Here is a 129,317-nt window from a genome sequence, read left to right as displayed (position 1 = left end):
CTCTCATTTGGCAAATAAGAAAATCGAGACTGAGAGACATTAAGTGCCATACTCATGTTAAAATATCTATTTAGCAACAGGCCTGAAAGTACAATCTAGGAATTTTGACTTGCTGTCTTATGTTCTTTTCTACTGGTGCTTCCTATCTTAAGACTTTATATCCTTATGGAAGAGAAGTATTAATATCTAAAATTGATGGAGGGTTAACTTAATGTCTGTTAAGCAGGTTACTAAAATTGTAATTTCTCAATGAATCCTCACAATAACCGGAAGAGTGAGTATTGTTAGTACTTCTATTTATAAAGGAGGAGAGCTTAAGTTACTCCTAAATCCCAAGACTAACAATTTCAGAAGCAGGTTGTTATCTGGGCATTCTTACTCTAGAGACCATGCTCATAATCTTTGCACTAGTCCTACACTATGAATGAGGCTGACAATAATGAAAAGGCCTGAGGAGCCTGGGAGTCTGCTGAGATTACATGGAAGATCTTCAGGTCCTGAGTAAGGTACTCGGTTGGAGACAGAGGACATGCACATCTTGGGGGTAGAACACAGAGCCGGGCTCATGGTAGAGGCCTAGGCTGAGTTTGAATGAATGTTCAAACATCCCATTTCCTGGTGAACTGACGAGTCAGTAAGATACTGACTGGATATTACTGGAATTTTTCTTTTGCACTGAAGACATTGATGATGACAGTCTGGTCATGAATTAATTAAATCTAGCTATTCATTGGGATGGGCAGTGAATCCTTTTTTCCATATTCCAACTTAGAAATGATAATATTTGTGGTCCATTCATTTATTCACTCACTCATTGTTTTATTCAAGAAATTGAGCAAGAGTTTTTGTGCAAGAAGTCATTGTATTAGGCACTTCAGGGTTACCTTTGGAAGCTGGCTCTACCTTCCTGTTAGCTCTGATTATGAAATCCTATTTATCATGGCTCATGGCTTATGGTGGTCTCTTTTCTTTTTTCTTTTTTTTTTTCCTTGAGGCAACAACCAAAGTTTGACATTTTCCTTAAGTTCAAATCACAAACAAAATTAGAAAGTCATATATTGTGCACGAGTTTTGATTTGGTATTTTTTAAAAGGTCCAAGAAAGAAGGAACACATATCTGCCTTTGATCAATTTAAAAGAAAAGTTCTTGTACTATTTAGATATAACTCACTGAGGTAACAAGTCCAATGATAGATGATGGCTAAAACATGAAATGAGTTTGTTTCTTGCTCATATAAAATCCCAAATGGGTATTTATGGTAAATAAGGATATTTTCCAAGTAGTCATTCAGACATCTAGTTCCTCTCAAGGTGGTTGCACACATCCACATCCAGCTGGCAGCAGAGGGAAGAGTATGGAGCATGTCACACATGTGGGACTTTTATGGGTCAGATATGGAAGTGGCACCTATCTTTCAACTAACGTTCCTTTGACTACAACTCAGTTACCTGGTCAAGACCTAACTGTGAGGGAACCTGGAAAATGTACACCACTGTATGTCCAGAGAACAGAGGGAGTAGTGGAAAATGGGGAAAGGACTGTGAACTCTTCTGACTTACTCCACTTCTCTGTTAATTCATCAATCCTTCTTTAAACCTACCGATTTTTTTCAATTTCATGTAAATATTTATACATTTAAGTTTATCATTTTATAAAATTAAAAAATTACCTTGTCAAATTTCTTTTGAAATCACATTCAACCCTTTTATTTTATAAATTATTTTAATGTTTATTTGCTTTTGAGAGACAGAGGGGGAAAGACAGAGACAGAGGTGGGGGGAGGGGCAGAGACAGAGGGAGACACAGAATCTGAAGTAGCTTCCAGGCTCTGAGCTGTTAGCACAGAGCCTGATGTGGGGCTCAAATCCATGAACCATGAGATCATGACCTGAGCCAAAGTCAGACACTTAACTGACTGAGCCACCCAGGTGCCCCTAACCCCCATTTATTTTATAGATAAGATATATGAGGTCTAGAAAAGTTGAATAATTTGCCTACCATCTTGCAGCTTGTAGATGACAGAGCTAAGACTAAAGCTTGGAGATTTCTTGATTTTCTTTTTTATTTTAATTTGAAATAATATCGATATCTTCCCAAGTTCTTATTATCTGTTTTATATTTTAACATCACATAGAACAGTTTGTTGAATTCATTTTGAATGTTCTTTCTTTCTTTTTTTTTTTTTTTTTTTTTTTTTGCTTTTTCAAAAAGGTTCTCACTATAGCCTTTAGGTGGCACAAGTTAGCTAATCCAAGGTTATTTTGTAGCTACAATAATTATAGAAGGTTCAAGAAAAGTTTTTGGAAAAGAGAGTGTTGAATGATTTAAACCAAGTAGACATATTATCAGCAAAGTCTCCTTGCATTTAGAATCCGTCTTCTGAATAAGTCTTTATGTACAAGAGGCAAATGTTTGGAAGTTTCTCCACAAGTTCTCTAACTCTGCCAGTGTCAGGAATCCCTAGGAATAGATGACTCTTGGGATAGGTTTTGTGATAGGATTGGAATTGTAGAAGGTTCTCTGAAAAATATAGAATATGAATCTGGGAGGTAGGAGGCCTCAGTTTTCCATGAATTCCTACATATTCGGGATGAATTTTCTATGGCTTGGTTCACGCTACTAATTGTGGACCCACATAGCTGTTTGCTAATGCTGTTTGCCTCACCAGGGTGTTCTGAAGACGTATATGTTGATGTCTGGAAAGTATTTTATGTACTACTGTAAGATGGTGCTATAGTACAATGCTTTGCCTTTGTTAGGGCTCCAGCAATTATTTGTGGAATATAATTTTCCCACTTGATTTTCTTTCTCTCATTCTCATCCCTGGAGGGGTTATAAACTCCCCTCCTAAGGTGTCAAGGAGAAGTGGTATTTATTCAGTGCCTCTTATGTTGACCAGCACTCTGGTAGTCAGTGTGAGAAATCCTAGGAAAATCTACTTTTTCTTGAGATCTAATTCACTTCTGAAGACAATATTTAGCTAAGAAAAAAAATCACAGAAGAAGCACTATAAAATCAAAATACTGAGTGATTATGTGAATAATCAGTCCTTCTGCTGTGAGTGTGTGCAAGCAACCATCTTGTATGCCAAATAGGTGCAAATGTGTTGAATTGAGAGAGGAGATGATAAAATTTTCCTCTAGTATTCACCTAGAGTGTGCTCTTTGGCTTCACTGTCTCTAATTTTCTGAGTTATATGATTTTATAAAGAGTATTGGAATCTGAATTTCATTTTGAATATGCTAACTTCATTTTTTTCTGACAATATCAGTTTCCAGGTCTATGTAATATGAAGTAGGCAAATCTAACTGTTGGTGTTCTTGGATTCAGCATTGTGAGTTCTTTCTCATTTGTGGTAGTATTCCTACCCTCAGCTCATTCTCAGTACCTGAAGTCTTGTTGTCTTCCAACACTCCTCACAAAATCCATTCTCTCAACTTTCACAGTAAGGCATGTGTGACTGATGCTGGCCTCCATTGTTCCTGATACCACTGAGTTTTCAATTTTAATGAATCTCAACAATCTCCTAAGTCAAAAGTTAAACAGATGTGCTACTTTTGAAAAAATGTACACATGGTCTGGGGCGCCTTGGTGGCTCAGTCGTTAAGTTTCCAACTCTTAGTTTTGGCTCAGGTCATGATCTCACGGTTTGTGAGATCGAGCCCTGTGTGGGTCTCTGCACTGGCAGCACGGAGCCTGCTTAGAATTCTCTCTCTCCCTCTCTCTCTGACGCTCCCTGGCTCATGCTCTCTCTCTCTCTCTCAAAATCAATAAACTTAAAAATGTACACATGGTCATTATAAAAATTCAAATGATATAGGTAAGTACAGCCCAATTTCTATTTCCCAAGGTCTCCACTACAAACACTTTTGTGAAAATTCTTCTGTATACATTTATACACGGATACATATACACAAAAATGGGGTATGAGGTTTTGTGGTGAAATTGAAGTCCTCCAGAGGGTAGCCTATTCCAACAACTATGTAATTTGCTTTGCCTACTGATAAGACACCTTGCATAACAGGCTCAGGAACTTAAAATACTTTGTATCCAATTTTCCTCTGCGATTTGATGATGTATCTATCTTTTAAATATTTTGAAATACAAAATATTATTTCTGATGATTCTCATATTGGGAAATAACTTAAGGTCTGATTAGACAGTCCATTTCTATTTTGGTACCTCTTACTTTCACAGTTAAAAAAAATGGTTATTTATTTATTTTGAGAAAGAGGGTGAGTGTGAGTGGGGGAAGGGCAGAGAGAGAAGGAGAAAGAGAATCCCAAGCAAGCTCCATGCTCAGCATGAAGCCCGAGGTGGGGCTCTATCTCTCAACAATGGTATCATGACCAGAGCTGAAATCAAGAGTTGGATGCTTAACAGACTGAGCAACCCAGGCAGGCTCCTCACTGCACAGTTATTGGTAACAGAATGGACACCTGCATTTTGGCCTTCAGTTTTCCATTAGGAGAGATTGCAAGTATGGTTCCTATTGACTGTATGAGGGAAAAGGGTTAGAAAATGTTGGGTGTGAGTCAGCAAAAAAATGGCTAGAGACATCTTGATTCTAGTCTATCAGTCTAGTTACTATTATGTCTTCTAGAACAAAATTTGATATCATGAAACTACATTACAGCTTCACTATACATTAAATTTCAAAACTTTATTTACATTTTCTTTTTAATTTTTTTTTTTAACGTTTATTTATTTTTGAGACAGAGGGAGACAGAGCATGAATGGGGGAGGGTCAGAGAGAGGGAGAAACAGAATCTGAAACAGGCTCCAGGCTCTGAGCTGTCAGCACAGAGCCCGACACGGGGCTCGAACCCACGGACCGTAAGACCGTGACCTGAGCCGAAGTCGGCCGCTTAACCGATTGAGCCACCCAGGTGCCCCATTTACATTTTTATATGGAAATAGCTTCTGTAGAATGTAGAATTCTGTACACTCGATCTCTTGAGTACTTTTTTCCCACTCTGAATACCTACCAATCATTGTTTTATCTTTTAGGTTTAGATTTTTCCTTTCTCTTGTCCTTATTCTAATCTGGACCACCATTTTTTTCTCCTTGCTTCCATACTAAAGAATAGGGCTTTTTGTCCAAGCTAAACCATTAATTAGATGAACAGTTAAGCTATTTAATAGTGTGCCTGGTACTTTCAGGCACTGTAAAGGTTATGAGAGGAGACAGTGCTGCTTAGTGGTCTAGCACTTGCATTTTGGACTAGGGTTGCATGGGTTTGTACATATGTTTTACTAGCTGTGTGAACATGGGCACTTTCTCCTCTATGAAGATAACAGTAAGTACTTCCATTAAAGATTGTTGATATAATTAATAAAGATAATCTATGTAAACCATTGACCCCAGTACCTGGTACATAATGGTCAATAGATGTCATCAATTATAATTATAATTCTTCTTCTTCATTATTATTAAAGAATGTTAAACATGAAGCCTGTCCCAAGGAAATACACAGTTTAACTGAATTAATATTCATATGTACAACTACAAAGAACAAAATTGAGTGATGTAGATTGTGATATTGGCAATAATAACTATAACTAAGGAGGAATTAATGAAGGATGCAAGAATTTAACAGAGCCTTAAAACGTAGTCTTGGTCTGCAAAGAAGAGAGACAAAATTCCCTTGTGTAGACAATATGTGTTAAGGTTAGTTTTTCTTGAACATCAGGAGACTTGGGATCCTTCTATCTTTTATGGATAAGCTGCTTCTAGAGGTATATTCTGCCAAGACCAGGAACACCATTGCTTCAAGGCCCCAGGGTTTGATGAATATGTTCTGCGGGGATTAATAGAACAGATGAATGAGTAACAGAAATGGTAATTAAGCAATATGATAGGACAGACTGTGGCATAACGATGATTAATGGGATGCCTCAGGTGAGCAGTGAGGCACAAGGCAGAATGAGGGCTCTTGGTGTACCAGAGAAGTGTCATTAATCAGCATTACATCATGCTTGAGAGTAGTTTATTGAAATTTTAAAATAGGTACTTAAAATAACATTAAAAGCACAATTTTAAACATGCACAATTGATTCTAGTGAAATCCTATGCCAGAAATGAATTCCAACCTTTCAGAGGACTGTACCCCAAGAAAAAGAAAAAAAAAACTATGCTCCTCAAAGCTGAAAGTAGCCCATTGACATAGTGTGGCTCTGCCAACTTTACCTTCTTAAAAACTGTTCTTTTCATTGGAAACCACAGTAGAGACCAGCAAAAACAGAAATGAAATTTTGGCAGTGCTTCCTCCTGCCTCATGTGCCTTGTAATGTCTCCCAAGCTGTCAGCCAAGGCTGGCTGTTTCTTCCACACCAGATCGCCAGGGACTGTGTAAAGGAAGGGGTTCTGGACAATGCACAAGCATCTGTTGAATGTGGGATAAACTATTGCATCTATACATCAAAGAAAAAAGATGGAGTTTGCGGGTTGATGGTTTAGGAAAGACGTCAGGTCTTTCATCTTGAGCTGGTATCATGGGTTTATCCCAGTAGGAGTACAGTTCAGCATCTAGCATTGAAAATCAAGTGGCTAGATAAGAGGTCAACATCAAGAGTCAGATTTGGGTTGCTATTTGGGAACTCAGGATCTGGAGAAGAGCTACAAGTTTGGAGAAGTCTCTTCCAAGCTACTTTGGATAGAAGAAGAAAAGGGAAGCAATGTGATACAGAGTTGATGCACTTGGCAGGGCCCAAGAGGTGCCATCAGAAGGTAGGAGAGAGGCATGAATGTGTTCTCCCTCAAAACAATCAGAAGGAACCAAACCTTGCTGATGCCTTGATTTTGGACTTTTGGCTTCCAGAACTGAGAGAATAAATTTCTATTGTTTTAAGCCACCAAGTTTGTGGTAATTTGTTACAGCAGCAACATAAAACTAGTAACAGCCTCGTAGAGCTTGCCTCAAGAAGCAATTTTGAGTTAAGGAGTTCAGAACCTTGCTACCTTGCTGACCGTAGTATCCAGCAATAAGCTCTACACCTCACTCCTGAGGTCTGGGTTTCTGAGGCCAAAGCAGAGAGCTTTGATATGGAAGAATGGATGGATAATTCTGCCAGTTGATTGCAGATCATTTTTTTCTGAAAGGGGTGGAAGCCTTTTTTTTTTTTTTTTTTTTTTTTTTTTACAATTCATGGCTACCAGCTTGCTTTGATAGCTGTCAAGTTGGATGAGTTTAAATACTTTGATCAATTCCTAAAGCACCATCTTAAAATGCAAAATCTTTTTCATCTGTTGAAAGAGCACAAATCCACAGACCAGTGTTTTGAGCCCTGGTTTCATTAATTTATTCATTAAAATATATAATAAGCACATTCAAAGTCTCTGTCTTCTTGGGATTTGCATTTTATAAGATCCTTCACTTTAGTACAATAAACGTCGTTTGACTTAACTTACTCTTCCTTCAAGTTTCTCTCAGTTGATATACAAAGATCCATACTTGCAAAATGGATAAGAAAGAGGATGATGATTTTACAGAAGAATCCTGTGTTTCATAAGAGGATTAAATATGTGATTCATTCATTCATTTAGCGAATATTTATTGAGAACCTGTGTGGCAGACACCTTTCTATGCACTGGGGATACAAGAGTGAACAAGGCAAACTTCCCTTATCAAGCCTAATTTCTATTGGGAGAGACAGACACTGAACAGATAAGCCAATTATATAAGTTAATAAATATATAATGTCAAACAATAATAAGTATATGAAGAAGCCCCTTGTCCTTCAGTTCCAGGACATATTTTGACAGGATGTTTCTGTCATTTATGACTTTTTTCTCCCCCCCAAGGAAGGTTGGTTCCTTTAAAGGCAACAGCTTCCATTTTAACTTCTGGTTTCCACTCATGAATGCAAATCTATCCTTCATCTAGCAGCCAAAGTGATATTTCTAAAGCATAAACCAGGTTCTTTCCACCTTGGCTTTGGCCTTCAGTGACTTCCCTTGCAATTAGAATGGAATCCAGACTCTTGCAAAGTCTTGCAGTATCTGGCCCTGCCAACCTGTAACCTTGTTTCATGCCCGTTACCCATTTGCTCATTTGTTCAGTCACATTGCTTTTCTCTCAGTTCCTTGAGTATGCACACAGGTAACTTCCTCTGTCTGCAATGCTTTTCACTCCTTCCCCTTTCAATAGGTCCCTCCTGTTATTCCCTATCACAGCATCTATTACACACTGGAAATACATTTTTGTTTGTTTTGTACTTGCTCCCTGCCAGTCTTCCCCTGACTTTGCTAGTTTGAATCCCCATGAGGGGCTGGGATTACAGTTGTTTACCTAGAACTAGCCCAGCACTTGGCACATAGAAACTATAGGCAAGTATTTTTTGGACAAATTAAAAAAAAAGGGAAATGCAGTAGTTGGTAAGTTCTAAACTTTTAAGAAATCAACCCGATGCAAAGAGTTATTTAAATTATTCTTATATTAAATTGTATTATCCTCTGGTCCTTTTGTGCTTACTGTTGTAGGTCCAGAAAGGAGAAAGTTTACTGGGGTTAGGTGATTTGTTGCCTTCAGAAATACTTTTGTGTTCTTTCCCAGAAGCAATATATTTGTTAAGAAATAGAAGACAGCCACTTAATAAATATTACTGGCTGTGGGCTGTATGTATCACTAATAAAATAGGAGATCTGAGATCATTCTTTAACATATTCCAGCAATCAGTCCCCAGTTTGCGAGCATTCAATCTACCAGTGACCTTTATACACTAAAGATTACTGTCCCCTTTTTTGGATCAGATGGTTTCATCTTCCTTCCTGCTATGAAAACTTTAGATGCTCTTAGTGCTGCTTGAGGGAGGAGAAGCCCACAAGGCCAGACCCTCTCTCTTTGTAAAGTCAAAGTTAGAAATCACCATTGCTTCATGTCCAATATGCACCAGTGCTGATGGTTCAGAAATGGCCAGCAAAGTCTCTTCCTTCTAGAAAGAGACTAGAGTTTGGTGGCTTGGTGTCATAGCTTTACCCATCCTATAGTTCAGCTCCCTTATACATTAAGTAGGATTTTGTGGACTGATCTGGAAACCTAATAGCCCTTCATGACATTGTTCTAAAAGAGGAATGCAACCAGAGTGCCAGATAATAAATCTTCAAGGAAGAATTCAGAACTTAATTCACCCACAAAATAAGAGTGAGCTTCACTTTTTTTATTCTCTGGAGAGAATCTGAAACCAATTTTTTTGAAGTTACTGGGCCAATTTAGCTAGTTTGGTGTTACTTAGCCAAGAACACTTGATTTTATATTTTCTGAATTTTCTATAATGATATATTCTTTTTATTAATAAAATATTTTTAGAAGAAAGCAAAGACATACAGGGAATACAATGGCATAAATATCATAAATGACATAAGGACCTATCATAGTGGAGGCAAGAGTAAGAAATGTGTACACTGCTGGGAACCATCCACACATGATGCTGGCAATGTTTGATGGAGCTCTTAGCCTCAGCGTGGGGAGGGATGGACATGAATGAACAGATTCGAAACTAGGGTTTACACTGATGTGAACAGCTTCCACTTGAACTGCTGGTTTCCACTCTTGAACTGAAGTCTATCCTTCATCCAGCAGCCATAGTGATATTTCCAAAATATAAACCAGGTCATTTCCCCTTTGGCTTTGGCCTTAGCTTTGATCTTTCCCTTTAGAAGATGAGTCTAACTCTTGAAAGCATATTCTGTTCTCTGTTGGACAGTGTAGAAGGTGGCCAGAGAATGTATTTGCCATCAGGCTTGCAAATTGTCAGACTGTCATGTAAAAACCAACATGGACCCACTTTTTCCTACTCATTTCTGTTCTGCCATTGGGGCTGCTGAAATCCAGACACTGTCAGTTTACACTAGGCTTCTCCAATTTCCATAATTTATTCTAGATAGAGAAGGAATAAAAGTAAATCATGTAAAATCCTTTTCTGGGGAAACTGCTGATTTATAAATTATAAAGAATTAAGAACATTTTTAATAGTTTGCATATGTTTGGCACTTTATAATCTACCAAGTGTTTTCTTTTTAGAAATTAAAGAAAATTAAGTGTGGTAAATACACATAAAAAAATTTTCATCCTAATCATTTTTAGGTGTATAGTTCAGTAATGTTAAATATATTCAAATTGTTGTGCAGCTGTCACGGCCCTCGATCTCTACAACTTTTCTTGTCTTGCAAGACTGGAACTCTGCATCCATTAAACAATAGTTTACCAAGTGTTTTCTTCTACATTATTTCATATTTCATGCTCTTCTCTATAGCTCTGAAAGTGAGAGGGAAGATATTAATTCTTAAAGCATAGTTGTTAATGGGGAAGGCCCTGGAGTAAGGCTATCTGGCTTAAACTTAACTCGTCAAGTATTAATTGTTAATAATATAGAACCTGTGTTATGAGGTTGTTGTGAGGATGGCACGGGTTATTCATAAAGTGTTTACAACATTATAAACCACAGAAATGCTGGCTATAATCACCCCCATTTTGCAGATAAGAAAAGTAAGACTCAGAGAACCTGAGCAATTTACCAAAACCCACAAAATTAATAAATGGCCAGTGGAAACCTGAGCTGTGGTTGAGTTAGTGTTCTTTCCTTTCTATCAGTCAAGAACTAATCAAGTCTCAGCTCATAACCAACACAGACAGCATGCAATGATCAGATTTAAGGCTAGCAAAAGGAGGTGATTTCACTTGAGCCTTATTTTATGTTTTGACTTCAAACAAGACCATGCAAATTTCCTTATCAGCTCTAGAATCCACGAAGTACCTGGATTGGAAGTATTGGAAGTACCACGAAGCCCTGACTTAAGTCATGTTGGGAATCTATGAAGCAAAAGCTGAAGATAGGGAAGTTAGAAGAAAGGTGGATGAAGGTTAAATAGGAGTGAGGTAAATTTAGTCCAGTTCGAAGCTGGTACTAGAGGCCCAAAGGGAGCTTCTTTTGGGGGGACTGGTATAGAGAATGATTTTAAAGTGCAGAATAGCAATGGTGAAGGAACCAGGCAAAGCTATGTTAAGAAGACTTTCTCAAGATAAGGTGAGAAATAGGAGAGATTCCAGACCCAGGCATAGGTGTGTATGTGTGTAGTGGAATTTAAGCAGGATTCTCTCCTTAGCTGCTTGCCCCACTCTTTGTACTAGTGCCCTGGGAATGTGAGGAACCTTCTTGTCCCAAGGGAGGCTAGGCGGAAGGGGCAGAGAAGTGATCTGGTCATCTTATGGTTTAGGGGTTGGTAAGGGTGAGAAAGAAGGTCTGCAAGTTAATAACACTGTGAAAGTGCCTGAGTCTTGGCTCTGAGGCATGACAGGTCTACTAATTATTTCCAAATTCTACTGGCTTAGAGATTAAAGGTTCTTGGTTAGTGTTTCTAGTGGCAAGGTGGGGAAGTCTTTGTACAGCTGGTTGTATCCTTCAGAGATGGTATGAAGCTAGAACAGGATAGAAGATAATATGGGAAGACTTTCAAGATAAGCTGCATACTTCCTTACCCCATTTCCTGTTTTTCCCCCAGGGACTATCTTCATCAACACCAATCTCCTCCCCACCCCACCTTTTTTCTGTACTTTTAACCTTTTCTCCATGGCACATGCTTTTTTGTGTAGAAGCACATTCAAATCCCTCATTATAATTAAGAATCAAAGAAACAAAACCAACAGAATAACCCCTCATCCTCAGCTCCCTGTTTCCTCTGGTTACTGCTCTTTATTCTTGACTGTTTTCATGGTCATGTACACTTTTCACTTCCTCTCTCCACTGCAACTGCTGCTGCAGAAGCCACACAATTCTCTGCAATCCCAAATCTCATGGCCACTTTTTCTCTTTTTGATGATAATGACGAGGTCTATGTTTGTTTTTCCCTGCTCTATCCTCATTGCCTCACAGCTCATACTTGGCACATAGTAGGTGCTCAATAAATATTTGTTGAATTGAATTCACCTCTCTGTGGTATCTCATACTTTACTATTCTCTCCTTTCTGTTCTTCATCAGGCTTCTTTCTTGCTTTCCTTCCCACTAGTTCCCTAAGGGTCAGTAGGTCCCAAGGCCTGTCCTTTGGCCCCTACTGTTACCACTCTAGTCTTTCTCTGAATGATCTAATCTAAACTGTCTGCTCTGAGATAATGATTTCGAAATCTATGTCTGTTCCTCAGCCCCTGTACTCCTAACTGCCCACTAGAAATCTCTAAGTGAATGTCTGCCATGTACCTCAAAGTCAACATTTTCTGAGCTGAACTCATGATCTCCCTCCTCAACCTGCCTCTCCTGTGATCCCTTAGCTCTGTGAGTTACACTCACCAGACACCCAATTGTCCAAGAAAGAAACCTGGAGCTGGGTTCATTCCTCATTCTTCCTAATCTCTCACACCTAATAAGTCATGAAATCCTACCAGTTACAACTCCTTAATAACTCTCAGATCCATCTTTTTTTCTCTGACACCACTGCCATCAGCAAAGTCCAGGTCACTGTCATCTCCCTCTCCATTATTGCAGTGGCCTTCTCATTGCTCTCTTTGGCCTCTCGCCTTCCTCAGACTCTGTGTCTCCTCTCTATCCTGCTTGGATAACTTCCTGTCATCCTTCAATGTCACTTGCTTTAGGAAACTTCCCTAAGTCCTCCCTACTCCTGTGCTCTAGGATATGTTGAGTGTTTTTATTATGTATGTTCCAAGCACTTCAAGCATCCTATTATAATTTCCTATTTAATTGCTGAATTATCTAACCCACTAGATTGTAAATGCTGTGTTCTGCACTGTTATATTTTTAGCACCTAGCAAAGAGCCTAGGGTGCATAGTACATAGTAGCACATAGTACATAATAGATACTCAACAAATATTTATCAAATGAGTCAGTGAAGAGATCCTCTAGACTGAAGAAGCACCACTTTGTACTTCATCTAAAAGTAAACAAGATCAGTCGTTTGGCAAATAAATCTATGGTGTGTGTGCAAACCTCCCACTCTCAGTTCATGTGGTTGATGAACCTCAACCATGTAAGTAAAACCTTATTTTCCAAACAAACATATTCAGTGTGAATTGCAGTATCATAACTTTTGTTGCTCATGGCAACAAGCAGCTGCAACAAACAAAATTAGCAGAGAAACAAAGGTAACAAAATCTCATTTATTTACTTGAATCCTTTCTGTGTAACTCAGTAGTCTTAACAGTTCAATAATTCAACTGCAAATTTGTTAAGATTCATTGCTTTCCAAGTCCATCACATGCTTAGGCCTATTTGTCTGTGGAGTGGCCCAGAAAACAAATCTTTTCCACGTTAATTACTCAAAGATTACGAAAGGTAAAATAAGAGTTATGTAATAGAGGGTTTGTTTTCCTTGTGGATTACTTGGTAGCAAGCATGCATACTTTTCCTTGGGAATGCTTACAGTGATGTTATTTTATGAATGGTAGGTTTTCTTCTTGTGACTCTATGAATAATTTCCATCTTCCAATCTCCATCAATTAAGTAGATTTGTCCAAACCCTTCTGTAAATTAATTTTTGGACTATTTACTACGTACAGGAATGTGAGAATTGCCACAGCAGTAGGAAATGTATTTTAGGTCCTCAGTACCATTGGGAGCATGTGATTCAAACCCTTATGAAGCACATGGGATGGGGTGTGAGGAGGAATTGTAACCAAAACCTTATAGGCCGGGTGCTTTCCTATGAACCATCACTCAGTGAATATTGAATATTTCAATACTAAGCATGAGTTTTTTTACAAGCTGCAAAGTTGTTTTCTTCTGGAGTTGCAGTATCTAGAACTATGGTTGTGTTATTATAATGCTTTTATAAAATTTTTTAATACTATAGCATGTATAGAAATCAGTTTTAAGAAGAATTTTATTATTTTCTTTCTCCCTTCTTTCTTTTCATAAGAAATTAATACTTTCATGTTTTTCATCAAAATAATATGAGCACACAGTTTGAAAAGTCAAATAATACTAAAAGCTTTAGGAAAAATCCAATTTTCTCTTTTAAAAAATTTTTTTAAAATTTACATCCAAATTAGTTAGCATATAGTGCAACAATGATTTCAGGAGTAGATTCCTTAGTGCCCCTTACCCATTTAGCCCATCCCCCTTCCCACAACCCCTCCCATAACCCTCAGTTTGTTCTCCATATTTATGAGTCTCTTCTGTTTTGTCCCCCTCCCTGTTTTTATATTACTTTTGTTTCCCTTCCCTTATGTTCATCTGTTTTGTCTCTTAAATTCTTCATATCAGTGAAGTCATATGATATTCTTTCTCTGACCGACTAATTTTGCTTAGCATAATACCCTTCGGTTCTATCCACATACTTGCAAATGGCAAGATTTCATTCTTTTTGATTGCCGAGTAATACTTGCATGGTGTATATGTATGTATATATATGTGTGTATGTATATATATATATATATATATATATATATATATATATATATATACACACCACATCTTCTTTATCCACTCATCCATCGATGGACATTTGGGCTCTTTCCATACTTTGGCTATTGTTGATAGTGCTGCTATAAACATTGGGGTGCGTGTGTCCTTTTGAAACAGCACACCTGTATCCCTTGGATAAATGTCTAGTAGTGCAATTGCTGGGTTGTAGGGTCCAATATTCTCTTAATGTCTCCAGCCTTCATTGCTTCTTATCCATCTGTCTTCCCCTGCCTCCCTCCAATAACTATTTTCACACTCTTCAGCATTTTAATGCAGTATTTACTTCTAATATCAAAATACTATGCAAATACTGCTATTGTTTGATTAAACATTTTTTTAATGTTTGTTTATTTTTGAGAGAGAGAGAGAGACAGACAGAGTGCGAGTGGGGGAGGGGCAGAGAGAGAGACACACACAGAATCTGAAGCAGGCTCCAGGCTCTGAGCTGTCAGCACAGAGCCTGATGTGGGGCTCAAACCCACCAAACGTGAGATCATGACCTGAACTGAAGTCAGAAACAACTAACTGAACCACCCAGGTGCCCCTGCTATTGTTTGATTTAACATTATTTAGATATTATTTATTTTGGCTTTCTTACAGCTCCTATCTCCATCCCATTCCTTCCAAAGTAGTAGAATCACAATTTTTGGTTGAATCAATATTCAGGGATTTATTATAACTGTTATGTAGTTACACATGTATATAATTGGTATATATATCACACATAATTTATACTACATATATAATCACATAGTTATACTGTATATACTATATATATAGTTTATACTGTATATACTATATTATTTAGTCAAATACATGTATATATTTTATATTATATGTAGATTATACTATAAACTATATTACATATACTATATAGCATATACATGCTATATAAGTTTAAACATACTAAAACATAGTATATATGTATGTATATATAGTGTGTATATATGTAGTTTATACTATAATTGCATTTCTTATACAATTTCTAAGTTTTCTTGGAGTTAATTTTTGTTTTATATTTTCATTTGCTCAGTTTTTATATTTTTTGAATCCATGGTTGATTCTTGTGAAGTGGCTCTCAATACAGCGTTCCACATGATGAAATCTGTAATATAATCTGTAAGTTCCATTTTATTTGTTTCCTAGAGAAATCCATCCAACCATCTTTCATGTTCTTTTTTCAGCCAGGACTGGTTGCTTTTTAAGCCTGTTACACATCTGGTTACTAGGATTTGTTTTGATACCATCTTGTGAATTCCTTCTCAAGAAATTGTTTCTCTACTGTGTTGAATCTTCCTTTTTCTTGGTTTGTTGCATCATTTTAGTGGAGCACATTTCTCAGGAGCTTCCAGAGAAAGGGTGCTTAAGAGTTTGCATGAGACTTTGTCTGGAAATGGTTTTATTTTAACCTCATGTAGTTTGATGCTGAATTTTTTTTTTCCAGAATTTGTCTTTTTTTAAAGTTAGAACTTTTACTTTTCTTCAAATATCTGGTAATTCTTGGCTATTATTCTTCATTTTTATTTACATGGTTTCTGTGGACCAGCTTGCTCGTTCTTTCTTTCTTTCTTTCTTTCTTTCTTTCTTTCTTTCTTTCTTTCTTTCTCCTTTCCTTTCCCCTTTCCTTTTCCTTTCCCTTCCCTTCTTTTCCCTTTCCTCTCTCTCTTTCTCTCCTTCTTTCTTTCCAATGTATTCATTATTCCAGTGTATTAATTTATTGACAATTAAAATTTGTTTAAAAAAAAACAGACTTGGGGCGCCTGGGTGGCGCAGTCGGTTAAGCGTCCGACTTCAGCCAGGTCACGATCTCGCGGTCCGTGAGTTCGAGCCCCGCGTCGGGCTCTGGGCTGATGGCTCGGAGCCTGGAGCCTGTTTCCGACTCTGTGTCTCCCTCTCTCTCTGCCCCTCCCCCGTTCATGCTCTGTCTCTCTCTGTCCCAAAAATAAATAAAAAAAAAAAAAAAAAAACGTTAAAAAAAACAGACTTGTTTGAAGGAGAGGAAAAAGACCTGGATCACATAAATTTACAGCTATATTAAAATAAAAAAAAAACGTTTTATACACACATGCACAGTCACACAAATTCATACACAAATATATACAGAAACATTTATATACACTTGTAACTGTGTATAGGTGTATCTATATAATATTTTTCACATATAGTGAAATGCAAGATCTTAAATGAACAATTGATGAGTCATGACATATGTATGTGCCTGTATAACCAACCCCTTAAGAAATAGAATATACCTATGACCCCAGAAAGTAAGCTTCAGTTTGGAAGCTTTTGAAAACAAAGCTGGACGATAACTTTAACTAAATGTATTTAGATTAATCAATCTTCTTTTTATTTTTTTTTTATTTTTATTTTTTTTTTTAATTTTTTTTTTTCATCGTTTTTTATTTTTATTTTTGGGACAGAGAGAGACAGAGCATGAACGGGGGAGGGGCAGAGAGAGAGAGGGAGACACAGAATCGGAAACAGGCTCCAGGCTCCGAGCCATCAGCCCAGAGCCTGACGCGGGGCTCGAACTCGCGGACCGGACCGCGAGATCGTGACCTGGCTGAAGTCGGATGCTTAACCGACTGCGCCACCCAGGCGCCCCACCAATCTTCTTTTTAAAAAAATTTATTTTTAACGTTTATTTATTTTTGAGACAGAGAGAGACAGAGCATGAACGGGGGAGGGTCAGAGAGAGGGAGACACAGAATCTGAAACAGGCTCCAGGCTCTGAGCTGTCAGCACAGAGCCCGACATGGGGCTCGAACTCATGGACCGCGAGATCATGACCTGAGCTGAAGTAGGCCGCTTAACTGACTGAGCCACCCAGGTGCCCCTCAATCTTCTTTTTTAAAAAGCAGTATTAACACAGATATATAGAGCTGTTTTAAAAAACATTATTAACTAAAGAGGGCACTTGTGATGAGCACTGGGTCTTGTATGTAAGTGATAAATTCTACTCCTGCAACCAATATTGATTGCACTGTATGTTAACTAAAATTAAAAAAATTAATAAATTCTACAACTGAAGAAACTTTAAATACTGTATAGAAGAGATAAGACATTATGTTTTATTTAGATATTATTTTTTTTCCTACCTTAAAGTTTCCATGAAAGATTATCAAATTTACTAACTGATTTTGTATTGATTGTATTCTATTAATATTGTATCCACTTATTCTCAAATTTCTGTCTTTTTTGTATTCATTAATTTTGGGGGGAGGGGGTTGATCATTTTTAATATAGTGATTCAACAATTCTATACATTACTCAGTGCTCATCAAGAGAAGTGTACTTTTAATCCGTTCACCTATTTCACCCATCCCCCCCTCCACCTCCCCTCTGGACCATCTCTACAGTTCTCTATAGTTAAGAATCTGGGTTTTTTTTTGCCTTTGTTCATTTGTTTTGTTTCTTAAATATGGGCGAGATAATATTATATTTGTCTTTCTCTAGTTGACCTATTTCACTTAGCATTATACCCTCTAGACCCATCCATGTTGCAAATGGCAAGATTTTATTTTATTTTATTTTTATTTTATTTTTTTTTAATTTTGTTTTTCAACGTTTTTTATTTATTTTTGGGACAGAGAGAGACAGAGCATGAACGGGGGAGGGGCAGAGAGAGAGGGAGACACAGAATCGGGAACAGGCCCCAGGCTCCGAGCCATCAGCCCAGAGCCTGACGCGGGGCTCAAACTCACAGACCGCGAGATCGTGACCTGGCTGAAGTCGGACGCTTAACCGACTGCGCCACTCAGGCGCCCAAGATTTTATTTTTTTATGACTAATATCCCATTGTGTATATGTGTGTGTGTGTATATATAGATATAGATATATATATAATCTTTCTTTATCCATTCATCTATCAGTGGACACTTGAGTTGCTTCTGTATTTTGGCTATTGTAAATAATGTTGCAATAAACATGGGGGTGCATGTATTTTTTCAAATCATTTTTCTCCTATTCTTTGGGTGAATACTCAGTGGTGGGGTTACTGAATCATATGGTCATTCTATTTCTAATTTTTTGAGGAACTTCCATACTGTTTTCCATAATGGTTGCACCAGTTTTCATTCCCACCCAGAGTGCACGAATGTTCCTTTTCTTTTACTTCTTCGCCAACACTTATTGTTTCTGTGTTTTTGATTTTAGCCATTCTGACAGGTGTGAGGTGATATCTCATTGTGGTTTTGATTTGCATTTCCCTGATGATGAATGACGTTGAACATCTTTTCATGTGTCTGTTGACCATTTGTATGTCTTCTTTGGAGAAATGTCTGATCATGTCTTCTGCCCATTTTTAATGGGATTTTTTTTTTGAGTGTTGAGTTGTATAAGTTCTTTATATATTTTGGAATTTAACCCCTCCATTTTTTTTGCATAATTGTTGTTGGTGCAGGATGTTGTTGATGCTTTGTTTTAGGTCTGCACTAATTTGAGATATTTTTCTTTCCTATTTGAAAGAGAAAAGTTATTTTGGGTAGATACTGCACTTGTGGTTAGAATTTCATTTCTCTTGGAGAGGGAGTTCAAGAGATCTGATTTGTTTTTCTTACTATATACTTTATCTTACATAATTATGTTAATTGTCCTTTGAGGTAGAATTATTATACCCATTCTAAATGAGTACAACAGAGTAAATGAAACCAAAGTCATATATCTAAGACTAGTGCCACTTGGATTTAACTCAAGTCTTTTCAACTCTCTGACCTTTGCTTTTCCAATTGGAAAATTTGGAATTGTTGTCCAAAATGTCAATGGTGCTAAGATTGAGAAATCATGGCTTAGATGATTTAGGAAGTTTAGGGCAGTTACTTTCTTTAGGTGAATAATATTTCCAAAATTACGTATGTCATGCATATTCCTATTAGAGATTCATTTTGAAGTCTTCCTTTTTTATTTTCTCCATCAACTGTCCAAAATTACACCTGGCATTTTTTTTTTTGATAGAATACAAAATATGGTATTAGTTCTCTTTTACAGTTGCAGGTATTTACTCTGGCACTTAAAACAAGGCTTTCACTTGAGGCATTTCCATTAGTACATAATTTATAAATCTTAACTATCACTTCTTTTTTCTCTTTATTCAAGAGAGTTCATAAATTGGTGAATAAAGAAAGTGATTACATTTATAAAACTAACACAATAGACCTTTATCTTAACTTGGATCTTTTTTAGCTAAATGCTTTTGGATGAAAAATATATTCTCAGCAAAGTCTTAAAAAGACTTGACTATTTTAAAGGGATTCTCAGCATGAACACCACAACATTTGCTCAAGAAATGATTTAGCATGTATGCTGAAAACTTTCAAGTTGAGAAACTGAACTAGACCAACTTTTCATTCCCTCTGGTTGAATTGCAAGTACTAATAAACACTATAGTATGAAAAAATGAGGCTATTTTGGGTGAGGGTGTTGGTTTGTAGTCTTGGTGAAAGTTTTATTAATTATTATTAGTAGTAGTAGTACTTAGGGTTTAAACTAAGATAAAAAAGGAAGTAGGAGAGTTGATGCTTTGCTCTGAAGCTTTAAAAAGAGAAAAGGGAGGATTTGTGTCCAGTCTGTACTTGCTGATTAGTGCATCTTAAACTCCAACCAGGCAGATGACTTCCAGACTTCCTGAAAAGAAGTGGAGTCTCCATAACCTTCTCATGTTTCCTATGCACGTGGCCTTTAGAACATGGGGGTGCATTTTATTATTATTTAAATCAAGTGTTTACTGACTACATAGTGTGCTAGATGTGGGGAATGCAGAGAATTATAAGATGTAGTCTTTGCATTTAAAGAATGCATACATTAAAATATTAGCTGCTTTCCAAATTAGAACCCAATAACTGCAGAAAGGATGAGACAGGCAGCTCCTGGTACCAAAATTCCCTTTCATTTCTCATGTAACCTGTCCTGCCTTGAACTGACTGTGGGACAAAGTCTGTTCCAGGGATGTGCTGGGCATGACCCTCTTGCTTCTAGTGTGCTAGAAGCACACCCTGGCTCTTGGATATCCACATGGACCCTGGGGTTTTGTGTCTGTGGCTAAGTTTCCTTGGCTTGGTGAATGATGCAGACCACCTTTTCTGGATTACTGACCTCTTTGCTTTGCCTGTCTCTTCCCACGGCAGCCTGGCTTAATTATGTTCCTTAGCTGCTTCTGGGTGATGATAGCCTAAATTGGGCCCATAGCACCCCAACCAGTGCTGAGCAGCTGACACTTCTGATATTCCTTTCTCCCACCCTGGTCATGCTTATTGTCCTGCCAGGGAAGATATCAGACTTCATGGGGGAGGTTGAACTTCAAATGAACCTTGTGAAAAACAGAGCTTTGAAAAAAATCATCTGAGCAGGGCATGTACACTGGAGTAAAGATGGGGAGACTTCATGGAAGTTTTGCAATAGCCTGAGATCAGGGGATAATTTCCAAGTTGGCGGTGGTAAGAAAAGACATTGATGGTAAAGATGTTACTAAGAAAGAATTATCCTGACTAGGTGGAAGGAGAAAAGGAGAAGGAGTCTTTGAATTGTTGGAAATCCTAGATATAAAAATTAAAAATTTTGCTCTAAAGGTAAAACTGACCACCTGGGGGAAAACATGAGAGACTTTTAATGGATCATCCCTCACTAGGGTGACCAAATGTCCCAATTTGCCTACCACCGAGAAGATTCTCTAGGAATGGGAAATTGGATTTCAAAACTAGATTGGTCTTTGGCAAACCAGGATGAGTTGGTCACCCTATCCCCAACCAGTGCCAGCATCACAGTGTGTGGTGTTGAATAATAGCATTTACCTTTTTTTTTTTTTTTTTGATGTGGATGCTTTTTACATTCAAAGTCAACTTTGTGTAGGTCATCTTGGACAGGCATTTCAAACAGACATTGACAATTTAATCAAAAAGTTTGAGATTTTATAAATGGGGGAGATGGCCACATATGAGAGGCAGGTGCCTTTGTGAGTATGACCAACCTTCATGCTTCCATTTAGATGAGAGGCAAATTTAAAAAGTAAAATCTTTTCTTTCAATGTACTTTCATTTTTCTCCCACCAGCCCTTAACTCCTGCCCCTCTCCTCCGCCACCCCCTTGCCCAAATCAGAGTTCGATTTGTATGGTGTAAGATGTTTTGCTCTTTCCTTTATGATTTCTTTCCTTATGCTGGATAATTGAATACTTACTGAAATAGCTCAAAGCAGGAATCAGAGGGACAAAGGGAGGACAAAAATAGGAAGAAAAAAGAACTCTGAGAGTGAACAAATTGGTTGCTGACTGCTACACTAGCTTGACACTGCAATACCTGAGGGCAAGTAATCTCTCTGCTGTGAGATGCAAATGAAGAGCTGAGGAAGAGCTCAAAGGACTTTGAGCAACCATAATAGATGCTGCACATTCATATACTGATGCTTATGTATTTATGAGAGGGCCGTGGCTCAGAATACTATCCAGAACTAATTGACCTTTAACATAGATGTTGTTTCAACAAACTTGTTTGGCTTCCCAGTCATCTGCGTGCTGGAAGCAATAAACCCAAAGTTTGCTTCTTGGGGCTGACATGTGAACACCAGTGCAAAGTGAATCCTGAATTTTCATATATGGAAAGATGTAGAAATAAAAATAGAAACATTTGCGAAAGTAACCAAGAAAGTATAGTGGCCTGCTGAATGTAGGGGCAAATAATCCTATGCATCTGTCATTGTTTTATTACTGAGTTTAAAGATGACCCTAAATCATCAAGACAAAGTCCAATACATTTAGCATAACTTGTTTGAGACCCAAGAGAACTACTTAACATCTTAGAGTTTCTACCAAACTTTTACATTGGTAAGTCTTCAGTTATCTGAAAAATTGACTTCTGTGGAATACTTTATTACTCCAGGAACTAATAATAAAGGAAATGTTAGTGCATGTTTAAAACAAACAAAATGGAGGAACCTAAGCAAGATTTAGGACTCTATGCTAGAATACCAGGGACCCGGCATTTGTGAGGAAATTAACTTGCAATCTTCCTATTCAGCTGGGGCTGCACAATGGATGCCAACTGCTGGACAAAGCTGGATCTTGCAGACATTCTGTTGCCCCGACTGCCTGCCGGCAGAGAGCCATCACAAGCTTCAGTGCAGCCCCGAGGGGCGCATATATTAAAGAAAAAACAAGAGCCTTGCTCCAAAATGGCTTATTTAAAATGCAAAGGGTAACAAGAGAGTCACATTCGGGGAAAGCCCAGCTCTCAGAAACAGGAAAGTAATACCAAATCTTGGTTAAAGTTGCTTGCTCTTGAACTAATTAACTAGGGATTGAATTCAGCATGAGAAGTCAGAATGTGGGTTAAAAGTGAAGGAAAATGTTATTTTTCCTCTTAGGTACCAGCCTGGCATTTCAGAATGTAGTAGCAGGCAGCACATGACGAAATCCCAAAATTGTGAAAAACACCATGGCTAATTGAAAAGGGGTTCCAGAGATATAATTTGGTCCAGATGCATGATAAAAAGCATTTTTATCTTCTTTGGTGGTAACCTCTTTGTAATAAGATACGGGCACATTTGTCACTAAAGAAAAAAAGAGAGAAATGAATAATACAGGATCCAGTGGAACAACAAATATGTTCTCACCACTTATGAAATACTATTCCTACCTAGCATTGATCTGCTATTGTTTTCTTTCAAATTTATTTTCTTATTTTTCTAACATGGGAGATTTGTGAGAAAATCATACATAAAAGAAGGAAGCCAAGATCTTTTGCTTTTATTTTACTTGCAAACCTTTAAGGAAAGAGTAGAACCTTTTTATAAAGTCATACTACCCATTGATGGCATCCCTCACTGGATAGCACCTTTGACAGAACATGTCTGCATATAACAAGATCTTCTTAACAAGCCTGTTCTAGATTCAAAATTTTCATGCGTAATTAGCTGTGTAAACAAATTTGGAATTTAGGGAATTTTCTGTCACACAGGAGTGTGACATAGGAGTGAAGGTTTATTACTTATTTTGTAAGTGAGTCCTCCCCAAATTTGATAGTATAGACTCTCTGAAATCCATGCTATCCCCTATGGTATTCCCTTTGACTCTTAAATTGTGTATTCTGTGTTAATTTGGCTGCCGCTTCTGTATTCAGAAGTGCTCACAGTCAGAACCAACCAGCGGACTGTCTCAGGGGGAGAGTTATACTGCCCACAAAGTGCAGGGCACATTTCAGCAGAGGGCACTCAGCCCTTTGGGTCCTGCCCTGCCAAAGCCCAAGAGTTATGTAAGGTTCCCATGCCCAGATCTCTGCCAAATTCGGGAATTCTGTGAATTTCTCATTAGCTCATTGCAGAATGAAAGGAGAGGCAGGTAGAGACCATGCCAAATCAGGGGTCAGTAGAGAAATGCGATAATTGGATGTGGCCATCTATTGACAGACAGCACCCACCTCAGCATCAGCTGGTCAGGAATCCACAGAAAATCCAGGGGGCACATGGTACAGGTCACCCAGAGGTGGCTTTATCTTCTTTGACTGACACTTAAATGGCAAAGCTCATTTGATGCTGTTCCAGGCTCACTGCTGGGTATTTCTAACCATGTGTTTTAATTAATGTTTTTATTGTACTTGGGCCCAGAGGCTGTTTCAACAGACCAGCATATATTTAGAAGTCTCTGAATAAATAAATGTAAAGCAAGGAAAAACGGACTCTGCTGGAATGATGCAAGTGATTGTTTCTGAAAAGATAGACGAAAGTTTCAGACTCTACGGCTTGAAACGAACCCCTCTGCAGTATCATGGCATGTCACCTAAACACCCACTTTGCGTGTAACAGTATGAATTCAGGATCTTATCCAACGTCTGTCTTTAGAAGTCTGTCCTCTGGGTCTTGAGGCAATTGGGGAAACAGTAGAATTGATTGTGTCAGTTTTGACTTTAAAAAGTTAGCAAAGAAATAGTAGGGATGTTGGGCTGGCAGTGGCAGCAAATTTCTGAGGCAACATTTATTTGGACCAGTGTAGATTTCTTCCCACTGGTGGAGGAAGGAACTAGTTAAAACAGGCTAGTTCCTTTGTCTCCCCTTATTGTTTGCTCTTGAATTTTTGCTGTCCTTTAAAAAAAAATTTTTTTTTAACCTTTTTTTCACCCTCAAGAGACAGAGCATGAGCGGGGGAGGGGCAGAGAGAGAGGGAGACACAGAATCCAAAGCAGGCTCCAGGGTCTGAGCTGTCAGCACAGAGCCCAACGTGGGCCTCAAACTCACGGACAGTGAGATCATGACCTGAACTGAAGTCAGACGCTTAGCCAACTGAGCCACCCAGGTGCCCCTGTTCTTCTTTTTAAAAGGAGCTTTTATTTCTTTGCCATGCATTTTATGTCAGTAGCACTTTAATTCACTTTAGTCCATCTTTACTGGGAGAGGATTTAATTCACTTTAGCCCATCTTTACTGAGCACCTCTTCATTCAAGGCAGGAGCCAGACTTTGTAGGGGAGTGAAATGTTTACAAGGTAAAGAAAATGTATTTATAAGATACATCTTGCTTCTGAATATGTGCTAAATTTGGAGTAGATAAAAGCATCTTCCTTTTCTTGTCAGGATCCATTATAAGTTAAATTCTCCAGTTGTAGTATTTTGTGGGGGGGCCCAGAGAACTCATGAAAGTTACTCAAGAGCCAAAAGCCTGGAGTATTAGCAAATTGCCTGGTGATAGTAACCAGGTCTGCTCCTGGGCAGAAAGGTAAGGTTCTGTAGTCTGTCTGGTTATGTGCCATCATTTTTCGCTTTTCTCTTCCTACAGTGGCACCCACTTTCCTCCCTTTTGTCCATCTTGAGGGTTCCAAATTTTTCAAGATGCTCTCAATTAGTGGTTCTTGGCTCTGGTTGCAAACAGCATTGAAAAAATACTGATGGCTGGGCCTCACACCCAGAGCAATGAAAAACACTGCAGTGATTCTATTGTGCAGCCAGAGTTGAAAATAGTGCCCTTTGCCCACTGTCAGTGATTCTCCTCCATGTGCAATTTGGCAAACTTGCCCTCAAGAAAGTACTTGTTTAAATTACCCTAGTTCCTTGATTTCAGGACCTAGACAGACTCCCCTAGGCAGCCACCTATTCTAGGTAATTGCAGTCAACCTACATGTCCTCCTCACTCCCTGTTTACATTTTTTAGATGGAGTTAATTTTCTTCTTTCTCTTACTCCATTCTCTTCTTTATTTCCTCTTTGTTTACTATTCTTTTCACGTCCCTTTCCTTTCCCTGACCCTAACTATAGGTTTTCTGAGTACTTGAAGAGTATATGTTTCATACTTGGCTTTTTCAATAGACATGACATGTAAAGTTCTTAGAAAAGACAGCAAGAAAAAGTTTCACCACATTAAAAGCATACCTTAATTATAGGGGATAACATGCTTTCAGAAATATTAAACTGTGAAAATCATGTAAATCATAGAACAAAGAGAATATGGTTTTTAGTACTATATTGTGTGGGAGCAAAAATTTACCTGTAATTTTTTGAGGGCTATTTGCATTGTGAAAGAGGGACTTTTTAAATGAAAATATTGCAAATGTTGCCTTTTTTAATGATAAATTTTCAAATGGGACTGTGGGCTAGATAAGGGTTTCTCAATCTCAGTATTATTGACAATTTGGACTAGATAGTTCTTTGTTGTGTGTGTGTGTGGGGGGGGGCTGCGCTGTGGATTGCTAGACGTTTAGCAGCATCTCTCGCCTCTCCCCACTAGATGCCAATAGTATCCTCGCCTTTCAAAAGTTGTTATAACCAAAATGTCTCCAAACACTGCCAAGTATCCTCTAGGCAGGGGACACAATCATCCCCATTTAAGAACCATTCGGCTAGTGAAAAAGATACTCTGAGAGCGGCAGCTTGTATCAGTTAGTGTTCAGTTGCAGAGAACAGACCCCACTCTAGCTAGCTTAAACTGAAATGTATTAATGACAGGGTATTCAGTGTTCTACAGAACCGGTCTGCGGGCTGAAGAAACAGACTCTAGGCTGGTGAGCTTCCAGAAATGAATCCCAAAGCCACACCACAACTGAGCCATCAAAGGACTGCTGTGCTTGCCTTGATCTGGACGCTGCCTGTCAAATGGAGAAGTGGTGGTCAGGAAGCCACTTCTGCTAAACTAGGGAGTTAACACTCCATCTGCAGCAGCAGAATGATGCCTCATGTCCAGCCTCTCTCTTGTGTCACTCAGTCTTGATTTGCATTCTGAAAGGGAATCTGACGATGGAGCCTACATCGTACCCGGACCCTAGTTACAAGGAAGCATGGAAAAAAGCAGTTTTTTGTTCACCAGCCTCTGTAATACAAAGGAAGGTTTTCCAGAAGAAAGCTAGAGTAGATGCTGAAGGAGCTCATCTCTCAGGTTCTTCTTAGAGATCCTTAACTCCTACCACTAGGCAACCACCTATTCCAGATAATTAGGTTGGCCCCGGTGTCCTTTTCACTCCTTATTTACATTTTTAAATTTTATTTATTTATTTTTTTAAAGTTTTTAAAACATTTATTTATGTAATCTCTACACCCAACATGGGGATGAAACTCATGACCCCAAAATCAAGAGTCGCATACTTTCCAACTGAGCCAGCCAGGTGCCCCTTAATTTACATTTTTTAGATTGATTAAATTTTCTTTGTTTTACTCCATTATCCTCCCTATTTGCTCTTTGATTACCATTCTTTTCACAACTCTTCCCTTTCCCTTACCCTAACTATAGGCTTTCTGAGGACTTAAAGAGTACATATTTCATACTTGGCTTTGTCAATTGACTTGGCTTTGTACAAAATCTTTGCTGATGGAGTGTGAGCTGAAGCCTAGGATAGTCAACTAATATCACCACTCAAGATGCTATGAGAATAGATATTTTGGGGGCGAAGCTTGTATCTTTGAATCATAGAAGGATAGAGCACCAATGAACATAAGCAATCACATTGTCTGATTTGCATTAAATGTTGATCAGTAGCCTTAAGTCCAAGAGGGTAAGAATGAAGCTCTACTTTCTGTCTCTGGATTATAATCTTTTCCAATTTAGAAAAAGGTGACTCCTCATGGCTAGGCATAGTAAATGATTGCTTGCCAAATATCACATATTTTTCTTCTAGTTTGTTGCTAAAAATATCCTAATTATGAATTGGTTTAAGATATGGGACTTTGACCCAAAGGTAAAATGAAGTCGATATCCTTGGGAGAAGTAAAGACATGAGTCATTTACTCTTTAGCATAGGGTTGCTACATTAAATATAGGACAGCCAGTTAAATTTGAATTTCAAATAAACAATGGTTAATTTTAGTATAAGTATGATCCAAATGTTGCATAGGATATAATTATACTAAAAATTATTTGTTATTTATCTGAAATTAAAATTTAACTGGATGTCCTTTATTTTTATTTACTCAGTCTCATGTGAATGAGCTGTTCGAGTTATTTTTTGAGAGGTACAGGAGATGAAGAAAACATGAGGGTAATGGACTCCTGAGAGGAATAAAAATGGCCAAATTAGGCTATATACCAGAGGAAGAGGGGCAACTGAAAACAATCAGGCACTAACACTGGTCCTGGTTGTCACTGACCATTCCCTAGACATGCAAATGAAGCCCTTACATCAAGATAAAGCTTTACTTCTCTGCAAATGTAGTCTCTATCTTAAAGCATTTGGATCTGGTCCCAGTGCAGCATTCGTTGCCCCAGCCCAACAAGCCAAGCTTCGAGGTAAGTGGAAGAGATGAGCCGCACAGGCACTGGATACCTTGGAGCCTTGTAATCTTGCTTGCACAACCTCCAGATTGCATGGTCCTTGGCTTCAGTGCAGCTGGGCACAATTTCAATGCACATCTATGGAGACCATGTCACAACAACAAAACAAACCAACGTAGCTGCAAGTTACATTAACGGCTTGAAAAAACAAGTCAACAGACTTGAAGACTGCTCTGGGAGCCCCTCCCAGGGAGTTAGTCTTTGGCAGAAAGGGAGTTACTGTGTCTCCTTTTTGACATTTTTTCAGTAAGATGATTCTATATGATCTTCAGCTTGTCCCTTTCAAGGAGTTTTTGTTTGTTTTTCGGAGGTAGCCTTTATTTGCTTTATTGTTGATGAGCATTAGATCTTCCTGGGTGCAGAGTGTCCCGTACTGCATAGAAATTTCTTGTCCTAAGAGATGGTTTCCCTTCTACAGATGTCACACCCATGCAATGGTACATCCCTTCCTTACACTGCTATTGGTCATAAATACATTGAGCCAGATTTTCCAAATATTCTGATACTTCAGTCACTGCCTGGTTGCAAATTGGTGGACAGGGTTTATACACCTTGCAGCAGTATCTCGTATGACAATTCTGAAGTAATTTGTTGGATACAACTCGCTCCTTGCTCCTTACAGAAAGTACATGGGTATATGTAAAATAAGGCTGGTAGCACCTCCTCATTACTCAGCTAAGAACAAATTGGCTTCTTAATGTTAGTGGATCAGGCCCAGGACTATATGTGGATTGGAGTCTTGCCAAAATCAGGAACCTCCTGTGCTCATACAGTTATTATTTCTGATTTTTATGGAAGTTTTGATTTATGTGCCACTAACATCAGGGTGTGTGGGTGAATACACTGTGAGGAAGCTGGTGAAGAGAAGGAAAAATTAAGCATTTTTGAAGGAGTGTTCTTAGTTGTTCGATGTGAGTTCTTTAAAAACAAATGTAAGGTATGCTTTACTTTGCATCTTGAATTTTTTTAATCTGGTTTGCATATAACCTTGGACTATTGTATGTTACTTCAAAAAATTCAGCCTGAGACATACAGTGCATTATAACAACTCTAAGTTTTGCCTTGTATAGTAATTGTAAGCTTCTTTTTGTAAGAGAACAACAACAACAAAAACAGCAAAACCATTCTAATTTTCCTTATTTTTCTTTGGTTGTCTTTTTTTTTTTTTTTTTTTAACCAAGCCTCTTCTGACTCATTTCCTGGGCTATCCCAATTTGTGTATGTTTCCAGAATTTGGTTTTTATTTTTTTTTCATTTTCACTATTTTCTCCAGTTCTTCCGTTTCCTGTTATTTATTCCCCAAGTCCCATTCCCATATACCCTCCCTTTTCTGGATCACCCCTTCCTATTTATCTAGATCTTTGTGGAGAGATACAACTTTCTTTGCTCTTTCATCACAGAACTTACATAAAGTTCTGATCCACGTCCCCTGAAAGTGTGTGGAACAGTTTGCCCTTGCTTCAGGAACATGTCAGTGAGAGGCACAGAATGACTTGGAGTTGTGAACATGAACGGGAGTGGGATATGATTTCTCTTAGGTCCATTCCACTCTTAGGATGCCATGATTCCTGGAGAGATACTCCCCGGACTGGTGTTATCAGGTATACTCTTTTTGTGAATTTAGCTTCTTCAACTTAAATGTAGTTTGAAGTTAAGTTATGCTAAGCTGAAAAACAAACAAAAAGATTTTCAAGACATAAAAAATTTGGCTGTTTTCAGAGAGGCCAAAAAAAAATCAATATTGTCAGATAGTCCTCATATTATCTAAGAGGAGATTAATTCACAAAGCAGAGTAACTGTGGAAGGATGAGCTCCTAATGCAGTTAACAGGTCTTTCTCTGTCGTACCTTGGCTTTCCTAACTTTTGGTAATTTTAAAGTGCAGTTGGAAAAGCACCACTACTTTATTTTGTTAAAAAAAATTTTTTTAATGTTTATTTATTTTTGAGAGAGAGAGTACAAGCAGGGGAGGGGCAGAGAGAGAGAGGGAGATACAGAATCTGAAGCAGGCTCCAGGCTCTGAACTGTCAGCACAGAGCGGACATGGGGCTCGAACCCATGAACCGCGAGATCATAGACTTGAAAGGACGTCAGATGCTTAACCAACTGAACCACCCAGGCGCCCCTCATTTTGGTCTTTAATACTAAAAACAATGGGAAGCCATTGCTTTGGGGGGAGAATGATAGAGGTGGTCAGACTTACATGTCAAAAATATTTATTTAGATAGCATAATAAGCATCCTATGAATTACTAGAGGACCTCAAATATTTAAAACTGACACATATTTTCTTTTTTAAAAAATTAACTTTTGTCAGGACACTTAACATGAGATCTATATACTTAAAAAATTTTAAGTGTACCATACATTACTGTTGAATATGGACACAATCTTGTACAGCAGATATCTAGAGCTTATTCATCTTACCTAACTGAAGTTTTATGTTTGTTCATTAATAACTCCTCATATCTCCTTTTCCCTCCCCATGGTACCTACCATTCTAGTCTTTGATTTCATGAATTTGACTAATTTATATATCTAATATAAATAGAATCATGTAGTATTTATCTTTCTGTGTCTGGCTTATTTACTTAGCATCATGTCCTTAAGCTCTATCTATGTTGTCAAATACTGCAGAATTTCTTTTTTTTTCCCTTAAGACTGAAGAGTACTCTATTATATGTATATTCCACATTTTAAAATCCATTTATTGTCAATGGCCATTTAGATTGTTTCTATCTCTTAGCTATTGTGAATAGTGCTGCAATAAATATGGGAGTGATAATACCTCTTTGAGATTTTGATTTTAAGTTTTTGGATATAAATTTAGAAGTGGTATTATTGAATCATATGGTAGTTCTACTTTTAATTTTTTGAGGAACTTCCATTATATTTTCCATAGAAGCTACACCATTTTGCATTCCCACCAACAGTGTTAAAAGGTTCCAATTTCTATGCATCCTTTCCAACACTTGTTTCATTTGCTTGTTTATTTTTTCATAACAGTGATTCTAACAGTATCAGATGATATCTCATTATGGCTTTGATTTGCATTTCCCTGATGATTAATGATGATGAAAATTTTTTCCATATACCTGTTGGCTATTTGTATGTCTTCTTTGAAGACGTTTTTTAAAAAAAAATTTAATGTTTATTTATTTTTGAGAGAGAGAGATCAAACTGCGAGATCACGGCCCGAATCAAAGTTGGAAGCTTAACTGACTGAGCCACCAGGCGCTCCTGAAGAAGTTTCTATTCAAGTCTTTAGCCCATTTTTGAAATCAAATTATTAGTTTTTTTGTTAATGAATTGTAGGAGTTCTTTATATACTTTAGACATTAATTCCATATCAGATACATGATTTGTGAATATTTTCTCCCATTCTATAGGTTGCCTTTTCACTCTATTGATTATTTCCTTTGCTGTGTAGAAGGTTTTTAGTTTGATGGGATTAAGCCCACTTGTTTATTTTTGTTTTTGTTACCTGTTGCCTGAAATAATTGTCAATACCAATATCATGAAGGTTTTCTTCTTGGATTTTTACAATTAAAAAGTTTTTTAAAAAGTTAATTTATTGAGAGAGAGAGAGAGAGAGAGAGAGAGAGAATTATTGGGGGGAGGGGCAGAGAGAGAGAGGGAGAGAGAGAATCCCAGACAGGCTCCACACTGTCAGTGTAGAGCCCAACTCAGGGCTCAACCCCATTAACTGTGAGATCATGACCTAAGCAGAAATCAAGAGTCAGATGCTCAACTGAGCTACCCAGGTGCTCTGAGTTTTACAATTTTAAGTCTTATGTTTAAGTTGATTAAAAAAAAAACCAAAAAAATTTTTTTAAGTTTATTTATTTTGAGAGAGAAACAGAGCCCAAGAGTGGGGGATGGGCAGAGAGAGAGGGAGAGAGAGAGAATCCCAAGCAGGCTCTGCACTGTCAGTGCACACAGCCTGATGTGGGACTCAAACCCATGAACTGTGAGATCATGACCTAAGCTGAAGTAAAGAGCCAGACATCTAACTGACTGAGCCACCCTGGCGCCCCAAGTTGATTTTTAAAAAATGTTTATTTATTTTGGAGAGAGAGAGACAGCATGCAAGCAGGGGAGGGGCAGAGAGAAAGAAGGGGACAGAGGATCTGAAGTGGTCTCTTCACTGACAGCAGCTAGCCCACTGTGGGGCTCAAACTCATGACCCATGAGATCAAGTCTGACAAAGTTGGATGCTCAACTGACTGAGCCACTGGGTGCCTGAGTTGATTTTTGTTTATGGTATGAGTCCAATTTTATTATTTTTCGTTGGATATCCAGTTTTCTCAGCACCATTTGTTGAAGAGACTATCCTTTTCACATTGTGTATTCTTGGCACCCTTATCAAAGATTAACTGGCTGTATGTATGTGAATTTATGTCTGGGCTCTATTCTGTTTCATTGGTCTATATAGCTGTCTTTACTCTAGTACCATAGTGTTTTGATTACTGTAGCTTCATAATATATTTTGAAATCAGAAAATGTGATGCTTCAAGCTTTGTTCTTCTTTCTCAGGATTTATTTGGCTATTTGTGGTCTTGTGTGGTTCCATGTGAATTGTAGAATTGTTTTTTCTATTTCTATAAAAAATGTCTTATGGGTTTTGATAGGATTTGCACTGAATCTGTAGCTCACTTTGGGTGGTACAGACATTTTAACAATATTGAGTCTTCTAATCCATGAACACAGATGTCTTCCCATTTGTGTTGTTTGATTTCTTTCATTGATGTTTTGTAGTTTTCAGTATATAAATCTTTCACCTTGTTAGTTAAGTTACTTTGGTATCTTTATCCACAAAAATGTGGTCAAGACAGCCCAGAGTGAAAACTGTAAGACCAAAAAGTGGGACAAAATTATTTTGGACTTGTTTTTGTATTCTTAGATATATCTTATCAGCATTTAATATGAGGTTCTGTTCATCATAGGTGTGCTTCGTGTTCATTCTTTTCAAATGAAATTTTTACTTTACCTTATTTGAAAAGTGAGTGAAAAACTGACTGTTGGGGTCCATATACTACTTGGAAAGGAAGAGCTAACAAAAGGTTGATCTTTCACATTTAGGTCAGTAAATAACCCTTTTATTCATTTCTGCCTGCACATAATATGGATACTTGTTTGGGACTGCTATTACATATTGCAGTCACTTAATAAATTATATTGAACTAAATTACTTGACTAAATTATTTTGTGAGTTGGTAGTGAACTTAATTTACCCTTAAAGGAAAGTAATCCCATTTATAATCTGCATGGGTTGTTCCCAAAACCAAGCATAATTTCCACTGATATGTTATGAACACTAACAGGAAAAAATGATGAATGATGACCAAAAGATACAGATACTAAATGTTTCATTAAAAAAGCAGTCTTCTGGAGTAAAACTTAAAGTTCTTAAAAAATATTAAAATAAATGAATAACTATAGTTCTTAAACTGGATGAAATCTTACATTAATTTGTTATAAAAATTATCTAGTGAAATGAAGTATAGAAAGGGCATCTTGAGAATTGTGAAGATGTTGAATTATTCTGTTGTTTTAGATCAGCAGTTCCAAGACAAACTATAAAAAGAAGAAAAATCTAAAATTTTGTATGCAGAATGAAACTCATCTTTTTAAGCTCTAGGAACTCATTTGCAAATTAGTCTCATGCATGTTGTTTATGGTTGTGCATATTAAGCCTGGTCAATATGGCATAATAGTTAAGAGGTCCACCTCTGGAGCCTGACAGTTTAGTCTTAGAAATTCTTGCTTTCTCATTTATTAGCTATAGGACTTGTGAACAATTGGGAAAATTACTTAACCTCTTCCAGTCTTGGCTTTTTCACTTCTAAAATGGGGGTCATACAAAGAAAGACAGATACCATGTTTTCACTCTTATGTGGATCCTGAGAAACTTAACAGAAGACCATGGGGGAGGGGAAGGAAAAGAAAAGTTAGAGAGGGAGAGAGCCAAACCATAAGAGACTCTTAAAAACTGAGAATAAACTGAGGGTTGATGGAGGGTGGAAGGGAGGGGAGGATGGGTAATGGGCATTGAGGAGGGCACCTGTTGAGATGAGCACTGGGTGTTGTATGGAAACCAATTTGACAATAAATTTCATATAAAAAATAAATAAATTTTAAAAAATAGGGGTCATAATAGTCCTACCTCATAGGATTGTTGTCAGGATTAGATGTATTAGTGCATCTAAAAATTCTACCTATTATTATTGTTGTTGTTATTTCTGTTGTTATTGTTATTATTATCACTGCTACAGGAGAGAATTTTCTGACGTATTGCAAATAGCCTTCTTCTCAGTGTAATATATAGTGGGTGTTTGGAGAATGTTCTTTCCTACCTAGATCATTTCCTATGTGTTCTTCATGAAGGCATTCTAGACAGCGGTGGGCTGTGTGTGTGTGTGTGTGTGTGGTCAGTCCCTAAGATTATAAAATGCAGCAGACTATTATATTATGATAGGAATCTAATATTGCAGGTATTAAAACAGTAGGAACACACAGAGAATAAAACTATGAGAAGGTATTTATAACTATGTGATGTTGGTAAAACACTTTCTCTCATGTCTCGGCTTGTTCAAATTTTTTTCCATCATCTAAAACGCTGGTATTGGACTAACTTCCTAATTTCCTTCCTAAGCTTCACATCTGTAATACTCTTCCTCTTGTCTGAAGTGCTCTCCTTAAGCATCACTTGAATGATGCCGTGCATCCTTGGACACGTATAGGATGCACCGGTGTGGAGTGGATTGTCTGTTTTTAACCCACTCAGGGTTGTCAGTGGAAACCACAGTATAAGGGGTAAAAGCACCCAGAAGTTAAGTATGCAATATTGTAAGAACATTAATATGGAGGCAGTGCTGAGTGACAAAATGACAATGAAAACAGAGGTCACCCAGACTCCCTCAGTGCTTAATGTTAATAGGCATTTACTAGCCTCTTACTGAGCTGAAGTTTCTTTAGGTACTATATTCCAGATAGAAGCTGCTGGAAATTTTTACCTTTAACTTTCACCTTCACTACTCTGTCTTCTCTCCATTTATAAAAAACTACTGTTTTAAGGGCTATTTGTTACCATTGTTGAGTGTCACCACCATCAAGGACCCACCATTTTCAAGGTACTCTTCTGGGCATTGAGTCAATATTTGCTGATGATCTAAATGCCAGGGCCTCTTGAGAACTTAAGAAGAATGTTGCCTAGGCAGGGGGGGGGAAAGAGCAGATGGATTCCTGGCCATGTAGCTGTGCAGCGAATTTTGGAGGTCTGGGCTGAAGGTCTCCAAAAAATGTACCACTTACTACCGCTTTAGCTGTCACTGTGTTGGTAGCTGCATCTCCCTCAAGCAGCCTGGAAATACCCTTTCATGTTAACACTTTGGAGGAGAGCAATAATTCTTCTCTTCTCATTCCAAGAGAATTAAGGGAATCATGGAAATGTAGGTCTGTGAGGACGTGACAAGGCAAGCCATCAACCTCACAATGAGGGCTCAGCAAGTTGCTTCATGACTTCTATTCATAGATGCCTTTTCTCTGTCAGCAGTTTTGAAGCACCCATAAAACAAAATAGGCTCATTAAATATGAAGGGGTAAGTGAAGTTGGCAGTTGTACCTATTCAAATAGGCTTTCCTATTTAGATGTTTATACTCCAGAAGAAAGAACAGTCAGAAGATGAACGCCTGCTTATCAATGACTTCTCCTGGTGTTTCTTTGGGGTGGATGTTGCTCAGGGTCCAGTTATGGGTATTTTGCTCCAGATCTACCTCTAATCTGGTCTATGAAGTTAATGTCACAGTGAAAAGGCAGGATGATCTCATCACCATCATTTCATTCACTAAGTTTGAATAGAAGGGTGAAGACTGTCTCATGTTCCTTTCTAAACAATCAAGGGCATTTCTTCATGATCCTTCCCACATGGACATGGGCTTAGTTGTGCCATCTTGCTGACAGGGACAAGCAATAGTTTTGGCCTGTGGACCAGCTTTCTCATCCATAGATTCTCTTCTTTCACAACATTTTGGCAAATTTGGCTCCCTTTCTGAACCTACAGCATCCACATTTTAATGAGCTGAGGAGGATGCCAAGATACATAAGTGATAGTTTTAACTCTCAAAATCTTACAGTCTGTAAATGAGGTAATGTGTGATGATGTTGAGTAAATCACTATGCAAATGTGAGGCAATTTGAGCTGATCCTTAAAAGATGGAAAACATTTCTATGCTCTTCGGTTGCTGGAATAGTTAGAGCAAAGGCACAGAGATATTTCCAATCAGTAGACACTATTTTTGGTCTTTATTTTATTTGGTGTGGGCAATATTTGATGCCATAGACCACTTGATTCATCTTGAAGGGTTCTCTTGGCTTCTGTGACGTTACATTTTACTGGGTTTCCTCCTGCTTTTCTAATGGCTCTTTTCAATCTCCTCCCTAGTCTGTGCCTCTAGCCAGGCTGTTCTCTTAAAGGTCAGACCTGTTTATCTGCTGTTCACACCCATATCTCCAACTCTTACTTAAATACCTTATGTCCAGAATGGCCAAACCTGAACTCACCATCTTTCTCCCCAGTTCTGCATCCCTCAGTCTTTCTTATCTCAGGGAATAATGTACATTCAGTTATTCAAGTCAGAAACACGGTAGAATCTTTGATTCCTCCCTCCCTTTCACTCTCCATATGATCAGCCATCAAGTCCTTTATATTGTGGTTTACATTAATATTTCTCAAATATGTCCAGGGCTCTCCATATCCACTGCCACCTCCTTGGGTCAGCTCTCCATCATCTTTTGCTTGGATGACTGTAGTAGCATCTACCTTTGATCTTTCATCAGCTAATTCTTTCTTTACTGTGTTGCCAGATGAGCCTTTCTAAAACACAAATATGATCGTTGTGATTTTTTTTTCCTTAAATCCCTCTAATAGCTTCTATTTGCCAAAAGGATAGTGTCCAGGTTCCTAAATAAGGTTACTTGCCTTTTTTGTCTTGGTCTTGCTGATCTCTCTTGCCTCTTCTCTTGTCACCACCACTCAAGCTCCCTGAACTTCAGTCATTTTGAAGTGCACTTGCAGTTCACTCACTCACCAGGTGAATTTTCTTATCTCCAGGACCTTGTGCTTACTGTTTCCTACCTAGTACAGGTTTCTCCCTTGCTCTTTCTGTGGCTTCACCTGGGAAATCACTGTTCATACTGATTCTAATGGCCTGTTTACTTGCCTCTCTCTCTCTGTCTTTGAGACAGAAAGGGAGAGAGAAAGTGAGAGGGTGCAGATGAGTGAGGGGCAGAGAGAGAGAGAGAGGGAATCCCAGGAGGGGTAGAGGGAGGGAGAGAGACAGAGGAGAGAAAGAGAGAGAGTAGCAGGGCTCACCGAAGCAGGGCTCATGTTTTACCTGAAGCGGGGCTTGTGCTCACCTGAATTGGGACATGAGCTCACCCGAAGCCAGGCTCCAGCTCACCCATGAGATCGTGACCTGAGCCGAAGTCAGACGCTTAATGACTGAGCCACCCAGGAGCCCTTGCCTATATATAGGCTCTTAAGGTCAGTCAATACCTCTTATAGAGTCTGAAACACTTTAAATAGTCAGTAGACATTATTTTTTGGATGAATAAGTGGCAATATAGGAAGTATCTTTAAGGAGTGGCACATCACTCAGTTTGACTGGAATGTAGGATATACAAAGGACAGGAGTGAAAGATGTAAAAGAAAGATGGCTGGGTGTCTTAGGTTGGGTTCCTTGAACACAAAATCTGAAATAAAGATTCCAGTGCAGGAAGTTTATTGGGGAATGCTTGTAGGGTCAAACCTTGTGGGGGAGTTAGGAAACCAGGATAGGGCAGAGGGAGAAGTTGAAGTTAATGAAGTTGCAGCAGGGCCCTCAGCTATTCCCACGTGACACATAGAAGTTGGGATAACTGTACAAAGTTGTCTTGAATTGAGACAAGGGGGTTGGCCCTTTATATTCCCACAGTAATCTGTCATTAAATATGGTCTGCCTCTGGGGAGAAAGCAAACCTTGGGACAAACAGCTCCTTTTGGTCAATGGCAATTTCCAGGGAAGAATTCAACTATGACCTGTCAGAAGCCAACACTGCTGTGATACTGAAGGGGGATATAGGTGGCATGCCACATCATCTATGACACTATGCCTAGTTTATGCCAGACTGAGGAGTTTATACTTTATTTGGTAGGCCTGGAGATACCACTGAAAGTATTTACACAGAGTAGTAATGTGATTCAGAGCTGCACGTAGGAAGGTTAACCTGGCTAGGTATTTAGATTGGATTGGAGGTAGAGAAACTGGGACAGAGAAGACAGTGGGAACCTTTTGAAATAGTCCAGGTGAGGAAATAAAGGTCTGAGCAAGAGTGTTGGCACTGAAAATGGGAAAGGCAAGTGGTTTGTTATGAGAGATATGGCAATGCTAGAATTCACAGGCCCTAGTGACTGGATCGATGTTGGAAGTATGGAAGAAGGATACTCAAAGGTGATTCTGAAGTTTTGAGCTTGGCTGAAATGTAAGAGCAATGGTACTGGTAATATTACTTAAAATATAGGCTTGGCAGTAGATTTGTTGAATTTGCAGGATGGCAGCTACTCAAGTAGAAATGGCCTACAGGTGACTGGAAACTTTTTTCAGAAGGCAAAATACACATAAATGAAAAGTTATATAATGACAGGAGCGGTTATGAAGCAGCATAAGTATTAAATGCATTTATAAATAGTTAATGCTAAGGGAGGTCAGAAAAGAGAGAAATCACTGTGGCCAAGAAGTCATCATAGAGGAGGTGGCATTTGAGTAGGGTCTAGATGCAGATGTGGGACCTAAGAGAGAGGGAGGGAGGAATGATAGCATTCTAGGTGGTTTGAGCAGAGGCAGAGAGGTAGGAATATATACCACATGTTCAGGGTACATGAGAAGGTCACTTTGACTAGAAGAAAGGATTCATTGAAGGAAATACTGGTTTAAAAATTATACAATTGATTGTGGAGGGGCTTGAGTTACAGGCTGAATGACAGGGAGTTTAGAGGAATTCAGATTTCTTGTAAAACTTTGTTTCTGAAGTTTGGTACTATCTATTGCTGAATGTGGGTCTCCATAAACGACAGAACTCGAACTTTCCACTTGAGAGATACTTTGTGTTTTTTTTACACCTAAGTGGCTCTGATGTAGAAGACTACTGGTCATTGGCATTCTTTTTCAAAGAGACTATGTGAGGACACATTAAAGGCAAGTCCAGCCTGCATGTATTTCTGCGGCTTTTATATTCACAGTCTTTGCTTAGATTTAATGAAGTGCAAAGAATCTGCAGCCTAATTGGTCAGCTGGTGTACTGGCTCACCCTGAAAAGTAAATATTGTGTATCTGCAAGTGGAAAGTCAGTTTGTGTAATCTAGCTGCCTAGTCACGCCTGCCCCAAACGCTGTTGAAAACTTTGACCAAGGGCTATAAAACAATCTGTCAAGAGCAAAGAGCTGGGGCCCAAGTTTGCTTCCACACCAAATAGCTGGTTCCTGAAGCTATTGGGAAGACAATAGGGCATGCATTTGACTTGCTGGGATCCCATGTTTGTTACAGAAGCATCTGGCAGAGCTAAATAGCTTTGTTTTACATCATTTTTCATTTCTTGTTTTTTATTTATCCTCTACTTCGATTTATTTGACATTGCAACTTGCCCCACCCTCTTCTAAGTACACTCAGAATAAAAAGCGTATCTTGATATGAGTGCTGTAACTTCAAAATGGAATCTTCAGATTGACACTTGGACCATTAAAAAATAAAGCAAAACAGAAATTTCTTTGGTGTCTTTGAGCAAATGTTTAAAAATTTCACCCTCTTCGAAGGTGATCATGGACTGTTCTGAGACTTCCCCACTGCCATTTTGTGACATTCACAGAATCACTTATTTCCTATTTTCTTTGCATAATTTCATCACATAGTGTTTGAAATATCTCTTGGGAAAAGGATGAGAATTACTGTTGAAGGCACTAACTTTTTTTTTTTTTTTTGAATGATATTTGCTGAAGCCACATGGTTACTTTTAGAATGGCCTGCTAGATTTAGAACTGGTAATAGAGAGTATGCAACTGGTGTGTGAACAGTTACATGTTAAGGTAAAGTAGCCCAGACATGTCTGTAGCTTTTTGCTCTGCTAATTGTATGAATTTTCACTCAACAGAAGAAAGCATGTCAAATCTTGAGCAATTAAAAAAAAAAAGCACCTGAGCATGTTATTAGGTTGCAACTGATATTCGACAGGTCTACATTTATCTCTAAGAAGCAAAAAAGCAGTATTTACATTTTTAATCCATCGTTCAACTTTGCACAATTGATTTTATTCTTTAGTCCACAGAAATGTTTATTGCACTGTAAAGATTTTTATTTTTATACTTATATATTTAACAGTGTCCTTTAGACATTTGGTCTACAAGGGGTATAGTTCAGTGATCCAAGAAGAATCACATAAGAGTTGTGTGTCATGTTTTCAATTTTAACTAGAAAGCTTATTTGCTTAATGCCTTACTTATTCCATTTAGATCCTTACTGAATCCAGGCTAATTTTCATGGCTGCCTTAGACATCCCTAGTAGGAACTCTTCATTTATTTCCTATTTATTTTGGCTAGAGATGTAAAAGAGTCATCTTGAGACCCCATAGTGTGATCTTAAGGGTGCTGAACAGACTTCCTTATTTCCCAAATTAACACTCGTAAATAGTATTTTTTAAATTGAGGTATAGTTGACATATAGCATTATATTAGTTTCAGGTGTATAGCATAATGATTTGATGTTTGTATTTATTACAAAATGATCACAAGAAGTCTAGTTAACATCCATCACCATATGTAGTTACAATTTTTTTTCTTGTGGTGAGAACATTTAGAATCTATTCTCTTAGAAACTTTCAAATATGCAATAATTTTTTATTAGTAATACTCCTTTAACAGTCACCAAAGATCTTGATGCAATTTAATTATCTGTGGTATCTATTAGCCTCATCTCTAGTAGACAGGGTTTTTTTTGTTTGTTTACTGACAGTTTTTTTTTAAAGGAAGCACAGAAAATACCAATGGCTACACAGAATTAGCCACTGATCAATAATGAGGTGGTTAGGACTACAGGCTTTGGAGTCAAACTGACCTGGGTTATAGATCTTCCTTTACCACTTTCTTCTTGTGTGACCTCTATTTCTTATTTCTCTGAGGCTTAGTCTCTTCCTCTTTCAAATGAGATGGAAATGCCCATGTCATAAAATGAGGTAATATTTGTAAAGCATATCAAATGTCTAGCACAGCATGAAGCCACAGTGTATGACATGTAGTAGATACTTACTTAGTAAATGTTAGCTCTCATTACTATTCAAATAATCTAGGCATTAAAAAAATGCCTTCCTTGGAAAAGGCTAACACAGATTTGCTGACACTAAGCTATAACTTTAAGATTTAAAAAAAATTTTTTTTAAATGTTTATTTATTTTTGAGAGACAGAGAGAGACAGTATGAGTGGGGGAGGGGCAGAGAGAGAGGGAGACATAGAACATGAAGCAAGCTCCAGGGTCTGAACTGTCAGCACAGAGCCCGGTGCAGGGCTTGAACTCATGAGCTGTGAGATCATGAGCTGAGCTGAAGTCAGCCACTTAGCCAACTGAGCCACCCAGGCACCCCTATAACTTTAAGATTTTTAAAGGCATACTTAGATTTTCAACTAAGGTACTAGCCTACATCTCATTTTAAGAATTAATATGAACTGCCCAACACCTGAATCCTTGCTCCTGAACTTCACTTAAAATATTTGAATCCAAACTGTTCCTGCAGTTTTTGCCTCTTGCATCTACTTGATACCTGGCACCTGTAGCCTCTGCTGTTGTGATAGCCACAGTCTGGACTTTCCCCCTGGCTCTCCATTACCGCAAAGTTTGACTTTGTTATACCACCTCCTCTATCCAGGCCTGAATCTCTAGACTGGGTTCTGTTTTTTGGCTTTGCCCTACTAGGTCAACATTGATGGGCCCGTCCCCTGGGCTGCATATAGGACACTAATATGTTGAAGTCCTTAGTTAATGGGACTGGTGGACTCTATACCAAAACACTATTGAACAAGCACTCATATGGAAGATTCTGGTAACCCACTCCAGATTTTGTATTCAGCCTGTAGCTTTAGTTTAATGCCTGGCTGTGATTTTCTATCGTATTTCCAAGTCTCCTAGGGCTTCCTTGCGTTTGCTTTGAATTAAAAAACAACAAGTTCTTAACCTGACATGAAGCTCCTTGTAAAAAAGAGAATAAATTGCAGATATAGGAATGTATAGAGAGGAGAATACAGTGTTCTTTCAATCCTATCCCAGAAGTAACTGTAGTGAACATTTGATATACTTTTTTCTCCTTTATGGTATGTTTTTCGTAACTGAGACGGTACCTCTTGCATTTTTCACTTAACACTTATATCATAAACGCCCCCCATTCCATAAAAATCTTTTAAACATTTTAATCACTGAATAATATTCTACTATATAGATGTGCCATAGTTTTAACTTAGCCATTCCCCCATTATTATGTATTTAAACTCTTTGCATTTGTTTGGTTATTAGAAATAATACTAAACTAATCACATTTGCATAAGCATTTCCTTACCAATTTAAAACCCAGTTGTAATACCTTTTTCTTAAAGGGTAAAATAATAGCATTGTTTCTTTTTGCCATCTTTGGACAAAATGTAAATAACTAGGCTGAGACAATTATAGTCACTTAAATATCTATTGGATGAATAAATAAATAGGTATTGAAAAGGTGATTTGCCCTCATTAAAAATAAATACATGGAAGTGTGGAACTAAGGAAGAGTTCTACTTACCCTAGAACATAAGAAGTATGTTAAAGAAAAGAGATAGAGAATTTTGAGGGGAGAAAAGAGTGCGGGAAGTTAAGGGAGACATTCCTGCAGCAATGCCTACCAAGGACCTAAAGAGCAATGTGGAAGGAAAGCAAGAAGGAATGCTTCACTACATTAAGTGAAAAGCAAACAATATTCATATGAGCAACCTAAGATATACCACTCTGCTAGGAAAACCCAAGACAAAATAATTATTGGACACAACAGTTCAAAGCACATTGCACCTGTCAAAATGTCCATCTTGAATAGAAATGAACCATTCCAAGAGAGAAAAGGGAACTTTAGCAAAGTCATTCAGGAACAACAGCTGACTTTGTCTTGTTCCTTTGGCCAACTCCTCCATCTGAAAGCCATTTAGCTCCATGCTAAAAATTGCCTGCAAGGACAATAGTCAGGTCTCTTTCATTGTCAGGGACAGTTAACACTTTGAAGATGACACTCAAGGGGCACCTGGGTGGTTCAGTCGATTAAGCGTCCGACTTCATCTCAGGTCATGATCTCACGGTTTGTGAGTTTGAGCCCTGCGTTGGGCCCTGTGCTGACAGCTCAGAACCTGGAGCCTGCTTCAGATTCTGTGTCTCCTTCTCTCTCTGCCCTTCTCCTGCTCGCGCTCTGTCTCTTCCTCTCTCAAAAGTAAATAATAAGCGTTAATCAAAAATTTGAAGATGACACTCAAAAGAGGTTAAAATGGGTCAACAAGCAATTGTTGGGCTTATGCAAGGGCATGTGAAATGAATGGTAAAGCCACGCACAAAAATTCTTGATCTTGGGGCGCCTGGGTGTCTCAGTGGGCTAAGCATCTGACTTTGGCTCAGGTCATGCTCTCAGGGCTTGTAGGTTCGAGCTCCACGTCAGGCTCTGTGCAACATCTCAGAGCCTGGAGCTTGCTTCAGATTCTGTGTCTGCATGTCTCTGCTCCTCCCCAACTCATGCTCTGTCTCTCTCTCAAAAATAAATGAATATTTGGGGCGCCTGGGTGGCGCAGTCGGTTAAGCGTCCGACTTCAGCCAGGTCACGATCTCGCGGTCCGTGAGTTCGAGCCCCGCGTCAGGCTCTGGGCTGATGGCTCGGAGCCTGGAGCCTGTTTCCGATTCTGTGTCTCCCTCTCTCTCTGCCCCTCCCCCGTTCATGCTCTGTCTCTCTCTGTCCCAAAAATAAATAAAAAACATTAAAAAAATTAAAAAAAAATAAATGAATATTAAAAAAAATTTTTTAAAGTCTTCTAAAATGAATATTAAAAAAATAAAAAAAAATCTTCAACTCAAAGAATTCAATTTTAACCTAGAGGAGGTGTGGGAAGGAAGGAACTAACATGCAATACTGATTTCATTCCAAAGAAAATTTAAGGGGAGGGGATCTACACCAAGAGAATTAGTTAATAGATGGTTTGGGGATAATCTTTGCCATTCCAAACATCTACCTACACTGTGTATTAGAAAGATAAGTGTAATTTTGGGCAAAATGAGAAAAATGTGACTTAAAAATGATGTAAAATATGCAAGTGGTGCTAATTCCATGCAGGCTATTATGGTTTTAAGAATTATACTTTCTGGATGCACTTTAGGAAGTATGTGTAGCATTTAGTAAGATGATAGGTAAATGGCTTGGGGGTGGGCATAGGTACACAGTGGTTATAACTTTTGTACAATTCCTTAGATATCCTTAAAAGGAAAACCTAGAAGCCCATCTGAAAAGAGCTGATCTAGAGAGAAGTAGCATGGCAAATTTGAGTCAGCATGATTGGGTGTATGGCCTGGCTCTGCCTTGTACAGGTCACGTGACTTTGGACAAGTAACCTAACCTGGCAATCCTGTTTCGACTTGTGTGGGAGGGGATACCAACAACAGGCCACAGAGATACTGGGAGGATAAACTGAGAGACTGCATCCAGGAAGACATATGCTTACACAAAAACCTGTACACAAATGTTTATAGCAGCATTATTCATAATAACGAAAAAGTGGAAACAACGTCAAAGTCCATCAAATGAAGAATGGATAAACAAAATGTGGTGTAGCCATGTCATAGAAAATTATTTGTCCGTAAAAAGGAATGGAAAACTGACACATGCTGCAACATGGATGAATCTTGAAAAATTATGTTCAGTGGAAGCCAATTACAAAAGATTGCATATTATATAATTCCATTCATATTAAATACCTAGAATAGGGAAATTTACAGAGATAAAAAGTAGATTAGTGATCATTTATTGCTGGGGAACTGAGGGTAGAGGGGAGGACAGGAAGCTGATAGCTAAAGGATAGAAGGTTTCTATTTGAGGAGATGAAAATGTAAAATTGGCTGTGATGATGTGCCACCATCATCTGTGAATATGTTACAAGCCAGTGAATTGTTCACTTTAGACAGATGGGTTGTATGATATGTGAATTATATCTCAATAAAGCTGTTAAAAATAAAAAAATAAGAAACAAAAAAGGGAGAAGGGGTACAGAAGAAAGTAAGTAAAGCTCTAAGTGAAGCTAAAAAACTGAGAGTTAGAAAATTGTTCTCTGTTCCAGTGGAATGCTCCCATTTCTAGGATAAAGAATATACTTATTTTCTGGTTTCCCCATTGAGGCAGAAACTGCTAGCTAGTGACCAAACCCATTTTCTTTTCTTCCTGGACATGCAGCTAGACTCTATTTCCCATCCTTCCAAGGGAATATGAACATGGCAATGTAAGCCACTTCCAGGCCTGCCCCTTAAAAAGCTTTCACTTTCTATCTGCCATTGACCCAACTCTTTTTAAAAGTTTATTTATTTATTTTGAGAGAGGGAGAGAGAGAGAGAGAGAGAGAGAGAGAGAGAGAGAGAGAGAGAGAAGGAAGGAGCAGAGAGAGAGAGAGGCACAGAGCTTGATGCAAGGCTCAATCCCATGAACTGTGAGATCATGACCTGAGCAGTAATCAAGAGTAGGATGCTTAACTGACTGAGCCACCCAGGCACCTGATACAATTCTTGATGTGGATAAGCACAGTGATTTTGGAAGTCATTTGAAGATGGTAGAGCCCCAAAATGAAAGAAGTTTAGATTTCTGAATCTCTGCTTAGAAACCATTGCCTGCTTGTCAGGTTATGGGAGCCAGAAACCTAGCTTGGCTCATTCCTGACATGTCCTTCTCTCTCACTCTCCACATCCAAGCCATCATTGAATTCTTTATTTTGTCTCCTGTGTATATTGAATTTGTTCACTTCTCTTCGTGCTTTCCACCAACACTTTGTCCAAGTTAACATATCTTTTCATGGACTGCTGGCATAACTTTATAACTTGTATACATTTTGGCCCTCTTCCAAAACTTGTTTTTCCTTTATCTACTCTGGTGCCAGGTGCTGTAAGACACATTGTACTGTGATAGGCCCATTGGCCTTGAAACTTTGTACATGCTGCTAACACAGAGGGCAGTAGAAATATTTCTAGAAACTATTTCTACACCCTCTAGGAACTGGACTGTATATATAGAAGTGACTGTGAATTGTATAGATATATCCCACTAAACTCAAACTAAATGTATTCTGCTGACTTCCCCAGGCTGGATTCTCAATGCTTGTGACCACTCCAGAGCCATCCAACATGAGGAGAGATGTGATGTGACAAAGGAGGAGGGGCAGGCTGGGGGCAGGGGGCTAAGCTGAAAGAACAGTCTCAATTCAGCTAAAATGTGTTACTTTTGCAAAGTTTAAAAAAAATATGACCATGTCAACACATTGCTAGAGTCTCTTCAGGGCCTTGGAAGAGACTGGTGCAAGGGAAGGGCCTTGAAGATTTAGCTTCATTAGCTTCCCTGAAGATTCACCTTTGAAGGACAACTAATTTTATACAATGGTCTGTAGTTGGACTTGTGATATGCTCTGGAATCACTGAGGCTCATGGTGTTAACTGTATGATACCACTTTATATAACATCTTGTGTGTCTTTGCATCTAATTTGGAACCATGTGTCTTGGATATGGTTGGTGCCTAATTTGTTAAGTGATACTTAGAGGAGAAGAAAACTAGAGTAGAAGAAGAGAAAGACAGAGGAAGAAAGATAAAAAAAAAAGATGGAGAACCAACAGGAAAAGTCCAGGAAGAGGTTCATGTGATTTGAAGCCATCAGGCCAGTTACATGTGCTTCAGATGTCAGACTCATCACACAGTGTGCTGACCTCAGTCAGCAGATTTTCATGCCTCCCCCAATTCCCTTCAGCCACATGGGTTTACTGGGGGCTGCAGTAGAAATTTCTAGCTCACTGCCAGCATCCAACATCAAGCCTCTGTGTCTCTTCTTGTCTGCCTGTGCTTTCTCCAGTGCTAGGGAGCTCCCTCTCCTGCAGGTAGTTTTAAGTTATAAGTGGGTGTGGTGTTAGTGCCCCTGGGGGCAGCCCTCACAAGAGGTTGGAAGTTGGTAGATAAATGTCCCAGCCTAGGAAGCTCCTGGTGGGATGATTTTGGGGTGAGTTCCACAGAATTTCTCAGAGGATCCTAAAGGAAATATGTACCAGTTTCTCACAGAAGTGATCTACTCATTATCTCACTCATTTATTGGCATCTCTCGTTTTCTGGACTCATTTTCCCTACTTCCTTGCCTGTTGTTTCTGAGTTAACCTCTCAAACTACCCACACTCAATTCTTGTGTGAGGGTAACACAAACCAAGATACCTGGCTTAAGTCACACGCAAGTAATTTACCACTTAAAGAAATGGAATCTAAATATTAAAATACAAAAACATGGAATACAGTTTTTAAAGGAAATAAATAATTTGGAGATACCAAAAAACTCAACAAAATTATTTGTGTTATATGCATCTGTTTAAAAATAATGCTGAGATTCTGCAGAAATTTGGTTTCTATGGGGAGATAAAAAAAAGAACTTAATTCTTACATTCAGGTCTTTAAAATTCTCTTGAGTTTGTATTCCAGCTCTGGCTTATTAAAGAAAGGGGTCTGTGCTCCGTTAGCATACACACGCACTTACAATATAAACAGCTTAACTAGACATCTGTGTTGACTACATATGAGAGGCAGTTAACTTTTTGCCTTGTTTCTGTTCAACGATCTTGATATTTTAGTCTGCTGGCCAGATGAAACAAGATCGGTGTTTTGGTACCAGATGTGTCACAGTTTGGGTTTGTATTTTGCAGGTGCTCCCCCCAGCTGGGAGTATGGAAATGTGCCATCCTTCTGAGATGATCCGGGATAGAAATATAAGTCTGTTAAAAATAATTCGACATATTAATGGAAGGTTTTGTCTCTTGTGGACTTCTTATGCATACCATATGAGCAGGCCAGCAGCTGTTCTATATTTTAAAAGAAGAGTTAGAAGTTAGAAGCATACATGTCTATTCAAAACATAAGCAACTCCTTGGAGTCATGGAAACAGGATTCAACAATAAACTTGTATTTGTGAGGCTTCCCCAAAAATAATAATCCCACTGGGCTGTGTTCAGGTGGTCTTTCTGAATGATCTTTCTATTTCCATCATTTGGATTCACCAAAACATCTCCCTTGTAGAGGCAAAGTGGTAGAGACGATTATATTTATTAGACATGGGGATTGGTTTCCAGTTGATTTCTACCCTTCAATATTTACATTATTAAATTACAATAAAAAAGCCCTACTTGTTTTTGCCATTTTTGTTTAAACATATTGTGAAAGAACTAAAAGCCCCACTGAGGACTGAGTTGTTAATGAGTCATCTTATCTTATTCCAGGTGATGATGTTCATTGTTTCTTCCTTTAAAAATCACCTAATGAATATTACCTGGTGTCAAGGAATGGCAGTAATCTTTACATTAGCTCCTTATCTTACACGAATCCTATGAAAGGACTCTTACAGAGTCTTTTTGGCTCAGCTTCTGAGCCAGGAGAGCGTCAGCCTCATTCCCTCCTCACCACTGTTGCTCTCAAAGCTCTTCCATGCAGAGAACTACATCTGGATCTTTAGTAATGGACTTTATCTTTTGGGAATTGCTGTCCTTTCCAGTATAGTAATGTCTACATGACTGGTTCTTGATTTTGAGTTTCTAGAGTTTAGGAGTATTTTGTGTAACACAATTACTTCTGCCTCTCTGGAGCTTTTAAAGAGAACATGTCAGCTAAAGTTTAAGAGAGTAAATCAGAATCAGGTTGGTATCTGTGTTATTTCAACACAATTGCACATAACAGCAGTGGTGACAACTGGTCATGACAATCAGCAAAGCTGGTCCATGATTTGGGGTGGATGCTTTGCAGGAAGGAGAGCGATTGCTTGTTGGTGTTGGAATTTGGAGTTTGGCCAATGAAAAGAGCTCTAATCTAAGTCAGAAGACCTGCATTCTAGGCACAGCAGTGTTGCTCAACAAACTGTGACCTTGAGCAAGTCTTAAAAATGAGATGATTTGACTAGGTGGCATCTAAATTTAGATTCCTATTATTATTGTTAAAAAGAAGTGCATGTAATAAGAGATTTTATGTTTGGAGAGGGTGGAGATTGCAAGTTGTCAATGAGATTAGTCAAGAGGGAAATTTGGCACCTGAAGGGAATGTACTCTGTTTTGAGGCAATCTTAACAACCAAGAGGCCTTTCGTAATCACTGTCAGAATGTAACTGTCCATTCGAAGAGCATGGAAGTCTCTGAGCCCAGGTATAGTAACAGAATGGTGAAGTGATGGAAACAACTAGTTGTGACCTCATTCCTGAGACTTACTAAGAATATACTTATTACCCTGGAAGCATGTTTGGAAGTGTGGGAACCCATGGCTGGATGTTTTCACTGATGAAACAAGGCAAAATGACTTTTAATTTAACATGAGTTTTTATATTTCAGTATAGGTGAAAAGGAGCAAAAACATGCATAATTTAACAGCTTGAATAGTAAAAAAAGAATTACTTTGAATTGTAATTTAAAAATTTGTAGCTAATTTGGTTCTTTACCTCCATAACAAACCCACATTCTGAAGACCTGTTGTGGGAGGAAACTATTAGTTTTCTCTCCCACCAAGGTCCAGTACTTCCCAGTAGCCATTGCATACAAGGAATGTTCAGATGCTTTGAAAAATTTGGCAAATTGAGCCACTTTATCTCTCAATGCAGCCCAGGGGTAGGGGTTAGTTATAGTTGTTAAAACTGAAGGGGCACCTGGGTGGCTCAATTGGTTAAGTGTCCGACTTAGGCTCAAGTAATGATCTCATGTTTCGTGGGTTTGAGACCTATGTTGGGCTCCATGCTGCCAGCTCAGAGCCTAGAGCCTGCTTTGATGCTGTCTCCCTCTCTCTCTCTCTGCAACTTCCCTGCTCATTCAGTCTTTCTCTCTCTCTTTCAAAATAAATAAACATTTTTAAAAAGTGAAAAACAGCTCTTGTTTCGATATCTCAGTTTTATGGGTAAAGAAAAACCCAGGGCCCCAAAAGTGAAGTCTCACAAGTAGTTAATGTTAGAACGGAGTCTAGAAGCCTGGTTCTTCTCTACTACATCACACTCTTAAATGTTGCAAGGGGTTACCATAGAAGTTGCTCAATAAATGTTTGCTGCTGAATAATAATGACTCTGAAGATGAATTTTTCTTGTAATTCCCATCTAGGGGAGCTGGTTTAAATCAGTGATTCTCACAGAGGAAGGGGGGAGGGAGTCATATGTAGTTTGAAAACAAAGCAGGTCTTTGTCTTACTGCTTTGGTTTGTTTTTAGTGAAGATGTTTACTTTATTTTGAATTTCAAATTATATTAAAAAGAGAACATGAGATTTTTATGTTGCTTTGAATGGTTGTACCTGTAAGGGAGCTCATGTGTTAGCTTTCCAAAGTTCTTTCCAGGATTTTGCTTCTGTGAATTGAAAAAAAAAATTTTTTTTCACTTGCTATTTTTTTTTTTTAGTTAAAAATGAAACTAAGAATGGGTGATTTAGGCTGTGAAATGAGTGGATGAGTCACCTAGAAATCAGTTTCCTTTTGATAGGTAAGATAAAAAGGAATTGCTGGTGGAAACAACCTATCAGCTGATGTCTATCAACTGATGAATATGAGACAGGGAAAATGAAGGATTCCAGAAAAATTTGTTTTTTGCTCCTTTTTCAACTTTTATTCTTGCTGCAACCTGCACCCCCCACTTTACATGTGCCACAGGATGTAGTGTATGTCCTCCTTGTAAGGAACAAGGAGTTAAGGATTTCTTTAGAATAGATAACATCTAAAGAAGGACCAAGTGAGAATGACAGGAGGAAGGCATCATATGTATGTTCTAGACCAACGGAGCTTGACTTCTTGACACTAAGACCCCCTGCTTCCAAGGAATGACACCTGGGCCCTTGTCTTTATTCTAACCAGTCCCTGGATGCCTGAGAGGACACGTACACCAGACTGCAATCCTCAGTAAAAATCCCCAGACCCCAAGCAAAGACCAGATGCTCTCCTTTCTTTTCTGGATTTCCCAGACACTCCATCTGTATCTGCTCTCTCTATATCTTCAATTAACTCTGCTCTCACTTCTTGCTGGCTCATGTTTGATTTCCATCCTGTGCAAAGCCAAGGACCCTCTTGGCTGGCCCTGCAGGAGCCCCTCTGGGTCCTTGTACCTGGCCTGCCAACATCAAATGGATCAAGTGTGGTAATACATGGAATATTATTCGGTCATAAAAGGGATGAAATATGGAAGTACATGCTACAAAATGGCTGAACTTTGAAACACTATGATAAGTGAAAGAAGCCAGACACAAAAGGGCACCTGTTGTATAATTCTATTTGTATGAAATGTTCAGAATAGCAAATCCACGGACAGAAAGTAGACTAGTGGTAACTCCTATCAGTGCTTGTGGGTTGGGGAATGAGGAGTGACTGCTAATGGATATGGGGTTTATAATAGGTATGAAACTAGATAGTGTTGATATTTGCATGACATTGTAATGTACGAGATGGCACTTAGTTGTACACTTTAAAATGGTGAATTGGATGTGTATTTTACAATTAAAAAAAAGGAATTTTGTGACTCTTCACTATATCAACCCTTTTCATGTGTTTATGATTTGTGAATAGGGCTAGGCTTTGGGATGAAAGGGCAGCCATCCTGCCTGCAGTTAATGGTTTCTATATGTCCCAAATATACATGTATATACACTATTATTTTATTATTATTATAAAAACATATATAAATTATTACATATTATAATATAATGTTTTATAAATTAATTATGTAATACAGAAATAACTTATATATTTATGTATAATATATAAAATATATTATTCTATAATATATAAAATATATTATCCTATAATATATGTTCTATAATATATAACATATAATTATATAATAATATATATAATTATAGAAGATATATGTCTGTTTAGAGGTGGGGGTGGAGAGTCAGGGCTTATGTATAAATATTTCAGAGAAATTCCTGTTTCTTCTATAATCCTCTGTGGAGTCATAGATAAGACCTTGCCTCCTTATTTAAGCACAAAAATCTGTTGGAAGAAGATCTTAAACTTTCTTTTTAAACTCTCACCATTCCCATCACTGACTTGAGAACTGTGACTGCATGTAGAAAAATCAATAGACTGATTAAAACAGAAAAGTTTAAATCAAGTCTTAACTTATCTGGACTGAAAGTAATCATGCAGATGGAGTGAGCAACGCACTCAACCATCCTGCTGTGTTGTGGCTGGCTGTTTATTCTGCTTCCTCATATGGCTCTTGGTTAGACCTATTCTCTCATCACTGTTTCTGTGCCCCTTTAACAAAAGCCCATCCTCTGCTCACACAGGAAGTTTGTTTTGTTTCTTGATTTCTTGGTGAACTTTCCTTTTGACAATTACTGCACATTTAGTCAACTCTTTGAGAAACACTTGTTTCAGTGTCGAGGTTACCTGGGGGTCAGAAGTTATTCATATGTGCTTTCAAAGGGGATGTAAGAGAAAATTGGCTGCACACCTTTTTGGGGCATGATTTTAGCAGTCTTTTTGTTCCCTTATCTCCTAGATTATCTCTTAAAAAAATCAAATGGTTGTTCTTGCTCTGGCAGCTATAACTAATTTTTTCCCAGACAAAATTATATTGGCTGTTACTGGTTACCTTTAAAAAACTTCCAAAGATAGAGTGATCCTCTAAAAGAATATTTATTTTTATTTAAAAAATATAATACATCAAAGAGAAGCAGTTACACTTTAAACAAGACATAAAACCTTTTCATTGAATTCAGAAGGAGGATAATTTGCTTTAGTTCACTGTCACTCTGGATGCCAAGAAGAAGAACAATTTCCATTTTATTCCTCTGTGAGCATCAGAAATAAAGATGAGAAATTTTAGTTATAAGTGAAGTCTTAGAATTTTAATTTTACTCAGAAACTAAAACTTCCTCAGTACAATACCTTTTCTTCATTTTGTTCCACATCCAGTGGAAGTCCTGAAATCAGGGATGTTCTTACATTTACCGAGTGTTAAGGATTGAATGTTTGTGTCCTCCCCAAATTTATATGTTGAAATCCAAATCCACTTCCAATGTGACAGTATTAGGAACTGAGGCCTTTGAGAGATAATTAGGTCATGACGGTGGAGCCCTCATGAATGAGATTAGTGCTCTTATAAAAGGGACCCCAAAAGAGCTCACTCCTGTCTTTATACCATGGGAGGATATGAGTTTACAACCCTGAGGAGAGCTCTCACCAGAACGTGATCATGCTGGCACTTTGATCTTAGACTTCCAGGCTCTAGGTTGTGAGAAATAAATTTGTGTTATTTATAAGCCACCCAGTCTATAGTATTTTATTATGGCAGCTTGAACTGATGAACACACTGAATTTGCTTCTTCAGGTCAACTCCACTATGGTTTAAAAATAATTTATTTTCTCATCTACTCTCTGCAGATTTCTTCACATAATAATTGTTCTATGGCTACCTTATTCATTTTGGAAGTTTTGCTTACTTTTTTGTTTACATTCATAATAAAAAATTCCTGACAAAATTTAAAATATTCAACAGAAACCAGCATATTATACAATAATTATTTATTACTAAGTAATAAACAACTGTGTTTACACTGATAATGAAAATAAGAAAAAACCAACACAAATATGGCAGATCCTCATTTTCTAAAGAAATATATCTTTATTGACTTTTTCCATTTTGTTACAAAGCAGTTAAAAAATTCATCCTTGAACTTGCATGCTGTTCAATGTTATGAGGCTGCCTCCTTATGAGACTGTCAGTGGGGCTGTAGTAAGTTTCCTTAAGCACCACAGAAGATAATCATTGCTTTGTCCCACTTTTACAGAAAAGAATCCAAGTTTCATTGGATAGAGTATGCTTAGCTCTCTTGAAGAAGACCAGTTTAGTGGATTAATGTATAATTTACATACAGTAATAAAGACAAACTTTGAATCTTTACAGATTAAATGCCCACTTTATACCATGGTGTAATTGTTTGAATTATTGGTGAGTGTACAGCATATAGATGTAGATGTACTAGATATGTCTATAAATAAAATAGTGCTTTGTTGTAACAATATTCTTTGGCTGATTTAAATGCCTATAGTGGACTCTTAAAAGACTAAAAAGAAAATGGCCCCACTATTATTGTCAATCTTAACACTGAGCTTGTGCGGAAGGTTCCTATACTGTTGACTGTTAGCATCTCCAGGTCCACGATATATTCTCTTGGTCCTGATAACGACTTCACCAGCACAAGCATTGCACTTACAGGACTTGTTTGCTAAAATAAAAGAAAAAAGAGGGAGGGAGAGGAGAATTTTTCTTGAATTGCAATTTCTATTATTTGTGAGTATACCTAGTCCTATAAGAATTAGGGGAAGAATTTTGAGGGTAGAATAAAAGTCACTACTTAACTCCGTCTTGGTTTGAATCTTTCTCGTTTCTTTTTCCCTTGTCCACACAATAGTCATTACTTCCAAGTTACAGGGACCTGCTTTTCTGATAGTTTTGTGTTTTCTATACATCCCTCAGTATTATTTTTTCTCTTCACTTTTATTGATAGTACCAGTCTTTATAGAGACTGTAGTTCAGGTGAGAATGTGATAATGTTTGAACTGTTAAACAAAATTATCATCTTTCACTTCTTAGCATTATGTATTTGTTTACATTCTAGTAGGTGAAGAGACATGTAAATAGTTCATTTCAATAGAACATAGCAAATGCTAAGATATATGAGGTTATGTAGGGTATGTATGAAGATACACTAGGTGAAAAATACAGGGGAAAAGAGGAGGGACCCTAAAGCATTGAGGAAAGGCTTTTGAATGTGTGAGGATAGTCACCAAAGATAACTGGAAGTTTTGTTAAGAAGTGTGTTCAGGAGAACTGAATGCAGTTTCATTCTGATGAAGAATGTGATGAGTGCTGGAGAGTAGAAGGAGATGAGTTTGGAGGGGTAGGTTAGTAGATGTGCGAATCTGAATGCCAGAGGAAAGCAGGGATAGAGACAGAAGATTAGGATTTAGCAGTCACTTCAATGAGTGTACACTAAACTAAGGGACAGAATGTATGTGCGATAAGGCTGGATCTGGGAGAAGCCAATATTTAAGGAGTAGGCAGAGGAGAAGCCATTGAGGGAAGCTGAGAAGAAGCAGATGATTAAATGGGAAACAAATGAATGGCCAGCAGTGTCCAATAGAGTAGTGAGGCTGAGGGAGACTGGAACCGAAAAACGCCCTCTGGATTTAGCAGTACAGATGTCATTGGTGGCTTTTTTTTTTTTTTCAGAGCAACTTCAGTAGGGTAATGGGAACAGAAGATAGAAAGGTGACCAGGAGGTGAGAAAGCAGAGACTGTGTTTACAGGCTGTGCTTTAAGAACCTTGGCTGGGAAAGGAGAGGAGAACAAGGGCAACATCTAGAGGGAGGCAAGTTGAAAACATAGGAGGTAAATGGGAGTTCGATGGAGCAAGGTTCTAGAGGAGATGGAAGGAAAAATACAGGTGGTGGATTGGCCTTGATTGACAGAAGTGAAACCTCATCTTGGAAAAACTCAAGGGAGAAGGTACGAAGGGGGACACATGAACTTAAATTTGCAGAGGTGAGTGGGAAATTCAGGTAATTCATGTCTGTTGGTCTCAGTGGTTTCAGAAGAGTAGGGGAAGGGTCCAAACTTAAAGCATGTACAAACTGAACTCACCTTCCTCTCCACACTGGTTCCTTCTTCCCTATCTTAATAAATGGCACCACCACCATTTACTATTGCTTAAGGCAGAAACTTATCTTTGGAGGTTATCTTTGGTGATTCCTCCTCCTCCACTTCCCCTTAGCAAATGACTTACCAACTCATATAGTTCTTCCTATATCTTCATAAATCTGTTCACTGTTTTTGGACTCACTGCTACCACTACCACACTAGTACTGCATCTCTTGAACTACTAACTAGTCTTTTCATTTCTATTCTTGTCCTACTCCAATCCAGGCTCTGCATTGTAGCCAGGCATCATTTTTAACATGAAAATCCAATAGCAACTTCTCTACCTGAATCCTTAATATGATCCCTAAGGCCCTGCTCATCTCTCTAGGCTTCTCTCAAGCCACTCCACTGACAGCACTTGGAGTTTCAGACCAACTGGACTGATTTTTATTCCTTCTATTTGCTAGTCTTTAATTGCTAATCTTCAGCTTAAGTCCACTTCTTTCAGGAGGCTTCCAGACCATTCCTATCTTCTTAGCAGTTGACCTGTTAGGCATCCAAGCGCACTTGCAACTCCCTATTGTAACATTCAGCATAACTGTGAGCACTTGCTCAGTGTCTTGACTATGACCTCCATTGGGGTAGGGATTGGCTTGGCTTCATTCACTGTTGTGTCTCTAGAATCCAGCAGGTGCTTGCCCCTTGAAGGTAATAGTAATTCCTTGAAGGCTTTGGTTGAATAAATTCTTTCATTTAAAAATATTTTTTGAGCCCCTGCCAAGTGCCAGGTACATTCCATGTGCTGAGTATAGAAGAGTGAATCAACAGGGGAAGTCTGTTTTCATTACACCCATACTGTAGTGCATGACATAGACCAATGAATACTATGCAAAGTGGTGATAAAGGCTATGAAGAAAATAGGCTCAGTAAGGCATAGATACTGGGTGGTATGGGTGGGGAGGATGGTATTCTGCCTTCTAGTTTGTGTACTACTTCTTTATAATATGTCCCCTTTTCCAGGGAAGAAGGTTTTCTCAGTATTCTCTGAAAAGGAATATAAGTAAAATCCTATATCTTATAATCTTCAAAGACCAGGTCCAGTATCATGACCACCAAAAAACATTCTTTGTCTATTCCAGCCAACATTAATTCTTTGATGTCTTGGACCACGGAATTAGACATAAAATTGCTCCCTTTCCCTGCCCAAAGGTGTTAACTTTTGCCAACACAGCAATATTTAAAGCTGTTTAAAATAAGTGTGTATTACATACACCTCACATCGGTCTGAGGATACAGTAGGTGCTTAATTAAGGCCTGATGATTGACTCTTATGCCTTCTACACAGGTGGATTTTCAGTGGAGAAATTTTGTAGCATTTAACCCCACTACTTTTTTAATTACGTGATAAGAAATAATCTTAGAATGGCTTTTTATTTCAAATAGTTTTTGTTTTAAATAATTTAAAATTTAGTCTGGGATTATAAAAATTGGCAATGTTTTATATCACTTATGGGAAAAAAAAGATTTTACTTGAGAAAAACACTGTGAGAATTTATATTTGAAAATATCAAGTCGATCAATGCACTGATATGAATCATAAAACTTTTAAACTGCTATGTTTATTGCAAGGAAAATAACATGCTGGAACTTTGCTTAACTGTCGATTATGCTAGAAATTTTATTTTTTTAAACTATAGCTGAAATTTCAAAATGGAAAGTTATTTTTTAAAAAGATTTTGAGATGAACCTGTTTTATTGCCATGGGTTACAAATAATGTCATTTGTTTGGGCTAGAATTATTAAATTGGTATTATCTGAACTGTGTGAAATTCATTTAGAGTAAACTTCTTACAAATATCTAGTATATCTCAAATTGAAAGCATCAAATGTTAAAGAAGTTTATTCTTAGCTGTTAGAAAAAAAGAATAGCAATAGATTTGGGGTTGGATTTTTTCTCTTCAGAAGTTGGTCATAAGAAATTAATCATTTTTAATTTACTGGCAAAGAAACAGAATCACATAATTCTGGAGTTGGAAAGGAACTTAAAATATCAAAGAACAGGATAAACATGTAAACATTAAAAATCTGTAAACTTCACCACAAAGATGAATTTCCCAATTTACTTTTCATGTTCTCAAAATGAAATATTGACTTTAAAATTTGGTTAAAAATGAAGAGTGCCCAAAGGAGTTTTGAGAAAATTGTAACTGGATGAATAACATCCTTAGCGTGAAATAGTTACCGTAACCCTGCAAACTGCTTGGTGGGGTGCCATCATTTTCACATGAAGTGGTGAGCCGTATTTGAAATATGTCAGAATTTTAACCTAAAATGAACTTTTTGAGCCTTTGCAGGGGGCCTGGAAGGCTGAGGCATCAGAGTCAGGGAGATCTGCTCGGAAGCCCTTGGAAGGATGAGGGGGTGGTGAGAGCCAGTTTAAAGGAAGAGAGGCAGGGGCATGGGGAAGCAAAGATAATCCAGGAGATACTGTGAAGAAAGAAATAGCAGAATTTAGAGAGAGATTTCATCTAGGCAGTGAAAGAAATGGAAAACACAAAGGTGACCTCACATTGTGTGCCTGGAGGTTTGGCAACAATGGTACAACTCCTGGCACATTTGGTGCAGGGGGTTGGGGTCATTTTTCAGGGACTTCCAGGTTTCAGTTTTAGTGTGAATGGAAATAATTTTGCAGGTGTGACAAGGAATTTATAGTTTCTGAAAAGTTCTCCAGGAATTAATTTTTCTATGTACAATTAAATAACTATCACTGATTTGTGGTATCTATTTGGGGTATGTGTGTTTGTGTAGGCTTGTGTTTTGTAGGTCACACACAACTCCATTAGAGTCTTCAACTTGGTTTCTGAGTGACTTTAGAGAAGCTCCTAAATCTGAGTCTCACTTTTCTATAGAGATGGAGATGAAATGTTAGTATCTCTCTGACAGTGTTACCAAGGGGATTAAACGAGATAATGCACACAGGAAGACCTTACACAATGCTTGCACATAAAAACTCTTTAAATGTTAGCTTTCCTTCCAAGTGAATACCACCAAACAGCAACAGCAAACTTGCACTTTTCCCAACAACTATGGCTGCCCTCAGTGTACTCACTCTTAGGTAGAACTCTCCATTTTCATTTCCAGATTTAATCCGAAAAGTATTGATAGTATTGGCATAAATGGTTGTGGCCTGTATCTGGAAGATGTCTGACGGCACAGACCTATCAGATCGGATGCTCATGTATTTGTAGACTATGGACTGGGGAAGTTCTCGGCACACCGCACTTGAGACTGGGCAAACACATCGGCTGCAGAGAAAAACAGAAATATTTCCCAGTTTGGCTGGTAAGACCAAAGCTTCCTGCTTTCAAAAGTTCTAATTTTCTCTTACTTCTCTGATGTTAGAATGTACGGATCTTGACAAGGATTTCGTGGGTAACAACGGAAGCCACCATGATAATTCCAACACATTTCATCTTCCCGACATTCATTTGTGGTCTCACACTCATTTATATCTGTGGACACATAGGGTAAAAGAATTTACTGATGTAAATAAATTGTGTAAGTGGCAGATTAAGGTTTGTAAGGTAAGAGGTATATGGGGTTACCTAGGTTAAATTTCATTTGTTTTTAGACACAAGACTGAGTAGGACTTGCATTTAATTCAGGACAGATGTAGCCTAAGTCGTCCTAGACAGATTAGTATGTGTCATTTGATAATATTTTTTATCAAGCACCTATTGTTCATCTGTTGAATTCAAAGCCAAATGTTAGCCATTGGCCATACTTATAAAAAAATGAAAGAGGGGTGCCTGGGTGTCTCAGTCAGTTAAGCATCTGACTTCAGCTCAGGTCTTGATCTTGTGGTTCATGAGTTCGAGCCCCACATGGGGCTCTGTGCTACCAGCTGAGAGCCTGGAGGCTGCTTCGGATTCTGTGTCTCCCTCTCTCTCTGCCCCTTCCCTGCTTGCACACACACACACACACACACACACACACACACACACACACACACCCCTCTCTACCTCTCTCAAAAATAAATAATAAACATTAAAAAAAAAAGTGAAAGACACCAGTTCTTGCCCTTGGGTAGATTGTAATTTAGTTAAGAATACAGATATGGCAATAATTATAAAATAAAATGGAATTAAACAAGAGATAGATAAGTGTAGTAGCAGATTAGAAGCGGAATAAATTCTGCCTGGAGGGTTAGAAGGCTTCAGGAAGGAAGAGGCATCTCTGTTTGGCCTTGAAGTGTGGTGGGTAGACAGGATTTTCATGGTTGGGGTAGGGAGGGTCTTCCAGGTTGAGAAAGCAGGAAGCAAAATCTATGGAGAGGGCATCTGAATGTGTGGCTCAGGAGTTCCCAAAAGAGGTGAGGCTTAGAGGTGTGGACATGCGGGTGGAGTACAGTATGCAGGTGGAGACTTGATGCTCTGGGAGTGGATGACACTGTCTGGAGGAAGCATAACACAAGAAGTGAAGCTATGAAGTGTTCCACCTTGGGCAGCATAGATAGCTATTTAGAGACAGTGTGTTAGAAGGGGAAGTAAAGAAGGGGCTCTGATGAGAGGCAACCCAGGAAGAGGCAGTGTGAGGAAGCCAGAAGGGAAGAGAGCCCCAGAAAAAGAGGGCCATAGAAAGGCCAGGCTGGACAAGGACTGGTTTTAGATTTGGGAATTAGGAGCCTTCATATGACATCTGAGAGAACACTTTCACTGGAGAGCCATTATATTTACAACAACAACAGCAACAATGAAAATTATATTAATGTTAACATCCCTGGCTATGTCTATCTCCTGTTACATTTGAATAATGATTTAGATTTTATTCAATATAAGCCTTTCTGAATCATTCCTCCTCATAATCAGGTACGTTCATTCATTAATTTACTCATTCCATAAGTAATTTACTGAATCCCTGCTGCAAGCCAGCAATGGGCTAGTTGCTGGGATTTAATCTGTTTTTCCTATCAGAATCTCATACCTCATGTTCTTTTTGGGAGACCTTTGTTGCTCTCTGCTTTGCATTATTGAAATCTACATGTTTGTCTTAACCCTTCCATTAGCTTATAAACCCCTTGAGGGCAGGCTGTAGTATCCATCTTTATATCCCTTCATCACCTAGCATTAATGTAACTCAGGGGCACCTGGCTTTTGAGAAATATTAAATTGAACTAAGTTGTTCTTCACACAAATCATGTAGACATAGGTGAGAAAGATATTATCTCTATTTGACATGGAAGAAAAACAGATAAGGGTTAAGTAAGTTGCCCAAGTTCATACAGTTAGTGACAGGCATCTTTCCACTGTAAGGTACTGCATCCTCTAAATGAGAATAATTCCATGCCTTGTCTTTGGAGGAAAAAAAATGTATTTTTCCCTTCCAAACTGGCCAAAGCTATCTGGAACCCAAGAGAGACTGGAAGTTTCCAAGAGTTTCCAAGAGTCAGTTATAAGAAGTGTCTTCTTTTGGAGTGGCTATGGCTAAAGAAAGAATTTAGATCCCTTAGAAGAAATTACAATCAACTTGTCCTTTCAATATTCTTCACTCCTCTGAAAAATAAAGATGCTGTTTAGCTACAAGGAAAACTAAGACTGATTTGTTATGTGGAGACCAAGAAGGGCAAAAGGAAACTTTATGTAATAATTTCATTTATTACTTCCATTAATTTAGAGCCTAGCATAATTAACACCTTAATCATTCTGGAATGTTTTTCAGAAATTATTAATAGTATTAAAATATTTGATGAATGTGTGTCTGTGTGTATGTGTATTCTCTCTGTTTCTCTGTCTTTCTCCTTCTCTGTGGCCTCCTCCACCCCATCCAAACACACACAGTGTTTTCATTTTTGCAAGGCTGTGGAAATGAGAACAGTTATTTCATCCTCAAAATGAGCTTTTTGTGTAAAGGTAAGAATCTGAACTCTTTCGTTTTTACTTTAGTCTATGGACGACGCTGGGAAGAGATGATTTTAGTGGAGAAAACCAATTGCTTTGTACCTTAAAAGAATGTTAAGTCTCTCTCATAAAAAATGTTTTTGGCTTAGCCAAACATTCTGGAGCTGCATATCTTCAAGATATAACACTCATGAATCCCTTATTTGCAATTCTAGTGCATTTTTCACCTTTAGTTGTAACTGAAATGTTTTCATATACTAGAGTAGGCAGGTAAGATTCCACTGTATGTTAATTTGTTTGTCTTTTGCTGAGGATCAAATCCATTTGTGATAAAAAACACATAGACATTTTTTTGCAGGACTCCAGGGAAATTGGTTAGGACATCCCACTGGCTAACATTTTCCTCCATGTAATATTCATGTTAAAAGTCTCAGTTAGGCTTTAAAAAATAAAATCATTGGAATGCAATGTTTTCCCACAATTAACATTAAAGTCCCCAGTAACCTGGAAAGGGGATTAAAGGGGTTCATTGTGCAATGAATGCCATTCTGATTATGCTCATATTTAGTAGATGGAGTCTAGTTGAAAGGCCATATGCATACTATAAAACCGCAGGTCCTGGATGTTCGGTGAATTAATATTTTCCTATAAAATCATGATATAGACTGAGTATCCCTAGTATCTCTTTTCCTTGGTCTTTTCCTTTCTTGAAGGATTTATTGCTCCTGTATGTCTTTCTCAGTTCTGATTAAAAAGGACTCTCTAGAGAAGATTTGCTACTAGTCACTTACATGGCTAAGTACATGTTACAAGAACATCTTGGGGCTGCCTGGGTGGCTCAGTCAGTTAAGCATCTAATTCTTGATTTTGGCTCATGTCATGATCTCACTGTTTGTGAGATCGAGCCCTGCATTGGGTTCCATGCTATCAGTGCAGAGTCTGCTTGGGATTCTCTCTCTTCCTTTCTTTCTGCCCCTCCCCTGCTCGTTCTCTCTCCCCGCTCCATCAAAATAAATAAATAAACTTTAAAAAATCTTGGATTGTAAGGCTTTATAGTTTATGTAAGGCTTTATAATTTTTATGTATATTATTTCATTTCATTCTCACAACTCCCTTTTCCAAAGTTAAGGGTCAAAGATTTTCATAATTTGTTCAGAATTACATAGATAGAAGACTAGGACTCAGATTTTCTGTCTTCAAGTTTAGTCATTTTTTTTTTTTACTTGTTCACTGCTTTATGTAAATGTAGGGGTTTATACTAGCCTTTCTAGGATTATCTATACTTTTGGTTCTATCCAAGCAAATCTTTTCCCTGTTAAAGAAATTTTAAACGACATTGTAGCATTGGAGGTGTATAGGTGTGAAGATTACCTGAATGTTTATTTTAAAACTGGACCCTAGGATATTAGCTATTTTTGGATCTATAGGTTTTTTTTGCTGAAGAACTCAAGCTAATTTTAAGACACATGAGGCTGATTTTCTCAGTACCTAAATTACTACCCAATTTATAATCTTGGTATTTTAGAGAATTGAGACTAGTTTGAGGTTTGCCTAACCCACATATTAAGTTTATTCTCTGGACTCAAACTCATGGCAAGATATTTTAATAATTGAATCTTTTTGGGTTGTGATTAAAAGATGTGTATCATAGGGGCGCCTGGGTGGCGCAGTCGGTTAAGCGTCCGACTTCAGCCAGGTCACGATCTCGCGGTCCGTGAGTTCGAGCCCCGCGTCAGGCTCTGGGCCGATGGCTCGGAGCCTGGAGCCTGTTTCCGATTCTGTATCTCCCTCTCTCTCTGCCCCTCCCCCGTTCATGCTCTGTCTCTCTCTGTCCCAAAAATAAATAAAAAAAAAAAACGTTGAAAAAAAAAAAAGATGTGTATCATAGAGATTATATAGGCTATATAGAAGAGATATCAGTATTTTATTAAAATTACTTACATCTTAAGAAAGAAAAATAATTACTTTAAATTTCCAAAAAGTCAGTGTTAACTGAATAATACCCTTTTGATGAGATTTGCATAATGCATGATGAGCAAGGGAAAAAAGAGTTCAAATTATATGCAAGATGGAAAAAATGAAAGTCTATGGTAGAGAATCCTGTATCTCTCTCCCTGCTTTTCCTGGTTAAAAATGAACACTTAACAGATATGAAAACAATAAGCCTACCTTGACATGTTCTACTTCTCACCACTTGGTATCCCTGGGGGCACATACACGAGAATTTCCCAGGTTCATTGACACACTGATATTGACACAGGTAGCTTGAGGTTCTGCATTCATCAATATCTGTTGAATTAGACAAGAGCAAGGACACAGAGTTGAAAAACGTACAGGTCACTACTTTGGTAATATTTTTAAAGATAAGGTAAGAGGGTAAAAATACTATAAACTCTAAAAAAGAAATATAATACTTTATAAGAAGCTCAAAGGAAAATTATACAATATCAGCTCATTTCCCCTAGAACTTTGCCACACATCAGTTTTACTCAATTATTGCTGAGAGTTTGGCAAATCTCAGACCTCACATTACTGACTGAACAGACTGAATGAATGAATTGGGAATTCAAGTGAAGAATGCTTTGCATTTCTCAATGGTGATGTCTTTGTAGTTTGTTCAGAAGGGCAGAAGCAGCTGTCCAGAGCCAGGCCTTTTTGGTTTTGAGCATAGTGGCATGATGTGAAACCTCTCCAGGTGGGGTATGACCTCTGTGGCCCCAAGTAAAGCTGGAAGGAAGTCAAAGACATCAAGTGTCAATGGCATTCCCCTCAGGATGTCTTATGCCTTTTGAATTGCACAGTGGAACACTCATGGGCAATGGACTCTGAAGGTCATCCTTCCAATTAAATGGCCCTCTTTTTACTCATGTGGAAAGCGAAGCCCAGGCAACTTAAGAAATGTGTGCCCAAGTCAAACAGTGGCAGGAATAAGACTACAGGACAGGTCTCTTGGTTTATATTCTACTGTTTCTGAATGTGATCATTTCTCCTCAGACTTAAGTGTGTGTACCAGTCATTTGGGATTCTTGTTAAATGCAGCCTCTAACTCACTAGGTCTGGTCTGGGGCCTGAGATCTCTATTTCTTGCAAGTAGAGACAAGGAAGTGTCAATGCTGCTGGCCATCAGATCACTTTGAGAAGCGAGACACCAGAACACCCTTCTAATTATTAGACCCAGCCTGTATCTAATATTTCAGTTATTTTGTCCCTTCTCCTTTCTCTTGGTGACAAACTAAAAAGCCAATGTTATCACAGAACTTAATTAAAGAATAGAATTTCCATGCATAAAAATTTGTTTTCATAAACAGGTACATAATTGGATAAAGCAGCAGAAAATATAGGGATTGAACTGTTATTGCAAATTATTTGGAAAATATTTCACCTTCACAGTTGAGCCTGTCACTGCTTAGTTCGTATCCTTGATTGCACTGACAGATGAATGAACCAAGAATGTTGTAGCATTGCTGAGCACATTGATTGCTGGCATCACATTCGTTTATATCTGAAAGGAAAAGTTATATACACTCATATATCTACGTCTTCAACCATATCCTTACTCTTTTGTACCTATGTCATCTAATGATAAGTGAATAATTCCCTAGTTGGATTCTTTGCCCTGCAGAAGCTCACTGGAGAACATCCATTCAGGTTTCATATTTGTTGGAATAACTTCAAACATCTGCCATACACTTCTTTTGGAAATACCAGAATATTTCTTTCTGGGGATGACAGTTAGTTTTGTGTTTGATGAGTCTTTCCAAAAGAATTTAATGATTCTAATAAATATACATTCCAGCATCTATTTTCTTTTATTGTTGTTCAAATGCAAAGTGCCAAGTCTATAAATAATTGATATAAGACATTTGTACTGATACAGTCTCTCAGCATGCTGTGGTGAAGATTTATCTGTGCTATTTATTACTTTTTAAATGGGTTCTGTTAAATTCCATTACAATTATAGCATAAGCTGTTGAGACCCATACAGAGTTTTGCAATGCTCCAAGGCACTGAAAATGTTGTGAAAAGGCATTTTTCCTGCACTAGATTCTTTCCATGTCATGCCAATCTTAAAATTTGTGCCATGACACTGCATTCTGAAAGGGGAGAAGAAGCATGTAAAAATCAGATGCACTTTCAGTGGAAAGTTTATGTACTTGAACTTGCAGTAGCCCTTTGGCACCTTCAGCATTTATATCACACACTGCTGACTAATTGGTGTGCGTATATCAGTTGATCTGTAGTTTTTTATATTTTTGATAAGCCCACAGAGGACAACTAAAAACCAACATTAACAAAGTTTCCATTCACATCTTGATGTGTTTTAAGAGACAAATTGGTTATTGTCTTTTCAGCTTTGTGCAGGGAAGATGATGGAAATCAGTTCACTCAAGAACACAGAAAAACTGGAAATAGAACAACATGGTATGACGTTTCCTTTTTTTGAAGATAGAAATCAGTCAGTATGGCAGCGCCCCAAAAGCTTACCTACACAGGTATAGTTGTTTGCGGCCAACTGAAACCCAGGACTGCACTGGCAATAAAATGATCCTGGTGTGTTCACGCATCTTTGGTGGCAATATGGAGGGATGGTGCATTCATCTATGTCTGGGTTATCAGGCACACACACAAAGAGAACCAAATTATTAACTATCCATAGTTGTTAGCTCTTAAGTTCTCAGCAGGACATTATCTAGGAAACCTAGCTGGAGAAAATCTCCCTTAAAATAATTGTCCCTATCTTTTTAAATTAGTGTTTGTGTTTTAAATATACTCTGCATTCTGCAGCTGAGTGAGATGTTAGAAACAAAGACTTCATAAAGCTGGTTGAGTGGGTTGAGATTTAAAGACAGAAGAGTAATTATGACTATTTCACATATATAGAAGTATTAGTTTTGGGATCTAAAAAATTATTTGTAATGGTAAAAGTAAAAAAACTGCAGAAGAATTGAGCGATGTAGCATAATCTAAGCGACAGGAGGTGTGGTCTCCTGCTCAGCTGATTACATTGGCAAAGTCACATAAACGTCTGGTGTCTAGGTTTTTTCTTTTGTAAAATGTGGATAGTAATACTTGCTATGTGTATCTTATGAAGTTTCTGTGAGAATCAAATGAAAGAATGCCATGGAAGGAATAGGACGCTACACAAATTACCTCTTGAGAGTGACCTCTGACACATTGATGAAGTGTTCCAGGCTGTGTTCTTCTCAGATAAATATTTCCAACTATAAAATGCTCAGCTGAGAACTTGCAGAGTAGGATTAACATCTTAGAAGCATAATAAAATTTCATTAACTCTACGCTTTGTGACAATTCTAACATGGAGTGTGTGATTTAAAATAACAATTATGCACGTACTATGTAAGACTATGTAGTGACACTAACTTCTGATAAAAAACAAAAACCAAACAATAATGCTGAACCCTTCTACCTAAAACTGTGGAAGGCAGTATGCTTAAGTGGCCTCAGGATAACCTGAATTGGAATCTTTGTTCTGGCAATTACTAGCATGGTCTTAACCTCTCAAAGCTTCCATTTCCTCCTCTGTAAGTGATAATACTACAATATGGTCGACTTGTTGGGAGGATAACATGAAATTATGTAGGCAAACTTTCTTGCACAAAATGGGTAAAAATAAATGGCAGCTATTATTAATAAGCTGCAAAATAGATTTGATTTCACTTGAATATTGAAATAAAAGGTAATGATATTGACATGGCTTTCTACCTCATTTATTGAGGTGTCTGCTCAAATGTCACTTCAGGGAGGCCATCTCTGCCCATTTATATAAAATAGCTTCTTCTGCCCCATCTGTCCCCTTTTCCTGCTTTATATTTCTTTGTAGCCATTGATACTCCTTGGGATTGTGTTATGTGTTTATTTGCCTCTTGTCTGTCTCCCTCACTATAATGCATGGCAAATAAGACCTGTATCCTTTTGAGGCAAAGGTAAAGTATTTTTTGTCTGTTCACTGCTGTGTGCTTAATACCTGGAACAGGGTCTGGCATAGTAGGTGCTCGATAAACATTAGTTGAATGAGTGTAGACTTCATACTAATTAAGAGCAATTTTAGCATGGTTCTTCCTAGTACCCAGTATTATAGCCAGGTGCCAGTATTGAAAGTTAGTTTCTATAAATGGTATCTTCTAATAGCTCCATGAGGGCCGTGATTCTGTAAACTGTGTTTGTTCACCATGATGGCCCAGCACTTAGAACAGTATGTGGTATATAGTCAGCCCTCAGTAATACTTGATGTATGTCTTCTCAACCAGTAAGCATCTACTGAATCACTGTTATTTGCAAGTGCTGTGTTTGGCACTGCTGGTTTTTAATGATGATAAATACATGTACATTGTACCTTGTCTAGCATGGAAGAAAGGCATGAAAACATATTACTGCATGGAATGATAAGATCAACAATAAGAAAGCTACACAAGGTACAGAGAGAGCACCACTCTACTCAAGGTGTGGCCTCCTGACCACTGCTGATCCGTGGACTATTTGGACCAGTCCACGACAAATAAGTACAGAAATTCAGAATATGTATTTAGGAATAGCAATTTGGTATTGCCACAACATTTTTATTGTATTTTACAGTAGTATTGATCTGTAACAGACTAGAAATTTACAAAAAAAGATCCATCAAGGGGCACCTGGGTGGCTCAGTAAGCCTCCTACTTTGGCTCAGAGGTCATGATCTCACAGTTCATGGGTTTGAGCCCCGCATCAGGTTCTGTGCTGACAGCGTGGAACCTGGGGCCTGCTTCCAGTTCTGTGTCTCCCTCTCTCTCTCTGCCTGCCCCCACCCTGCCACCCCCGCTCACACTGTCTCTCTTTCAAAAATAAATAAACATTAAAAAAAAAAAAGATCCATAAAGTTTGAGAAGTACTGACAAAGAGGAGGGAGTAACTAATCATATCTGGGTAAATCATGGAAGACTTCTCAGAAGAAGTAACCCTGAGCTGGGATTTGGAAATTGAATAGGAGTTTGCCAGGGGTGCATGTTCCTGGTGCTGAAAGAGCTTATGTACAGACACTAAGGTGTGACATTGTGTGATGTATGTGCGGAACTATAACTAGTGGACAGGACTGAAGTGTAATATTTTGTGTGTGTGGCGGGGGAGGTATTGATACCACAGAGGATCTGATGGAAGAAGATCTTATATGTTCTGTTGACGAATGTAGAGTTGGTTCTGTGGGTGAGGGGAACACCAGGGCAGCCCCATGATTAGATCTGAATTTAAGAATGTTTCTTCCTGCCATATCATATAGGGCTATAAGAATACATTTTATTTTTAATTGTTCCCATAGTAGGTTGAGTTAGTTCTTTTTCTATACCTTTTATACCCTAAGGTGTTTATTTTCCTGACTAATCCAGTGGGCAAAACTTTGGTGCCTGTGGAGTTTTCCACACAGTCTTTTCCTAAATCACAGCTTCAGTCCCACAAATTCTGGGCCTTTCTCAGAGGCTGGGCACCAATCCCAGCACCTGGGCACAACCCCATGGCAGGCAGAACTGGGCCAGGGCCCATGAGGAGCTCAGTGTTGACATCCTGATGTCAACAGCCAGCATTCTCAGGCGAAAATTGATGCTAGCTCCCTGTCCCCACATTCTTATCCTCTCTTACTAAGAGAAAAGAAGTACTTTCCACTGGTGTATGGTAAAAGGCGGTATGTAAATCAATGTCAATATCATATGAATGCAATTGACACAGGGAGTCAATTTAGAAAGTTTCATTCCTGGTGCTGGACCTCATGACTGATCCCAGAACACATTTACTTTTTACTGTTTACTTCTTATTTGCCAGTCAGCCTCCTTATACTATGTTCTTCCAGTCATTCAAAAAAAAAAAAATGCACAGAGCATCTACTTGGCAGGCACTCTTCAGGGACTGGGGAGACAGCAATGACACAAACCAGATCTGGCCCCTGCCCTCAGGTAGCTCAAGTAGAGCTCTCAAGTAGAGGCACATGCTATACTTGGCTTTGCGTTCCCAGCACTGCACCCACTTGCAACATAAAGAATGTTTAGTACATGTCTGTTAACTCATCACATAATGATAGTACGCAGCTATTCCACCCAGGACCAGGCGCTGTTCTAAGCACTCCCACATGTGAGCTCCTGAGGTAGGAGCTCCACACCACAAAGGAAAAAAGTTAACACACAGCCTATGTAAGTCACTTGTGAAGAGCCTCAAAGTGAGTTGGGGGTACAGCTGGGATTTGAACCTCACCATTTGCCCTATAAGCTATGCTATTTTATGAACCAGTGAATAAGGTTCATGTCATCAGTGTTTTAGTGCTATGGCCCCCAAACAGCTAATTTAAAATGATCTCCTTGGTTGCTTTTGTGGTCCCATCCATATGCCAAATTTATGCTTTTGCTTAGTCTACCATGTAACTGACACTTTATACTCACCCTTTAGGTTAGCTCTTTCTCATTAATGTGGAAAATGGATCAGTAGTTAATGAAAGAATAAGCAGTTGTTAGCCATCATTCTCCAAATAAATATGAGTGCTTTGTTTTGAATGACTGAGGTTTAAGCAAGTAAGAGGTTTAGGACAGGATTTTGCTTATTGTTCTGCTGTACTTACCTACACACTGCTCTCCCCGCTTCTGGTACCCCGGGGGGCATTGACAGGCGAAGGAGCCTCGTAAATTGATGCACACTTGGTCAGCTCTACAGTTGTGAGTCCCCGCAGTGCACTCGTCTATGTCTGTTAAAAGGTAGCACAGAGTTTGAGTTGGTTGGGCAGATGTTGCTATCTCCCCCATTTAAAAAAAACTGAAGTATGGTTGACACATAAGTTACACGAGTTTCAGGAATACAACATAGTGATTCCACAACCCCACACATTATGTTATACTCACCGTAAGTGTAGCTATCATCGTCACCATACAATGCTATTATAATACCATTGACTATATGCCCTATGCTGAAATGCCATCATAGTTTCTTTTAAGGAAATAAAGTTTTTGCCCTATTCTTAAGATAATACTCTGTAATATTATATTGGGAATGTTTAAAATTATAAATGATTTCAAGTGTTCAGATAACAATTTTGTAGATGCCAGTGTGTACATTTAACACACGCTAATATTTAGCTGTACTTGCCTTGGCTCACTTTATTTTCAGAAATGAACCATTTGAGATATAGCTAAAGCCTTACTGTATTCTCATCTCTTTACTCACCTGCCTGCCACTATCCTGGTAGGTGTGAACCCTTCCCTGAGATGTTTTTTTTTTACATTTATTACATAGATCTACATCCATTAGAACACACAATATTGTTTTGTGTTTTAAAGTGTAAATAAATTGTATAATACTTGCCTTTTCCATCCAATATATTGCATTTGAGATCATTATGTTGTCAAATCTCTAAAAATCTGTCCAATAACCAGGTATAAATCAAATTTAATACTATGCATTTCCTGTTACCTTTCCTTGCAAATTTCAAAATGCAAAGGATTCAACTAGATCATATTTGTCTAGGGGAGATAGACTGGTGTAGTTTAAAATACATATTTTCCCAAAGCATTTAATTTCAGCTAAAAAACAGATATTTCCCCAAAGCAGTTGTATAGTTTACTAAATGTGCCCTAAGGATTAGGGCACATTTTCTAGTTCTAGAAAAGTAAAAAATGCTCAGTCATAATATAATGAATCTGTTATAATGGATTCCTCTGGGGTCAAAGTGTGATGTGAATTTGTGTGTGTGTACACTCATATTACAGTAATTTATAAGTGAAATTTAATTTTGTCTTTTCAACATTACCTTCGCATTGTTTTGTTTCGTTTTTTACCTTCTCATTTAATTAACTCTCTTACATTATGAAGTTAAATAGATGAGTTCAGAAGATGAAAGGATTATGTGATTTTGGCATTCCTCAACAACTGAACAGTTTAAGCTTTGTTAAAAACTATTGTACAACTCAGGGCACCTGGGTGGCTCAGTTAAACATCCGACTTGGGCTCATGTCATGATCTCATGGTTCGTGAGTTTGAGCCCTGCGTTGGGCTCTGTGCTGACAGTTCAGAGCCTGAAACCTGCTTCACTCAGGTTCTGTGTCTCACTCTCTGTCTCTTTCTCTCTCAAAAATGAATAAACATTAAAGAAATCTTTAAATTAAAAAAAATTGTACAACTTGGAATTCCTAGATGACAAATTTTGCATAAAAACTGAGACAGGCTTAGGGAGCCTTTGATCATCACTGTGGCAAACCCAGGGTGGTGCTTTGGAGCACATAGTGGGCTAAAATTCAATACAAAAAATGAGCCATCTGCAATGAGAATGTATTCCTCAATTCCTGACTTCCTTTAAAGAAGCTCAGAGAGTGGCTCCTGGTATGTTGCCTTTCAAGTCTGTTTCCAGGGAGAACTGCTGCACTTACACTACTAATGTAATAATGTAGGAGGTTCCGGTTAGAAGAGACTTGTCCTCAGATGTCGGCTTTGAATGATAAAAGAGATTCTTTCCAAAAGGAAGAGGGAGGGGAGATGGAAATACTTGGGGGATGTATGTCTGTTTATTGGATAATACCCTATAAAAGCATCTACTTCACATAATTCTTTGAACCTGGTTTTAAAATTTTGGTGACTTTTTGTTACATTTTTAAAATTTTTGTTTTGAAATCCATCATCATCATCATCATCATCATCATCATCATCATCATCATCATCACCATCATTTTCACATCAGTGATTGTAACTCTGTCCTTCTAAGGTCCTATGCAGAGATGCCACGATCTTGCTTTGAAATTATCTGCTCTTTTTTTTGTGTCTTCTATTATTTTCTCTTATGCACTTGATGAAAACATTTCTACTGGGGTTTCTTTCAGAGCTTTATGACTCGCTAATGCAGAAATGACAGCAGAATTCCTATTGTTTTATGTCAAGAACATTTGCCAGCATTTGCAGTGATAACAGCCCTGAGAGATACAGAAATGTGAGATTCAGATGTGGCAAGTTCCCTCAGTACACGCTGGCAGAAGATCAAGGACTGGGGCTGGCTGCTGCATTTTCTAAGGGAGGCCTCGCCAGTGAGGGCGGCTTTTCTTTCTGAGACCTCTCTGCAAACCGCCTCCACCCCATCACATTCCCCATGTCCTACAATTTCCTTCCTACTTGTGTTCAGTTCTAAGGCTCTTTGATAAATAGGCTAATATTTCCAGTGGCCTTAATATATCATTAAATAGGTTTTAAACATAAACATTGTGCCACCTGGACCTACTCCATCTTAAGAACCAGGTCCATTTACTTTCTGAGAAAGATTATTGAATAAAAATATTAAGTGAGTTAAAATAATTTAATAGTAAAAAAAAAATTGCACTGCCACTATATTCTATCCTTTCTCTATCAAACAAACAACCAAAACTTCCATAGGACTCACTGCACCTACCACTGACTTGTGATACTTTTAACATACTTTGTACATACTTGGACTCACTTTAATTTTTAATTCTTTCAGATGGGAAACTTCTTGAAATTCAATAAAACACAATTGCATCAAATCACCTTTAAGAAATTATTCCAAAGGAGTTGATTGTTTGCTTCATCATATACTTAGAGCTGGATCTGCTAGGAAATGAACTGACTACATTTTTTTATGGCTTCTCCAACTCAAGCTTAGAATATTTATCCTCTCCTTTGCTCTTAGCAGTTTATCTAATGCTAAAGGACACATGGACCGGATTTTTTTGAACTATCTTTGATTCTACTATCAATTCATTAGTTTATAAAAAATTTTTTTTCATTAGTTTATTTAAATAACACAATTTTATGATTTTAAAAGTTGTACTTTAAGACCCTGTTATTGGAGCACCTGGGTGGCTCAGTCAGTTAAGCGTCCAACTTTGGCTCAGGTCATGATCTCACGGTCCGTGAGTTTGAGCCCCACGTTGGGCTCTGTGCCGACAGCTCAGAGCCTGGAGCCTGCTTTGGATTCTGTGTCTCCCTTTCTCTCTGCCCCTCCTCTGCTCATGCTCTGTTTCTCCCTGTCTCTCAAAAAATAAATAAAACCATTAAAAAAATTAAAACCCTGTCATTACTTATTCACACAGCATACGTCATATGAGAAAGTCATATAAGAATCGTTATAAATTGTTAAACTCTTTTACTCTTGTTTTTTTAAAGATCTTATTTTAAAGTAATCTCTACACCCAAAGTGGAGCTCAAACGCACAATCCCGAGATCAAGAGTCACATGCTCCAATGATTAAGCCAGCCAGGCACCCCTATGCTTTTTTTCTACTTGTGTGCATTTCTATATTTCTTAAATATCAGAAAGTTAATGTAATAGGAAAGTCACTAAAACACACATCTATGTCAGAGACTTGGAGCAGAACATCTATCCTCATGCAGGTGCACCAGAAGACCTGGTTTCCCAGGCTTTTTTGCTCATGAAAGGTCTCTGTGGTGAGAATATCTCTAGTGGCAAAAGCACTGCTTTATTCATATGGGAAGCAACTCACGTCAGCCATGATTTTCCTGGTAATTTATGAAAAAGTACTTGGGGGAGAGGAAATTTTGTTTTGCTTTTCAACTAGCTTACTTGGTTCTTAAGCAGTTATTACTTAATACATTCCCTGGGCTCTGGACCCAAGCTCTTTGTGGATGGGGTCTACATCTTACTTTTTTCTGTATTCCTTTTTTTTTTTTTTTTTTTTTGAAAGAGAGAGAGTGAGCAGGGGGAGGGGTAAAGAGACTGGGAAAGAGAGAATCCCAAGCAGGTTCCTGTCAGTGCAGAGCCCGATGTAGGGCTCCATTTCACAAACCGTGAGATCATGACCTGAGCTGAAACCAAAAGTCAGATGCTTAACTGACTGAGCCACTCAGGCGCCCCACTCGCCCCCCACCCCCCCCATATTCCTAGCTCCTAGCAGAGTGCATGAAACATAGTGGGTTTTCAGTAAATGTTTGTTCAATAAATGGATGAGCAAATGATAATTGTTTGATGGGAACTGATACCTAGAGTGTAAGGAAAGTAGGATCAGTGTTTTATCTCATCGAACTAATCATTTACGTGGAAGGGTAACAGGCAAGATGTGAGAAACCGCAAAAGCAGCAAGATGTCAGCAAACGGAAACTGAAGTAAAGCAGTGGCATCGAGAAGGGCGGAAACTAGGAGGAATAAGGCAGCATCAGAGGTTGGGCAACTGTGGAAGCTTTGCCAGGCTAGGTAAGTTTTGAGCTTCATTTTGAAGAAGGTGAAGAGGCTATTTCTAGGCAGGAGGCAGGTCACATTAGAAAACATGCCATGAAACAAAGAGGTTTGCATGAGAAGAGTGGCAGACAGCTGGAGTCAGCACGGCTGGATGGGCAGTGTGAGGAGCCTGGTGCAGTGCCTGCTTGAAGGTGCTCAGAACGTGGTGGCTCAAGTCATAAGCAAAAATTCAGGGCCTGAAAGGTGGGATTGGAATTTGAATTGAACACCACAGGGAACTGCGCTAAACTATGTAGACACAGCCTAATGTAAACATAGCCAAAGAACAAAATAATAGAGTGTGCTTCCTAAAATATCACAACACGTAAATCAACTCACATTTCATCGTTCTAATGCATTAAGAATAGCTAATGGCAGTATTTGGTGATTCCCTCATTTTTCAAAAATGTGCCCACACTCTCCCTCCTAGTGATTTATACTGTTGTAGGGCCCTTTCTTGCTGACTTTGGCACTATCAATGCTTCAAATAATGCAGTCTGATCTTTGCTCGGCTCTCACTTCTAGCCTCTTTATCACACTGACCCTCAGTCTATGGAACTGCATATTTGGTTTCCTCTCAAAAGTTAATGGAGGCAACTGTGTCCACATCTCTGTGGTGTCCATTAAGTCCCTGCTTAGGCCTTCATTCTCTATGTTTTTGGCTCCTTCCTGTCATTCTGACTCATATTTCCCAAACCCCTGACTCATGCTGCTTTCTCTCTCTTATGCAACATTTTAATCTCTGCAATGTTCTTTTCATAATTTGATAACTTACCACGACATGGACATTCAGTGTGTTTTCATGGGCAAACATGTTTTCTGTAGCTTAAATGCTTTAGATTACCATTTAGACACTGTTGCTTTAGATTTAAGGAGTAATTCAGAACTACTTTGGAATAAGCCACCACTGACCAAGGTTGAGAACACACTGAAATAGGAGGAAGGGAACTGAAATGATTTTGCATCTGTCACTGCCTAGGTGATCTAGGACCACAGCATCAATTCTTTTTCTCTGTTCTCCATCTGTAAAATAGACTGCCCATCCTTAGTGATGCATGGATTTTTTAAAATTCAGAATCTTCAAAATATATCTTTTTGTTTTCCAGACTGTAAACACCTAGGGTAAAATGGCCATATCTTTACTAGTTCTGTGGGGAGCACTGTGCATGCTTTGTAAATATTACTTGATGGTGCTGTCCTTTGAACTCCTGTGGTAAAAGAAAAGGCAGTGGTTAAATTCAAGTTGCTGCTATTTCTTCATCTGCGTGGATTTAAAATCTTATTCTATCTTCTACAATCATACTAATTTAATCTCATAAATGGAGTAAAGTAGGGAAAAAAGGTCAAGGACTCATGTTTGCTATAAGAAGGAGCTACTTTACTCCTAGCCTCTTCCTCTTCCTTCCTTCTTTCCTGGCTTGCTTCTCTCTCTCCCCCTCCCTTTCTTTGTTTCTTTCTTGGTTTCTTGGTTTCTTTCTCTTTCTTTCTTTTCCTGTCTTTTCTTTTCTTTTTTTTTCTTTTTTCTTTTTTCTTTTCCTTTCCTTTCCTTTCCTTTCCTTTCCTTTCCTTTCCTTTCCTTTCCTTTCCTTTCCTTTCCTTTCCTTTCCTTTCTTCCCTTCCCTTCCCTTCCCTTCCCTTCCCTTCCCTTCCCTTCCCTTCCCTTTCTTTCACATTCTTAACAGTTTAAATAGATACCCATCTGCTCAGAATGATTGGTCCTAATCCTTTCTAGTGACAGGACAATAAATTGTTTCCCAGAACTGTTTCTATTTACTGTATAAAACTTATTCTTTTAATGTTTATTTATTTATTTTGAGAGGGTAGGGGCATGGGGTTTGATCTCATGAACTGTTAGATCATCACCTGACTGGAAATCAAGAGTAGGACATTTAACCAACTAAGCCACCCAAGTGCCCCTAGAACCTTAAAAAAAATTTTTTTTTAAGTTTATTTATTTTTGAGACAGAGACAGAGCATGAACGGGGGAGGGTCAGAGAGAGTGGGAGACACAGAATCAGAAGCAGGCTCCAGGCTCTGAGCCATCAGCCCAGAGCCCGACGTGGGGCTCGAACTCACGGACCGCGAGATCGTGACCTGAGCCGAAGTCGGACGCTTAACCGACTGAGCCACCCAGGCGCCCCTAGAACTTTTTAAATAAAAGGGACTTATTGTGTAAGGATCTTACTGTTATTCTGGGTTTTCATCTTATTTTTCAGTATAATCCTGGAAAGCAGGAGCCATCTGAATAAGTGCTGAGAGCAGTGCTATTTTACTACTGCCTCATTCATTCATGGCTCTTAATAATGATAAGCTGAGTAATCAAGACATTAAACCATATTGCTTAAATTTTGATTAACAAGATGGTGTGTGACATGTTATATAACTTCATATACAAACTTGTTAAAATTCTAACATGAATTGGTGCAAAAATAGACAAATACTTAGCAATATTTAAACATCTATTATTTGATTAGAAATTTGGATCTGCAAGCCTCAGATTTAATCCTGATAACAGCTCTATGGATTAAGTGGTCACATCATGCACAACTTATGGATGAGGCAGGAGGACGTCACTGAAATGTAGATTCGTGAGGTGACCTGCCCAAGGTCACACAGAGTAAAACTGAAATGCTAGATTTCCATTTTGCCCCTGCAGTTTTGGTCTTCAGAAAGATTCATTTCCTGAGTTTTGGATAGCAGACCTTTAATTGTAGTTTTATATATGTATATATATTCAATTTTTCTTAGAATTAAAGACATGGTTGTTAATCTGTAGTACCTTGATTCCTCCCTTGTGTCTTTCTTCTCTATTAGAATAACATTCATAGCTCTCCAAGTCTTCTGTTTCCCTCCCCAGTCCTTAGCCAATTATCAACAATTTTTGTCAAAGACTTTCTATTTCCCTTGCTGCTTCTTTCATAGTACTGGAATCAGATTTATCTGGGCTAAATGCCCAGTTCTAGTTAGCTTTTCACCCTTCTGAAATTATCAGCTAGAATTCGCCCAAGCTAAGCAGTTCTAGTGGAGAAAATAAATACTGATATTAAGTAACAAAAGAGAACTGTCTTCATCTATGGCCAGCAGTAGATTTATAGTTCTAGATTCTTATCTGTTCTGGCAAAACAGATTGTTAATAATTGGTGTGCTTTAAATGATAAACAAAAATATCACCAAAATCAACAAACATCAGCCTCACTGATAGTTCATTTCTTTGTTTTAGAGGGTGGTGTATCTAGTGTCCTGGAAGTCCTTGTCATTGCCCTGTGTTCTATCAGAACCTTGAAATAATGCTGTTCTCATATGGAAAAACCATGTTACATGGACTTGGAGTTGCTTTTCCAGCCACGATGATTGATTTTCACTACAAATGGACCCTTTCTCAAGCAGTTTCCTCTGTGGCTAGTGGTGCTCATTTGCAAGACGATCAGATGAGGTTAGACACACAGTTCATGAACATGGGGGAGAAAACCAAGTGGTACACATGAATAGTTCAACTCGTGACTCACCTGTACTACACACAGACCAAAGGAACCAATTGCTCACAAGGCCAAAACAGAGCAAGCAAAGAAATGGAGTCCTTAATTATTTTTTCTGTTCTTTTTGCACACTTGCAAAGTGAAACTTACTGCTTTCGGAATCTTAAGGAAAAACATTTCTACTTGATAAATGATTGTTAGTCGTCAAGAGTGTTCTCTCACACCTCTGTGAATATGACATTTCTCAGGTAAACTCCCCTTTTTTTACTTCTTAAACTTAATTACCTATTAAAAATATGTTTGGGAAAAGACGACCCTGGTATTTGGATTGATATTACAACCAGTCATCAACCCACAACCTTGTGTAGGTAAAACTGTATTTTGAAAGAAGTGGCACCATTAATCTTTGCTTTAGGGTAGTTCAGTACCAGGAATTAAAGACAGTCTGTGTGAAAGTTCCATACAAGCTGGGGACCAGCTTCAAACTGGATGGCTTTCAGAAGCATTATGATCCCATCTTATTATGGGATGCCTTTGAACTGACATTTCAATTGTGGTTTCCTGGTGCCCTACCACTTTACCTCCCTCCTCCCAACCACCTTCCATCCCCGGCTCCAGATCAAACCCCTGGAGAGTGATGAACTGAATGGAGACTGACTACATTCAGCTGAATCCACCATGCCCTGCCTAAGCACTGTGACTTGATTCCTGGCCCCCTCCTTGAGCCTTGCAGCCAGATTAGTCAGTCTTCCTAGCCCAAAGCACACACATTCTTGGCTTACTCCTTCAGGCCAATCATCGCTTGAGGTCACACAAGCCCCTGGCTATGGCAATGCCAATTATAACAAGCATGGCTTGGTGACCTCCTAATTGTATGAAACCAATTACATTATACTTGTTGTTCATTCAACAATAAACAGCTTTTGTGCCCACTAAATTGGGGCATACTACTAAATTTGCTGAGTGTAATTTGGCAATACTTCTCCAAATCATTAACTGCTTAAGGCTTTTTAAATAAAGCACATCTTTGTGCTTCTTGCCTTCAGAGCATGTTACCTTCTTGTGTATATTTTCCTACCCATTTCATTACATCTTACTTATGATGTTTCTGCACAATGTTTCCCCATATGCCTCAGGGCCCTTATGTTTTTCTGAATTCCAAATGAAGCAAAGAGGTAGGATGAAGGAGGGGTGGAACTCACCAAATTTGTACTAAATTCCTTTCTCTTTTTGATTCAAAATTCCAGAACAATGAAAAGCAATGAAAGGATAAATATGTGAGTAAATCTAAATGAATACTGACTGTATTTGTTACAATAATAGGAAGGTCTTTGGGGATTTATAAAATATTTGGGGTTTATAACATATTTGGGATTTATAAAGTATTTATAATTAAAATACATGAGAATAATACGTTGGCAGGAAGGTAAATAGAGTTTAAGTATTTGAAGGTCCTTGCATTGTCTGGGAAGAAGTAAAACTACTAATTTATTTTAGACTTTGATAAATCAAGGATGCATATCAAAGTAATCCCTAGGGAAAACACTAAAGGAACAGTAAAAGAGCATAAAACAAATCTAATTCGGGGAGAAATGCCATAATACAAAATGAGAAGGCAAGAAAAGAAAGAAAAGGAAACTAAAATGTGCAGGACAAATAGAAGGCAAATAGTAAAATGGTAGTTTAAACCGAATCAAAGCAATTGTTATATTAATATAAGTAGATTAAATGCTCATGTTCATTACAAAGAAAAAAACCTAAAAATTCTGTTTTAAGAGAAAAAATTTGTTTTTAATTTGAGAGAGAGGGAGAGAGAGAGTGAGTGGGGGAGAGGAGCAGAGGGAGAGAGATACAGACAGACAGAATATCCCAAGCTGGCTCCATGCCAGCTTGGATCCTGATGTGGGGTTCGATCCCACAACCCTGGGATCATGACCAGAGGTGAAATCAAGAGTTAGACGTTCAACAGACTGAGCCACCCAGATGCCCCAAGAGAAACAATTTAAATATAAGGACACAAGTTAAAGAAAAAAAGATGAAAAAATACTATGCAAACACTAATCAAAAGAAAGTTGGCTTCGCAATATCAATATCAGACAAAGCTGACTTTAAGGAAAAAAAAGATTACTAGACAATAAAAAATAATACTATGTAGTGAAAAAAGTTTTAGTTTACCAGGAAAATGTAGAAATTCAGGATAGAAGTGCATTTAATCACAGAGCCTCCATATAGATAAAGCAAAAATAGGTAAAACTAAAGGGAAAATGAATACACACAATTACACTATGAGATTTTAACATATCTCTCTTAGTAACTAAACAAATAAACATACATTTTCAGAAATGAATAGAAAATATGAATAACATGATTAAAAACTTTGAACTACTTGATATACATAGAAGGCTACACAAAATACATAATCTATTCAAGCACTGAGAGAATGTTAAAAGAAAATGATCATATGCTAGCCTTAAGGCAAGTCTAAATACATTTCAAAAATTACAATATACAGATTTTGTTCCTTCACTACAACGCAAATCTGATAGAAACAACATTGATGACAACAAAACCAAAAAATCTCCTTCTTTTGGAAAAGAAGACACACACTTACAAAGATCTCATGGTTTAAAGAAGATAATATTGAAATTTGAGACTATGTCAAACTGAATGAAAATGAAAATATCACATATGAAATCTTGTGGGCCCTTAAGAAGGGCTATAGCCCCTCCTTCCTTCCTTATATCTCCTTATCTTTTTACCCACTGCACCCAATTTACAAGAGAAGAAAATACAAATAGAAATTGTATCTGAGATGGTCTGTTATAAAGTGAACTTTAGGGTTTTGAAGGGCCACTTAGAGAAGAAGGGAAAAATCTTGACCATGTCTTTCCAAAGGCAGAACTAGAACACATGAGTAGAAATTCAAGGAAGGCAGATTTTTTAAAAAAATGTTTATTTTTGAGAGAGAGAGGGAGGGAGAGAGAGAGCAGGGGAGGGCATAGAGAGAGACACAGAATCCAAAGCAGGCTCCAGGCTCTGAGCTGTCAGCACAGAGCCTGATCCAGGGCTTGAACCCACGAACACGAGATCATAACCTGAGCCCAAGTCAGACGCTTAACTGACTGAGCCACCCTGGGGCCCCAAGGAAGGCAGATTTTAGTTCAGGGTAAGAAAAAAAAAACTACGGTCATTGGACATTTTAATGTATTAATAAGTAATGAGGTTCCCATCACTGGAAATATGCAAATGATGTAATGTGGATCTCAGTGGTGGTGGGGATTTGACAGGTCATCTGTGTTTAAAAACGATGTGAAGGCACTGCATGAAAATATGGCAGAATGTTAACAATTTCTGAATCTGAATCTGATGGCAGGTATTGAATGTTCATTGTATCACACATTCAACTTTGAGTTTGAAAATGTTAATCAAAAAATCAAAAAACAGATGCTCCAGGAACCCTAATGTAGAAAGTTGTGAGGATTCAACAAAATTCAATGTCTATGCGTTCTCTCACTGGACACATGATGCACGTACATATATCTCTGTAGAGTTGTAATGTTTACTTTTATACTTTCATAATTTATCCCCTACCATCTGAAAACCTTGCTCTATGATAAAGTATAGCAAGGAAAGGTCTCATCTTAAGTGGTTATTTTATTCCTCTTCCTTGAGCAATGTAGGAGTTAAAATCTAGACTTAGTATTTTTTTGTCCTGTATGAATTATTTTTCAGGAAGGAACGCTCTGCAACCTTCATCATATTAAGGCATAAGATTATTCAGTGATCAAAATGTTATATTTGAACAACTATCAGCTTGTGTCCAAATCTTTCATATACTGTTAAACCAAGTGAGACTTGACTTTTTGGTTTTGTTCCAAATTGATACTACAGTTGCCATTTTCCCCAAGTTATTCATGAAATATCATGCATATTTGAATTTAAGTTGCTGATAAATTGTGTTTGACATACGCAGGATGTGGGATATCCCCTCCTCTCTGTGTTAAAACACGTTCAGTGTTGTGAGGTAACAGCATTCAAGTAACTCCTGAGTATTAGTTCAAGGAGTACCTAAAGGCAATAGGAAACTAAAGAAAATACTGTTCAATATAACTACTGACCCGGTGAGTGTTTCAATCCTAAAGACTTCTCAAGCTAGCATATTAAATAGTCTTTGGACTTTTAAATGAGTTTGAAGCATTTTACCTTACATTTCCATCGGAGGCAAAATTATATTTGGACTATGTATTCTCTTGCTTCGGCAGCACATATACTAAAATTGGAACAATACAGAGAAGATTAGCATGGTCCCTGGGTAAGGATGACACGCAAATTCATGGACTGTATGTTCTGAGATCTGAGAAACGGAGATCTGTTCTGAGAGACTGAGATCTCTTTCAGTTTTAAAAATCCAAAAGTAAAGCCTACTTTACCGAATTCCTGAATGCTGTTGTAAAAAAGACTCATTTTCCAACTCTTCTTTCTTCTGCCCTCTCTAACTTAAAATATTGGATCCTGGGAAACCTGAATAACATGCTCTTGCTTTTTGATGAACCATGATCATAGGTCTCTCTTTCTTCTTCCCTTCTTTTTCATTTTTCAGCAGTGGATTCTGATCTATAGTATAAAAGGAGCATCTAAAAGTGGACTCATCTTTCAGGATTAAATGGCTCTGTTAGCAGAGTGGGATGAACAGAAAGTGCTCCTCCATGTTTAAATGCACTACTGTGTACCTGTAAAGTTACATACTTTCAGGAATTTAGAGTTGCTTAATGCTTGTTTGGCAGCATAAACTCTGAAAAAAAATCTCATGGGGAAACACACCCCATACACGGTTTCTATGTCTGTAGAGTACAAAGGGAGATGGACCTTTGCCAGTTATACAGTCGATATGTTAAAGGTAGATGCCAAACTAAGTCAGTCTTTAAGGGAATTTCTTGGCATGAATCAACACAGAAGAAAAAAGAAAGACTGTGTTCTTAGATCTGTTATATATATATATATGTATATATATATATACATATATATATATATATAAATATATATACATACTCAAAATGGTTACTGCATGGAGCACATCCGTGGAGTCTATCATATTCCAAGTTTTCATTTTAGAAGAAAATGGAAAAATTGAACAGTTCATATTGTTAATTTTGAAATTAGCCTGGAATTATTTTTCCCTAGAAATGTAATAATTTGTTTATGGAAAGCTCAAAATGAAAATCTTTGGCTTCAGGCATGTATGTGGTTAATGTGGATGATTGTGAGGCTGCCAGATAGGTATAAGGACCTATCAGCCAGGGATCTGTTTCAGGGCTTCCAGAGTTACAACAATCATACTATTTTCTCACTGCACAATATTTTTTAATCATAGGTTATTATATTTGAGATTTTTTTTTGTTGCTTGTGCTAGCTGTTTTCTAACTTAATCATACCAAGAATTTATTATACCAAGAATTAGAGTTTATGGGAGGACTTGTTGATCTTTTTAGAAAGTCTGAAAACCCTAGAATAAATTTTTTTTCTTATGCAACTCACTGACAGAATGATATGAAATATGACTGAGACACAAGAGTGGGTAAGATCACAGGTCTTAGCATCGAGTAGGTCTCAGTTCAAATTCAAGAAATACCACATTTTAGGTGTGTATTCAGGGAAAGTTATTTAACCTTTCCAAGTTTCACTGCCACATCTGTCAAGGAGGGATAATACCCATTTCATAATGGTATTGTGAGTACTAATTGAAATAACACCCCCTCTCCTGCAAATGGTACCTGGTTGACACTAAGTGTCCAATAAATTGTATTTAACATTGTGAGATGACTATAAGTCAGTGTACAATCAGGTTGGCACCTCTGTTGTCTACAGATGGAAGGAAGCAAAAAACTGCAGAAAGTCAGGGCTTTTAATATAATTTTCTATGCACTTGTCTATAATTACATATCCTATCCTTGTTTCCTTGCTCAGTGTCCTATTTTGAATGTGGTCTGTCATGACTGAAATCCAGTCAGGAGAATGACCACAGCATTGAATGACTTCCCTTCCTTTGGCATAGTCCAGATGTATGGATATGAGGATAGGCAAAATCAGCCTTTCTTAAAGCTTTTTCTCATTGGGGAAACTGCATTTAAACAAAGGAGATATGGCAAAACAAAAATAAATCTAGTATTATTTTGTGATACAAAAGGACAATTAATTGCTTCACAGCAATGGAGTATTAATGTTTATAAAGGCTACTTAGCAAACATAGCTTTAATTAGAGCTCTAATTAGAACCTATATGTAACTCTGAGAAAGAACTTTTGTATGAAAAAGTTCCAACTATGAAAAAGCTATGAAAATGTAAATTTCAGCAGCAATTTTTATTATATTGGCTAAGTCGAGGATATTATGGTCATCATCTTTCAAGACAGTGCTGAAGTTACAAATCAGAACCAAAGAACAGATGGGGAATATTTTCAAGTGTAGTGGAAACAACTGCATGTAAAGTCAGGACAAGTATTTCTGGTTGTTTATTCATAAGGACAAGGCTCAGAGTTAGACTCTAAGATGAAAACATTGATATCTGACTTTTCACATGAGGAGTCTCCACAAAACATAATGGTGATCTGCATAATTTGCAGTTGATGAAGCATCCATTCAATCACATCATACAGGAAAGTTTGATTTTGAGCCATTTGTTGTTGTTGTTGTTGTTGTTGTTGTTGTTGTTGTTGTAAATGCAATGCTAGTAATATGGTAAGACCGTGGCATATTAAAAATAGTCTTTAGGAAGATTAATTTTGGTTTCCTTCAAACACTAAATGACCTCTTCCCAATGCTTTCATTATAGTCGTAGGTAAATTATGTATGTGGATATGACAGACTCTTGTTTCGATATCAAGGGTTTAACTGAGAAAATTAACAGGAAAAAATGAAAGAATTTCAAGCTTGAAGAAAAACACTGTGCATTTGGTTATAGTGTGACAAACCGGCAGGTGGCTAGGCTGACTTCTTTCCGTCATCTTCTTATACTATCTTTCTCTATCTTCCACCTCTGACTCCTTCTTGCTCTTTAAACATTCAATTTTGTATTTGCCCTTTCTCAATTTCACCCTGATCAGTCAGACCATTCTTTTTTATTTTAAGTTTATTTATTTTGAGAGAGAGAGAGAGAGCACGTGAGCGGGGGGGGGGGGGGAGCAGAGAGAGAGGGAGGGAGAGAGAGAATCCCAAGTAGTCTCTGCACTGTCAGCACAGAGCCTGACAAGGGGCTCAAACCCACAATTGTGAGATAATGACCTAAGCTGAAATCAAGAGCTGATGCGTAACCAACTGAGACACCAGGTGCCGCAACAGAGCATTCTTTTAACTTGAGAGCTCTGCTGTCACATCCAAACTAGTGTTAGGACATCTCTTCCTGGTTTGTAGGCCTTGGGCACTGCTGCTTCACCAATGGTTTGGGAGGGCTGTTTTCCTGGCCCAGCGCTGTGACCCTCCACTGCACCAATTGGGAGCTCAGCAGGGTGCCCCTGCCATCTTTATCTCCTCAGTGAAGGTGGGCTGCTGTCCAGGCCCCCAGAACTCCAACACCTGCAACTAGTCTCATCATTACTCATGTAGATGTTGATAAAATGCAGAAGGCCCTGTATGATTAGCTTGCACCTCACTGCAACATAACAGGTGGGTTTAATATAAAAACAAGTCTTTTCCTTAAATTCCAACTTATCAATGCATTCTTATATGATCATCAGCCAGGCTACATACCGCCATGTGTAAGACACATGTTGCCGTCTGTCTGACTTTGCCCCCCATGAGCCTCTCCCCAGCCTCTGTACTTTAATAGGATAGATTTCTTTTCAAGGTCCAGCTCGTGCCCACCTTCTTTATGCTTCTTTTCCCAGATTACTTTGGGTCAATGTAAGATCACTACAGAAAGCAGCTTGTCCAGTTGACTTTGGGACAGCTGTATCCTTGTTAAGAAAGAACAGTAGCAGCAAACTTGCTATCTCTAGAAAGTCAACTGCCTTGAGAGGTCTTAAATCGTCGCTCCCAACCTCCTCCTTAACCAGAGCCTTCTTAAGGGTAAAAACATGCCCCTTTGTCTGGTTCAGGGTCCTAAACAAGTTGTGCTCTGACTACCGAATGCTGGCATTCTTTATTAGGAAACCAGCTGCTGGATAACCCGAGGTACACATCAGTGGCCCATATAAATTTTATGGCCCCAATTTGTTGAAGTTACCAACTGAGCTTTCCATTGGATTTGATGCATAAATTCTAGCACCGTTATATTACAACGTGGCAAAACACAATAAATAACACTCAATGCTTCCATAGTATTTATGCAATTGTTACGACATTATTTTTTTCTTTTACAAGACTAAGGGATTCCCTGCCAAATAAGGTGAATGTATAGAACTTCTTGTAGCTTCTGCAAAGGCTGAGTGAAATTTTACTTTCAAATTAGTCTTCCAATAAGTTTTAGTACAAGCTTTAAGATGGAATAAATCCCAAGTAGTAAAAATCCTTTACGAGTTACAGTTATATTCTGGGTGGATAAAATCATAATGGCCTGGAACAACACACTAACTGCTGAGTGGATTTTTAATGCTGATGTTTTTAGCTGTTTCTTGAGCTATTTTCCCTATTGCATTGCATTTCATTAAAAATTTGAGCTGTGCTATTTTTAGAATGAAATCCATACTTAATTTGCCCTTATAGCACTGTTATAAATGGAGACTAGAACCAGTCCTGATTACTTACAATGAAATTATCTGAGTCAACAAAGTTAGGATTCAGAAATGTTTTAAAAGTAAATGATGTGTTTATCTCCTCTGTGAGCGAAGCGAGCAGACTTCCTTTGGGTTTGCAGTAGTCCCATATTTGTACAGGACATCTTTCACTTGGTGCAGAGGAAAACTCACTATGTCCTTTTCCACCATCTTCAGGATGAAATCTAAACTTTTTAATGTGCCGTGCAAGGCCCTGCATGATTTGATCCTTACCTACAGTCATGTGCTGCACACTGAATCATACAGAACACCTGTCCCCTTCTTTTGTCTTTTACTTCTGACCTTAGCAAGTGCTCTTCCCTCTGCATGGAACATTCTTTCTCCTTTCCCCCCTTCTCTTTCTCCAAATTGTTAAAGGCTAATGCCTACAACTTCCTTAGACTGAAGCCTGATGTCACCTTCTCTGGGAAGTCTTTAAATTTTTTTTTTTTTCAACATTTTTTATTTATTTTTGGGACAGACAGAGACAGAGCATGAACGGGGGAGGGGCAGAGAGAGAGGGAGACACAGAATCGGAAACAGGCTCCAGGCTCCGAGCCATCAGCCCAGAGCCTGACGCGGGGCTCGAACTCACGGACCGCGAGATCGTGACCTGGCTGAAGTCGGACGCTTAACCGACTGCGCCACCCAGGCGCCCCATCTGGGAAGTCTTTAAAATGCAACTTAAAATGCCACGTTGTCAATGCTGTCCACTTCCTCATAGATGGTGAACTTTTGAGGGTGGGCAGGCAATATAAGCTTTTATCTTTGTATTTTCAGCATCTTTGTATTGTGTGCTCTGAACACAATAGTTACTCAACTCAAGCTTGTTGAATCATCTTACAGTTATAGGATAGTGAGTCTGTGGTCTTGTGCTATCTCCCAAACTGTAATTATCAAAGCAAATGTTAAAACTTTCTTTCCCCATATTATTCCCAAATCAAATGTAAAAGAATAAAGTAAATCTAGACAACTAATACATCATCTCCAGAAGACACCACTCTTGTACAGGAGAAGCACAGGTGTGACTATTGCTTATGAAGTGTTTTAGAATGGAAGCTTAAACAGATCAATAAACAGACAAAATAGGTGTTTTACCTTTGCAAAGTTCGAGCTGTTGGGTAGATCTTAAACACACACATGCGCGTGCGCACACACACACCCACACACACTATCACGATTTAGTGAAGGGAGATCTAAATCTAGTTAAGACTCCTTTGGATTATTTCATAAGGTAAACTATATCGTTTTATGTTCTTAAGTTCTTGCTTTATTAGTTTAGCAGTCAGCCTTACTCCCACTCCCAAACAGCCCCTTCTTTTTTTGTATTCCACTTAAATTCTTATTTTTAATGAAGATAATTTTTAACTAGGAAATGCATTTCCCCTAGCCATACCAGGAGAACTTTTGCTCTCCTCTGTATATAACCAGATTATTTCTTGGTTCATGCTTACATGCAAAATGGATGATAGGGGGCATATAGAGGAAAGTGGGCCTATGGATAATTACCTCTTGCCATAATTTCCTGTAATTGCGAAAACCTTGTTATAATCAGAGCATGACTCTGCTTAGGTTATGTTCATTGCATTTCACAGCATCACAGCCTTAACCATATTAGAAATAAGAGACTACTATTAAAGGTCTATGTTCAGACATAGTTTATGGTTAGAGACTTACTCTGTATTCCTTCAGCCATATATTATGACTAATGAACATTCTACAGTTTAATGGATGTGAACATGAGGTCGAAAGGCTGATTGTTCAGGAGATCATTTAAGGGCTTGTTGAGCTTCTAACTGGTTATTTCATGGGGTGTAAGAACTGAAATTATACCAAAATATTCTTAATTTACAATTTGATGTTTACCTTTGTAATACTTATGAATAAATATGTTGCCAAACAATATTATAAACCATTTACCCTACTTGGTTAGAGTCATCTTTGACTCAAGATTTGAGTCATCACTTACATGCAAAAATAATGAATGTGTCTGTTAGAAATAGTTTTAAACAAATTATTGTGATCCTGAAAATAGTCCTTGTGGATCAAACTCTTTTTATGTTTCATATTAGCATTGTTATTATATGTACAGTACTTGAAAATTAATGCAATTCTTTTTTGAGGAACTCACTCACTTTACAAGAAGTCAGATCCATCCCAGTCCTATTAAGATGATTTAACGTATTTAACCATATGTGTATATTTATTTTTCCTCCTCATCCTACAACTGTCTGGAGGCAGTGTTTTCATTATGTCATTCTTTGCTCAAAATCTTTTACTAGTTACGACATTACTAAATCTGAATGGCTTAACCAAGAATTCAGGGTTCATATAAACTGTCCTCCAATGATTCAGTGACTTTTCCTATCTTGTTTCCTGTAGCCCCCACAACAGCCCCCCTTTCCCTCACCCCAAACAGTGACATGATATTGTCACCATTATTCTGTATACAGGACATCCACCCAGCAAAGCCTGCCCCTTCTCTTCTCAGGATTATTTATATCCAGTTCATCCTTCATGACTCCGATTACATCCACTACCTCCAAAAAGCCCGTTATGGCCTCTGTTTGAAGCAACCAATTCCTTCTCTGGACTCTACCACTGCTTTTACCATTGACTACATGGGGAATGAGGCTCTCAACTAATGTTTTGTTGACCTGAATTGTTAAGCTGAATTATTTGTGTCATCTAATTGTTTAAAAATCTGACCTTACTTTACCTCTTCAGCTAGCCTGAAAAGTCCTTGCAAGTAAGGTGGTATGTTTAGGCATCTAGTACAGTTTGAATACATATAAACTGAACACATCGATACATGAATTGGAGAATAAACGACTAAATGCTGAACAAATGAATGCATGAATGGTGCATATTTCAGGGTGTACATGAGAAAATATATTCTAAATTTACATTAACAATTTGGGGTCTAGCCAGGTAAAGGTGTAGTTCTTTATTTTTTTTTTTTTTTTGTTTTTTGTTTTTTTTTTTTTTATTTATTTTTGGGACAGAGAGAGACAGAGCATGAACGGGGGAGGGGCAGAGAGAGGGAGACACAGAATCAGAAACAGGCTCCAGGCTCCGAGCCATCAGCCCAGAGCCTGACGCGGGGCTCGAACTCACGGACCGAGAGATCGTGACCTGGCTGAAGTCGGACGCTTAACCGACTGCGCCACCCAGGCGCCCCAAGGTGTAGTTCTTTAAAGCCAAGGCTCATGATATTTAAATTATCCTTTTATGCCTACAGGGTAAAAAGTAGTGGATCCAGCAAGAATGGCTAGAAACAGACTTTTTTTAGTTCCATAATCACTCAGTTGAGAATTTAAGATTGTGTTTGGGAATTTAAGATCAGCATGAAGTTATGGCGACAACCTGGCCACAAAATGTCTCCTTTTCCTTCCATCCAAGGAGGGAATGTGATCTCATTCTCTGAGAAGGGATTCTCCTTCAAAGCACTCAAGGACTATCTCTCTGAAAAATTAAATGAAATGCAAAATGGGGGCAGGACAGAACCAATCTTACTCAGAGAGCATGCATGAGTTCTGGGGGGGGAGAAGTCATTGTTGAGTTTTATAATTTTTTTTCTTTTAAATCTTTGAAAAAAGAAATCAACTCTGGTTTCAGTTTAATTTAAAAAAAAAAAAAAAAAACCTACATGACCACTTCTTCAAATTTGTTCCAGATGGATTTAGTCATAGAATGATTGATTATCCACTCAATGTGAGCTATGTGGTTAAGCTCAGAAACCTACAACAAACTGGTTTGGAGCTATGTTTCATGGTAAATGGCAGAAAGGATAATCCTTAAGCTGTCATTTTAGAGTTAGTGATGAGGAAAGAGGAATTTAGTAGGCTACTTATGTCAAGAGAATGTATTAGCAAATGGATGGCTGAATATGAGGAAATCTTATGAGTGTAATACTTTTTTTCCCCTTTCTGGATTTCACAGTAAGGGGAACCACATCTGACTAGGAGTCCCCTTGAAGACTGCCCAAGCTCTCACTGCCTGCTTCATGAACCAGACCCACTTCCCCAGGATGCTTCAGGCCTGAGGCCAGAGGCTGGCCTCTAACTGGTTTCCTAGTACCTAGGATATCCTAGTACCTAGGATTGTACTCTATCTAGTACCTACTCAACAGGCCCAAAGAGATTTTTATTATTGGCATCAGAGACACCTGGGAAAATCTGGAAACTAATTCTGGGGAAAGTGAACCAAAGAGAAAAGGTACTGAACTCTACACAGAGCTGTTTAATGCACTTTAAAATGCAATTTAACAACATTTGGTTCATATTCATTTTAAGAAAAAATAAAACACTTCCTTTGGATTTTAATTACTCCTTTTAATAGCCGTATTAGCCTTTTATCTATCCTTTCCATCTGGCTAATTCACAATTTAGCTACTAGAACATTCTTTCAGGAGAGTTTGGATGTGGCTGGTGGCTTTCGACCCATGTCACCATCTGATTTTACAATTTCCTCTGTACATTGTTCCATTTTTTGGTTTCCACCTTCATTGATTTTTCTGTTTCTGCTTATGTATCTTTTCCCTTTTTTTTTTCCTTCAGAGTGCACTTCATTATTGTCTTCTTATTGAAAAACAAGGCACTATCCTGCCTCCTTATCAAGATACCTACTCCTTAGAATCCCAAGAAAGTCCATGTTACATTTTATGGCTTCTGAATTTTTAAATCTTACATAACCTATTTACTATAACCTTAGGTTATATTTCCCATGTCTCCTAGTACACTTTTGAGGCAAAAGGTATAAACATGTTTAAACATGGTTAAACAGAGATTTCTATGGGAGAGATGGAGAACATTTTCCACAATTCCCTACCAAACACACAAATATCACAGATGTCTAGGACAAAAGTTAACATGAAGCAAAAAGGATGTTTATTAAATTTATTTTAGGTAACAGGCATGTAGACTTATGCTAATCTGCAAGAATAAAGGTAGTTCTTGTGTTTGCTCACAAAGTTTTTGTTTCAAGGCTATTGTTTATTTGTAGAGTAGATTAAAGGAGATTTTAATTACAAAGTTTTCAAATCAAGGGATATGGTAATAATTACTTAGGAGTAGTTTTGGGCAGGATTGGTAGGATTTTAGAAATTACAAGTCCATGAAGGAGAGAAAGGTACATTCATTCAAAAGGAGCTGTCAGAAGAGTGAGGTTCTTATGGATAGTACTTTGCCTATTTCAACCACACCTATCAGACTCTATATCTGAATGAGTCATACAGTCTCTTGCACTGCTGTGGAGGTGGGTGCATTTTGCTTTTTAACTCATATTTTGCTTTTTGAAACTATTCATAATTCTAGATGTAACTCTAAAGGTTTGGCTGGAATCAATGAGGGGGGAATTTTAATTACACATTGTGGTAGGCAGCTTGTGACACGGCTCCCAATGATTCCAGACTTCTGGCATTTATGCCATTGAAAGTGGACTGGATCTTGTGACTGGTTTCTAGTGAACAGAACATGGCAAATGATGGGTTGTCACTTCCATGATTAAGTTACAAAAGCCTGTGACTTCAGTCTTAGTAGCATTCTCTCTCTTGCTGGCACTTTCTCTTGCCCCCTCACTTGCTTATGAAGAAGGCTGCAATGTTGTAAGATGCTCTATGGAGAGGCACATGCAGCAAAGAGTTGAAGGAGGAAGAACCCATGAGGAACAGAGGCAGGAAATGAATCCTGCCAACAACCACTGGGGAAGGAGCTAGGGAAAGGGTCTTTCCTAGTCAAATCTAGAGATGGCTGTAGCTTAGTGAAAGACCCAAAGCCAGGGGACCCAGCTAAGCCACACCTCAATTCCTGACCCAGGAAAAATGTGAGATAGTAAGTGTTGTTGAAACCATTAAGTTTTAGGGTTATTTGTTATCTGGCAACAGATAACTAGGCCATAGATTTCCTTATGGTTTCTGTGTGATGGATAATAAAACATAAGCTGAGGAAGGACTAGTTATTTTGGTTGTAAACCTGGTTTGAGTCTGAGGCTAAAAACAATCCCAAAATGTGAAATGAACAGATTGTTCTTTGCTGAAAGGTACTTAGGAAGGCAGGAAATCTTAATTCAAAATCAAGAAGATAATACACAGCCTTTAACATTTAGTGTTGGCACCTTTACATTTTAAAGCAGTTTATATCAATACATGCAAAAAGTATATTTACTGTGCACCAAAGTAAAAACAACTCCTTTCTATGCTAGAATTGAAATGGGAGTCCTGGGCTGTGCCATGAACCACAATAATTACCCCTGTCAGTGCGTGGAGAAAAGACTGCAGTGATCTAGCTTTTAAAGCTTCAGTGATTTGGTCCTGACTTTTAACAAACAACCAGTACAAGGTGTGAACTGTTTTGTCAATAAAGCTTCACGTCATTAGAACTGTCTGGTTTTTTGTTTCTGAGTCATTAATGCTATTATAGTCACAGAAAGCACCTGCATTCTTCCCTGGGCAGATTTTAACTTGCTCCAGTATGTTTTCCTGATAAAAATACCATCTGAAAGGCAAAGAAGAACTCCTATCAATAGAACCACTTTATATACCAGACATGTATCAATCAAGAGCCATATAGCTACCACCCTTGTAAAGCTTATAACCTAGACAAAGTGCATTCTCTTTACCTCTCTCTTACTTTCTCTCATTTTTAAAAATTATTTTCAATAAGAGCTGGAAAGGACAACTCTTTTAACTTTAACATCTGAGAAAACTGAGGCCCAGAGAGGTTAACTGGTTTAACACAGTCTGAGTCACTTAGGGGAAGACCCAGATGGGAACCTTTGTCTTTTGCTGAGTTTCATGGGATTTCTGCCACTCTTGGCTGCCAAAGACTACTTTCTGGGATCCTCCTGAGCATTCAAGCATAAAAACATTCTACTGCAGGAGAAAATTCTATTAATTAGTAAGCAAAGAAAATATCTATGTATTACAGCTGTAGCTGTTACAATGGAATTTGCATTGGAGAAACTGAGTACTAACCAGAGGAGAAAAATATCTTTCTGAAAACAAAAAATAACTCACCACATGCAAATTATCCACATTATACCACATTTTGCCAAAGGCAGCAAGTAGAGGATGAAGAATCACTAGATATATCTGCTTCCTGGTGGGAAGCACAAATTGTCAACTACTGGAAGACACGCTCTGTTATATATATCAACAAAATCTGGGGACTTCGTAGAAATGTGAGATCTCAGGTCTCATCCTAGACCTACTGAATCAGTATCTTCATTTTAATAGGATCCCCAGGTAATTCATATTTCATTACAATTTGAGAAGCACTGGTCTATCACACATAGCATATAGAAGATTCTCAAAAAACATTAGACAATTGAATTCCAAATTTAAAACTCCCCTAGCCAATTTTATAAAAAAACAAAAAAACAGTAAACCTGATTTATTCAGGGCCATCTTTCCTTTTTTCCTTCATCAGTTTCTTCTTTGAGGAAAATATGCATTTATATGTATGAACATAAGTGGGAAGTTGGTAACTGTAATACTATTTTATGAGATACTTCAGTAGAACCTATTTTTGATTAGTATAGTCTACACTTGCTCATTGTCCTTAATGTTCCTATCTTGCTCTCCTTTCTCCCTCTTTCTCTCTCTACATCTCTCTTCCAGATGTAGATGTTCCATTCTACATCTCTCTTATTTTTTTTTTTCCCTGCCCCTCAGTCTTCTTACAGTTTCTTCTGTCATCCAGGGTAAGAGGAGACTCCTGGAAGAGAAGGATATGACTCACCTGTTTGCTCTATCTTGCTTTTTCTCTCCACCAATGTGTGACTATGGTCCTGGCCTCTACCTGAACAGGTGTTCATGGCAGGTTTTGCTTTTTTCCTAGATGAGTGATTTTCATACTGATAAGTGGTGATGGTAGGTGGTGTTGGGGGAGAGTGTCATTGTTAGTTGAGTCACTTAGCAGAGGAGCCAGAGAAGTCCTATAACAGGTATCGCCATTTCATCCCAATAATATTTGGTATATACATTTAAAATCAATCAAAGAGAAAGCAATACTTCAGTCATGAATTATTGGCAACTGATTTACTCAGTTGTGAACTTTGTGGACAAGAGGTTCCCCTAACGGTAACAAAGAAAAGAAATTATTTCTTCTTGAAGGGAAAGTGGTGTTTTTTTTTTCTGCTGGGTAGTAGAATTTACATAACAGTGGTGTGTCATCTGTTAGAATAATTTGTAAATGTAGCTCTCCAAATCAAGTGCAAAGATGTGGTCTGAACTTGAATCTACACGGATTCTTCTTTTTCTAACCTGAGATCTCCACTGAGTAACAGGCAGGCCCTTTGCTAGCAGGTAGTTTTACCCACTTAACAGGACCTTTATTTGATTTTTTAAGCTTGAGAAAATTCAAAACACTACTCATACCTAATCAAATAATTCATGTACTCTTCCTTTTAGAGGTCTTCCTTATTTTCTCGTGTCTCTATAAACTGTTCCCTATTTAATATTAGACCAGAAAGTGTATTTTTTCAAAGAAAAATACAGGTAAAAGCACTTTGTAATAGATTCACACTTTTGGTAATGTGTAGTTCTGTCTACTCCTGATATAACCAGATTTTCCAATAATTCTTTAAAACTTTCTATTAGAACCCTAATATTGTTTGTGGCCAGGTTTTTACAATGACAACTAAATGGGTCAAGATCTTCTAATAGAGCAATATTCTGATGGTCTATTTGGGGTATTAACCATCTGTGACAGCTTGGTTTATTGGAAACTATGGCTCTGGTATGGTTACACAATCCATTTTTCTGCTTAAATTGAAAAATCAATGAGAAGATTTTTTAGTTTACTTAGAGTTGAACTCTAATTTACAATGGTTTTGTTATTTAACTTTTTTTATTGAATGAGGTAGTCGCCAAATAATCTTTCCTGCTATTTCAGAACTGTCATTAATTAGCTGTGTAAATCGCACAATGATTAAGTTTCCTTCTTTCATTTAGCTTCTTTTTTTTTATCATTAACTATTTATTTATTTATTTATTTTTTCAATCACTAAAGAAGGGAGGTCATGCAATTGAAGTTCAGAACAAAGCCCTGCATCTTTACCAGCTTGTGTGGGAGGATTTTTCCCCTCTCTGGCTACCTCCCTGGATTAGGGTTCTTCTGATACGCCAGGTCATGAACTATTTTTACAAAAAGGGCCCACAGCTTTTACTGGGAAGTTTACTTAATCATGAATTACTGGAATTTTCTGGTTTGCTTGTTGAGTGGAGTTTTATTCCAGGCTACCTCCTGACCATATAATTTGCCAAAGTCTGAAGAATAAAAGGGCTTGGGGATTCAGTGTCAGGCCCAGATAAGTGATTTTTTAATCCATTCTATGATGGTCTACATAAAAAGTTTATTTTGTTAAAAATTCAGTTGCCCATCATAGGAGGCAAAGGCGGGTCAGGATGGAATCCCAGTAAATCTGTGAGAAAGATTAGTAAAGAAACGTGCAGGATGACCAGGGCGCTTCAGAAGTGTAAGAGAGCAGGGCCTTTGAGGCTACACTGTAGTGCTTTCACTTCTATTTTGTTGACCCTGACTCTACTCCATCTAACGTAATTACTTGTTGATTAAATAATTCAGTAGCTGTCCAAGGTGCCCTGTTTTCCTGTGGTAGGTAAACACATGAATTTAGAAAGCAGTTTCCAGGGTTGATTTTATAGAAATAATGAGCGAGTAAATTAATCATTTTAGAAGCTTTATCAGCTTTGATCAGCTTAATTTTGATATGAAATTTCCTACCAAAATGATGGTACATCATATATGTCTGTGCATGTGCCCATAAATGGCTGTGAACTTGGTGTGTGTGTGCATATACGTGTGTGAGCTGGAATAAATGCAATCTAGGCAAGAAAGGGGGCACTGGGCCTGCACAGGCAGATTCCTAGGGTGTCTTTTAACAATGTCTTCTAGAATGTCCTTCTTTTTAAGGATGAGGTATCTTCTGATATCACAAACTGCTCAGGAAAGAACATGGCTAAGTAGAGAAAACCGTCTTATACAAAAATCTCTCTTCAGCATTCAAATTATGAAAAAGTAGTGACTAGAAAAAAATTCACTGGTGGATTTAGTAAAGTTAAATGATGCCAGATACCTAAATTGCTCCTATATTTTAGGAGAATAACTAGAGTTGAACTAATTCTCTAAGAAGACTCTTCAACAATAGTTCGAAGGTTCAACAGCAGACTCTGAGAAACAGACATACTGCTCTTCATAATTTTGGTAAATTAAAAATACTGAGATATTTAAGTTTTTTACTAAATAGTAAAAAATTCAACCACAATTTAAAGGCATACTCATTTGTGAATATATGTATGACAAGAGAGCTTTGCTGCAAAATATTTCACAAGTGAAATTAACTAATCAGCACTGAACAAAAAATCTTTGAATCCAGATTGTGATAGACCTGGTCTCCAGTGAGGACACAGAATACAGCCCCTTGAGTTGTTTCTCATTCTCGATCATGTTCTACACCTCTACTCAAGGGAGTAGGATTAGATTCCTTGCAGCACACCTAGCTGTTTAGCGTGCAAGGCTTATTTGATTATCATGTATCCCTTCATGATTCTTGTTTTACCTGGAAATATATAGAAGCCATACACTCTGCTTTTATGCATGTCTCTGGTTCACACTCTTATTTCATCTACAGTTCAAGTATAAGCTAGTCATAAGTTCCCAAGAGGCTCTCCATAAACTGGGTTCTTTCTTCCTGGGTCCTTGGGATCCATGGCTTTTCTTCTCACCTCTTAAGCAAATCAGCTCTTCCTACCTTGGGGCCAGCTCAGAACTACACTTCTTTAAGTCACCTATACCCAACTAAGTGACTTTCCTGGATTCTACCCTTCAGCACTTGAACAAAATTGACTTAAAAAAAGATAATTTCTGGGGCGCCTGGGTGGCTCAGTCATTTAAGCATCTGACTTCAGCTCAGGTCATGATCTTGCGGTTAGTGGGTTCAAGCCCTACATCAGGCTCTGTGCTGACAACTCAGAGCCTGGAGCCTGCTTCAGATTCTGTGTCTCCCTCTCTCTCTGCTCCTCTCTACACTCGTGCTCTCTCTCTCTCTCTCTCAAAAAAAAAAAAACATTAAAAAACAAAAAAAAGGATTTCTGGCTGGCAGTTGAGGAAAACAACCAAGATGGATTTCTCTGATCCTTTTTTCTTACCCTTGTTTTAGAGAGCTTTATCAAGTGCCTTGAGTTTGTTCACAGTATCAGAGAGTTTACCTATTTTCTAGCCTTATGATTATATCACTTCAAATATTACAAATAATATTTCCCCCAAACAACTGTATTTTCATTATTCACCATTAGATTTCTGAGGAATTATACATTTGATACAAAGATGCATTCACTAGTTAAATGACTTGCCAGAAAGCAAAAAACAAATTTTTTTTTTTTGGTATATCCAATTACTAGTCTTGCTCTAGGAATAATAGAAACCTGTTTATTCACCAATATTTATTGAAAACCTGACAATCCAGGATATAAAGAATAGACTTTATAGCTCCTTTCAAGTGGCTTAAGCTTAAAATGGGAACAAGATATCTAAGCCCTCCATTACTAATGAGAAATTTGATAAAATACATAGTTGGGAAATATACCTCATATACATATGGTACTTAATAGTTCATTTACAAGGATGGTTTTAGAACTCAGAGTAAACCATAAGCCTGAGCTCCCTGATGGTTAGAAACCATTAATTTATTCAATTAAACACACACACACACACACACACACACACACACACACACACACAAAGCATTTGCTTAGTGTCTATTCAAAATAAGTAAAACAGGACATAGTTCGGGATGATATTTAGGCAGAGCTGGAGGAACCTACTAGTATTTTGTTGGGGAGAGTTGCTGAGGATGGAAGCAGTCACAGATGTTTGCTGTGCAGTGGCTCAGTATCATGAGTATTTTCTGATTGGGTTTTCCTCCCCTCCATCTCCCACCCCTTTCCTCATTAATGTTCCCATCTGCAGCACTGTGTTTCTGGAGGACTCCCCTGGGAAACCATTCTAAGGTAGAAGGAACATGGACACAATGCTGATTCTTACCAGTTCTGCTTGACTACATGATGGTTACTTCCTCTACTGTTTGGATTTTAATTTCCACTTTATACCTCTCAACTTCCCCTCATCATTCTTTTCTAAATGGTCCATTTGAGGGAGAAACCAGACTTTTGTTCTTGACCACATTTCTGGGGACATGTTTTCTTTTTATGTCCAAATATGGATTTTAGTAACTTGCAAGGATGCCTAAAGCACACACTAGTTTTACTTCTGCTTGTGGCTGTTTGTTATGCACTTCTTGTGATGTCCCATGTGTTACTTTGCTGGGCTGTTGATGGTTTCTTTTATTGCTTTTTTATTTTAATTTCTTGAAAAAATTTTTTAATGTTTATTTTTGAGAGAGACACAGAGTGCAAGCAGGGGAAAGACAGAGAGAGAGGGAGACACTGGATCAGAAGCAGGCTCCAGGCTCTAAGTTGTCAGCACAGAGCTGGACGCAGGGCTTGAACTCACAAACCATGAGATCATGACCTACGTTGAAGTCGGACGCTTAACTGACTGAACCACCCAGGTGCCCCTCTTTTGTTACTTTTTGGTAACTGAGGGGTTGATGATGCCAAGTTCCCCAAGGACAATTACTACTCATTCCATCCACTCCGATTCTGTCAAAGTGCCTCGCAACAGAAAGTGGTTCTCAAACTTGATTGAATTTACTGAACATGAACTGAATGGGTTTATGTTCTGTTTGATCAATTTCACTTGTGGTATTGCCTGGTTACCCTTGACTAGTACAGGTGCACAATTATTTGAAAAGTAGTTCAAGTTTTAGAAATTGATTTTGCCCAAATCTCAAGTTTTTTAGTCTATTTAGTACACATTTACATAACATTGATTCACTGTCTCTCCCTCCTTTGAATCTGTGGTCATTGACACAATAAGCTATCCATGCTGCTGCCAGTATCTTGCTACTCAGCCTTCTTTTCATGTCATTTCTTCACTTCATCTTTATTAAATGTTTACAAATCATTTAGGTTCAAGCTACAAGACTGAAATTGTGGCTAAATGCTTGCAATGACAGCTGTAGTTTTCTGCCAGTATTTGAATGCAGTTTTCTTGATCAGTTTTGTTTTTGAATGTGCAATTTGCAGTTACCTCCTGGAAAAAGAAGCATGCTAATGGATTTCAGATGTGGCGTGAATTACTTATTTGTACATTCGTGCAAAATCAAACACATTTGGGACAAATTTTGTTTACTCGTTGGTTTCAAAGAATAGAATTGTGCCAGTAATTCAGCAAGTGCAAAGGCAATCCTTACAAATGGGGCAACTTGTTGATTTCAGAGAATACAATTTGAGACTTTCTGCTGGAGAAAGAAAGAATGAGCCAGTACCAGTGCACATTCCTGAAGTTACCGAAGCTTGCAATTCTACTCTAATCTGCTTCTTTTTGCTGCTATGGGGAGAGGGAAATTCATTCCACAGATTAAGTGTTAACTAGTTTTAACAAGAATCTCATCTTTGATGAGAAGTAAATCTTTGATCAAGTTTGAATTGAACAGAGACACTATGTGAATATTCTTCTATTATCTGGTGATAGACACAGAATCTACATAGAATGAGATGTCAGCTGGGCCTCTGTTATTGGAAGGATCTCCTATCACTTTGGTGAAATGAAAGATGCTTTTAAAGGCAAAGTCAGAGTCAACCTCCTCTTTTGTGACTCTGCATGAACTGAACTTCCAAAGAGCATTACCTCATCTTGCCAGTTTGTGTCATGAGCATAAGGGTTATGCCTACAGGAGGTATGAGTATCTCTTAGCACCAATTATTACCACAGCCAAAGCAGAATTTAGAGCTTCTGCTGACAATTTAAGGTCCTACTGGTCCTACTGACAATTTAAGGACCATTAGAGTATTTCATATTTGCAGGTTTTATAGAGAGATGCAAGGTCTCTTCTTTTCTTTAGATGCCTCCTTTCCCTTTCTCATGCCCTACTAATGAGACTCATGACCTCTCATGTTTAGGAATTAGAGTACTGGTGATGACAGTAATAAAGGTAAGAGAAGTAAAAGAGAAATATTATAATATCCTAGAAATAGAATATATATTTTTGATGGTTTCTCTTTTCTACTGCACATTTTCCATGTGAAGTATTATGACCCTGCCTGCTGATTTTTAGAGCTGAATGCAATTTCCTGATGTTAAGATTAAGTTAGGGTATTGGTTCTCAAACTTGAACACACACCAAAATCATGAGATTGTTAAAACACAGGTTGCCGAGCCCCATCCCCAGATCCAGTAGGTCTGACGGGGCCCAGGAATGAGCATTTCTAATAAATTATTGGATGATGCTTAATGCTTCTGGTCTAGGGACCACACTGTGGAAATCGTAGAGTTAGGTAGTTACATAGCATAGTCTTTTGCTGCAGAAGTGTGATCATACTGACTTCTTTCATCCCTTTACCTAATAGCTGCCATACAATTTTTATGAACCAATTTTAAGGACACTTTTTGAGTGTGCATGAATCATATACATATATACACTGTTCACAAATGTATATTAGAAATAAGTCCAATTTCTAATATGCATTTATTAGGGGAGGGGCAGAGACAGAGAGGGAGGGAGAGAATCCCAAGCAGGCTCCGTGCTGTCATCACAGAGCTCCACATGGGGCTTGATCCCATGAACTGTGAGATCATGACCTGAGCCACGATCAAGAGTCAGACGCTTAACCAACTGAGCCACCAAGGTGCCCCTAGAAATAGTCTTAAGTTAACTGAACAGTCAGTGGTTATGGTATTTGGAGAAGCAAAATTATGAAACTGTACTAGATTTTTCAGGAGAAAATCAATTACTTCCATCCACACAGCACCAGCTTATTTAAAATGTAATTAAGGTATCACCATAAAATCAACTCCTATCCATTTATATGGCTTTAGAGAATTTTTATTTTTTTTTATTTTTTTAAATGTTTTTATTTTTACTTTTGAGACAGAGTATGAGCAGGGGAGGGTCAGAGAGAGGGAGACACAGAATCTGAAGCAGGCTCCAGGCTCTGAGCTGTCAGCACAGAGCCCAACGTGGGGCTTGAACTCACGGAGTGTGAGATCATGACCTGAGCTGTCGGACACTTAACCGACTGAGCCACCCAGGCGGCCTGGCTTTAGAGAATTTTTAGATACTCAAAGGCAATTAACAACTAAAAGCAATGAAAAGCAGTAAGCAGACTAAATACCCATTTTATTTTCTGCTTGAAGTATTCGTTTCTGTTAATATCATAATTTACTCAATTATAGTCTTCCTTTAGCAAAATATCTATTTTCTGTGATCAAAGTCCTTCACTGGGCTGTATAATTATACATAACAAAAATTAGACATTTCCTCACAAAACTAACCAAAGCAATGAGAAACCCTAATGACATCAGTGAGGATCAAAAAAAAAAAAAAAAAAAAAAAAAAAGGTAGTGTTTGAAAGCTCTTTGGTAATGACAATGTCAGGTATGCTAAGACAGTTGATTACACTATAATTTCTAAATCCACCTTTGGATATGCGATCATTTAAATTTCAAATGAAAGAAGTCAAGGAAAGATGTTCCTAGCATCTGAGAATCTGTACATGTTAGCTCAAGTTTCTCTTTTTTTAAAGTAGATGTATAGATAATAACTTCTTTCCTTTTCAAAATAGTATTTTAGTTATCCTTATGTTTATGAAGAAATGTGCAAAAGATAATAGGTGATCCCCAAGAGCGTAGAGCTTCTTAAACCCTGAGCATATTTTTTTCTGTTCTTAAAGGCTTTTAAAAAATACAGTTTTTTTCTTTTTAGTGTTTTAGTTGCTCCTGCATCACAGACAATAGTGATAAAAATCAAATTGAATCATTTAAAATACAGCTAAAAATAGAAAAAGTATTTTGACAAACAAAACTTTATAGTTGAAGCATGGTATTTAATTTGGCTGTGTGGTACGTTTTTCCCCAGTAGAAATGTGGAAAGATGAGCCACCAAGGTATAACATGTATCTAAGTATGTAGGTGCTAATGACTAGGTATTCCACACATGCAAAGTCTAGAACAATGTGGAAAACAGCTCACTGACAAACTGGCAAGTGGGAGCCTGTCAACTGTAAAGAAAGACTCTGTCCAGGTACTTAAAAATCAGTGAAGTTTGTTTTTTAAAAGTTCAAAACAAATTGAAAAAACAATTTCACTGGACAAACAATGCCTTAACCTGAAAAAATGGCTCTAACATTAGGATTTCCTTACTCTTGGCAGTGAGGTGCAAGAGATTTGGTTGTTGAGGATGTGCTAGGGTGATCAACCATGCCATTTGCTCAGGACTGAGGCATTTGCTGGGTTGTGGGGCTTTCAGTAGTCAAACCAAGATAGTCTTGGGTAAACAGGGACATTTGGAAACCCTAGGTTGTATTTTCACCTCTCAGTTATACCTTATGTAATACAAGCTAGGTGCTGCATCCTGGATTTGGCTCCATAATCAGCTTTATTAAGCCCTTGTATCAAGTTCATTTTTTGATGTTTCAGTTTCTTTAGCAAGTTAGTAATGATACCTGTAAATCCTGACTGATTTTAGTAATGGCATAATTGCCAGCTAAACAAAATGCCCTATGTTTAATTTTTTGAAAGTTCAATTGAGTAAACAAATTCCTTCAAATTGGGCAATCGATGCTTTCTCTTACTTGCGAGTTCCCAAAAGACTTTTTTTTTTCCTAGAAGAATGAGGCTTTTAGAAAGTTGTATATGATTTAAAAAAAATCTGGGGCTCCTGAGTGGCTCAGTAGGTTGAGCGTCTGACTTTGGCTCAGGTCATGATCTCATGGTTTGTGGGTTCGAGTCCTACATCGGGTTCTGTGCTGACAGCTCAGAGCCTGGAGCCTACTTCAGATTCTGTCTCCCTCTCTCTCTGCCCCTCCCGTGCTCATGCTCTGTTTCTCAAAAATAAATAAATGTTTAAAAAAAATTTAAAAATCCTTTCTTAACTCAAACTAGTGATTTCCAAAGCCATTGCCTTTGAGGGAGATTACACAGAGACTATGCATTGAAGTTGTAGAAACAAAGTGACACATTGATGGGTTATAATATATTTCCCATTCATTTAACTTCCTTTTGGAATAGATGAATATCTGTTGTCTTATAGGTAGGTGACAGCTCATAGAGAAATAATTTCTAAAACTTTATTTATATATGACTCCAAGTATGTGGCAATAAAATGATATTCATGTAGTTTTATGGCTGCCAAGGATGGTGCTGCTCATTTGAAATTCTCAGGGCAAACTGCTCTTTCAGCATCACCCATGGTTAGCAAAACTTGTTTGAAAAAACTTGCTCAGTGTGAATTGATATTTGCATGTTATGTTACTCTTTTAACCCCTTTGCTTTTGCACTAAATTGAAAAGTTCTGGACAAATACATGAAAAGGAGTAAAAAAAAATAATATATCATGTTTTCACTGAATGTTAAAACATAGACAGTTGTTTAAAGATATAGGGGTGCCTGGGTGGCTCAGTCAGTTAAGCATCTGACTTCAACTCAGGTCATGATCTCACAGTTCGTGGGTTCAAGCCCCACATCGGGCTCTGTGCTGACAGCTCAGAGCCTGGAGTCTGCTTCAGATTCTGTATCTCCTTCTCTCTCTGCCCCTCCCCCACTCATGCTCTGTCTATCTCACTCTCTCTCTTTTAATGTTTAATAAAACATTAAAAATATAAAAATAAAAATATATTTATAAAGCAGAACACACTTAAAAATACCTACTGGTATTTAAATTATTGGGTGCCATCTGTGGCTAGTAATAGTATGTTCAAAGGTACAGTTGAATTTAACACCAAAGCACAGTACACATTTCAGCCATTAAATAAAAAATGTCCTTAGCTTTAGGTTATGTAATGATAAACTGTACCTGTTGAAAAATATATGTGGAAAAAAGAAATAATTTTAATACAAATATGACTCATCTGCAGGCATTCATTTATTCCGATCCAGCAACCATGGTAAATGTGTTTGGATTACTGGGCATAGTACGAAATATTTAAAAGGGAGTGGAGGTCTTTATTAAAACAGAAGGCTCTTCAAACTCCACAATGATGTCAGAAATATAGGTCCTTGGAGCACATTATTGTTTTAAGCGGAGGTCCCCGTACTTTCACATTGGTTATAAAACATTATTTTGTGCTGCTGGCCTGGACTGGGAATGTCATACATCTGCAGGCAATTAGAAGAAGCTGGACTGCATGTTTGATTAGCTCAATAATAAACGGGCACAAGTGTGACTCGACTTATGTTAGTCAGATTCCCCAGACAGATTATCCTGTTGTTATCATATGAAATAACCCCCTTTTATCAACAATTAAGTAAATCCACATTTATGGGCACTTTGCAAAATTGTGAGGTGGGAAGAAATCCAACTTAAGCCTTAAGTCATCCAAAAAACTTTTAACCCTGCTTTCAATGATACAGACCCCAATCCCAAGTTTTAGAAATTGGTTGAATTATGCAGAACAGTTGGGCTGGGAATACTCTGTGTGCACACAGTAAGTGTATGTTTTTAGCATCTATTATAAGCATGGCATTTAATCGTTTTAGCTTATATGTAAAGAAAAAAATTCTCATAGAAGTAAGAGTTACAAATGTTGTAATATGTGAAAAATAACTTTGTAAGGTAGTCTAAATCTTTTTCAGAAAAAGTAAATAGGATTTAATTTTTATTATTCACACTTTATTATACAGCTTCTACTGTAACCAGTACATATTCTAAGTCTTGAATATGCTTTATCCTAGAACTTCTTCACTTGGTTCTAGGCTTTGTTCTTGAAGTCAACCATAATCATCAATGATAGACTATAAGCTACTTTGGGAAATGACCTATTCATTTGTGTTTTTTTTCTCCTAAGTACCATTTAAAATATACATCTGAAGCATGAAAAATAATTCAGTACATAAAAGTCAATGCTTAAAAAATTTCAGCATAGCTTTTCAGTTTCAGGAAAAATTCTACCAACCCTTCCAGTTCAACTATATATTTAAATAACACAATTAAAAAGTTGGTATCTTCAATAAGCTCAAGACACCTTTCACCAATATTCACTCAAATACGTATACGTAAAGTAACCTCGTGAGGGTATCTCCTTGACATAATCCTTAAATTAAATATCAGAATATCAAGCAGATGCTGAAGCATTCATCATCAATATTGGAATTCTGACTCATGACAGTAACACGAAACAGATGCTAATATGATGCACCCTCTGAAAAGTGACACCATCACAGCACGGGTTAGCTCTTGATGTGGGGTACTTAAAAATTTGAACACAAAATATAAAACAATAAAAGTCAGAGCGTGATAGGTGTCCTTACTTCATTTATAAGCCATTTGAAATCTATCTCCTACAGAAGATAAAACTCAACACTAATGAAGAAAAGATAGCACCTCAGGGAACCAGAAGATGCTTCTTTCACTTAATGTAGCGTGTAGGTGATCCCAATTGAGCCCCTCAGTGCTGAGGGAGGAAGGTGCTCTCTTCCTCACTCATGAGCAGGTAGAAGGTAAGAACTCCTGGGCCCTTTCCATTGGCCAGTGTGTACCAGGCACTTGTGGTGTAATATGGGGTCTACTGTCTCAGCCCCTGGCAGTGAAAAAGGAGTCTGGGGCTCCTATGGCCCATCTCAGTAACAGTCTCCACACCAGGCAGATCTGAAAGGGTCTGCTAAGAAGGAAAAGGGGAACAAATCTCTTAGCACAGTCCAGTTAGCTAATATCCTACACATCTTCAAAGCCCAAGATTCTTATCATTTTGCTAGCATGAGTCTACAGCTGTTTCTAGAATAATGCACAGTGGTGTGTACTCTTTGGGAAAATAAACAGAAAAACCCAAGTAGGTGGTGCTATGGTGCAAGTGATGTAAGTGAAATGTACTCCCATGACAACTTAAAAAGACATAAATGTGAGTGGGGGAGATTCCCTCAAAGGTAACAAGAAACAGAAGTCCCATCTCTTTATCCCTCAGTGAGGAAAATAAGTTAGTGGCAAGTGAAATGAAATCTTGAGAACCCGAAGGACATTTATGGAGTAGCTTGACAGGCACAATTTCAAACTCCGAATGAATAACCTGACTGCTCCTGCTGACAGCTGTGACTCTGGCCCCACTGCCGGGGTTTTCAGGCTAGCTCTGCTCTCACCACCTGTGTGACCTCTGGTTCTCAAACTTGGCTACACACTGGAACCACGTGGGGAGCTTTAAAAAATACTGATGCCTGGAACCCACCCCCAGAGACTGTTATTTAATTGGGCTGGGGTGTGGCTTGGATATAGAGAAGTTCTAAAAGCTCCCAAGAGACTCTAAATATGTGTAGCTAAGGTTTAGAAGCCCTGATGACCTCTCTGAGCCACAGTTTCCTCCTTTGTAAAATGATGACCATATAGGCAGCAACCACCTTTTAGGATTATTACAATGATTCATTGTTATTATTAACGATGACTAATTATTCATAATGATTCATTATTGCAATGATTATTGGCATGTGGGAAGCTCTCAGCAAATGTGAGCTGTTATCGTGCTCACCACGAGGTGCACCTGGACAAGAACTTTCTCCTTAGCATAATCAGTCATGCTTACCTTGACACACGTTATGCTCACTCTGCTCATAGCCCGTTGCGCACTGGATCCGGTGAGAAGGGTTGGCTGGGATGCGCTGAGGGTCAGCTGGGTTCCGTCGGATGACAAAGTTATTTCGGCCAGTCTGTACTTCAGGGCCTGCAACAGCAGCAGCACTGGCAACGAAGCCGCCCCCAGGCATCACTGCACTGGCTGCCATGCCACTGGCTGCCATGCCCCCAGCGCCTGCACCTGATGTGGCGGCAGCATTTGCAGTGGCACCCACACCTTCCGCTGCCGCCGGTGTTTCTTGCTGAGGCTGTTCATTATTGACAATAATCTGGGCTGTTTTAGGAAGGCAGAGGTATCCTCCGTAGTGGTTGACACATTTCATTCCACCTTTGCAAGCGTCTGGGACAATGTCACATTCATCAATATCTGTGGTCAGCAATAAAAGAAATCAGGAATCTTCTCAGAGGGAAATCTGAACATGTAAATATATACTCATGCCTTTTTGGTAGAATATAAACAGGACAGGAAGAGTGACATGAGATGGAGACAGAAAGCTATGTTCAGATGGGAAGTCTTTGAAGTTGGCTCACCTTTGCACTGCTGTCTTACAGGATCCCACTCATATCCATCTGTGCATTGCTGTGAAGAAACATCAAAGATGGGGCCAGGAGACAGTTAATTTGTGTATCCAACTTCCTAAGAAGTCACTCTAAAAGCTTCATTCTTATGGCAACAATCCTTGTTCTAGAGTCCTAGATAGATGATGTGATGGGTAGTTTAACATTCTCTAGATTTTCTTTCTTTCTTTTTTTTTTCTCTCCCTTTCTTTCTTTCTTTCTTTCTTTCTTTCTTTCTTTCTTTCTTTCTTTCTTTCTTTCTTTCTTTCTTTCTTTCTTTCTTTCTTCTTTCTTTCTTTCTGACATATCTGTGCATTGGATCACTTTAGGAGGTCCCTTCTCAATCACCAGCTGCCTCACCACTTCTGTTGTATTTAGAACAATTGCCCATCACCATGTTGGAATTCTTTTCTCTGTCAGGATACTCATCTTCTCTAATCTCCCTGAATGCTCTTTTTGCTTTATTTGCCCTCCTTCCACATTATAAATTTTACCAAAAGAAAGAAAGATAGATTCAACCAAGTTCTTTTTTTCCTTCACTTGACACTTCCCCTCCTCTCTCTATTGTCTTAGAGCATTCTAGCAGCTGGCTTTCCTTATTCCTGTTCAACTGAGTCCCAAGTCTTGCACTCACACCTTGACCTGTCTCCTAGCTTCAATTCCTACAGGTCCTCTCTAGTTCAATCACTGAACAAACCATCTACTGAGTACCTTCTCCTACCAGCCACCATTCTAGTACTTCAGGATGCAGAGGTCATGAAGACCTTGTGCTTGTTCTCAAGCAGCTCACAGATCAGAAGAGACAGACAGGTAGACAAGTTGGAGCAAGATGTCAGGTGCCGTGACACAAGCATGTATGTGGAAGAAGTGATGAATGCTATACAGGGTAGCGTGTGGGCATGACAGGGTGGCAGAGAAGTTTTATGGGGGAGGCCACAAGTGAATTGGGCCTTATATGCTCTTCCCAGGCAAAATGAGGGAATTCTAGGGGTGAGGGACCATGTGAGCAAAGGTGTGACATTGTTAAAGAGGAACTGGGAGTAGTCTGGGTGGAGGGAGGATGAGGTTAGAGGGGTAGGCAAGAACTGAATTCTATCTTGAATGTCAATGAAACTCAAGCTTTATGATCAAGCTTAACAGTCACCCAGGGTGCTTGTTAAGATGCAGACTCAAAAGATCTGATTCTGTAGGTCTGGGTAGGGGGCTTGGAATCTGAATTCCTAACAAGCATCCCAGGTGACCCTGTCACAGGTTGCCTACAGGCTACTTCCTGAGAAACACTGCTGTAAGTGATAAGAGGCCCCTGAAGAATTTTTTTAATTATTTTTTTTTTCTCTCCACAATTTTTAAGCTCAGGAAAACATTTGACCAGATGCAGATTTGAGGGAGATGCTTCAGGAAAGATTGAGCAAAAGTACAGTGAACAAACAAATAAACTTGAATTCTTTTAATAGAGCTGAGAGTTGCTCATGCACAGAACAGATGCTTGGCAAGTAAATTGCTGAACGGAGACAGCTCAGTTTAAATATTTTAATGATATCTGAAACTTCACAGGGTGAAAGTTAAACTCGTTTCATCTTCTAAGCTAATTCTTTTTAGTTTCCCCAACCTGTCCAAGGCACTGCCACCTTTCTTAGGACCCAGGATTACAACCTTAATATCCACACTGACTTTTCCAACTATTCTCCTGCAAGCTCTGCCAACCTTGTGTCCATTTCTAGATCTACCACGTTGGTGAAAGCCTTCTTGGCTTCATGAGTAGGCAATGCTCTTGGCAGGTCTCCATAACTCTGTGTGCCACACACAGCTTCCATGACAGCCTTTCTTGCTGTCTTGGTTATGTTACTCCTGCATTTAAGAGCTCACACTGGTTTGCAGACCTCTCAACTCTGACTACTGCCATCTGCAGGTTCCCTCCACTACCCAGCTCCAGCCCATCTAACCTTGACATCTCCTCAACTTGTCTTGGTTGTTCTTACCTCTAGATTTTAATTATGTCACTTTCGCTGATTCAGGGGCCACTTCAGCCTTTCTAGGTTAATCTGAAGTCATTACTTCCTTTAAGGTTCAGCACGGAGCTCAACCTCTTCCAATATGCCGGTACTGACATTAATTGCTTCCTTGATTTTCTATTTCTTTAGCAACTTGTATAGTCTATATAATGATAATATTTGTACTTGCTCAGGAACTTTGTAGTTTTCAACAATATTTTCCCAGGGTAAATTCTCTAAGATGAAGATCTGAATTTTCTTAATAAACAAAAAAACTTAAATTCTTTTGCTAGTGGTAAGAATTGCTTATGCACATGGCAGGTACTTGGTGAGTAAATGGCTGAATAGACTTTAACTTTAAAATGGAAGGGGGATATGAGGTTGTCTTGTGGATATGGGCTCAATCTTCTACCTTTCAAGTCAGGCACAATGACAGTTCACTTGAATAATCTGTATGCTAACTAGAGAAGACATGCAGATTGTTTTAGGTATTTAGTTCCAGTACATTTAATATGGATCTACTATTAAACAAGCCTGGACTGAGTTTAGCTTCACCACTTGCTGGCTGTGTAGCCTTCAGCAAGTTAGATACTCTCTCTGGTCTGCGGTTCTCCTATTGGTGAAAGGAAGATGATACCACTTCTCTCATACTTCACCATGAAGATGAAAGGAGATGGTGTCTCCACAATGGGGTACTCAAAAAATAGTTACATCTTATTCTTTAACCATGAATCATTAGGCACACACAGTTCAAGAGAGAATAGACCCAATCTTAAAACAAGAAGGATGCCATATCTTGAAAATCTGCTATAATAATAATAAACCCTAGTTAGTGGTCTAAAATTATAGTGTTTAATCCACAAGGAACTTTCTCTGCTAAAGATGAATGTGATTTAGCTGATTAACCAAAGAGAAGGGGGTATAAGACAAGCAATTGTAGCAATAAAATATTTTATTGGATGAATATAAAAAATGTGTAGTTAACTTCATTCTAGCTTCCTAAGAAGGCAGTAAGTTTAGCCTGAATAATAAAACATTCTCATTTGAAGGTAAACAATCATTTCTTGAGCTTTATTTATCTTCAGCAGAGGAAGTAACTACATTTATCATTAAGTTAACAAAATATTTACGTGAAAACTTATTTGATTTATAGTTGATTTGAACAACAACAAGGAACATTTTCCAGATGAATACTAACATTCTAGGGATAATAGGATACCAAAAAGTGAGATAATGCTTATTATCAGTAATTGACATTAGCTCACTTTTAGGAGTTTTATTTTCAAAAATTTTTCACATTCTTTTGAGTAGGATTACTTAATTTTAAATTGGGAGAAAATAGAAAAATATGTTTTTCATATTATGATCCAGGACAAATACCACTTGTCTCACAACACAGGTTAAAGAGTAGAAAACACAAAACAAAAGCAAACAAAAAGAAAACACAAAACAGAGGTGCACAGAAACTCACCAGAAGTGAGGTTAAGTATTGCCCTCTGTTCTCACCACATTCATTCCTGATGGTGGGATGGGTCTGATGATGTTTTCAATATTTTATTAAACATTGGTTATACCCATGCAATTCACTAATTAATCAAATATTACTTGGAAATAATCAGATGTAATTAATTAGAAAATGCAAAACCAAATTTCACACAATGCATTTTAAGACCACTTTAGCCAATGCTGCATCCTGGGAGCACATAAAGTTTACCTGAAGGGCATTTATATGAATTATTATTTATACTATAAATGAATATATAGCCTTTATAAATTCAATACAGGCCATTTACATGAGAACATAAGTCACACACCCAAATGAAGCACATGCTTTCTTTGTGATGTTTGTTTTTATCTGCCTGTATATAGGGATCCAGGCTTTCCAATTCCTTACCTCCATTAATTTATTGCATGTTTTGGAAACATGTACCTTACTTAGGTTTTTGTTTTTAAAAGGGTCTCTCTCCTTTTTTGGTTTTGCAGAATCATTACATTTTGCTCCCTATCTCAATTGGTGATCTAAATGAACTTTTGGAGGAACCACGGGCAATTTAAATAAATCTTAAAATGTGAACTATACGAAAGTGTTGTTTAATTTATTACCCTCCACAGCCTACAGCCCACATACACTGGCAGGAGTGGATAAAGTCTCTCTTGTGTCACTGAATCCCGCTGAACTGCACTTATCTCAAATTCCATCACCCCTTACCGTGTACGTGATGGTTTCTTCGGTGTCCTGTGACTTGACCAGAGCCAGAGTCAGCATAGTTAGGAAAAGGGCTTTCAACATCATGAATCTCAAAGAAAACACAGGACAAACCGGTGCTTAGTATCTGCTGGAGGGGCGGGGGGTGGAATAACAAAAGTTTAGCTGTGAAGTATCAAGTAAGGAAGGGCAGGAGGGAGAGGTTTAGGTTCCATCATACCCAATTTCCAATCTACTTTCTCATTCCCCCTCCCCCTCCTCAACCTTCGTGGCCAAACGAGGCACCAAAGACTGTAAAACGGCTGCAGAATTACATTTCACTTTACTCCATCCAGCTGCGCTTAACATATACAAAGGATATTCAGCAAGCATTTTATACTGTACCTACACAACAGGCTCCAGAAAGGGGGTGGAAAAGAAAAGAGAGGGTACTTAATTTCAAAGGAGATGGTGCATTTGTATGTGTGTGTGTGTGTGTGTGTGTGTGTGTGTGTGTGTGTGTGTGTGTGTGTGTGAGAGAGAGAGAGAGAGAGAGAGAGAGAGAGAGAGAGAGAGAGAGAGAGAAGGTGGGGCAGCAAATCTCAGATTCCTTGAACGTTAAGGCTTTCCCTGTGTGCTCACCTCCAGCTAGTAAAGGAAGTTCCTTGCACAGCTCAGCTGAAATACTTGTGAATCAATATGAATTACCTTGGCTTCAAACTATTTTTTTGTTTTTTAACAAAACACCAAAACAAAACTCGAAGAGCAATCTCCTTCCCTAGTAGAATACCTGCCCTTCAGAGTTCCTTCTTATATCCTCCAGCACAAACTCTCTAAGTGGCATTTTCACGCCAGTTCTCTGCCTGCAGCTTTGTGTAAAAACCCCAGGTTTGTGGAGAAGCAGCCCAAAACTTCTGATTCTCTGCGCATTATCAGTCCTTTGGTATCAGAATCTGGCTGCCTAGGGCCAGAACCGTGGAACCGCGCCGCAGCCGGGTCCAGTTTCGGGGCAGCGGGCCTGCCCCCGGGGAGGTGAGGTCCCTCTCGCAACAGAAAGTCAACATGCGGCAGTACCCTGGAGCTGCTCAGCGCTCCAGCTTCAAACTAGCTCCTGTGGAATCCAGGTGTGGCTTAAATCTCGTACATTAGCCCCCTGAAACTTTCAAAACCTCGTTTATGGGCAAAGCCCAGTCGGCTGATTGTCGGCGCGCACACACTTGCCCATCCAAACAGATGTCACCCGGGTACTCGCACATGCTGACAGATCGCATTCCGAGACCGCACACCTCCACCTTCCTCTCTGCGTGAGAGATCCTGCTCAGTCTGGGACAGTTCTCGGGTACCCCTGCACCCCTGAGGTCACCCCACTTATTTCCCTTAGCGCTGCCCGGCGGGCACCGGGTGCACCGGGGGCTCCTACCTGTGCGGCCGCGCTGCGCTCCGGGCCTGGGCAGCAGGGGGAGAGCGCAGGGGAGGGCAGCCCGGTGGGTCTGAACTGGCGAGGTCTGGCAGCGGCCGCGGCGGCAGGAGGAGGAGGAGGAGAAAGGGAGGGAAAGGGGGAGGGCGAAGGGGGGCGGAGGAGAGAGCGGAGGGAGGTGCAAGAGCTAAGCCCAGCACTGCAGGCCGGGCGGGAGAGCGTGCTGCGCTTCTTGGTCCGCGCCCCCTCCTCTTAGTGCACTCTGCGTCCGCGCCTGCCCTCTCCTGTCAGCCCCCACCCCAGTTCCCAGACACCCCGGAACCCCAGGCCGAAGATGGCACGTTTGGCGTGTGAGGTCTTGGGTTTGAATCAGCCTTGGTGATGCTCCAGCCTTCCGGACAGTATCTTGTGCCCTTTAGAGGGGAAACATCTCTCCCAGAGAGCTGCTGAGGGTCCTGAGGAACTGCTTAATCTTTTTTTTTTCCCCCAGTAAGTGACTCCTAGGACAGTAAATTAACCCATTCATTGAACTGGTTCTTTTGCCTTTTCTCTCAAATGCTTTTTTTTTTTTTTTTTTTTTTGGCGCGTGGGGGAGGGCCTGCTTCCTCAAATGTAGAAAAAAAGAGAATCCATTCATTCCACAAATATTGTTAACCTACTATGTGCCATGGTTGGCAATGGGCCAGGTATAACACACACTAACAAAATTGTGTAGCCAGCTTTGATTTTGGTCTCACACACCTCCTCTTTTTATGGGCCCTTTTTCTTATCCACTGCTTCTCTTTTCTGCACTGGTTCACTTGCAGGAGTCCCCAGGATGGGTCATTCAAAGTTGGGCATTTCACTTTCACCTTTCATACGAATGGTGGAATTTCGGGAATCTGGAGAGCAAAAAAAAATTTTTCTGGCTTCTTCAAATCATACCACACAGATTGCTGTTATCTCTGAAGGCTCCAACTCTACAGTCAGATTAATAGTTTGCTTCCAAGGCGGTCATGTCTTCTAAGAAGCAAACGGCCAACTACAACTTCATGAATGAGACAATGTGCAAACTGAAGATACTAAGGACCTTGACACTGAGCAGGAGAGAGAGGGTGGGAGAGAGAGGATCTGCTCCCTTTCCTGCTGGCCACAGGGGAGAAGGTGGTAGACAGTGCCAGAGTGAGAGGCTGTTGGGTAGAGGCCTCACTCCTTATCTCTGGGATATGCAGTGGGTTGCCCAGACCTTGCCAGATTGGTTACAAGACACACAACATTGGGCAAGATCAAAGGAGCTTCATGGCCCTGAACCTTACATAAGTATGTGGGGTTTTGCTAATAGTACTGAAAATTTTTACTATCAAATTCAAGAAGTTTGTTTTCTTAGTCATTAATGACCTCCAAACTTAAAAAACAAAACAAAAATTTGCCTTTTTTAGTAAAAAAAGATCTACCCAGACATTTTCTTCTGTTATTATTATTTTTTAAAATTCTATCTATCCTCTGCTCTCTCCCCAGAAAAAATGGGTTGAACCTCCCAAATTTCTATCTCCAGCCTGGAACTCTTCCTGCCGGAATATCCAACTGCTGACATTGTTATCTTCATCTCACCTAGTGGGCATTTCAAATTTAGCAAGTCTGCTGGGTCTCACCCTCTCTCCCAGCCTGCTCTATCCACCTGTTTTACCATCCCAATTAATACCAATTTCCAGTTTGCTCAGGTCCAAGATCATGGGTCATCCTTGATTTCTCTTTTTCTCACACACCTTGTATTCAATTCTTTAGAAAATTCCCTTGGCTCTGTCTTCACAATATATCCAGAATCAGACCACTTTTCATCACTTCTTTTCTTAACATCCTGGTCTGAGCATTCATCATCTTCCACCTGGATTATTATGACAGCCTCCTAATTGGTCTACCTGGAGTTTTTTTTTTTTTTTCCTCAGCAGAAGTTCATATAAATGGATCCTAGAATATGTACTCCTTTGTGTCTGGCTTCCTTCACTTAGCATGCTTTTGAGATGCATCCAAATGTTCATTCCTTTTTATTGCTGCATAGTATTCTAGTGTGTGGCTATACCCTGACTTGTTTATCTGTTCACTTGTTGCTAGATTTTGGGTTGTTTATGAATAAAGCTGTCATGGACACTCATGCAGACATTTTTTGTGTGGCCATATGTTTTCCTTTCTTTAAGGTATTTAGGAGAGGAAGTACTAGGTTATATGCTAAAATACATTTAACTTTAAAAGCAAGTGCCAAACTTGTCCCACTTCAAATGAATAAAAAATAGAGTTCCGGAAGATGGCGGCGTAGGAGGACGCTGGGCTCACCGCGCGTCCTGCTGATCACTTAGATTCCACCTACACCTGCCTAAAGAACCCAGAAAACCACCAGAGGATTAGCAGAACGGAGTCTCCGGAGCCAAGCGCAGACGAGAGGCCCACGGAAGAGGGTAGGAAGGGCGGCGAGGCGGTGCGCGCTCCACGGACTGGCGGGAGGGAGCCGGGGCGGAGGGGCGGCTCGCCGGCCAAGCTGAGCCCCCGAGTCTGGCTGGCAAAAGCGGAGGGGCCGGATGGACTGTGTTCCGACAGCAAGCGCGACTTAGCGTCTGGGAGGTCATAAGTTAACAGCTCTGCTCAGAAAGCGGGAAGGCTGGAGGACAAAGGGAGGGAGAGCTGCTGAGCCCCCGGACGGCAGAGCTCAGCTTGGCGGGGAACAAAGGCGCTCGCCAGCGCCATCTCCCTCGCCCATCCCCCAGCCAAAATCCCAAAGAGAACCAGTTCCTGCCAGGGAACTTGCTCGCTCTGCGCAAACACCCAACTCTGTGCTTCTGCGGAGCCAAACCTCCGGCAGCGGATCTGACTCCCTCCCGCTGCCACAGGGCCCCTCCTGAAGTGGATCACCTAAGGAGAAGCGAGCTAAGCCTGCCCCTCCCGCCCCCGTGCACCTTGCCTACCCACCCCAGCTAATACGCCAGATCCCCAGCACCACAAGCCTGGCAGTGTGCAAGTAGACCAGACGGGCCACACCACCCCACAGTGAATCCCGCCCCTAGGAGAGGGGAAGAGAAGGCACACACCAGTCTGACTATGGCCCCAGCGGTGGGCTGGGGGCAGACATCAGGTCGGACTGCGGCCCCGCCCACCAACTCCAGTTATACACCACAGCACGGGGGAAGTGCCCTGCAGGTCCTCACCGCTCCAGGGACTATCCAAAATGACCAAACGGAAGAATTCCCCTCAGAAGAATCTCCAGGAAATAACAACAGCTAATGAACTGATCAAAAAGGATTTAAATAATATAACAGAAAGTGAATTTAGAATAATAGTCATAAAATTAATCGCTGGGCTTGAAAACAGTATACAGGACAGCAGAGAATCTCTTGCGACAGAGATCAAGGGACTAAGGAACAGTCACGAGGAGCTGAAAAACGCTTTAAACGAAATGCAAAACAAAATGGAAACCACGACGGCTCGGATTGAAGAGGCAGAGGAGAGAATAGGTGAACTAGAAGATAAAGTTATGGAGAAGGAGGAAGCTGAAAGAAAGAGAGATAAAAAAATCCAGGAGTATGAGGGGAAAATTAGAGAACTAAGTGATACACTAAAAAGAAATAATATACGCATAATTGGTATCCCAGAGGAGGAAGAGAGAGGGAAAGGTGCTGAAGGGGTACTTGAAGAAATTATAGCTGAGAACTTCCCTGAACTGGGGAAGGAAAAAGGCATTGAAATCCAAGAGGCACAGAGAACTCCCTTCAGACGTAACTTGAATCGATCTTCTGCACGACATATCATAGTGAAACTGGCAAAATACAAGGATAAAGAGAAAATTCTGAAAGCAGCAAGGGATAAACGTGCCCTCACATATAAAGGGAGACCTATAAGACTCGTGACTGATCTCTCCTTTGAAACTTGGCAGGCCAGAAAGGCTTGGCACGATATCTTCAGTGTGCTAAACAGAAAAAATATGCAGCCGAGAATCCTTTATCCAGCAAGTCTGTCATTTAGAATAGAAGGAGAGATAAAGGTCTTCCCAAACAAACAAAAACTGAAGGAATTTGTCACCACGAAACCAGCCCTACAAGAGATCCTAAGGGGGATCCTGTGAGACAAAGTACCAGAGACATCACTACAAGCATAAAACATACAGACATCACAATGACTCTAAACCCGTATCTTTCTATAATAACACTGAATGTAAATGGATTAAATGCGCCAACCAAAAGACATAGGGTATCAGAATGGATAAAAAAACAAGACCCATCTATTTGCTGTCTACAAGAGACTCATTTGAGATCTGAGGACACCTTTAGATTGAGAGTGAGGGGATGGAGAACTATTTATCATGCTACTGGAAGCCAAAAGAAAGCTGGAGTAGCCATACTTATATCAGACAAACTAGACTTTAAATTAAAGGCTGTAACAAGAGATGAAGAAGGGCATTATATAATAATTACAGGGTCTATCCATCAGGAAGAGCTAACAATTATAAATGTCTATGCGCCAAATACTGGAGCCCCCAGATATATAAAACAGTTACTCATAAACATAAGCAACCTTATTGATAAGAATGTGGTCATTGCAGGGGACTTTAACACCCCACTTACAGAAATGGATAGATCATCTAGACACACAGTCAATAAAGAAACAAGGGCCCTGAATGATACATTGGACAGATGGACTTGACAGATATATTTAGAACTCTGCATCCCAAAGCAACAGAATATACTTTCTTCTCGAGTGCACATGGAACATTCTCCAAGATAGATCATATACTGGGTCACAAAACAGCCCTTCATAAGTTTACAGGAATTGAAATTATACCATGCATACTTTCAGACCACAATGCTATGAAGCTTGAAATCAACCACAGGAAAAAGTCTGGAAAACCTCCAAAAGCGTGGAGGTTAAAGAACACCCTACTAACGAATGAGTGGGTCAACCAGGCAATTAGAGAAGAAATTAAAAAATATATGGAAACAAACGAAAATGAAAATACAACAATCCAAACGCTTTGGGACGCAGCGAAGGCAGTCCTGAGAGGAAAATACATTGCAATCCAGGCCTATCTCAAGAAACAAGAAAAATCCCAAATACAAAATCTAACAGCACACCTAAAGGAAATAGAAGCAAAACAGCAAAGGCAGCCTAAACCCAGCAGAAGAAGAGAAATCATAAAGATCAGAGCAGAAATAAACAATATAGAATCTAAAAAAAACTGTAGAGCAGATCAACGAAACCAAGAGTTGGTTTTTTGAAAAAATAAACAAAATTGACAAATGAATAAAAAATAGAAGGAAGTATTTCTTTTTCATAGTTAGGGGAAAGGCCTTCAAAGCTCACAGTGGACGGGAACAATGGAGCCCTTTGCCTGAGTTGCCAATGACAGCCATGTTATCTCCTGGAGGCAAGCCAGCCCGTCCATGAAGGTGGTACATGATGTGGGTGGCCAACCAGGAACAGAACCTAGATACTTTATGGATTCTTCATAGGGCTGACTGACCTTAGGACCCATGATACTTTTAGGGATTCTCCAACAATGTATTATTTTCTTATGAAGTCAGAGGAAAAAATAAATGTCATACAGCCAGGATTAATTTGTCTTAATTCTATTGCAGTCATGAACTATACTTTTTTTTTTTAATGGAGGAAGGGGCCCATAAAGGCAAAAGTGCCCAGGGACCATGAAAGTCATAATGTGGCCCTGATTGTTGCACTTCCAAATCAGCCATACGTGGACTCTGTTCTACCTCTGCACTCCAGTTTTGTGAGGTAATATATTTTCTTATGATTCAAGCCAGTCTCAGTCAGGTGTTCAATTACTTGCGGCAGAAAATATACTCACTTGCAGCGTGACAAAGCCTCCTACCCTGGGAGCTCAGGCCCTCGTGATGTGCCCTGCTTGCATCCTGCACTCCAGAGTGACAGCCTGCTAGTGTTTCTTGGGAGAGGCTGTTGGGAGAGATTCCCAGGCTTTCTGTCCTTGGGCAAGCTGAGTGTTCAAGCCACTTCTGCTTGGATCAGCTTCTGAATTCCTCCCCACCACCCACTGGCATTTTTGTGTGTGTGTATGATTTTTAAAGATTTAAGATTTGAATTCTCCCTTTAATTCAAGAAGGTAACTCTGGCTTCTCTTCATGTGATTTGAAAAGTGATTAGTGACTAACTTTTATAAGGGAGCCTTCTGCTTCCTAGATTACCAACTATTACACTATATGTATTGCAAAAAAAAACTTATATTGTATTTTAATATTTCCCTTTTTAAAAATTCCCTAAAAATAATTAGAAGTATCGAGGACCCACAGGCTCTTTCGTTAACTGAGTCATGGAGTCAACCAATCCTGTGGTTGAAACCTGATTAAGAATATTCACTGGTGGGGTGCCTGGGTGGCTCAGTCCATTAAGCATCCGACTCTTGGTTTTGGCTCAGGTCGTGGTTTGATAGTTTGTGAGTTCAAGCCCCACATTGGGCTCTGTGCTGACAGTGCAGAGCCTGCTTGGAATTCTCTCTCTCTCCCCCTCTCTCTCTGCCCCTCCTCTGCTTGTGCTGTCTCTCTCTCTCTCAAAATAAATAAATAAACTTAAAAAAAAGAATATTCACTGATGTGTGGGCAATTGGAGAATGAAATATATTAAAAATAATGAATTCAGGAGGAAGGTAATAAAAATGAAACAATTACATAGGGATTAATAGCAGGGTGCTCAATTCACCCCAGTTTGTCCAGGGCTTATCCACTTTCTGCACTGAAAGTTCTGTGTCTTGGGAGAGTCTCCAGTTCTAGACAAATTTAAAGGTTTGTGTAGTGGAAAGAAAGTAGGACAAGTAGCCAGGACTTCCTGCCTGAACTTTGCTATGCTCTAGCTGGGTTACCATGGCATCACTTTGAATCAGTTCTACACAAATGTTGACCAGGGTAACAACATTTGTAACTGCAGTTATTATATTATACTTTACCTGTATCTGTCACCTTGTTTTTGCCAGTTCCTTTTCTTCTGGTAATAATATCTTGATTTTCCCTTAGATACCAACTCTTACAGTGATAGGCCATAACCAGGCCTTCCCGTAGAATGCCACTAAGTATACATAAAGGGAAAATTCGTAGGCCCTAAAAATAAGGGGAAATGGTCCAATGCCAGCACAAAAAGAATGTCAAGGCCCAGAACATGGTTATTAGGTCTGGTGATGTGGCACAATTATTGTCTTAAGTTATTTCCACACGCTGATAAGACTGAAGGTATAAAGAATGCAGGCCCATAATTCCATGCTCCTCTGCCTGGAAAGAGCCCATTCTACAAGGACTGTCAACGCTTCTAGGCTTTAGGCCAGCCTCTATGAGCTACAAGGCACGCAGGGCACTGGGGCATCCTCCAGGAGCCCTTATTTTATTGCTTCCTTTGCTGGCTGATTCTTTCTATCCTTGAATCCAGACACCATGATTTAGTCCTGAACATTTCCAATCTGTGTGATTTGCATGGAGCTTATGTGACCCAGGCTCTGCCAGTCATAATATCAAGTCTCCTATATCCAAAGTAATTGGGTCAGAAATGATAGATACACCCTAATACAACCCCCACTGAGGACTAGATTCCAGAGAGTCTGGGTTCAAGTCCTGACTGTGCCATTCACTGGTTGTGTGAACCTGGGAAAGTTCCTTAACCTCTCTGGGCCTCAGTTTCCTCTTATGGAAAATGGGGATAATGATAATTCCTATCTTACAGAGTTTTTATGGTATTAAATAAGAGAATGCACATAAAGCCCTTTGTACAGTTCCTTACACATAGCTATTGTTGCTGTTATTATTAATCACAAGGACCTATCACTAATGGGTCTGTGCTGTGAGCTTAGTAAATCAGATTCATTGTATAATAGGATAAAAGAAGTTACTAAGGTTGAAAATTGTCTTCATATTTTCATTTGTAACTATTCGTAGTGCAGGGGATATTTAGAAGAAGCGGGGTCTGGACACTTAGTCCCCTGCAGTTTTATGACTGGGTCATGGAAATGTGTGGCCCCATACTGAGCAACATCCTGAGATGACAGTATTTTGGGAATAAGTGGCTCTGAGATACCTAATATTCTGAATTTCAAATGGCTTATAAAATTATACTTCCTTACTGATAATAAATAGTAATAGCTAACACTTATGTATTATTTACACTGTGTCAGGACTATAGTAAGCAGTTCATATGTGTTAACTCAATAGTACTATTACTATGCCTATTTTATTAAAAAGGAAATTGAGGCACAGAGTAGTTTAGTAACTTGCCCTCATCGTACAGCTAGTGAGCAGCAGTGTGGGGGTTCAAAAGTAGGCTGTCTGGTGTCAAAACCCCTGCTCTAAATGCTCCTTTATGTCACTTACTCCCCGCCATCAACTGAATCTAGGTTTGTAGGGACAGAATAGGGTCATGAATGATGTCTTCAATGTAATGCAACTCCAGAGATTCAAACTGGATGAATAGATTGAGAAGACTGCACTTAGAGACTGCAATGAATTCACTTTGCTAAATTGCTATGAGCTCAAGGGAACCTGAGATTTCAAAGATTTGAAGATCTTGTTGGTGGGGAAAATATCATAATTTCAGAAGAGATTCACAGATGTTGATGACCATGCATTGTACTTTAAGTTTCCACATGCTTTAGAATGTGTATCTGAATCAAAGATGTCCTCACAGTGTGGCTCAGTTCTAAGAGTGACTGACTGAAAAGCATAGGCTAACTGTGCCCAGCAAGAACCCACAGTGAGTATCCCTGACATTCTAGAGACCAAGACGTGAATTGTAGAATTTGCCTACAATTCCTGGCCATGTTGCCAAACCAGACAATAGTTGGGTCCAGTTTGTAAAAGTATATTCCCTTATGAAGCTGTTGAAGGAAAAGCCAACACTGGAGCCAGAATTGGCTGTAAAAGCCTCTGCCTTTCATAGAGAGAGTTCATTTGTTAAATACTCGGGTTCTTAGTGACATGATAAAAATTGATCACTGACTAATGATAGCCCTGTAACATACTCTTTCAAGAATAATGTTGATTAAATTATGTATTTTCTTGGGCTGCTTTCATATTGATGCTTAAAAATTCAATATTTTTGAATAGCTAAGTTTACCATTATTATCCGTGAAAATATTCTCATGGTGAATACACATATGGATTTCTGATATACTTGCCATTATTGAAACAAATCCTTGGAAAAGATAGCTTCTAATCTCTTTTTAGTTGTAAAATTCTTTGATTTTAGCTTGTCTTTTGGAGTCAGCATCAGGTCAAGAGAAAAGATGAATTTAAGTGGGCTTTCAGAAGATGTGAAGTCTTTTCTAATACACCTCCCCCCAACAGACACACATACACAAACCATTGTATACAGAAGATGATATGTATTTAGTAAACTGATTGCTAAAATACCCCAAACATTAAGCCATGTGACTGGTGGCTTGCGCTTTAGAAGAGAACTCACTGAAATACATGAAGGTTGGATTGCAGCTCTGGCCTCGAAGAATATTGGCAAATTTGTATTTATGTGACATTAATTTGCCTCAAGTATGTCATTGGTGAGTTTTTTATTTTAGTGAATGCCAGATGTATTCTTCTTCAGAATGCATTTGGTGAAACTCTTTTCCTGAATGCCAAACTGACATGAGAAAACTTGCAGTCATCTGGAGCTTGTAAATTGTTCTGAAATTTTTGGAATTTTATTGAAGGCTTGATTTCATCACAGAGCAGAGGATACCTTGGATGAATAAAAAGCAAATCAATCAGAAATGATTGGAACCAGTAATTAAAATTTCCTTGGAGAGATAAAATGTATGATGTAAATCCACTGCCTTGCAAAAAAGATTGCTTTCTAACAAGTTATCAGATCTTACAGAGCAACTTCAGATGCTGACACAGATGTGAAACTTTATTTTGTTTTCCACTCTAAGTTCCTCCCTCTCTTTTCAAACAGTTTTTCCGGAAACTTCATTTGGCTAATCGAGTCTGATGGGATTTCAAGATGATTGCATTATGGGGCATGGAATTAGAAATAGTACCTCCTGAAAATTAGTAATTTGATTTCAATATGTAATTTAAAGAAATGGGCCCTCACTCTCCCACTTTTGTCCGTTTGGAATCCTTACATAATATTTTGTGGGCTTTTAGAATTTCTATGTTCTACTTTCCAACTTGATTTTACCTTATGTGCATTATTTTTTCCCTCACTCTGTGGGTTTTTATTAGAATAGAAAATTCTTCTTATCTGTCCTTTTGTGAAGACTTAATCTATCTTGATACTGACAGCAGATAACAAAATGGGTTTTAAAATCTCTTTGAAAATATTTAAATTAACTTTTTAGGAAGCAATGGTTCAAACAAAATTGAAATGTTTTTGTTGAAATCTAGAACTTGAAAAATGTAATGATATTTTTATAACATTAATAATACTGATTTATGATTTTTCCCCTTAGTATGTCATATCCTATACAAATGGAACTGCTGAGACCAGAGCCTACATTGGGATGGATATTATTATTTTCTCCTTGCTCTTTGAGGAATTTTAAAGCATAAATTATTTTGGTTAACTATTATTAACTTCTTTCTTACTGTAGAATGTGGAAGGGCCAAAAAAAAAAAAAACCCAAAAAACCTTTTGTACTTGGAATTTATAGTATGCTGCTAATGCAAAAAATATAAGGAACGACATATCTGACTTTTATTGTTGATTAAATAGGACAAATGTGGAAACTCTATCTAAGGTAAGAGGTTGAAAGTTTACATATCCACAAGGGAGATATCACAAGGATATTGCTTAGATTTAAGTGTGTGTGTGTGTGTGTGTGTGTGTGTGTGTGTGTGTGTGTGTTTTAAATAACTCTTCAAGCAGATGCTTCAAAATGTAGTTGATTTTTAAAAGGACCAAGAGATATAAAACACTCAAGTTTGTTCAACTCAGTTGGAAGAATGGCAAAATCAGAAAAGACTTTACAATCTGATTTAAGATAGATGAATTCCTTTTATGGTAAAAAGGAAATAGAGGAAAAGGGGGTCTTTGCAATCATCTGCTCCAACTCCCTCATGAAACTTGGAACCTAAATAACTTGTCCAAGTTCACCCTAGTTAGTGGCAGGGCCAAGGACTAGAACCAGGTGTCTTGATCCCCCGACTTGGGAGCATTCCACCTCCCTGCCCTCTTTATCTACATCCTTCTTTGGGGCCCCTGGGTGGCTCATTGGTTAAGTGTCCAACTGCAGCTCAGGTCATGATTTCATTGTTCGTGGGTTCAAGCCCCACTTCGGGCTCTGTGCTGACAGTTTGGAGCCTGGAGCCTGCTTCGGATTCTTTGTCTCCCTCTCGCTCTGCTCCTTCCCAGCTTGCACTCTGTCTCTGTCTCTCTCAAAAATAAATAAACATTAAAAAATATGTACAGCCTCCTTTGTCTGTTTGACAATCTCCATTATCATCATCCATTCATACAACACAAATTGAGTGTTTGGCTGAGGTGTATTTCTAGAACTGTTGGGTGGCACTGACACATAGAGAATGAAATGAGTGTTATCTCTCTTTTCTGCCAAGCTGTGATCTTGAAGGCAGGGATTATGTTTGTCCACCTCTTTCCCATTCCACATTGCAAATATATTCTCTATGCAGAATACACTCTGCCTCAGGAAATTTCTCCACTTGTCCCTACCTTGTGAATCCTCTTGTCTGTTTTGATTTCTGTTCCATTGTCTCCTACTAGGAGTCCTCCTCTCTAGTACCCCTTTAGGACTGACAATTCACTTGGTCAGCCTGAATTTGATTTTGGTATATCTCTTAGAAATTACCTGTTATATTCTTTCTGCTTAACACTATGCTCTGCAGACCTTGGGCAAGTGATCCACATCTCTGCCCCTACTGCAAACTTCTGGGGCACTGCACCCAGCCCAACCTACTGCCCATGCCCCACTTGTCTGGGACCTGAAATTATCTTATCTTTGGGACCTCAAATTGTCTTATCTTTGTATTGCTGAGGAAATGAGGATAGCCTGGCACGTGGTAGATACTTAATAGAGTTTGTGGAATGAACAGTGAAGACACTTCATAGTGTTACCTTTGTCCTCATCCTTTTCATCTTTCTATTGGACATTTAGCTTGGAGAGATGATGTTAAGCACTGTGTGTGGTGTGAAATGGCCTGTGGTTCAATTGATCCCACTCAGATGCATACAATAAAACCTACTCTTAGTCTTGAACCTCCAGATGTTTGGTTTTAAATACTTGGAGAATTCTATAAATAACTGGTTATTTTTCTCCCTCTCTGAGTATTGTTAAGACTTAGTTTGGATAGAATTTTGTGCTATAGTAAGGGATTATTTTCTCTTCCCTGTCTAATCAGTAAAGATTTTGCTATAAACACATGCTGAATGTCTATCACTTAGTTTTCTTTTAAACACTTTCAGAAATTCTGGGTTGGAGCTAACTAACAACTAGCAATTAAAAAATAATGTGTGAATCAGGGGCACCTGGGTGATTCCATTGGTTGGGCACAGGCTCTGATTTTGGTTCAGGTCATGATCTCACAGTTTGTGGGATCAAGGCCCATGTAGGGCTCCACTGACAGCTTAGGGCCTGCTTGCGATTCTCCCTCTCTTTCTCTGCCCTTTCTCCACTTCCCCACTTGCATGTGCATGCAAAATAAATAAAATAAATCAACATTTAAAAAAATAAAATGTTTCAAAATAAACATTTTAAAAAATAAAAATAAATAAAATATAAAATAATGTGTGAATCAGCTATATCTTAGAAAAAATAAACATATTTTTCTTCTGCAGAAGTATATGAAAGGAGAGAACAATGAATTTAACAATTGCAATTTGATTAGAAGCTTCTTTTTCAGTGATTTGCTAACATTTAAAAATGAATTTATTATGTTTCTAAACATTTTATAGTTTTCTTCTTCCTAATGACTGTTTTAAATAATAGTATTTTTTTTCTGGTTATGAAAGTAATATATGCTCAATGTACACATTTTACAAAATATAGGAAAATATGAAGCTATAAAGTCATCCATTATCCATCCATAAACAACTTAAATATTATCTAAAAGAAGGGCGCCTGGGTGGCTCAGTAGCTTAAATGTCTGTTTTCTGTTCAGGTCATGATCTTGTGGTTTATGGGTTTGAACCCTGCGTTGGGCTCTGTGCTGACAGCTCAGAGCCTGAAGCCTGCTTAGGATTCTGTCTCCCTCTCTCTCTGCCCCTGCTCCACTGGTGCTCTGTTTCCCTCTCTCTCAAAACTAAATAAACATTTTTAAATAATTAAGAAAATATTATCTAAAAGAGAACCAGTTAACATTTTGTTGTATTTCTTTCCAGATTTGTGTATATATATATATATATATATATATATATATATACACTTATTCAGTCTTCCTTGATTTCTCTCTCCTTACACATTTATTAAGTATGTGTGCAAATATAGACAATGGTGTTATTTTGAAACATTATGCATTATACACGTGTACAAATGTTGTTTATTGTTTTTCCTTTATCAACATTATATTTATTTTTTGAAACGTTAGTTTTAATATTTATTTAGTTTTGAGAGGGAGAGAGACAGAGTGTGAGTGAGGGAGAGGCAGAGAGAGGGAGAAACACAGAATCTGAAGCAGGCTTCAGGCCCTGAGCCGTCAACACAGAGCCTGACGCAGAGCTCTAACTCACGATCCATGAGATCATGACCTGAGCAGAAGTCGGACGCTTAACCGACTGAGCCACCCAGGCACTCCTCAACATTATATTTGGAACATTTCTTCATATTTTGTAATGTTTTGTAAAGCTTATCTCTTATTTTCTCTATGAGCAATCTCTAGACCTAGGTTCTGGTCATTACTGAATTGTACAACCATAATTTCCTGGATAATAATCATGCTCCACTTTCATAGATTGAAAATCTGGCTTTCATGGGAAATTTTCCCTTCCATTTTATGACACAGAGTGGGTTAAATACTTACTTGTCTACACTACAACAGCACCACGTGTATTTCCCTTTTCATTATACTGACCTACAGTCTATGATTGCCGTGTGCATATATGTCTGCGTGTCTGTGTCCCCTGTGGGAATAAAATCTCCTGGAAGGGTCAGGTTGTTTTAATTTTGATATTCTCAGCACTCAGCAGTGTGGCTCCAGTTGGTGCTCCATATATGCTTATTAAATAAAAATGAACGGGGCGCCTGGGTGGCTCAGTCGGTTGAGCGTCCGACTTCGGCTCAGGTCATGATCTCACGGTCCATGGGTTCGAGCCCCGCGTCGGGCTCTGTGCTGACAGCTCAGAGCCTGGAGCCTGTTTCGGATTCTGTGTCTCCCTCTCTCTGTGACCCTCCCCCGTTCATGCTCTGTCTCTCTCTGTCTCAAAAATAATAAACGTTAAAAAAAAATTAAAATAAATAAATAAATAAATAAATAAATAAATAAATAAAAATGAAGAAATGGAGGCCCAGAGACATTAAATGATCCCAGTGAGCAGGATTAGTCTAGGTCTCTTTGCTAGAGGGCAGGGCTGATCTCCCTAGTTTCTTTGCTACTGAAGTTACTGCAAACCACAGCGGCCTGCACTGAGAATAATAAGTTGTTTTATGGCCTTTGTATCTGTTTGTTACTGCAGGACCTTTAGTTCTAAAGTCTTTTCTTCTGGGCAGGTCAGGCCTGGGAGTGGTGGTCTCACATGGGCTCATGAATGTGTCCTTCTCACTTCTGCTGAGAGCTAAGGGCTGCTGAGCCTGCCATTTTGCAGGAGTAGCTCTCCTGGGGATGTAGTCTAAGGCATTATACTGGGCACTGAAGCTCCCATGGTTGGATTGGAGCCTTTAAAGTTTCCAAAATGAACTGTTTTCTGGGACCTCCAATGCTCTGACACGGCCCTGGACCCATGGTAAATAAGGGAAATGTCTTTTACTTCCTCTTAAGCTACATTTTATCACATGAGTACCAAAGTGGCATTTCATTGGACATCAATATTTATACACTCAATAGCAGAAACAGTTTCTTGAGTCCAGGAATCAACGTGGGAGGCTTTGGCCAATGGGACAAATCTCAGTAATGACATGATACT

At 38.6% G+C, this 129,317-nt stretch overlaps 1 protein-coding gene and 1 pseudogene across 2 annotated transcripts; one reads left to right on the top strand and one right to left on the bottom strand.

The window, feature by feature from the left end:
• Positions 1 to 54,065: 54,065 nt before the first annotated feature.
• Positions 54,066 to 114,408, bottom strand: EFEMP1 (EGF containing fibulin extracellular matrix protein 1). Of its 2 annotated transcripts, XM_058684050.1 has the most exons (12): positions 114,276 to 114,382; positions 113,498 to 113,542; positions 112,880 to 112,967; positions 108,653 to 108,701; positions 108,072 to 108,488; positions 70,599 to 70,721; positions 66,491 to 66,610; positions 65,388 to 65,507; positions 64,175 to 64,294; positions 59,497 to 59,620; positions 59,218 to 59,413; positions 54,066 to 54,693 (listed from the first exon to the last, which is right to left on the bottom strand). In XM_058684050.1, exons 3-12 carry the CDS (start codon positions 112,961 to 112,963, stop codon positions 54,532 to 54,534), a joined length of 1,515 nt encoding a protein of 504 aa, XP_058540033.1. In that variant the 5' UTR covers positions 112,964 to 112,967; positions 113,498 to 113,542; positions 114,276 to 114,382; the 3' UTR covers positions 54,066 to 54,531. The 2 variants fall into 2 exon arrangements, with proteins under 2 accessions (XP_058540033.1, XP_058540032.1); XM_058684049.1 differs by lacking the exon at positions 113,498 to 113,542 and having other exon boundaries at positions 114,276 to 114,408.
• LOC131486393 (U6 spliceosomal RNA) lies at positions 82,932 to 83,031 on the top strand (annotated as a pseudogene).
• Positions 114,409 to 129,317: the final 14,909 nt, after the last annotated feature.

Source organism: Neofelis nebulosa, chromosome 9, assembly GCF_028018385.1.
Source record: "Neofelis nebulosa isolate mNeoNeb1 chromosome 9, mNeoNeb1.pri, whole genome shotgun sequence".
Taxonomy (NCBI): Eukaryota; Metazoa; Chordata; class Mammalia; order Carnivora; family Felidae; genus Neofelis; species Neofelis nebulosa.
Note: the sequence above shows the minus strand (reverse complement) of the source record. Positions and strands in the feature narration are given on the sequence as shown.

Coding starts and splice junctions, on each gene's coding strand:
- EFEMP1 (XM_058684049.1), bottom strand. CDS start 112,963: ATGATGTTGAAAGCCCTTTTCCTAACTATGCTGACTCTGGCTCTGGTC. Junction 65,508..66,490: donor AAACAACTATACCTGTGTAG/GTAAGCTTTTGG, acceptor TTTTCCTTTCAG/ATATAAACGAATGTGATGCC. Junction 54,694..59,217: donor ATGGAGAGTTCTACCTAAGA/GTGAGTACACTG, acceptor CTTTTATTTTAG/CAAACAAGTCCTGTAAGTGC.